The 138,341-nt window shown below is 39.8% G+C and overlaps 3 protein-coding genes and 1 long non-coding RNA gene across 9 annotated transcripts; 1 reads left to right on the top strand and 3 right to left on the bottom strand.

Moving 5' to 3' along the window:
* Window positions 1-2,081: 2,081 nt before the first annotated feature.
* LOC121865749 lies at window positions 2,082-15,018 on the bottom strand. Of its 3 annotated transcripts, none has more exons than XM_042365296.1 (5): window positions 13,986-15,018; window positions 6,751-6,930; window positions 6,358-6,515; window positions 5,149-5,304; window positions 2,082-4,854 (listed from the first exon to the last, which is right to left on the bottom strand). In XM_042365296.1, the coding sequence occupies exons 1-5, from the start codon at window positions 14,059-14,061 to the stop codon at window positions 4,693-4,695; spliced, it is 732 nt and encodes a 243-aa protein (XP_042221230.1). In that variant the 5' UTR covers window positions 14,062-15,018; the 3' UTR covers window positions 2,082-4,692. The 3 variants fall into 3 exon arrangements, with proteins under 3 accessions (XP_042221230.1, XP_042221232.1, XP_042221231.1); XM_042365298.1 differs by lacking the exon at window positions 13,986-15,018 and adding an exon at window positions 9,853-9,915; XM_042365297.1 differs by lacking the exon at window positions 13,986-15,018 and adding an exon at window positions 9,245-9,834.
* Window positions 15,019-18,174: 3,156 nt separating this feature from the next.
* Window positions 18,175-36,783, bottom strand: LOC121865748 (rab GDP dissociation inhibitor alpha-like). The gene is made up of 9 exons (XM_042365295.1): window positions 36,627-36,783; window positions 29,090-29,250; window positions 28,137-28,315; window positions 27,036-27,234; window positions 24,756-24,896; window positions 22,842-23,001; window positions 21,691-21,802; window positions 20,442-20,586; window positions 18,175-19,515 (listed from the first exon to the last, which is right to left on the bottom strand). Exons 1-9 carry the CDS (start codon window positions 36,669-36,671, stop codon window positions 19,320-19,322), a joined length of 1,338 nt encoding a protein of 445 aa, XP_042221229.1. The 5' UTR covers window positions 36,672-36,783; the 3' UTR covers window positions 18,175-19,319.
* Window positions 36,784-51,839: 15,056 nt separating this feature from the next.
* LOC121865746 (inactive ubiquitin carboxyl-terminal hydrolase MINDY-4B-like) lies at window positions 51,840-135,798 on the bottom strand. 4 transcript variants are annotated; one of them, XM_042365290.1, is made up of 12 exons: window positions 135,730-135,798; window positions 127,155-127,451; window positions 112,728-112,944; window positions 65,531-65,619; window positions 61,251-61,474; window positions 59,498-59,663; window positions 58,905-58,970; window positions 58,528-58,598; window positions 58,248-58,395; window positions 57,595-57,797; window positions 55,520-55,648; window positions 51,840-52,619 (listed from the first exon to the last, which is right to left on the bottom strand). In XM_042365290.1, the coding sequence occupies exons 3-12, from the start codon at window positions 112,816-112,818 to the stop codon at window positions 52,571-52,573; spliced, it is 1,236 nt and encodes a 411-aa protein (XP_042221224.1). In that variant the 5' UTR covers window positions 112,819-112,944; window positions 127,155-127,451; window positions 135,730-135,798; the 3' UTR covers window positions 51,840-52,570. The 4 variants fall into 4 exon arrangements, with proteins under 4 accessions (XP_042221224.1, XP_042221225.1, XP_042221227.1 ...); XM_042365291.1 differs by lacking the exons at window positions 112,728-112,944; window positions 127,155-127,451; window positions 135,730-135,798 and adding exons at window positions 82,755-82,874; window positions 90,363-90,559; XM_042365293.1 differs by lacking the exons at window positions 112,728-112,944; window positions 127,155-127,451; window positions 135,730-135,798 and adding an exon at window positions 107,485-107,722.
* LOC121865747 lies at window positions 54,022-55,037 on the top strand. Its single transcript, XR_006088809.1, has 2 exons — window positions 54,022-54,255; window positions 54,445-55,037. It is a non-coding gene; the product is annotated as an uncharacterized LOC121865747 (long non-coding RNA).
* Window positions 135,799-138,341: the final 2,543 nt, after the last annotated feature.

Raw genomic sequence — 138,341 nt, 5'->3', positions numbered from 1 at the left:
TTATTCTGGATGTATGTAAATAGTTAGGCACATTAAATTTTAGTTGAATGTGATGTATTTCCTTCTTTGTGTACGAACCTCTGTCCTGCGTGGCAGTGAACAGTGGCATTACCCACATGAATCTGACCTATATATAGTGTCAATGAATATGATGCATTCTTTGTGTACGAACCTCTGTCCTGTATGGCAGTGAAAAGTGACATTACCCACATGAATCTGACCGACGTATATGTATGTATGTGTGCGTGTGTGCATGTATATGTACGTGTACATGTATATGTGTGTGTATATACGTATATGTATGTATATGTGTGTGTGTGTGTGTGTTTACATATATGTATATGTACTGTCAATGAATATGATGCAACTCTTTGTGTACGAACCTCTGTCCTGCATGGCAGTGAACAGTGACATTATCCATATGAATCTGACCTCTATACATTTATAGTTGTTAATGAATATGATGTATTTCTTTGTGTGTGAACCTCTGTCCTGCGTGACAGTGAGAAGTGATACCACCCTCAGTGTCAAGACCTGACTGAATTACTCAGAATAGGCAAACTGTACTACAAGCTTTGCCAATAAATTTGTTAAACTAAAAAACACCACCAGGAGACACAGTTCCTCCCGAAATAAAAATAAACACCTGAGGCCAGCACCAGCGGGGATGCCAAGTGTCACCGGCCAGCGGGGTATGGGAGGGTCATAACGCCAGCTGGGGGTGGGAATAACCAGTTGCCAGACGCGGGAGGAAACATCTCTCTTCTCCCTCAGTGACGCAATCCTCACGTACATGAGAGCGGGGGAGGTCGTCGGCTGATGCGCGAGGGACGATGTGGCAACGTCTGGACTCCTGTTTACCTGTTGGATGGAAATACTTCAGGCGACCCTTGTACGGGAGGGATGGGGGGTGGTGGTGGTGGTGGTGGGAGGGGGGGGGTGGAGATCCGGGAGCCTTGAGATGCAGGTTCGAATCCCATCCCCAGATCAAACACTGCATCTTCAAACATCCTCCCAGGAAGTGCTCAGGACTCGTATTATAATTTAGTGGCGGGAGTGTCTGCTTGTGTCTCATAGTTCACTTCCTCACGTCTTACACACTTCCCGGTTGGGGTGACTAATGGGTTTCTAACCTTCCCTACCCATTACGGGTTGCGCTGTGTTTATGTTTGAGCGACAAAAAAAACATCCATGGTCGTAAACTTTAAAAAATTTCACACCAAAATACAAAAATCTATCAGTGTCATTCACTAACACGCCAAAAAAATAACAGCATTAATCAAATCGTGAACATCTACTCAGACATTTCTGCTCCACTAAAACCATGTGGCCAGTATTTACAGTAACTTCCTTAGCTCAAAAATAGCTTTTATATAACCGAGTCTGAATACAAAATGAAACCATAGACTAGACCAGCCATCTGTAACGCTTAATTACGCACTAAAACCTACAACTAACTATTTAGTAGCTATTTGCATATATTCATGATGAAACACGGCGTCAGTAGAGTACTCATGCGTATTATGCAGCTGAATAACAAACACCAATACATCAATAAATTTACATGAGCCGTTATAGTAATCAAATGTATGACGATCGTGTGTTGCAGACTGAAAATTAATTGATCATACCGATGACAAAGGCTACGCATTTCGATATTTAAAACAACATAATCATTACTAACATGAATCCCTGTACCGGTGCAATACGAGCTCTCATAAAGAAAATTTACTGGTCGCAACCTGATTTTACTGTGTGCATGTACCAGTGGATAGCCGTGTTCCAGTATTTAGGTGGGTGTTGGGGCCATGCTTTCTGAGTTCGGGTAAAAACTTGCTGGCGTCTGTATTTAATCATTTTCTTTATTTGCGTGAGTGAGCGGCCATGTGTGTGTGTGTGTACTGTATACATGTGAACAAGAGCATATGGTAAATTAAGCGACGTCACTGACCTGATTACAGTGCGCCTGGCAGCTTCATCCTCCTCACATCAATAACAAAGTGAACTTGTACTCCTCACGCCACACATTTTCACCTCCTTGCCTATTTTCCTGGATAGCTGTGACGAAATCAAATGTAAAATCATCTTACACTATATATTTTATTAATATAATCGAAATACACTTTGAATTAACATTAAACGTTCCTTGCAAATAACATGACAACTGTTTCATACACAAATGCAATTATGAAGACAATGTGTTACTTGGCACAAAACTATAAGCACAATAGTATATTCACTCTGAAACAACACTTACTACGTATGAATGGGGTGAATGACCTTTTCATTATATATTCCAATCATTACTTAGTCTGTTCTCTTTAAAACAACACAAGCGTTTCATTCAAAGCCACAGCTTAAGCTCAGCGTGTGATCTTACCTGTACCCTGAGTCAGCAACCTCTACCGCCTGGTACACAAAGACTATTAGTTACATTATTAACAACTATACTAACACAAATAGATCAGCAAATATTTATTATTGGAGGGGGCAAATTTATTATTCATTTCAATATTGTTTAGTAAGAATGAAGAACACTTTAGCGGCAAAATTTACGCATTTAACAATTATTTACTGCAAATGAGTTGCTGGTCACTTAATATACGGTGTTAATTATTACACGAACTAATCAAACCTATACTAATCTGTCTAGTTTATGTGAAATATAATATCGATAGGTGAGGTTAGATAGGGATTTGGATGGTTCGTTTTGCTTGTCGTCCGTCATTCATGGTTTAAACCTGAGGGAGTCTTGTTTACATACTGTAGATGTTCTTTCTCGTTTCATTTTTTTATAGTAAATTTATAATCGTCCTCTAATTTAAACACCGGGACTGAAATCGTCGCTTCCCACATTATATTCCTTGTATAAATTTGATTTCGTTTTATAGTAGGTACGTAGTGGAAATTTTCCGATTAGTAAGATATTTTGTTTTTCTTCAAGAGTTTCAGGCGCAAGAAGTCTTTTCTGCATCATAAAATAAGGCAAATATAAACCATAAAATGTGTTTGTATTAGCTGTCTCCATGAAGCTAACGACACTGAACTCACCAACAGTGTTCATCTAACCAACTCTAAGCTAACTTTTTGTAATTGAAACCTACCAAAATTCGGGGCTAAACGTTTAACTTCTACTTCACCAAGGGTTATAAACAAATACATCATGGCTTTGTTAAATACTTGGGTTTAATGACCAAGGCTGAGTAGCACCGCCAAATCGTAACTCAAACTTTTTAGATGCACTGTAAACAAACAAGAACCGAAGCCTCGTACATTTAGATTTGTTTCAGAGGTTTGCGCTTAATGGGGAAAACTCCATAAATATTATTCTTAAACCTACAACTGACGTAAAATTTGCAGGCTCTCAGTTAACATATAATAATAGAATAGTATATTACACTATTAGTAAATACAATGACATTTATATATTCTCAGAAGTATTGGAACGGCAAATTTGGAAATAAATCACAATTTCCATGCAACACACGTTAGGTACTATAATATACTAAATAAATCCACGTTTTAAACTGATTCATCTGCAATCTACATTATAATATTTAAGATAAGGGAATAGTAGTACAACCTTACCCGTTAATAACAGTACCTGAGTAAGTGTAGTGAGTGAGACAACGTAACGTAAACACCCTCACACGCTAAGTCCAAGTCTCATAGTAAATAAAACAATTTGTCCTGGATGTAGAAGACGTTCAGATAGTTTTGAGGTCTAGCGATCTAGTGTAGGTGTCTGAACTGTGTAGGTGAATTAACGCACGAACCTATAAATTACTACTAACAGATGATATTTATGAAAACTTTAACATCTTAGATTCAGTTGCTTAAATAACATTAAGGCAATATAGAGATATACATTATATTGGCGACAAGTTCCCATTAAAATACAACTTGTAGAAATAATTAAAAACAAATCTTAAGATATTTAAGATAACAGTGTTTTGTTACGATATAAGTTTCAAGAAAATATACTTGTGCATTTGGTAAATAGCTACGACTATTGTCACAGGAATGTCAGCACCAGACGCATCCATACAGCGTCGTGAAATATAATAGATTATATATAAGGAACACAGATAATGTACCCTGTATATATTATGCCATCGAAAAAAATAAATATTAATTCAACGATGAATCCATAGTAAATGGTACATATACAGTACACTAATACAACAAACACTTAGTACAGTCTTTAAAACGATTAAAAGAATTTAATCACATGACATGACTAGGCTTGATAAACAACAAAAACAATGTGGTTGAGACCTGAGCAACAATACACAAACCTGGGATACATAATATTACTGAAAATCACACATATACTGTAATATAATAATGGCGATAAAATAAGCGCTCGTGGGACTAATTAGTAGTTAGTTTTACAGTATCCACGAGGCTCTTTGACACTTGAAGTTAACGGCGCTTCTCTTGTGATATTTCCAATAAATCTAAGAGAAGCAGGGGTGGGAAAGGGGGGCGTTCACTTCCAATTCCCCTTTCTCCATCGCCTCCACCAATAACACCACGGGTAAGGCTTCAGTAGGGAAGAAAGGATTAGGCTTCAGCAGGAGTGACACGGTAACCAACAGCACTCAAGTGACCAAGTCGTCGCCAGGAACAAGTCGAGAGTGACAACAGAAGGTGATGGTAGGTCAGGATGGTCAGCTTGTCACTAGAACGTCAGCAGGGTCTCAACAGCAGCAACAAGAGTAACAGAAGAGCCAACAGGGGCAGGGAGGGGCGACCCACACCCCCGGCCCGGTTGAAACACTTGAGGTTATTGGGTCCGCAGTACACCTTGTACACGTTCATCGTCTGGCCGTCACATTTACTCTTCGCAACCTGCAGGTAGTGAAACGGGAAATGTGACGGTGAGGATGTTGATGATGGAGGTGAGGGTGAAGGAGAGGATGAAGAGAATGAGGAGGATGAAGGTGCCAGTAAGATTGAAAATTGGGATGATTGTGAAGATGAAAGTGACACGATGGTGATGAAAGTGACTCCTTTAGTGTGAACGCAAGTAAACAATGAATCAGGGTCCTATAGTTAAATCCCTTTATGGTACCCAGAAGACTAGACTAGCGTTATCGGGAACTTTTTACACTTCAGGAGGGGACGCTAGCGGGCCACACTCACCATGTCGTCTTGGTTGAGGTCGTGTTCGTAGAAGCAGCCGCATGAGTCGACGCTGCCTTGGAGGGGCGGCCCCAGGGTGATGTACACGGAGAAGGGCACTTTGTTGAGGCACAGGTCGTAGCAGGCCTCAGAGGCGCTCACACTTCCGTTGCTCGCCTTAATAATAATAAAAAAAAATAGTTAAACAATAAACACTAGTATTGTTTCCTCCTCTACATAAAACAGGAAGGGCAGATAGGTAAACAATTTCCCCCAACGGCTTTACCAACAACACCTTCACGTTATAAAACAACAAACATCAAAAGACTTCATCATTATACTACCAAGATTTCCAAAAGATTCGCGAGTTATCTTTTGTTTTAGCTGAGGGTAAGACAACGTATCTACTTAAGGCCGAGTCTCAGTTTAGCTTCGATAGCCATAACTTGAGTGAGCTTATTAATGTGTTTATGATGTCCCCAGTTTGGCTGAAATATTTTTTACTTAAGAAATCTGAGAATCCAAGAGATGATTCTCCCTCAATCAGTGATGGTCACGTGAGAGACTTTGGGGTGGGGGAGAGAACATCTTGCAACACGCGGCCCTCAGTACAGGATGTCTCTCCCTCCACCCGCGCACGACTGCCTCCTCCCACCATCCCGACACACCTCCTCCCCTCCCATCACCTCAGCCACTGCCTCCCCTTCCTTCTCTCGCCCCATCCCGCCGCTACACCTCCACCTCATCTGTGAACTGTATCCATTAGGCTCTCTTTTCAGTAATAAATCTGGAGGACCCTTGTATTCTTACTCTCCTTCCCTGACTGAGTTATCCACTACCCTGTTAATTCTGCTCATTTTTGTGTTTATATATTGCCTCACTTAACCTTCGTCAGGACAACTTACTGTTTGTCATTGTTTGTATACCTGTACTGTCTATATGCTGTGCCGAATATTTTTTTAGTGGGTGTACAAGACTTGGTTGAGTAATGGTAGGATGCTTCTGTAATCAAGTCTTAGTTGAGGCTTGACCTCCATGAGTGGGAAGATCACGGCGCAAATACCCAGAGGAACAATTAGTGATGAGTATAGTAGTAGTATCACCTGAGCTAGTTACCTCTCTCCCCCTCTCTCTGTCTTTCTCTCTATCTATCTATCTCAATCTATCACTCTGGTAACAAAAAGAGAAAGATCCATCAAGACTGCCCCCCAGAGCCACACCACCACCCACCTGCGTGAGGTTGACAAACACGAGGCTGCTGGTGAAGTTGTCGTTTTCTTGGATGCAGCCCAGGTAGGTCTCCTCTACAGGCTTCCATCTACGCGGCGTCCTCATTGTCACCACCACCGTCGCCTCCTCCAGCTCGTCTTCCACCTTTTCTTCCTTCTCTGTACGAAGAAAGTATTGCAAGCTCTCGTCTTTAGGTAATACAGGTATGAACATAAATAAGGTCAACTTACAGATGTGGTATAGTTAAAGAATTTACGCTTACGGTGATGTGACGCAAGAGAATCTCGAATCAATGTCTTCTCATTACCAAGATATAAAAAGAGCGTTCATTATGCTGTGTGTGTGTGTGTGTGTGCGTGTGTGTGTGTGTGTGTGTGAGGTGACAGGACCTACCGTGAGAGTCAGCCACCAGCTGGTTGTTCTCGGTGCTGGTCTCCTCCATGGCTCGAGTGTCACTCTGGTTGGCCTCCACGGTCTCCCCCAGCTGGGCGTGGGCGTGACCAGCCACACACAACACTGACATCAACACCCACACGCCCACCATCTCGAAAATGGGGCTACCTCTAGGATCACCTGTGGTATACAAAAACAGGGAATTTATGTAAGTTACAAAAAGTGACATACTGTAGGTATATATATGTATATGTATAATCTTTAGGGAGAGCCAGGTGGCACAGTACAGGAACATGAGCCACGAATATCGCGTTGTCTCGATAGAATTAAAGACTGGGAGCCGGGTACCAAGACTGAAATTCCTGAATGAGCTGGGTTCCAGGCTCCTCAGACCCACCAGAGAATTGAACTACTGTATGTGTTCCAGCATCTCAGCATAGCAATCCAGAGAGGGAATATCTGCTGCATACTGGCATCTCGTCCCTCACCTGTGGAACATGATCAAGCAACACCCAGGAAGCCTATCACTTATTTCCTGGGTTGAAGAATTGTTACCGATCTCAACTCGAGGTTTGACAAGAAGATCCATGCCCTGTACGGTCCCTAACTTATCCAGATTAATCTGAGACACTTGTTGTTCAGCTGGACGTACGCACTTTAAATCTATGAAGGGTAATTCTGACACCACATTGTTTAGTGTAACTCTTAAATTGGAAAATCAGTTGGCTAGCAAAGAAAAACACGTGTAAACATACTAAAATATGTAAATGTGCATACCTTCTTACTATGCGCCGGTCAGGTAAACAAAGCTAGTCACGGGATATGAGAGTAAATCGTTTACAGTAACCAAAGGTAAAACTTACCTTTAGGCTCGCGGCAAGTAAGCAATTGCCTTCACGGACTACGCTGAACTAAAAAAAAATAATCACTAAACAATGTCTGATTTTAGTATGAACGTACCAAAACTAAACTCACATTTCAGTTATATTTTGTTATAATTCAACCGCGCAGAGCTTATTTACCGCGAATCTCAATTACCCAGCCAACCAACCACGTCTGATTAACGTAACTCGATACATACACTCGTGTTCGCTAGTTCTTCGACTTTTAGTAAAATTCTCACTTTCTTTTCGTATATTCACTAATTTTGTTGGCTCTCCGTGTAATGTGAGATCGACCGATGAAGTAAAAGTTGGAAATGTGGAGTCCAGCGCTTATTGCCATGATCTGCCTCACCGTGGCTGTGCTTAATATATAGACAGGTGTTGTTTATCAGACGTGTTCAGTAGTGCTGGTGGTGGAGGTGCCCTGACGTCACTAACGTCTGCTGTATACCCAACATCCTCCCCTAGATTCTATTGTTACTTCCCACACACACAGACACTCACACTTACATATACACACGTGTATATATGTTACTTTGCACTAAATACGGACAATTGCCGAGTACCGATAACTTCTATGTATTTACCTTTTGAGTTGCCATAAACGATCACGTAGTTCATAAAAATACTTAACCTAACCTAACCTAACCTAACCTATCCTAACCTACCCGGGAAAGCAAGAGCTGGGACAACCTTTAAAACAATTCCCGGAAGAATCACCATCAATAATGGTACCTCCCTGAACACAACACAGGTTCCTTAAAGCCCAAACCAAATTAAATATAAACAGATTTGACCTCCACCAGTAATCCTCGAACCTGTAACCCCGGGCGTGAAAACCGGTAAGTGCTACCATGGGACCACCGATTATAAGCTCGTTGAATTCTAATTTATTTCACATAAACTCAGCCTGTATGTTGTTGTTGTTGCTGCTGCTATTGTTGTACTATTAGTGTGACCATAAGCTATCCAGTGATGTGGTGTTGCCTAGCCTGCCAGATCCCTCCCCCTGGCTAGTTTCTACTCGACCATTTAATACCCTCAGTGTAAATCAGATACTGTCCCGGGATTAAACTGGGACACCTGGTCTTCCGTAACTTTAACCTACCTTAACCTTACCTAACCTAACCCTACTCTAACTTCACATAGCCTAATCTTACTCTTAAATTTATCTAACCCTAGCCTTATCCCAACTTCACATAATCTAGCCCTACCCTAAAGTAACTAACTGAATCTAACCTAATTTAACCTAACTTTACAGTACCTAAGCTAATCCTAACCTAACCCAAATCCAATCTAACGTATCCTAACTTTAACTGTACAAATCGATACTAAAAGTTCATACGGTTTTCGAAACTGAAGTAATATAATAATAGTTAGCATGCAGATATTACCTCTTTGACTATAGTGGTGTTCACGCCATCACTACCGCACCACTAACAACCCAAGCATACATCACAGGCATTATTATAAAACACAGACCTATCACAGAATATCAGCTTTACCCTCTGTTCAACTGCCATCTTCAATCACGTCGCGGGTGGAAGAATGTTACGTTGCAGAATTCATGAGGGTAAGACTGGCTGGCAGGTTGTATATGACGTGCTCACCTTAGAGTTGGCGTTGGTGTGACGCGGATCTCAATGACGATCACGAAAGTATCCGCACAGGTAACATTAAGCCCACGGTGATGATGTTCTTATAAAAAATACGATAATCTTAGACACAACTCTCACAGCACTGTTTCTCGCTTGGGTACCACTGTAAACTGTGTACATCTTCTTATCTCGAGTCTTATCAGTCTTTATCAACCGCGACTTGTTGACACGAATTACACTGAATTATCTCCATGCATATCCACAGTTCATAAATTAGGACTATGGGGAATTTTACGTTTGAGAGGAGTGTGTGAGTGTACGGTGTGAGGTGTGAGTGAGTGTGGAGGGCGAGAGAGGCCACAACCACCTGAGCTGGCATGAGTCAGGGAGGGCGCGATGAGTCACACAGCCCCGCATGACGGCCAACCTACAGCTGAATGTAACTGTTGCTCAACCTTTCTTTGTTAGAAAAATGAAGACGTTGCAGGTACCGACTATATGACCTGTTCCTGGTTACTAACTACTTCACTCTAGCTAAAACGACTCCATATGGTAAGCTGTGATCACGCCAACACACACATGTTGTTGGTAACAGGTGAGGTAACGCGTTGTGTACGAACCCTCAGTGGAATATGGCTCCTGTCAGGCGTCAGCGCATATTGCTTCTGTCTCAGCCACCACAGCGTCAAAACGTTCATGGCATAATAATGTGTGGAGTCACAGCAGTTTCCTGAGCAGCAGGAGTTACTGTACTTTCACCAGGTATTTCCGCTCGTGGTGTATAAGGCGACACCTGCTGGCTAAATATATTATTTGTTTTTAATTTAATATGTTACCAGTGTGATATGCGTGTTGCCTCCGTGATAAATCATGCAGCAGCAACAAGCGTATCCGTGTGGTCAGACTCATTCAAGGGGAACGAGGGCGTGAGGGGTGGTGGGGGAGGAGGGTGAGCTCGGGCGGGGGAGACTCCGCCCACCTCCGTATTGATTGTCGGGAGCACGTGGCCCACCCCCGCCCCCCTCCCACTCCCCCACCCCCGCGCCGACACATGCACTCACAGTCCCCCATACAATGTACTTATTCTACACATACTTACTCCACTCCCACCGCCTTCATCCTCCCAGGCGATACTAACATGACTTCACTAACAGTTACACCACGAACCGGAAACGATCGGTAAGACTGTAACCACGCGATGAGGTGGCAACTCTTTGCTTATTGATAACCAATCAGGAAAGCATGCCGCTCTGACGTCATCATGGTTGCCTTATTCTCAGAAACTATACATTATTCCCGCCTTTTGACAGGAGCGTCAAGGTGTCTACTACGCTATACAGAAACAAGTTACAATGTCTCTCATATATCACATACATGTAATTCTAATGTGGATCATAATATAAACATACTAATTAACAATGCAGTATTAAAAAAACTTAACCTGCACATTCTTCACATATTAAATTACATTGTGGTGTTAAGAAGCACCATGTTTATCGGAAATTTAATCTACTATGAATTGTTTACTTTTTATTTATGATTGTTCCCATGCAGCTATAAAGACTAACAGGTAATTAAGAGGTCAGCATCAAACAAGAGCTGATAATGAGGTGCAGAGCCGCGTAGGGAGAGCCAGCAGTGTTCTCTCGAGGGACGCACCACCGCCACTTGTTATAAATGGCGTTTGTTTTACTCATGGAATTACACGCGATGATCTGTAGTCAATCATATTATACACGTCGACAGCAAGGGAGGAAATAAACCCATGATAGGGGGGTCACCACACTGTTGGGTTTATGTCCGTTGGTTTAAGAGATAGTGGGTTTAAATTGATTTGTATCTCATAAGAATGGAATGAAAAGAGGAAGCACAGGGGAAGGTTAGGCATCCCGAACTTATTTCACCTAACGCTACTTCATTAAGTTAGGTTAGCGTTAGGTTAGCGTTAGGTTCGGTTAGGTTAGGTTAGATTAGTTTAGTGTTAGGGTGGTTAATCTTAAGGTAACAAACTGAGGTGTCTAATATTCAGGTGCCGGTTTAAGAAATACTTTAGTTTAACCGAAGGAAAATTTTTGTCACTGCTACATTTCTAATACAACCGGGTGATAAATGATCTTTCTAATTTTAAAAGTTTCTGAAAAAAAAGGATAAACCAACAACGAAAAACAAGATAAATTAATAAAGAAAAAATATATTTCAGGCTATAGAAGTTTCTTTGGGATTCTGTTTCCCTTCAAACATATTGTAACATAATAAACTGAACTTTTCTAACAGCCTCGCGTATCCCATCCTTCAGAGAAAAAGTTGGGGTAGTGCATAGATCTGGTGAAGGGAGAGAACTGATTGAAGAATAACTCCCGCACTGGATCCAACGCAAGGCAAATATGCATTCAAGATCGTCACAATCTCAAGTGTGAATATTAAATATAAAAATTCCCTTAACATTACAAATTCTTTATTCATATATCTTGCTTGTCATTGTATTTTTGCTTATTTTTTCATACTAAATGTTTAAAATCGGTAAGAAATTTTGTGTAATTACCAGGGTATATTATTGTATTGGAACTAAATGAACTCAGAATATTCATCCAATGTTGTTACTCTTTAACACCTATAACCATTATCACAAGGCATCTACCACCACCACCAGACAACCACCAACATATCCACTACCACCACTATCCCCTAAGTAATTACCAACACACACAACCACCATCAGACAACTACCATTATCACCACTACCCCCAAATAACCACTACACCATCAGATAACCACTATCCCCAGAGGGTAGAAGAGGAGGAGGAGGATAGTTGACCCCTGCAGGTGAGTGATCGCGACCTTGCATGATCGCGGGCCTCCCTACCTACCTTGATCTAATTATAGCTCTCACCTGCTCACCAACGTTTAGCAATTATCTCCTGACGACGATAAACATTAACACGAGAGGGCTAACCTAAGCTACTTTAAAATAACCTAACCTTGCCTAATGCTAACCTAACATAACCTAACCTAACCCCAGGTAGTGTTTGGGTATCTAATCTTTAGGTGAAATAAATTAGGGTGTTTAATCTTCAGGTGGTTTGTTCTCTTGTGTTGCCAACCAGACATAATCCTGGCAGCTCTGTCCTCTTGTTCCACCTTAATACAACCCATGTTGTACTGTTTTCCTCCCATATTATATTTATGTATATCAACTCCACTGTAAAGTATGTATATTGTTACGAGTTGGGGATTTAGAATATAGTTAAAAGTCTACCCAGATCCCAACAGGCAACAACAACAACAAAAAAACAGACAATCGGACTATAAAAGGGTAGACAAAGGATGCGAGTTTTCGTTGTGTATAATATAGTACCATAAATTCCTTAACAAAATATTCAGCTTCCTATAAATTACCCTTAACCAAACTTAACCTAAACATTAACAGTATATACATATTAGTACAACATAAAACAATCGTGAAGCAAGGTGGAGGTGGGAGAGGCAATACAAGATTACAAATACTTAAGTGAGGAGCTGAGATGGCTGACGAGTAAGGCTGAGTATTGTAGAAAACGGTAGGTAGTCACTGTGCCGTAGGTTTCCAGGATAGGTGATCCTGTTGTCACTTCCCAGAGTGTAGTGCTCTCTCCTCGAATTGGAGCTGACGAAGAAGACTTTGAGGAGGTGACGCAACAACCAGGATATGGAGAAGGGAAACCCGGGAGTGGTAACTAAGACGAGTCATACTCGTGTTTCGTCCCTAGATGGCGTTGCTCGTGGTGCTGGGTAGGTAGATCATGACAATTGGTGGCGGGGTTCGTAACAATATACTTATAATATAAATGTAAAACAAAAATAAAATAAAATAAAATAAATAAATATCGAAATGATAACCGTGGTAACTTTCTGATATGTTCTTATTACCGCCATGCTTTGTGTACTATTTCAGATGATACTAATTGTTACTTAATAATTCCTTGTGATAAATGTACAGTATTTCTCAGGTGCCTTCAAGAGAGCTCAGGCTCTCAACTGGCTCAGCCATGTTAATATTATGATTTTTATCAACTCTGTATCAGTGTTCTTCTGGCTAAATAAACTGTTTCAATATAAAGATCAGCCATGTTGTGATTCCGAGTACTGGCGTAAGAATAAGACACAAAAATGAATAGATGGTAATGAATAATACTGGAAAAAGATATAAAAAAATGAAGAAAAGTAGAATAAAAAGATGAATAAGATGAGAGAAAGACGGTAACAAGGAAACGAAAACACAAAACGGAAGACGAAGAAGGAAAATGGGAAAAAAAGGCAGAAGTAAAGAAGTAGCAGCAGCAAGAAAACACAAGGTTAATCATAGATTATTCCCAGGCGAGTGCAGATATTACCTCAAGCCAGCGCCCTATTCCCCGTGGTGTGTGCCTATAACTCACACAGTGTGGCTCCCTTGGGAAATGTGAGCGGAAGAGTTTGAGGAGTGGAGAGTTGGGGTGGGTGCTGGCTATGACACCCCACACATCACTCAATTACGTTCGCGCTCTCCTCCAACTACTAAACAGCTGTCTATCAGTATTGATGAAAATGATAATAATAACAGGAATAACAATTATAATAGTTATGAAAATATGAGTACTGTATTGCTTTGAATAACAATGATAGCAATACTAATACTAATAATCATAATAATAATTGTGCCGGTAATGCTAAAAATAAATATTAATCATATTAAAAACAACAACGAAATTATAATATTAATAAAGCATCTCCTCACCCTCAAAATTGAAGAAATAAAGATGCCCGACTGTTTGGTCTCCCTGGCGCTGGGGCATTACAACCTTCCTCCACATCGCGGCCTTGCTATATTAGGTTAGTGAGAGCAAAGTTTGAACATCATGTCAGGGAATGTCCAAGTTGAAATAATCCCTTCTGAAACTTTCAAACCCAAACGTGCAGCCCGAAATGTTTAGGCTGAACGTCAAGATAGAGAAGTTCAGACTGAAACCTAATACACGTAGTAAACCTCATGTACTGTACACAACCTGCCTTATAAAACATTTGTGTATCCAATTCAGATGGAAGATATTGTCAGTAAGAAGTCACCATCACATTACACATTCACTACCTCCCAATCTTCCCTGTAAACTTAAACTCACCTCTAATCTTGCCAACAGTGTCCCGTGTGTGAAGTCATGACCTCAAGTGTGGGGCCATTCAGCTTGAATACAGGAAAAAAATCAAGAAAAATAGGCACGGAAAAACTTAACCTAACCTACGTGCAATGCCATCATATATATATTGTTGTCAATGTGTACAAGTCATGTGACTTTATTTCCGTTCACCTTCAGCTTGGTGTTTCTTTGCTGTGTTGACACTGACTGGCTGTGACTTCAGAGGCTGAACATGGTAACTGGGGTAGATTATCCGCACTTGACTGATACGTCACTAATCCTGGTACATGGATGAGTAGCAATCCATCGGCTATTATTATAGTAGTAGTCAAGAATGTGTAACATTTTCAGCTATAATAATAAAATGGATATGTCCGTCCGCGAGTGTCGGTTCCAGCTATACAGTAGCTCCAAAATGGAAGCAATTAGACTTGAAACAGTGCACACATACTTATTACATGGGTCCCAAGGTTGTGCACCTTGGTATTGCCCGGATGGTCCGGGCAACAACCATAAATTTTCCCCAACTGAGTTATTACCGCAGCAACTGCGGAGGTGGTTACCCATGTCAGGGAAGGCAAACTGTGACAGTCAAAGTGCTAAGCTGGTTAATTTTGCTAGTTTAAATATAATGGGAATGTATTCATGAAAGCAATAATGATTATGATTGCATTTTAAGTGTAATCGGTTATTACATAGCAAAATACAATAATATAATCTATTACAATTACCTGAATGTGTAATCGATTTTAATAGATTACGATTACCCCATGTCTGCCTACATGCACGAAACCTAAAACCCACTTTCTCTTGAAATTTGCACACGCAGACTGTCTGTATCGTCTCTTACAAGCACTAGACATCGGTTTGAGCCTCCTCAAATGTGCGTCCTTCAATAACAAAAGCACATATCTCATGCATTCACTTCCTGGTCGTGTAGCAACTTTTCCTGGATAATGAATCAACTTTATGATATTGTCATCATATGGGGCTGCTGTACGAGTACTATACTTTATATTGTACCTGTACCTTTTTTACCCCCCCAGTGCTTTTCCCACTATACAGTATGTACTCTCACTTTCATTCGCGTTCTTTAGTGCAGATACTCGATTCAGATACAATTTTCCTTTTCTGAAATCCCACTATTCTTCCCCTAATACAACTTATGTATTTTGCTAAAATACCTTCAACACTACTTACTGTACTCCATAATTTCCTTGGTATTCTCAACACACATTCCAATATACATTTTACATTCAGCTTTAAAACATTTCCCTGTACAGTATGTATTGGGAACTACTTGAGATTCCTTTTGTTCTTTTCCCTCTATCATATACAGTACTGTAGTTTGTACTCTTAAGTTACTTTGAATGGTAATTCCATTCACTTGGTACCTTACTTATCTTGAACTTACCATGTAGTTTCTCCCTCCGCCCTCAACACTTTTTCCTTTCAGTTTCAAGCTCAAATCACATTATCCTAAGCAACCTAATTCTGCATTTTTGCCATACATTACATTAACTGTTTCAGTACTCAAAATATTCCATCTTCCTTTTACTGCCTACTTTTTTCTTCAGAACAGCCCTTTTCATTTCCTACTGCTTTCCATAAAATTTTCTAAGCCTGTGGTCAATAGAAATACTGCTCCCGAGATTGCAGTCAAATTGCCAATGTTTACCTTTCGTATACCACCACCAGTAACCAAGGTACTGCAACACCTCATGGGATTCTCCACACTGGCCATTTGGGTACTATAACACAGTAAGGTCCTTGTCCACGTTTGCTATTTGACAACACAATGCACCTAGCTTACATGATCAATATGCACTGTACGTGTGGAATGGTGCACTACATCAGCAGTATAAATATAAATATAATACTGTACCTTATTTTTTTAATTTTCTGCAGGAATTAGTATCAATTTCAGTGCTCATTTGAAACTGCTCAAATTTATATGGAATGGTAGCCATATTAGCTTTTTCTGTAAATGATGTACAATATATTTTCCTGTAATTTGAATGTTAGAACAATCATTTAATATTTTACAAGACTTACATTTTGAAGACTGCTCCAACCTGAGCTGATCATCTGCCATTGCTGTTCAACTTCCCTGCCTCCTGTTCTCCCACATCATCACATATAATCCTCTGAGATAGTCTGTCAGCCATAACCAAATATAATCTCTTCATAGGAAGTTGGATGAAAAAGAAAAGAAAAAAAAAAGGAAAGACATTAAAGGCCATAACTAAAAAAAATTATCAGCACAAACCTATAGTGGAACACACACACACAACTGTACTGTACTGTACACCAATTGTACAAACTTTCAAAAAATATAATTGAAAATTGTTGGAAGAGCCAATTTTAAAGCCTTAAGATTACAGATACAGTACAGCAGTTAATTATATATGCACACACACTCATCCAACTAGGGCTACGAGGATTAAATTAGACATATTGCTCTAATAAGGAACTATCTGTTTTGTAAGGATATCCAGTTTTTAAACCCATAACTGTTTAGCCTTCTTGCATGTTATCCACTACGAGCATTCTCAAGATATGCACCCCATTCAAAAACCTTAGCAAATAAGACAAAGTACTCTACCATTTACATGAAGCTACAAAAAATTACTTTGCCAACACTGATGGGATCTTAACCCCTTTACTATGGGTACGCCACTAATATTTTATTGGCTAACACCAGGCGATTTAATTCAACTTGGAGGGGAGCCTGTACACAAGAGGTTAAACACAAAAATAATTTTTAATTAAGATATTTAAAACAGTCATCATTAAGTATGTAGAATGAACACCAAACAGTTGTCAAATTCTAATTCTAGCAATCTTGTTTACAGTGATAAAAGTGAACATGCTAGACTTTTTTTAATTTTCACCTTATTGGGTAAATCAAAATTTTTAGATTTTTCAGTACATTATCAATTAAATTTGGTTTGCAAATGATAATTCATTACCTCAGGTTAACCTTAATATTTTGTTCAGCATACAGTAAGTTTTAAGAACTAGTACTTTCACCAGATCTTTCCAGTACAGTACATACACAGTATTCTCACTTCCACTAGTGCCTATTCACACACAAATGATTATCATCTTCATCCAAATTTTCCCTCCCAATAGTGTAGCTTTACAGCATCTCATAACTACTTTCCTCATTCACTTTTTAAAAGCATAATCTCATAACTAGTACATTCAACTATCTCATACCATCTCTACAGCCATACAACAGTGCTGTATTGGTGCAATCTTACTTCTTGTTGCATCCTCAATAACCCAGTTTTTTCTTCACCTTCTACTTGTAAACCAACATCACCTTGTCAATAATATCAAAAAACTCGTAGTCTTAATGCTGGAATATACAAAGTGTACAGTGTTCATAGTGCCATAACATGGGGGTGGATTTTTGTTAATTTGTGGTATACTTTTCCTAAGCACATACAAATGCTGTGGTTTAGCAATACTGTTCAGTGTAAAGTACAAAGATTTAAATACAGGTACCATCATTCAATGTCAAGTGCTGGGTATTGTTGGTAGGCAGTATTCACTATGGTATGCGAAGAGCTGGTCACTCATTTTATGACTCCTAACAAAAGCAAACTTCTCTTGACCAACTGGATGCCATCCAACAATTGTGTATTGTAGAATCAGGCGCTTTTTTTTTTTATGCACTCGACTAACTAGCCAATCATTTTACCGGGATTTTAATATGATACCACCAATTATATAAAACCATAATGTAATTTTTATTACTAAATGAAAGGAAATTAAAAGAACATATTGTGTTATCCTTTAACCTGGAATGACTTACATATGAAAGCATACAGATGTCAAGATAGTTGGACAACTTGCATATCCCAATGATGGAAAGCAGTGCAAAAAGTGACCAGCAGTTTTAGCATAAACAGTACAGTACAAAAACAATATAACATGCTAGCCAGATTAAATACCAAATGATAGACCCACTGATCAAAGATACAGAAAATTCTCGAGCATGCTGACCCACGTGAAAATTGAGCGATGCAAGTAGTTGCAACAGTGTTCGTCAATATGCATTGTGTGACATACGAGCTGCAACTCAGTGCAAGTCATATACGATGGTTTTTCTTGAAGAATATTTACCACAAACAACATTTTTTTGTCTATTCCTTCCCGATTTTGTCCTATGATTATTATGTCACTTTTAAAATAATGTGATCTCTTAACCTCTGCCTTCATGCCCAAGAGGACTTGATATGCCTACATTAGATTATACATGCATACATAAGGTTTAGACTGAGGAATGTGATAACACAGGGTTCAAGGTCACATACATACTAAATTTGACTTTAAATATTTCATCATATAAATTCTTACAAAACAATGGCTTAATTTCTGTAGCTACTCTTCTTCACAATCCTGACTGCCAATATTTTCACTTTTCAACCGGCACAACAAATACAATCAATAAAAATGTTCAAATACCACTCACTGCCATCTACTGCACACAGATATGCCAACCAAGAAAGCAACTGTGGCAGCCATTCTCGAAACACTTCCAGGGGCAGGTAACAAGCAAGAGTGAGCTAACAATATCAAAGCAGCCTTAAATAATTAAAGAATCACTAATTAGCCATCTCTACACTGTATAGTGTATATTCACAACATTAATTACAAAGTCATCTCATTAGCAATAAAAAAGTAAACTATTCATCAAATAATTCATTACTTTGGTATAAACTCATGAAAAAAAAAAATCTGATGATGGTGTACCGACATGACTCCTTCATGAAGTATTTGAGGGCTAGCTCTAAGATCACAATCTGAAGGTCCCAATGCCAGCCAGTAATGTAAGGAAGGCAGCAGATATGAAGGTTATGGTGATGACTTGTCCAAGACCACAGCTGCACAACCGTTAAGCACCAGCCAGCTGCTGTGTGGGCCACTTACATATCTTCATCACCCAGATTGTGCTTCACCTTACTGAAGTCAAAGTCTTCCCCAGTGCCTCGGCGGTAGATAGAGAGTACATCCAAGCATGTGGTCTCAAAGTGGGATGTGGCATCATATGATTCAGAAATAAATATTTGGTTCTCTTGGCCATCATTAACTGGCTTGTAGATGGGAGAAACTGTCACAAATCTGAAGAGGAAAATTAAACAAAATAAAATAAAATGGAATAGCTGAAATCATGCAAAACCATAAAATATCTAAATGTTAATGTTAAAATACCTGTACATCGACTATATAAAAATTAACAAAGGAGCAAAACAAACTATTATCATATCTTACAGCCTCAAGTCGACCTTAACAGCAACAAAACAGAATTAAAAACAACCTTGATAAAAGCTACATGGAAATTATTGATATTACTAAACTAAACAGAACTAAACTCTCCACAAGTTCACAAAAATCCCCAATCCACTTGGGGTTTGGAAAAGTTATCCCCCTATTATTACATAGATCTGCCACGTACAAAATGTAATCTGAATGAGATGTAGATGACTGATGTTTTTCGAAGGGTTTGATTCTACTAAACACTTGATTTGTCTAGGTGATATAGGCATACAGGAACAACATGGTATCAGACATGCATTGTGACGACAAGTAAATGCATACATCTCCCAATACCCCTATAACTGCGCCTTGAAAGAATCATCATGGTGACCCTGAACTGACTGTCATAATTCATTAATTCGAAATCCCTAACCTAACCTATCCAGGATGTCTAAACTTATATGACCAATACCATTCAAAAGATAATGATTGAACAGAATGTCTAAAGGAGCAAAATACAATAAGGCTCCAGAGTGAAACCTCCAATGCATTTCAGAGTACAGCTGAAGGTATTGAGATGTTAAGTACTAAAACAAGAACAATGAAAGAGGCAAAATTAGTATGGGTATGGACAAATTTTCCTTATCTGATCAAAACACTGTAGATGGTAATGGGAGGTAAAGAAAAGGTAATAAATAAGTAACACATACCAAGTCATCATGTATTAAAAATGTGGCTAGTGTACAAATGAACCACCAGATTATCTTGACACTTTCTTACGAGTTACTCACTTTTGTTTAATAGGTCCCAAAAGGTTGAGGCCAGGCAAGATCTCTGCTTCAGGATTGTCAGTCTCAACAGTAGTGCTCACCAATGCAACAAACCATCCCTTGGCTGCAACCTGGTGTGTATATGACACCAGAGATACGTAGATATCTGATGGGAGAGAAAAAAAAAAATAAAAAATAAAAAAAAATACAAATTTTATATAATTTACGTACTGTAGTAAAAATAGATTCTGAAATGGGTCTGAAATTGTTTATGGTTTTAAAATAATTAAATACCAGTATAAAAATGGTCACAGAAACTGACCAAAGCCATTGTACCATTTACAATGCTGAGAACAGAACACAATGTATTAAGAATTTTTATAAACAAAAAATAACAGGGCCTTGCTCTTATTTATTATTAGATCAGTTGATTCTCGATTAAATTCACCGAACAACCTGTATCATAACAAACACATGGGATGATACATAAAAAGGATAGTTGGAGGCTGCCATTGACATAATCAAATCTGACAGCATGAATGGTGATCATATTACAGTACTTGTATTAGTTTCCGGACACTAAAGTTGAAAAGACAGTGAATATCTTCTTAAGTGTTTTCATTTCTTTCTTCCAGAGGCAAAACTATAATGGCTGGTACCATTACTGAAGGTGAAATTCAGCTGTATTTTTAAATAAGTTATCTTCACAGGTTGGTAGGGCAGTGTTAGTTAGCCCCTTCACCACAGGAAAGCCAACTTTAATATTTTACTTGGCTAATATACAATTTTATACAGCACAGGAGATCCCATAAACAAGTGGTTATGGAGAGCATATGTCAGCTGTACAAAAGGAGCAACAAAGAGAATAAAAATTAAAATAACGGTGAAAGAATATAAAAATGAGCAGATAGAGGAGGATAAAGGTAGCCACAAAATATTACAAACAAGAAACTGTTTTGGATGAACAAGACGCTTCCTTGAAGGAACTAGAATACTGTAGTGAATAATAAACCAAGAAGACACACGGAAAAGGTAATTACACAATGTATTTTGCAGAAATACAAAAGTAAAAGGAAGAAAAAGAGAACACTTTTGACAGCAGCTTTTCAGTCTTTTAAGCCTTTTCCCCACTTAGTGCTGTCAGTGCCTGACTCCAGCTAATATTCATAGATATTATTTTATATACTGTTTTCTGACTGCTGCTAAGAATATAATGTTTGATGTAACTTCTATACTGTGGATACGTTAAGTTACTTGTTGTGTCACTTACCGGAAGTCCTATTAACTTGTTTCTGTGGGATGATGATCTGTGTAGAGAGGGCATCCTTAGTGTTACTGATGGGGTGATCCATCAAACAGATCGCTCGTACCACCTGCCCAACCTACAAAAAAAATTTGGTTAAAAAGAAGTGAAATGAAGCACAGATGTGAGACTAGTTAAGGGATTGCTTATAACTTAACAGTCCATTAACCGATACTATGTTTTAGTGCTGTACAGTTCATTCCCTCTCAAAATGAAACAGCATCAACCCCAAGTGAGATAAAACAGCCACAACAGATGGTAGGCAGGGGTAAGTTAGTTCAGAGATCTCAAATCTGTGATTCAGTTTCACCACTGGGAGTGAACTTTTCTCCATGACTGTACAGTTTTTTAATAAATACATATAATTAATGTATCCTAAAATGTATTGTATTATTTTTAAATTTCATATGCAATTTTAATCATAACCTGGGGACATTTCTATATTTTCAGGGGGTAGGAAAGGGCATGCAAAGGACTGAACATATTTCGGACTCAGATTATATATTCCCGCTGAAATAAATAAAAAAATTCAAACATCGGTCTACAGTGTCGGATTGGGAAAACTTGCCATTCATTAATCTCAATCTTAGCTTCATGTAGTATTGCCAGACATCGTGCTATTTTAGGGGTTCCAAACGAGGATAATATTACATTTTTCGGAGATGAAAAAGTAATAGAAAACTTAAGTAATGAAAAGCAAAAATAATGCCGGTGTTTGAATGCATATAAGAGCTGGGACAGCAGTATTATAGCATCTGGGTTCCCAATTTATTTCAAGTAGTTCCAGAATAGCTACAGATATATTATGGTGATCAGCCAATTCAATCCTGTCAAGCCCTATCAACTCAACTCGCTTGTTTATTTGGATCCAGAAAGGAAATGAGGGTGGTGAAACTGTAACTTGGAAATGTGTGTTCTTGGACCCTTTGGGGGATCGGGGGGAGGCGCATGGATTGATCTGTGTGTGTGTGTGTGTGTGTGGAAGGAAGGGGAGAGCTCCAGAAAAGGTTAAGAACCACTGATCTAGACTACTCTATTGTATTTTCTTTGCATACACATAAATATATCTTAAGAGAGAGACACACACACCAGAGTAAATTTTCAGTTGAGTAACTTACTTTCTCCACTCTGTCAGGCACATAAGTTGGGTCACAGTACACTTGCTTGCATTTGGCAGTCTCATTTCCTGATCGCACACCAACTACCTTGCCACCTTCCATAACAATCTCGTCTATAGGCTTGTCCAGCATGTAGGTACCTCCGTAAATTGCAGACAACCTAAAATTATACAAATAAGATATTGCTGTGATGACAACACCCTAAACACAGACAAATGAGATCACAAATAACTTCCCAGAATTTAAGTAATAAACTAGAAAAGTAAAATTCCATTAAAACCTTTGTTCTTATCTAGTAAAAAAAGAAGAAAAAAAAAGGAAAAAAAAAAGAAAGTGGATAAACGTGTAAATTAGGTTTTCCTCCTCCCCCTATTTCATATGAGAATACGTACATGTAATTTACTCTGCATGAAATTAGCTTCATATAAAAAAGAGACAATCCTCATTCTGGAAATATTGAAACGTGACTTTTTTTTTTTAGGATAAAGCACCTACTTAAACATTAGGTTTCAAGATTAGAGGCAGTCCCTGATTTACAAAAGGGCTCCATTCCTGAAATACATTGCATAAATGAGACGACATATTTCCAGAATCCCATAATAAAAGCTGGTGTGTGTGTGAATATATTTTAAAATGCTACAAAAACTTAATGTTTTTTTTTTTTTGGTAAACACAATGACTAAGCCAATAATAAACAAATGAAATACATACAGCAGAGGACAGAGAATTTACTAAGCAACTACATTTTGTCACAAACCTAACGATACATGTGTTACTTATTAAATACCAACTGCAGATAAAAATTTACAAGTTGCGAGTTCCCTAAAAGAGGTTCAAATGGGGCTTGTTCATGTTCCAGAAGCTTCAAGTGAGTTGCAACATTTGCCAAAAGTACAAGGTTCTTAAATAATTATTGTCTGATTGAATACTGTACCCTGTAAATGGCCCATACCTGTATCTTGCTATCTTTACACTGATTTACTTGCATTACTAAAATATTATTATTATTCTCTTCACATAACTTTTCAAATTAAGCCAAAGATTCAAGGTAACAAGTAGCATCTGGTGTAACTTACCTCATCTTCGTAACTGGATCTTTATAAATTGGGGAGCTGCCTGTACACAACCTTTTCTAATTCCCTGAAATGGTTTTTGAGCCCATTTTTGTATCCCTGTCATCTTCACTAAGTTGAATCACAAAGAGAGAGTAGGCAGGGGTGTTTATATTCCCAACTTTTGCCAATGTATTTAACTGAATTTGGCACCAGAGTTATACTGTTGTCCCCCCATATAGGACACCTAGGCAGCATGCAGTAAGTTATCAGTTAAATCAAATCACTTTTAAAGGATCACACCACCCACTTCAGTCGTAAATTTAAACCCTAATGTAATATAGTAGTTTAAGAAATGTATACAGTATTTATCAAACAGACTGCAGTGACAAGGTATTTTGCCAGGATAATCATTAAACAATTAATAATAATAATAAAAAAAAGTACTGTACTGGTATTGATTTCAACAAATGCTCTAGCCTTAGCAATGCAGCTTGGATATCAATACTGTATTAGGGTATGTAGATTTGTTTAAGTACAGTATTTCAACTAAAGAGAGAAGACTGGCATCTAAATTTTTACACATTCTCGTGTAACTTTAAGAGGTATAGTACACAAAAATATAGTTAAAAAATTAAATAAATAAATCGCTGTTAGATAATGAGAAACAGTCTACAAGATGCACCGTCACTCAAAAAAATGTCTTTACTGTACAAGACTGTGTTGAGAAACTATGACAAAGGATGAAGGATTTTGACAACTCTACTGAGACAGCAGGAATCACAGCGTTCATTCTGAAATTCATCAATTGCCCCCCAAGTAGAGATAGTTTATTGAGATACTGTACATGGATAGAACTTACCTAGCAAAGCCCTGGGGAAGCTCGCCAAGACCATACAGAGGGTATAGGTAGGGTGATTTGCCATAGCGGGCAAGGGAGTCACTGTACAACTTGATTCTTTTCAGTGTTTCACCTGCTGGCTTATTTAAGTAGTCATCATCCCTGAAAAAAAAAAAAAAAAACATTTGAACAAAATGAGTTCATGGAATAGTTGGTCTTAAAATACATTTGAGGAGTTTGAAGACAATAACACATACTGTATTCCTGAACTCATCTATATAAAAAATGCATTGAATTACCCCAAGGGTCCAAATTATCCTCAGTATCTGAATTAGGGCAGTGAATTGACATTGTTGAGATATACAGTGTTTATTTATTCAGTACAATATATATATATATATATATATATATATATATATATATATATATATATATATATATATATATATATATATATATATATTGTTGAGATCTAGGGGCAGATGCCATTTCACCTTTTATCAATGATACTACAGAACCGTAATCCACGTTTTGGAGTAGCAGCAGTTTATTCAAATACAAATGTAAATAAAATAAATATACATTTAAGGACAAATATACATAAAGTGAATCAATTTCCTTTGGTAAGAATACAGCGACCATTACTGTATGCACCTTACATAAACCCGGTGAAGCTGTGTGCAACACGTGCAAAAAAAACGGAACACCCCAGTTACTAATATGTAAGTGTACAATATAAATTTATAATCAAATGTCTTAATATCTGTTAGGTCTATATTAACTATGTAAATTTTGCGAGACTAGTATTTGCAGACCTCCACCCCAAGGGGTTTAGGCTTGAAGTGAAAAGTTAACTTTTCATAGCAAGAAATTGCCTTATCTGCCAAAATCCACCACTGAGGCAATCATGCTCAGTATTTTTGCAGTAATGTAAACACTAACCAGATGAAGTCACCAAGGAATCAGTTTTGTACAAAAGTTAATTTACAGCACAGTTATAAAAGCTGTCTTGGCCCACGAAAAGCTTGGCGGAACGTCCATTGTTCAAGTTTCCATCATGGTTATTTGTATCATTTGTACAGAAGTGTACCTGAAATTCATCCCCCAATAGTTCACAACAGATATTAAAAATTCATGTTTAATGAGTAGATTTATATTTAATCATCTTAATATCTGGTGGGTTTGTACTGGAAAATAGTAATTTATGAAAAACAAGCCTATACCAGTAGTTTTTAATAAAATGTGTTTGGAGGCTATATTAGTGTATGCAACTTATGGGCTCTATGTGAGGCAGCATTTTGTCATGCAAGAACACTAGTCTCATCGTGTCAGACACTGGGGTAAATTTGACAACTGCACTGTAACTTGGACATTTGGGTAGCTGGGTAGTCTTTGATTAACTTGGGGGAGTTGCAACACTGCCTTGTCAGCTGTTCCCACCCTGTGGGTTGATATCAGGAATGGCATCCAGCCATAAAACTTAGCTTTAACATGCCCGATGGCAAACAGGCCACTGATCAGCAGTGATGAGCTGGGAGGAAGGGGGGGGGGGGCTCATGTTCTGGTTTTATTCAACAGCTGCCATCGGGTATTCACAGCTAACCCATGCAAGCAGGAAAATGGCTGTAAAACCTTGATGATGATGACAGGTCACATGTCAAAAAATTTCTAAATAATTCAACCCAAAAAATCCAAATTATTGAAGGGCGAATTAGAGGGGTTCGAGTATAAAGACAATTATAGATACAGACTGAGTGGCCAAAGATTCAATAGCCAGTACTTCATACAATTCCTTAAAACCAACAACTACAGCATGAACATGTATCCATACTCCACAATAGTAAACATAAATAATGCATAAAAAATATATACAGTATATACAAAATTCCTGTACTAAAGAGGTACTTTCATGGCAACTAATGCATAAGGTAATTTTCTTTTAGTTATGGTTAAATCATAAGGTATAAGGATCAAAATGAGCCATTCATAACAACAGCTCACCAGTATTTCAAATTCCCCAACTGAGCAGCTGACATCCTTTGCCTATAAATCCATGTTTTGTTCTCACAAACAAGCAAATTCTACCTCATACACTCCTAACACAAGCACTTAATGTCTAGATCAACAAAAAAAATCTCAACACAATATCAGTTTCATTTACATCTACACAAGTCCAAAATATAAATAACTAAAAGCTTCAACATACACCAATTAAAAATAAGTTGAAGTACAGTACCTCCAGCTACTGTACTGTATTGAGCAGAGGGTAACTTAACACCAAGCTTATAGAGGAGTCCTCACCTGTAGAGTGCCAGAGCATGTCCAGTGAAATCAATAGTGTTCTTGTCAAGGTTGAAGTGAACAAAAACTGCATTCATGGTGGTGTTAACGGGATCAAAAGCTGGCATAGCTTTCCAGGTTGTAGGATCATCATCACGATAATCCTGAGTAAATACTAGGAAGTTCTTGAACCTTCGCTTCTCAAACATACCCATCAGATCTGTGGAACACAATAAAAAAACTTACTGACTGAGCATTAGCTAACAACAATAAAAAAACTTACTGACTGAGCATTAGCTTACCCCTAAAAGCATATTTTACCAAGAATTTACCCGATGCTCAGAAGAAAGTACAGCACATAATCCTCAGTCGCAACTTTTGACATAAATGTGGCATGGAAATTATATCTCCAATGAGATGTTATTTTCAACCAATCTCCTAAGCTTATTAATGTTCGCCAATCTAGCTTCATGCATGGTTCTATACTTATCAATCCCCTTACTTGAATTCTCAGCATAAAACTAAGAGATTTCTAAGGTTGTACGTACGCAGATTCAACCTTATCCAATTTCTGTAAAACTTCACTCAGCACTATCACTTGAGTTGCTTTGTGGATGCCAATACAATGGCAGAAAAAATAAAGAAGCAACAAACGGGAAAAGTAGAGAACAGCATTGAATTCAAAACCATAAACACTGATGAAAAGGCGATGGCAGCACATAGCAAACAGAACGGCAATCGTTACTGTATAAACACGTGCAATATTGTTGAGACTTTTGTACAAGGAAACTTTTTGAAGTTTTCAGATTTTGGATTTTCAGATGAAATGTTTTCAGATTTGGAATTTACAGACAAGATTACGATATGTAATGTACAACAATTCTTAAAGTTTCAAGACAATTCAAAAAGAACTATATAGTAGGTGATTACTAGTCCATGAAAAAGTACAGTAAATAAAAGACTAATATTTGCTGTAGCTTTTGCCATTTTCAAAAGAGCATACAGAATTAAACATGAAATCTGAGAAATAAATAAAGGGTATTCTTTAGTTCTGAATACTGTAGTGAACAATTTAATATTGTACTTGGGAGTGGAAGGAAGTGACAAGTGGTTTGGCCTTACCTGACGTTAAGGCTTCCTTTTCATCAGCAGGAACTTTGGAAATTTTGTTGCCCTTGTACACATAACTACCCTCAATGGACTTGAACTCCAGGTAACGAGTAACACCAGTGTGGATGAGGAGTTTTACAAGCTGACCATTAGCCATCAGGAATTTGGGAATGAGGTCAACATTCCAGTCCCTGAAATAAAAGTAAAAACAAATTAAGCAATAATGATATCAAACCTATTGCAACGATGTGAAATAAAATACTGTACTGTGTTGTAAAGGATATACCGGTAATTGAATCTGCATTACTCACCTAACAACAAATACTTGAACTAAGGTCCTACACACAAGTACAGTACAGTTGCAACTCTTTTTTGTGAGGAACATATGTGAAGATTGATAGCTTTTGAGTTCTGCAGTGATAGATATAAAGGATACACATCAATATACATTACTGTAAGTGTATATATATTTGGCCAGTTCCTCGCATACACAAAATCAGAACTACAATATTGGCAACGAATGAAAAAATATGGCTCAGGATACAATGGGCGGCTAATAAAATGATACTGTACTACCTGAAGGTGTTATCAGACACGAACACAACCATTTTTATATGAATAATTAAGAGCCACATCCATTGAACAGCATACAGGAAGCAAATGTTCTTAGTACATTATACATGTTCAGCAGTCAAATTTGGACATGCTGTTTAGTAGTCTTGTAGTTTTAGCAAAAAAAAAAACAAAAAATAAATAAAAAAATAAAAAAAAGAACTGCCATGAATTTTAATACTGTAATGGATCATCAGGATTAATTACTACATGGTCACTTGAATCACAGTTCGTACAGTCACTGGATCAATAAAGGATCACTCGCCAAGTCACTGTATAGTCACTGCAACACTATTATATAATATGGATCATTTGGGTAAGTACTGATCACCCTAGGGCTACCCGAAACTCACCTAGTTCGGCCGTATGCCTCTTCTGGTGGTGGGAGGTTGAATTTGGTAAAGAGGTCCTCCAGGGGCGTAATAGAGGCACTCTCCCCGCCATAATATTTGTTGCGGTCCATGTGCAGCACCTTCTTCCCCGACACTGACAACATGCCTGATATGATACATTCCTGAAAAATATAAATAAATAAACCAAATAAATAATAATTCAGTACAAATAATATAAATATCTATGCATCTATCAGTTCACCTCCATTACATTCTTTCCTTTGAGGCATCTATACCCCCTGATTCAACCTACACAGATGAGAAGAGAACCGACGACAAACACAAGTGGTGGATGAAAGATATACAGTACAGTACATAAATAATACCTGATACAGAATATAAATTGTCATGGTTTAGAATTACTGTATAAAGGACATGACAGAACTGTGTATGGTGGAATGACTGTGCATTAAAAGAGTGGCAGAGCAGAAAAATCCCACTGAAAAATTAAGTTTAAATTTAAGAAGTATTAAAGCTACACATACCTGACCTCACTTTCACTGACCACAAGTTAAGGACGAATGAATTTTTTTTTATTAATTCTTGAAGTGTCTAAGGATTTAACTAGTGGCCGCCATAAAAGGAACAAGGCAACAAACAAACAAAGATCCTTGCAAGGCTCAGAGTGTGCAGTGACCTACTCCACCACTTAGTAAGGAGGATTAATTGATGGGTATATATCTCTTGATGGCAAAGTGCTCACAAGTAATTCATGGTGATGGATACCATATATCATCCAGGGCAAAAATCTCAAGTAATTCACAACTTGCCAATGTAATATAAACCAGTTATACATATTTTTCCCCAAATGACATCATACCATTTTACTTTACACACAAACAAATTAACAGTACAGTATTACACAATGTTCCAGACACACAGTACAATCTTCAGTACATCAAAACGGTTATAATAATTAGAATGGAAAGAAAACATTACACCAACTCGACTGCACCAAATTATAAGAAGGACATGAGTAAAAGGATTAATTCGAGTGGTGTTTGTTCCCGTACAGCTGCAGTACTTGGCAACTTGTACACAAATGTGGACTGCCAACATGGCTCACCACTACTAAAAAAAAATATGGAGAAGACTGTCAAGACCATTTAGCCATGAACACCAAAGTTGTAATTCTAATTATTATTTTTTTATAGTTTAACCCTAAAGTTACACAACCAATAAAAACCTATAATACACTTAAATATCTCCTAAAGGCAATATCAGTGCTAATGCCAAAGCTAAATCATCTGTTTCTTTAGTTTAGTTTCATTTCACATATCAAGTGATAAGAGCTCAACTAAAAAGTGAAAATTACTCAGATAACCTCAAACTGATGTTAAAACTTATCAAATGAAAAAACACCTTCATATAATACTAATTGTCATAAGAGGAACTTATCAATAATTTATATGTACTGTATTAACATGTCATGCAAGTGTGTGCAATGTGCAGTGGTGGATAGCAGACTGACAGGTACAGTGCAGGCTCATGCATGACTGACTCCACACCAGCCACTGTGACTCATCCCCTAGGTTGCCACATACTCACTTCTACCTCACCACTTCCTGATAACCCTACAATCTAAACACAAAAACATACATTATACCACCAACTGGATACGGTATTACAAGAGCTATAAGCAGCACTCCATAAGTTAGGTAATTAATAACATAAGAAAACTTTGCCATGACCAAGCATATCTGTCAATGCCAAGCAAAACCTAGATAGGAATTCCACTCCCACATGGTCTACCAAGTATAAAGCTTAAAAGTGAACAGTTTCAATGACTTCACCTGGGCTGAATAAACAACATTCCTTCCCTCACCATAAAAGGTGAAGATGGAAACATATAATGCACAAGAATAACTTTCGTGGAAGTCCTAAACTTAAATGGCAATGAAAACAACGGATGCTCATCTAACCGGGTTAACAAGTCCAACTTAACCACCGTAAACCATACTTGAAAAACTACCCAGCATGGAGTGATTCTTTCCAAGATCAAAGCATATACAAATTGAACAAACAAATAATTTACCCAACTTAAAATCATTCACATTAAAATTTCCAACAGAAATGGCTACTACTCCTAAGGTTAATGTTACGTCTTTTCTTTATACAAGACAAATACTGTACTGTACAAGAACCGATCAATAAACTGGATGTACTGTAGATCGTAATTCCATTCACAACAATATTTCAATTTTCTTGATTACAAAACTTATAGTAGTGCAGTAGTGTAACATAATAATACACACACATACATGTAACAGACTAAACAATGCTCTTATGCACTTCAAGACAATTTCCCAGACATGAAACCTTATAGTAAACAAATATGAAACACTGGCTAATGCAAAACACCCCACAACAGTGATGTAGCTTTATCTTGGGATTCAAATAAAACTGAAGAACTTATTTATGTTCCTGGGAAATGTAGGGGAGTAAAGTGCAATATCGAGCATCTCTCAAGATCTGTGTGTCCAGTCCTTGGGAATCTTTCATTCATGCATTAAAACTACTACAAGAAATAACTGCATTTGAAAGTTGTATTAAACATTAATACAACATATACAGTACACCATTAAAAGTGCATACAGACAACTGCTGCCAAGACTATCAAAGCAAAACTGCAAGTAGCAATGTCTACTTTGCAATGTATATGCTTTTTGACACATCCAAACACACAGCACCCACAGAACAGCAATGTCTGCCCGTTTGCCAGTGATCTAATAAAAGAGAATGAATTTCACGTCTACTGTTCGTAATAAATGCATCGTACATATAGAACAGTTTGGCAAATACACCACTAAGAATTATTCCAAAGGAATGAAAACAACACCATATCAAAACTGAACATGAGACGAGTCTTGTAAACTTTTATCACACAAAAATAATTTTACAGGTGGGATCCACATTAACAGACTAAATTATACAGGGTATACATGTACTGTATCGTACAACACAATATAACCTAGCCTTGTCTACTTCACAGTAGCTATGAATATAAATATTTTTTAATGAGGGACAAATCACTGGCCCACATTGGGGGGGAGGGGGGAGATAAAAATACAAATAATAATAAAAATACAAATATTTACATCGTAAATGACAAATGTTACCCAAAGCCCACAAAAGGTTGGGGACTGCTGCTCTAAACACCCTGGGATGTACAGTCATGGACAAAAGTTCGCTCCCAGTGGTGAAACCGAGTATCAAGAATGGGTCTCCGAACTGACTTTCCCTGTTTCATCTCATTTGAGGTCGATGCTGCTGCATTTTGGGCGGGAGTAAATTTTTGACCCCAACTGTACACTATCTGGACCAGTGCTCTCATGAACCTTGAGCTTTGACAATTTAGTTCTAATACTGTACACACCTTCTGATAACTTGGTGTGTGCCCGTGTTGCATCAAATGCCTTTCCTTAAAAACAAGTACCTGGTACATACTGTATATAGGTTGTTTGCATCCTCTCTTGTAAACATCAAAGAAAAGAATTTAATTCATGCCTCCACCCTGTCTTGATCCAAGACTGCATAACTAGCATCAAACCTCAGTTCTGATATGTCCCACACATCTTTAATTTTGAGTTTGCAAAAGATTGCCCTTAGAGTTTGACTGGGCCTCGACTGTGATCCACCCCTGAAATTCCTTTTCTGCCCTTCCCTTCTAAACTGAACTTGGCTTGGCTTCTTTCAGTCATGTTCATCATGTATACAGAAACATCCCTTGAAACTGAGATTTCTTCTTAAACTAGTCAACTGCTGCTTGATTTACATATACCGGTCTCTTAGTTGCCAGCAGGCTTGGTCTTGAGTACAGTATATATTTTTCTATCAATAATTTACTTTCCTCTAAAGATTTTCAAAGTACATGTACTGTAGTATCTGCTTTCCTATTTCTCAGCAAGTTAGATCAGTCCACACTCCGTGTTTCCTTCCTCACCCTGTTGTAATCACCATCACAATATTTGAACATTGGCTTGTTCTTGTTATTAAACAGACAAATCTCAGACACTGCAACATGACAGTTAGTGCCAAAGGGGGCTCAACACTCCAATTTAACAACAATACCTTCCTCATTAGTTTCGATGAGATCCAGATGTTTTGGTTCTTGTTCACCTTTATGAATTGAGCCTTTAAAATGTTAAAATTGAAAAATGACTCACGAGTTTCTACAAAAAGAGTTCCAGGATTATTAAAGTCATTCAGTGCACAGTACAGTGCTTTCGTTACTCCAGTCGATTTCACCACAATTGAAGCCCCCATGACAAGAACTTAAATCCGTTGCTACGAGTCCTATCCTGCTCAGATATTTTAAGAACTTTCTCTATATCTCCTGTATTGATTCCATTCACCCACTTAAATACTTCTATCATATCTCCCCACACTTTCCGTCTTTCTACGGAATGCAAGTTTGTTTCTTTAATCTATCTTGATGGGGAAGGTTTCTAAGTCCCAGAATCATTTTCGTCATTCTTCGCTGCACCGACTCCAGTGAATTGATATCCATTCTAAAATAAGGGCACCAGAACTGAACAGCATAAACGAGGTGCGGCCTGACTAGTGCAAGATATAATTGCAATATGACCTCTGCACTCTTATTACTCGTTTGCCTTATTTCGAACATTAACACACTGTTTTCTAGGCCGAAGGTCCGGGCTTACGAGTACCCCTTGGTCTCTTTCACAAGTAGACTTCTCCAGTTGAATGTTGCTGAGGCAGTATATGTTTATAGTATTTGTTCTTCCAATATTAAGTATGCTGCACTTGGTGTTGAATTTCATTTGCCATTTCTTTGACCACTCCTAAAGTTTATTTAAATCCTCCTGTAGTGCATTTGCATCCTGCCCTGAATTACTCTGCCACCCTATTTTGGTGTCATCTGCAAACTTGTTTATGTCACTGCTGATCCCAGTATCTAGATCATTTATGTAGATTATGAACAAAAGAGGGCCCAGTACTGATCCCTGGGGAACCCCACTGGTTACACGGCCCCACTCAGATTTAACACCATCTACGCTGACCCTCAGCGTTCTATCGGTGAGCCATGATTTTATCCAATTTAAAACTTTCCCCTCAATACCATGAGCCTTAATTTTTCTCAGAAGCCTCTGATGCGGTACTCTGTCAAATGCTTTGCTAAAGTCTAAGTAAATACTATCATAATTTTCATCATTATTTACTACCTCACAGACTTTCCTAAAAAACGTCAGCAGATTTGTTAGACAAGATTTCCCCTTTGTAAATCCATGTTGAGAGTCGTAGATTAATTTGTTTTTCTCTAAATGCGATCGGATGCTATTTGCTATAGTGTAATTGATTCAAGAAATTTCCCCACTACCGACATCAAACTAATCTGCCGGTAATTTGACGCTGATGCTCTGTCTCCCTTTTTTAATATGGGTACTACATTTGCCCGTCTCCACAAGTCTGGCACAACTCCAGAGTCTGATGATTTTGAAAATAAATTTACGAGGGATCCTATAATCTGTTCCTTACACACACTCAAAACTCGAGGGAAAATGTAATCCGGCCCTGGGATTTTGTCTTCTTTAATATATTTATCTAAGAACATCCTCTTTTCTAAGAGTGATATCCTTTAGTTTCTCATCTTCATTTACCCTAAATATCAGTTCCACCTCTGGTGTTTCCTCGTGAATTTCTTCTGTGAAAACTGATAAGTAGCTATTTAATGCTTTGCTCATTTCCTCACTATCATTGATCACTTCCACAAGACCTACTGTAGTACTATATCAGGTTAATGGTCTTTAAGTAGTGTTTTAAAATCTTGCTCTTTAGTCTGCATTTGAGTACATGACTTGTGGCTCTGAACTTGGTAACAGAACAGACCTCAATACATCCTCAGCAGCTGCCACATGTACTGTATTCATTGTACAGTATTGAGCGAGATGTGGTCAGACTTTGTTACATTTAATTAGTATGCATCTTCAAAACATCCACTTGTACAGTACTTCTCTTCCTTGCTTAATCTCCCATTCTGGGCCTTAATAAAGTTACAAACATCGAGATTAAACAAAAATATCAGAGGAAACAGATGAATGGGCGAGTTACAGGCCACAGCAGCTACTGTGGTGCCAACATACAAAAGTAACAATCATGTAATATGAAAATAATACCAAGAAAATACAATTAAGAGGGTGATGCTTGAAATGGATATACCTATTTATATAACAAATCTCTAAAGAAACATTAATTGGTGCCATGTGTGGAGTAAGCTGATGGCTGTGTGTACCTCATGGCACACTTCACTGAACTAAAAAATCAATAGATAAATGAACTCATATTTTAGGAGAAACAAACCACTGCCAAACTTTGTTCCCGCCGAAATAAGATATACTCCTGTAATGTGTGCCATGCAATTTGTGTAGCCAGGGGTTTACTCTCCAGTTTTAGCTAAAATATGTGGTCATAGCAGAAACACATATGTTGCCATGTACTGTACCAGATAACAATTCATCCCTGACTAGTCTTTACCCATTTCTAGTGACTACTGTACCAGGTCATTATAGTATGGTATGTGGTTATATTCTTTTAATTATTGCCTTAAAACTCTGGTAATCAAAATACCAGCTGTAGCCAATGTTAACTTTACCATGAACCTTATAGTTTTTGTCCTCCCAACTTTCTGGTTCTATTGCAGAAAAAAAATATTAACTTGGGTGAGATTCAGCATACAGGGGGGTTTGGATCGTTATAATTACCTATAGTATTTAATGCATTGTGAAGTCACCAAGTAGCTATAAAAATACTACCACTTCATTCAATAAATATATAATTACTACTATATCTTTCCACAAAGATAAATTGCATAATTCTAATAACATACTGTGTAGTCAAATATTATCTGAGCAAGTCCACACACGATTCTCAGGTCTGATAGCCATAGGCACTACAACTAGGTCAATGGCATGGCCAGATGCCAAAAAGTTGTGGTAGAGCTTTATCATTCTAAATTAAAATTTTCCGTTCATTTCTGCGTTATAAAAGTGTACAGTTTTGCTCTGATACTCTACACACACACTAACGACTGTACAGCCTAGTAAAGCGAGTAATAAGTTATACAATATATAAAATCTATTCACAGTTTGTAAATCTGAATAAATCTTTCAAAATGGTAACCTCCTCATACCCGCAGTGTAAAATACGACGCCTGACACCAGATACTTGGATAATGAGAGCAGGTGGAGGACATAATGGGCGTGCATGATGGGGCGGAGACCAACATCAGCTGATCACCTCTCTATCTATCATCTATATTTATTACAATTTACATACCAAGGTTGAATAGTATTACTGTTACATAATTAGGTGTTAATCATGGGGGTTTTAAGCTATGGGAAGAAGATGCAAAAGCCTGCCCAAGACATTGACGTTAATCCTCGGTGGTCCATACCAGGCTAGCCGCGCCGATCGAAGACAACTTGTTAAAATTAATGACCAAAATTCAAATATCAAACAAAAATATAATATCCCTTACCTTCAGGCCAGTACCAAGGACGATACAATCATATTCCTCATCCATGATGTTTAAGTTTTAGGTCGTAAACAGAGAAATATATATACAGGGTTTGTACACCGGTGACTCCCTACCACAAGAGGTTGTCACGTCCGCCGCACCGCTGCTCTTCTGGCCAACACGCCAACCAAACTAGTCCCTTGTAACACTCCACTATTTTTTTATTCTTGATTAATTAAGTATGAAATCTTACATAATAAAAGCCATAAATTTAATTGAATAAAAATATGGATTATAAGTTTAAATTAATTTATTTGTTATAAAGAGGCGGAGTAATACATGTTGGTGCGGACGTCAACAGATGGCAGTAGGGTGGTGGTAGCTGTCGTCTGCAGTTTGACAGAGCGTATCACAAACTGTCACTTTCTCTCTGATGTGGCAACCAAATATTGAAGTAGAATGCTTGGACAGTTATGAGAACTCCATTTTTTAATATGAATAATATAGCATCATGATATGTGTGAGAATTTTATTTTCTTGGGCGGTTCCCTCAGTGGAAAATATTGGTGGACATATTCTTGATCAAATTGTTTATTCCCACTTTTGATCGATTACCAGACACCACAAGTGCTTCACAATCACAATTCCATGGACAAATGTTAAATTATGAATGTATTTGGTGCCTGCATTCATAACTTCATCTAAAAATGTTAAATTAATATTTCTCACTGTACACTACACATACCTACCCGAAAATTATCACCCGCGTTTTCTCTTCGGATATTCTTTAACCGTATTTAAACTTATGATTTTTTCATTAAAATTAAAATTTTCTCCAAACTGAAGATGAGAGAATGCAATAAGCCTGAAAGTGAGAGCTGGTACAAATTTAACGCTGTTTTGGCCACAACCATTCTGTTGTTACCTGGCTTTTCCAATTACATGTATTCTTTACACATAATTACGGATAATTTAATTGTACGATTCACTTGAGTACTAAAACCATGTGCACTGTACAGCTTATTGTGGCCCCCTCTAGATGAATGTGTGACTAGTGTAGATAGATAAATGAGGAACTCTTGATGGGTCCCTTTCTTGTTAGCAGTTCACATTTAAATCAAGCTACCAATAAATTTCTTTTCGCTGTAATGTTTAAAATTTTCTTCTCCACCCCAACCTCAACCTACTCTACACTGGTTTCAATTTGTCTTATAGTCACTAGATATGAGTGTTAGTGTATTTTAAAAAAAATGCATTTTTTTTCTCGTGACTCGTTAATACCACGAGAGTAGGTGCTGTATAAATGATACGATTTTAACCATTTGATCTCAAGTATCCCGGAGGAAGCAAAGCATTACGTGAAATAATAAAATATACAGTCCACTTGCCGGAATTAAGCTATACACTCCTCTATACAAATGTTCGCGGACGATGCCAAATTATTCAGGGAAATTAAGAACCAAACGGACTGTGAAGAGCTACAGAAAGATCTCTGTCTGCTTCAGAAGTGGTCTTAGGAATGGCTGTTAAGAGGCAATGCAAGAGCATGTACCTAGGTCGTACCATAAGGAAGCTCATCAAAAGTCCCAACGGGACGAAGAAACAGCATTAACGGAGACCAATTGTGAGAAGGACCTGTGTGTAGTTGACAGCAAACTAAAGTTCTCGGACCATTATGAGAAGAAGGTGAATCAAGCAACTGAATTAGTGGTTCAGATACCTAAATGGCCCGTCCCTCTCTCATAACGGTCTTTAAAAGTGAGGTTCTTCCCAGTTTGGATTTTAGAATACTGTCGAGTGTTACTCCGTCTGGTCCCCGAGATATGCTAGATTGTCAGTTGTTTGGAAACGTCCAAAGGAGGGCCACCGGAATGGTGCCTGCCCTACGGCACCTCAAGTACCCAGAGAGATTAGAACGCCTGCAATTGCATAGCTTATACTAATAGAGGTCTGGCGGGCAGGGGGCACTTAATAAAGTCTATAATCACCTCAGAGGGCACTCTCAGCCCGCCCCATTAGAGGTCATAACTTACGGTTGAAGAAGCCACAAGTTTAGGAAAGTGTCAGGGCAAACTTTTTTGGAGTGAGACTTGTGAAAAGTTGTAACAATCTGCCAGAATGTTGTGACGGCACCGAGTGTGAGCTCATTCAATAGGCCGAACAGTGGCGAAGAGGATAAAGTAAACGTTCCTCTTTGAGCCGGATAAGGCTTCTTGATAATGATATCCGTTTTCTCAAAACTTGACTTCTTATCGATTTAAAATAGACGACATCATTAATGACACAACATGTCCTAGTAAATTTTTGCTTCCGAACGTCTTTCATTTTCTTTTTATTGTCACTTGTTATTTGTTCCAGTTTTCAAGTATATGTTTCAGTTATAAATGATTTAATTGTATTAATTTGAATAGGGATTTTAATTGTTGATGACTAACATTGGTGTACTTTCAAACTAGTATACGTGCTTAAAGAAATCACTGTTGAAACAATGATGCATTATAACATCTACAACTTGTGTCTGGCTCATCACCGGGTGTTGGTCAGGAGCATCACAGTAGTGTACTGGAGTGTGAGTGTGAGGTGAAGAAAACATACCTGTCAACATTGGGAGAGCCAAGATTTTATCGTGGAAGCTGCAGTGACAACTTACCGGAGGCACACTGGGCACTTGTCTCCAAACATGTTTGGCAAACAAGGTGCGGCCAGCAAAACAAGAGACGTTTTTCGTCACACGGGTGTTGGCGGGTCTGCCCAACGCAATGACAACACCAGCAAAGCGTCAAGACGAGGTTCACCATGGATCCCGTTACTACAGATGAGGCCTTGCAAAATTGTGCTGTAGTTCTTCAATTTCTGAAGCAAGTGAGGCGTCTGCAAAAGCTAAAGAAAAGACAAAGATGCGTCGTGAAGTTTGTTTAAAAGTGGTGGCAGTGTTGCCAAACAGTGTCGACCGAAATACCCCAAATCTCCAGGCAAAAATTCCCCATTTCACATATATATCCTTGCATTAAATGAAAAAGTGAATACAAATGTTCAAGTACAATAGATGAAGAGGATATAATAAAAATATAAAATACCAGAATGGGTTATTCACAATTTATTAAGCAAAAATAAAAATTATTTTCTATTGTATATATTTATAATCTGAGGAAAATAATGATTGATTCTTCTTGAAGATTTAAAATAATAGAAAATAATTAATATCGCCAGAAAAGTATCTTAAGTGTGCACCTTCACTGATGTTATACAGTGAAGGTGCACTATATAACACCAGTGTATATACAGTGCATCTTCATTGAAATGAAAAGCAATGTAAGTAATTCATATAATCACTTCCGTTGTTTTTCATTCAGTTGTTTTTCATCCATAGAAGTGTAAGTGCAAAAAAAAATGCAAGGTACACAATATAAAGTACAAAATAACAGCAGTAAAGTCACATTAATAACAGTTAAAACTAAATTACTTCATGTTTCTTTATCTGTACAGATACCATATAAAATAAAAAATGGTTGATTTTCAAGGAAAGCATAAATACATAAATTATGATTATTTCAAGCTTATCAATACCTCTCTTATTGGGCTCCTTCATGACAAAACTTTCTGAAGTGTTTATACCTTCCCTGCATTATTCAGAATCATTGTATTTATACATATCTAAATTCACCTTCACTAGCTTATCATTGACAAATATTGAAGCAAGGTTCATATCTCTTAGAATAGAGCAGCCCAACTAGTGTTTTTGTTGACAGTCTGTCTCTGTTTTGTTTTGAGACTTTACAGCTGAGAAAACCCTTTCCTGCTATTGCAGTAGAATTCAAATTTTATGGGTAACTGCATCAAATATTCTGCCTCTACCAAAATTTCTCAAGTAGTTTTAAAGTGAGGAATAAATAAAATATGTCACCATTTATGTGTTAAATTTTAAATTATTATTGCTTCATGATTTATTCCAATTTTAGCCAGCAAAAAATCCCGCCAAACCGTAAACCGTTGTCCATTTCTCGCAATAGCAGAAATCCTGCTGCTTGCTGGGCCATCAGGCCTACGGCCAGCAAAACGGGCAACATGTTAGGAGGAAAGTGTCCTGTGTACCGCCGCGGAAGTCTAGGACATTGTAAAGTTGCAGGAACAATGCATGTATCATGTTTTCTGTAACAAGGATGGGAGAAACAGGGCGAGGGTGTGCTTGCCAGGAGATGGTGGGAGACTTGGTAGATAGAATAGACAGTATCATGTCTGGCAATGGGAACAAGCCCAACATGTGCCTAAGCTAACCTAACCCAACCTAAACTAAAAAAGAATCCTAGTGATAATGATAAAAAATCCGAGATACCTATTGGAATAAAGAGGAATATTAACCCTTCATTCTTATGTTCTTATACGTTGTAGTCATAAGCTCCGAGTAACGTGAAAGAAGCAAAGGAAGAGAGCTGGATGTATACAGGCGAAGAGACTTCATCCAGAATACAAGTACAACTAAATCGATTTTCCACAAGTTATTTTCCTGTATGTTGAATCCGAGAAATGGGAGAGCAAATTACTTACATAAATTATGCTTGACAAAGATGTAATCATTTGTGTATGTATACTAACGCACATGTATACTGGTGTACTTCGAAGCTCTGATATATAACTTGTCACGTATAGATATAATGATAAAGAAGCATGAGGGCGCCACCATGACTGCACACAGATAGACAAAGAGCGCCCTATGACCAACAACACAACGACGTTCCTAGCGCGTGTTCTGACTCATATTGTCAGCTAAGAACACGACTCCAAAGAGAAAGTTAATGCAAGTTATTTGTATTTTTCTGATAGTAATCTATTGACCTGGAAAGCGTCGGTAATTAGAATAAGTTTCTATTTGTCCGTGGAGATGAGAGTCTGATGAGGCTGATGGCTGGCCAACCGACGAGATAAGTATTCTCACGAGTTGTGTTAAATAAACCGTATTTACATTCAGCTCTCGTTGTTATCTTCATGAAATAACTAGCGCTGTAAAGGTCTTCACTTTATATACTATGAATAGAAAGTAATTCAGAAATAGAAATGGCATATTACATACAGTAACAAACGCTTTCATTACATAAAAGAAAGGGAACATAAAATGAAACTACAAATTATTGTTTACAGTGGATGGCAGGGACTGGTCTCATGTCTTTCTGTGAGGTCTCGTAGGTCACGTGAGTTGAGGTATTGAACAGCAAACGCGTGATGCAGTAGCTCGTTCACTGGTGTTGTCATGGAGTACCTCACGTGGTACCCCAGTAACGCGTTAGTAAACAAGTGCCCAATACAGACAGGACTTAACACTGGCAAGGAACAGGTGCAGGTGGGTACAGAGGCAGCAGTGAGCGGCCCCTGTTACCATGTGCTATCACCCGAGTTCATTATAGTGATTGTGGTTTACTGTTGATCCTTTCGTCAACCTCCCACTCTTCATTATCTCTATCTTTTGTGTATTCATTCTCATGTCTTTTAGGTGTACTTTATTGAGTTCCCAAACATAGAAACACGAATAAGACTATTTTCACACACACACACACACACACACACACACACACACACACACACACACACACACACACACACACCTCCCTATATCACCACTGATTAGATGATAATTTTAATGATACGCGTATACCACCACATGTTCCCCTGTAAACAGATGAATTTACAATCATGAATAAGAATATTTTTTCAACCATTGATGCAGGACCTCATACATTACACATACAAACACGCATGGTCGCTCAAATATACACTGACTGATAAGTAAAGATACATATACATACATACACAGTCCTTCCTCTGGAGTCTAGACGACATTCTTCTGCGCGCACACACACACACACACACACACACACACACACACACACACACACACACACACACACACACACACACACACACACACACACACACACACACACACACACACACACACACACACACACACACACACACACACACACACACACACACACACACACACACACACACACACACACACACACACACACACACACACACACACACACACACACACACACACACACACACACACACACACACACACACACACACACACACACACACACACACACACACACACACACACACACACACACACACACACACACACACACACACACACACACACACACACACACACACACACACACACACACACACACACACACACACACACACACACACACACACACACACACACACACACACAACACACACACACACACACACACTCACACACACTACAATGAACTCGTACTTAAAAAAAATAAACGCAAAAAACACACACAATAAAATACTTAGATTAAGTATAGCAACACTGATAAGAACGCTCGCCACAACATACAGTAACCCTCACTACAACACTCGCTACAACACAGAAACACTCGCCACAACACAGAAACACTCACTACAACACAGAAACACTCACTACAACACAGAAACACTCACTACAACACAGAAACACTCGCCACACACAAACAGAAACACTCGCCAACACAGAAACACTCGCCACAACACAGACACTGAAACACTACAACACTGTTACAACACAGAAACACCTGCACAACACAGAAACACTCGCCACAACACAAACACTCTACAACACAGAAACACTCACTACAACACTCACAACACAGAAACACTGCCACAACACAGAAACACTCTGCCACAACACAAACACTCGCCACAACACAGAAACAATCACTACAACACGCTACAACACAGAAACACTCGCCACAACACAAACACTCGCCACAACACAGAAACACTCGCTACAACACAGAAACACTCTGCTACAACACAGAAACACTCACTACAACACAAACACTTGCTACAACACAAACACTCGCCACAACACAAACACTCGCCACAACACAGAAACACTCACTACAACACAAACACTCGCTACAACAAAACACTCGCCACAACACAAACACTCGCCACAACACAGAAACACTCACTACAACACAAACACTCGCTACAACACACATACACTCGCCACAACACAAACACTGCCACAACACAGAAACACTCACTACAACACAAACACTCGCTACAACACAAACACTCGCCACACAAACACTTGCTACAACACACATACACTCGCTACAACACAGAAACACTCTGCCACAACACAGAAACACTCACACAACACAAACACTCGCTACAACACAGAAACACTCGCTACAACACAGAAACACTCAACAACACAGAAACACTGCCACAACACAGAAACACTCTGCCACAACACAGAAACACTCGCCACAACACAGAAACACTCACTTCAACACAAACACTCGCTACAACACAAACACTCACTACAACACAAACACTTGCTACAACACACATACACTTGCTACAACACATATACACTCGCTACAACACAGAAACACTCTGCTACAACACAGAAACACTCGCCACAACACAGAAACACTCACAACACAGAAACACTCACTACACACACAAACACTCTGCTACAACACAGAAACACTCGCTACAGCACAGAAACACTCACAACACACAGAAACACTCTGCCACAACACAGACACTCGCCACAACACAGAAACACTCACTTCAACACAAACACTCGCTACAACACAAACACTCACTACAACACAAACACTTGCTACAACACACATACACTTGCTACAACACACATACACTTGCTACAACACACATACACTTGCTACAACACACAAACACTTGCTACAACACACATACACTTGCTACAACACACAAACACTCACTACAACACACATACACTTGCTACAACACACGTACACTTGCTACAACACACATACACTTGCTACAACACACATACACTTGCTACAACACACAAACACTTGCTACAACACACATACACTCGCTAACTCCACTGTTTCTGTGACTCCAAATCACGAGTGAGAAACCCCTCAAGTGTGAACCTTGAATCCGTCACCACCATCACCACCACCACCACCAATGTCACTGATTTCACCATCACCACCATCACTGACTTCACCACCACCACTACCACCATCATTGCCTTCACTAACACCATACCACCGCCACGTTCACCACCACCACCTTCACCATCACCACCATCATCACCATCACCACCACAACCACCTCCACGTTCACCACCACAACCACCACCGCCACTTTCATCACCATCACCACCATATCACCACAACATTCATCCCCACCACCGTCACCATCATCTGTCCACGTCACCGTTACAGCACCAAGACAATCCCTCAACAAACACTGGATTGCATCATGTTAGTGGTGCTCAGAGCTCTAACTTCTTGCTTAATCACCACTCATTTAACTCCTTTAAAAAAACAATCAATATGACGCATTGGAACCTCAGGTAAATTTCCGTTAGTGGTATTTTAACGTTATCACTGTTATTAACTGGCAGATAGCATTCATATAATAACTGTGAACCATTTCGTATGACGGAGAGTAACAATACGATAACGAAAATATTAAATAAGTTGCGAATTCCTATCGTATCGTTGTCAGAAATTATCCATTTTGATCTAAAAGCCTCATGCTAACTCAATAACAAATATATACAGTATATCTATATAGTTTCGAACGAAGTCATAATACTGTATCCTATTAAACAGAATCTGCATATTGTGAATCATTTAAATATACAGCATTTCCTAAAATAAGAAAAATATCCCCACGAAAGCTCTACAATCTTGGAAAAAAAATGGATATTGGAACCGAAACGCGTCACATGTAGCCGAGTTGTTTGCTATGAACTGTTAATGCTATCTTTTCCTGTTAGGGCGAGACACTTCGGTTGATAGCAGTGCGGTTATGTACAATGTAGTGTGTGTGTGCGTGTTAATGTATGTATGTATGTATGTATGTATGTCAATGTACTGTATACGTTGTTACAGGTGTATATTGAAGAAGAGAGTTACTCACTGTCAGGGTTCTCAACTTATCGAACATACTGTACTGTATATAAGCTGTATGGAATATATATATATATATATATATATATATATATATATATATATATATATATATATATATATATATAAACAATAAAAAACTTACTGATAAACTCCTCTATCAAACTAATCTTTATATTACCACAGTATCATGACAAAACCGCAGTTAAGACCGATAGTCTACTGCAGCCAATAGTGAGAATAAATGGATCAACAAACTCTTAAACAAGGAGAAAAACTAGGGTATATTCTCTTAAGTTTCATCTTCCGCTCCAGTTGGTCAATAGGACTGGAGCCTGATGGAGGGAAACGCCTGTCGTTATGGTAGCGTCTAGGTTTAATTTTGACGCCCTATTTTGGTGTATTTATGTCGTAGCTATAAGTGAGAGAGACATTGAGACACATTGTAGTTACTAGGACATTTTAAATTAAGAAACTTCGAGAATCTGTGTCCATGTTCAATGAGGTAAAACTTTCGCGCGTGAATGTAGTGGGTAAGTACAGTGTGTTGTCACCCCGGGAGGTGCTGGTGACGAGGGCTGTCGTCACTTGTAACACAGGTGTTACGACAACAACCATAGTGTGTGTGTGTGGTGGGGGAAGGGTTGACTCACCTACCTCCAGTTTATCACACACACACACTCGCGCACTCACACACCATTATACATCCACACACACACACACACACACGCGCACGCACACACCATTATACATCCACACACACTCACCACAGGCCTTGCCCTCAATATTTCCTCTCGATCACTCCCTCTACCTTAATGTTTACATGCTGACGTCATCGTTGTTGCCTGATTACCACGTTTCACAGCAACTTTTATAAACAACGGTAAAGTTCTCTTAAACATAATCTAAGTTTGAATTTCCATCAATTTTAACTGAGTGGATGTGTACAGCAACAGAGGCAAGATAATGTAATTACACATCACATTTAGTCTATTACATGATTTCAGATAATATTAATGAAGACTACGGAAAAGAGAAGAATTACAAAATTTACAGTAATGAAGATTTTTGTCTAACTTTAAGCAACAACTTTAGTGAGCCAATGAGACGCATTCGTATTCTTCGGGGAAAATTAAAGTAGGAACTTTTCATAATCCGAATCCAGGTAACTAGACCACAGAAACGGGTCCATAACCTGGGATACTGGCGGATCTTATCATGATGGTGCATCAACAAACAGGTCACCTGACTGATAAATGCAAGTTCTTCATTCTTGTCTCTTGGGAACTGACTACTTCATCATATTTCGAGTCAGCATTGTTCCTACAGTTTCTCCCCAGCTGTATAATACCAGTAGTTTAGGGAGCATGGGTGGAGGACGTGTAGGAATGACTCAGATTGCGGTCACCTCCCCATCCCTTTTTTATTGGAGAGAGTAATACACTTTTCTTCATATACCGCTTTATCTATTTGCATTATAATAATTACACTCCATTGCCTTGTTTCTGAGGTGGTCGTCTTGATATTTGGTGTGTTTGTATCTTGGCTCAGTAAGGCCGGATAGCTTTATCTTCTTATATCCTGCGGGAAGTTATATGTCGGCCGAGTTTGTCTGTTTTTCTGTTACATTGACTTTGTGAAAGTTATCCAGCAACAACAAAATCAAACATAAAGTGGACAGGGTGGGTACTGTAGATGTGCAAGATGTATTTTGCTTGACTTTGACCTCTGCGAGCCATCTCACCAAAGTCACGAATGTCTGCTCACTCCATCAACTAGGAGGTGGACGGCAGGGTGTGAGTGTGGGGCATACAACCTCAGACTTTGTTCAGATTGGTTATGCTTTTCTTTGTACCGTGAGGTGTGCTGTATGGTATTCTATTTAGGTTTACCTTGGTTGTTGCAGGACTCAGGTGATTCCTTCATGTTCAGATCTACACCCTCGGTTAATCCTCATTTGTAATCCTTGGTCGAAGAGGTACTTGCTTTCTTGTTTTCTCTTTGTAAGCTGTTCTATTTATCATCAGTCCTCTGGGTGAATTGATGTTGTCGCATTAGATCTGACGATAAATTTTATAATCATGACCTCTCGGGAAAGCTTTTAGTTAGCCTAATTTTCTGCTGGCAATGGAGATGAGCTGTCGGGCAGATACCACTGTTGTGTTCTTCCGTGAATCATCGTAAAGTGAATTTTCCTGAGGTAATGAAGCTGGACTTTCTATGTTGTGAAATGTGGTTACGAATAATGGAGGAGGCAGCTATTGTATACACTCGTGGGTTTTAACGTCTCTTAATATTCTTCCCTCAGTCAATAATTCTATCATGTTCATATCACAAATTGTGCGTTGTATTGCGATGAACTACGATATTAAAAGAATAGATGGTATGAAATCACCCTATGGTCCACTGGGAAGAATTATATACTTGATCACAGACACAGCCTAACTTCCAGCGTATACCATACTCTGTTAGCTGACTTGCTGAAAATACGAGTTCTTCCTCTCCACTACCTCCCGGAGATTGATGTATTTTAGGATCTAGATTAAGATTTTTATGTAGCAGTTAGGCAGACTCCACCGTGGGGCTTGTGAAACCTGCACACAATTCACCGCAAGTTTTCCAGACCCCTCGACACACCTCCCATCACACAGACACAAACACCTCACTCTCTCCCAGGCCTTTTAATTTTTCACGGAGTTTAGTTGTTGGATAAAATCTCACGTAATCTCACCCAACCTAACCTAACCGAACCAAATCTAACCCACCCAAATCTAATCTAACCTACTGAACCTAATCTAACCGAGCCAATCTTTTTAACCCAAGCATAATCCTAACTAGCCGAACGACCCAAATACCCTCACCTCCTGGATCTGTTCAATTGTTGGCTAATATCCCACCTAATACAACTTAAACAAGATCAAGAGACCACAGGAAATTTAAAGCGGCCTGTTTTTTCCCCCTGTATATTTGTCTGGTACAACTTACATGTGTTCCGTGAGTTCATCCTCTGTTTTTATTACTGTTTTGTTCTTCGAATTTTTTTATAAACGCCTTCATGTTTATTCGTTGCCCACATGTATTAAATAGTTCGGTGGTATATTCTACTTTCTCGCGACTCTTTGTAAAATCAAATACTGTATCCTGTGGTAGCGGACCAGAAGTAGCCGAAACGGTAACTGAGCATGCGCGGTTGATGAACTAACATTCACACACAGTGACGTGACCCAGCCTTACCCTGCGTCGGACCAGAAGTGGCCAGTTGTGCTGTGGCGATAGATAAGTGGGTATGTCGACTCTAACAGGGCAGGAAAAGCAGAGTGAGAAATTTATAAAGTTTTCCGAGTACATGGAGTATGTTAAGTACTACCTAAAATATATCAACCATCGGCCAGGCAGCGGACTATCGTGTAAAGGCAGTGGTGAAGGGTACAAGCAGTAATCAGCAGCTAGTTTGTCCATTTCTCGTTGGAATGCAGCAACATCGTTTGTTACTCCAAATGGGAACCGACAAAACTAATAAGTCATCCATTTGTCTCAAACGCAGTATGCATCCTGTCAGATTCCTTCAGTGGCACTTGATGAACGTCACTTTTCAGGTTAAAGATGTTAAACACCTTGTAATTAGCAAGATCATTAACAAATAACATCGATGCGAGGTAATGGATAAGCATCGAGCTCCGTGTACTTTGGGTTAGGTACATTAAGGAAAGTCTTCCATGTTACTTTTATTTTCATTATTCCAGTATTTTTATTATGTTATTGTACATTATTATATACGCGTACAGTCAACAACAAAACTCTCTGCACTGACTGACGCTATGGGTAAGGTTGGTACAATTGAGTTATGCATTGTGTAACCAAGCGATGTAGCCTGTATTATCATGTATACTTAATACAGAGATAACAGGAATACATAGAGAACCGGCACATGTATCAGAATTCTTGCTCCGGTGTGTCATATTATATAACATCTTAAAATTGCAGAAAATGTTGTTGTTGACTGTACACTTGCGATGCAGGAAGAAATATCTTGATCCATACATGATGATGAAAAATAATATTTATCAGCTATGTATATAATTTGCATAGTAAAGAGGATGGCTTGGGTCAGGAGCAAGATGGCTACCGTGGTATATTATGGACGGAAATCCTGAGATTGTATAACGAATAGCTCTTCTGATCACCTAGATATCTAATTTCTATTTCCCCACACCAACAAAACCTCACACAAATGAAACCCTGTTCTCAGTAGGTAACTCTCAGTCCATCACCATGAATCAGTTGTGACTCTACAGTACAGACCATCATTACCAGATGTCAAGCGATCGCCTCTAGTTTTAAATGAGAAAACCAGCGAATATTTCTTATAGTCTTTAAGAATGTCTGTAAATTGTCCTTGTATTTTTGGCAACTAATATTAAATACGAGAAAATGTCTCTTTTTTTTTCTGCTACATCCAATAACAAATCTCAATTTAAATACACTTCTTATATTAACTCACACAAGGAGTTAAGCACATGATCTAGTTTTTCTCCACACACAAGTCACTCACTATCTTCCTGACAGACTCACCAGAACCAACACGTTAATATTCTATATTCTCTTTCCTTCTATGACAATTATCAGATTCTTAACTTTGACCAAACTTCTGTCAAGGAATTCTTATATATAGGCTGTGGATGACAAATTCCCCAAGACGTAGAAAAAAAGTTTCCCCAAAACTCAAGGAGAACATCACGTCTTTAGGGTTGTCCACAATACACAAATTACTTAATAAGTTTACTCCTCCTATGCTTATTAAACTATGTGACTGAGTAACTTACAAGCCTTACCAACTAATCCCATTATAAATTGTCTAACCAGTTGAAACACAAGCCTATGGCCCCACCACTTAGTCTATAGTACTATGTGGATTACTGCACTACCATTCACTTTACCCAGTTAGTCCACCTAAACACTCAGTGATTACAATCTCAAGTCCACAACAGTCACTGCCACCTACTGACTATCTAACAGCATAGTCTTTTAACTGAAAAGATTATCAACTTATTCTCTTGATAGTCTATACAAGGAAAACTAGTGTGTACAGCAAACCAGTTTCATTTTACAGGACCTGTGTCGATTACTGGCAGGGAATGAAGAGGACAACTTGACACACTCCTTCATCTACTACGTCTATAACACCAACTTAAATGGAATAATTGAGATGGAGAGAACTTCATAACAACAATCTATTGCTGCTATTATTATATAAAGAGATGGAGTAGGAGTCTAAACTGTTAGGTCTGTATCACTGACTTTAACACTGTCAACATCATCTTTAAATAAACAGAAAGTGGTACAGGTATACGTGTCTTGAGTTACATTGGTTGAGATAAAGGTGGGGCCGGACAGTGAAACAAACTGAAAGAGAATGAGAAAAGGAGAGAGAGAGAGAGAGAGAGGAATATAATGATGATGACAGATACCAACAGACGAAAACACACTCGCCCGTGGCTGCATTGTTCTACATAAATTAGGAAGTGTAGGTCATTTTAACAAAGAAATAATAGGATGAATGCCTGGTGTACTGAAACTTAAGCTCGAGTCTTTTGTGTCAGTACCAGGATGAAGGGAGACTGATGTGTCATATAGTTTAAGATTCGTCACTTCATTTTAAGTCTGTCTAGAAGCATGACAAAGTCCTTCTGCATCCTAAGTTCATGAGAAAAATCCTTCATTTGTGACATGAACAAACTTCAGTTTCAGGATACCTTCAGTTCAGGGCACATTTGTCCTCTACGGATGGACGGTTGTGGCAATAATTCCTGTATACACTCTTAAAGCAATGCAAGGCTAGGCGAGTCTTAACTCCTTTAACACTTATTACAACTTCTTTATCCAATACAATCTATTTACTCGATTCTTAATCTAACCAAAATAAACTTGCCCTACTATGTATATATTCGTATACTAACTTTCAGCCTACGTATCTGCACGTCGTAACTACATTACACACTGTTACAAGTTTGGTTACACAGTTTCTACGAAAGTGACATTCGCCCGTATTATTAAACAACATCTTCCCTTGAAGAAGGTCGTTGTGTTTCAACCCGAGTTTTAAACTAAACGAGTCCTGAGGGACACCACAGTACAGTACTTAACGGGGTGGTGGCGGTAAGATTAACTAATTCCAACATTTAAATAAATTTTATTGGAATTAGTTAATCTTACCGCCACACCACCCCGTTAAGTACTGTACTGTGGTGTCCCTCAGGACTCATTTACTTTAAAACTCGGGTTGAAACACGACGGCCTTCTTCAAGGGAAGATGTTGTTTAATAATACGGGCGATTGCCACACCAAATGAAGGAGTGCAGATGTTGAGACGTACACAAGTGATCACTAGAAGGTCGACAGCTGAGGTTAGCGCGCGGAAGTAGCTACAGGAGACGTGTAGTAAGAACAAAGAACCAGCAAGTGAAAGGTGTTGACAGGACCACAGGACAAGTTATCTAATAAAAAGGTCTACAGAAGGAGTCAGGAAAGAAGAAGAAAAACGGAGGAAGAGACAGTAGATGTCATGAGAGGTGTTAGGAGCGAGAGACAATTGCAACATTGCTTATCCTTTGAAAGAAACTACATACAAGGGAAGACCTCAGAGACCAAAGATGAAATACAAGAACGAATTACTGTATATATATATAATTTTTTTTTAATCATAAGGTTCAGGATAACATGAACATATTTCACTAGATGATATAACACAACTCATTGCTAATAAAGTGACCAGGTTCCTCAAAAAATACTGTATAGTCAGACATTTTATGATATGAATGTCCCTTATCAGCGAGAAACACTTAACAGAGCGAGTGAGTAAAAGCAACAGCGTACACCGGGGAGGCGAGAGGTTAAGATGCAGCAGGAGACGCTGATGATGAAACGGCAACAGATATGCCAGAGGAGGCACGAGCAGAAGGAGTACTTGGAAGCCAGGAGGAGTGAAATCATAATGTTCTTGTAGATGATGCGAGTTTACACAAAGGGCGCCGTCCCGTTCCAGTTAACATCCGCTCCCTGCCATCTGGAACACAAGGAGAGTAAATGTCTTGTCATTTGTCCATATATATATATATATATATATATATATATATATATATATATATATATATATATATATATATATATATATATATATATATCATGGAATGAATTCACAGAAATAAACATTACAATAAAACTGGAAACTTTTATCGAAATGAATAGGCAGGAGCACCGAACAGCAGGAAGCGGCTCTCTTTGATGTACTGTAAGTGGTAGAAGGATCACGAACTTGGTTAAGTGGCACTGATTTGGTGATTTTTTTTACAGGTACAGTATATAAAGTTCTTCATTGTAGAGACGTGGAAAGCTGATCAAGAAGCGCAAAACAGCACACGAGACACTACTCTATTATGTCAGCATTGGGGATATTTACGACGTCATCAGTGCCGGATTTAGACCTGTGGAGGCCCATGGGCAGCCTCTTTGTGGAGGCCCCCAGATTGTGGAGGCCCCTGGGCAGCTACCCACTTCTGAATCCGGCCCTGGACGTCATCAAGATGGCACATATTGCAACAGGCTATCGTGGCTATGACAGAATGAAAGCTCACCTTGCTCTGAATTATGCAAACATCACTAAAGAAGCTTTGGAGATGTTCAAGTCTTACTGCTTCGCCTACCAAGGAAAATAAAACGCCCAAAGACCACTGGAGTTGTTGTCAGACCTATTTTGAGTAGAGATCTCAACTCTCATGGCCAGGTTGTATGCAATCACCTCCCCAAAGCTCAGTTGAAGTGGATTATGGTATATCAGTGCCACTTAATCAAGTTCGTGATCCTTCCGCCACTTAAAGTGCCGTGGTCACGTTTGTGTAGTTAGTCCGTTCAACACTTAATTATATTATTCATATTATGCTACAGAGCCCACAAAACATATGAACGTTTGAGTCCCCCAGTAGAAACGTTCGTTCTCTAATCACTTCAGTATTTCTTAGTCCTCCGTTTTCCTTTTGTGTATTCTATCAGGGACTCCGTTATTTCTGTATATCCTAGGGTGTTCCCGAATTTGAAATTGTGAGTGAATGAATTTATTGTACGGTCAATCAGGTACACCCACCGAGAGAGAAAATAGTCTAGATGTGTTTAGTATATGTTGAAGGCATCTTGTATCTGTAGATGTAGAGTATTTCGTGTGAAGAGATTATGTGTTGAGTACTCTGTTTGCCAGCTGTAAATCATATGTTTCGTGTGTTCTTACGAGGCGGCCGTTCGAAACATCAGAGAATCCGAAGGAAACATAGAAAGTGTTGTCAGTCTTGTATTATGGAAGTTAGATAATTGTCTGAAATGTAAACACAAAACATACTTATCGATCGAGTTTAACGAAAAAGCTCAGCTATCTGCTTCGCTCCCCTCCCTGAATACTGCCATTCTAAGAATTTGTCTTCAGTTTTATTCTTGTCTTTGAGAGCTCAATCACTACTTAGTTTGAAAAGACAAACTTAGCAGATTAAAATGAGTTCGAAGCCTCATTTTCAAATGCCACTGTGTAGAGTAACTTAGTCTGTCGATTTCTCTGTAAGTGACAACTTGGTAACTCACGGTTAGGAGACGCTGGGTGGAAGAGAGTCAGCGGGCCCATGATCTCACTTCACCCAAGATTTCCATCCTGTACACAGGTAAAGTCTAGTAGTCCATGTCCCACCTCATCCCTTAGTGTTGTAACTTAGTATTTTGTCTGAATATGCAGTAATCAATTAACCTAGCTGTGTTGTATTTTAAATAGTGTTCAGGCAGCTTCAGTCTAGCTAAAATGTTATGACATCCGTGTCAACTCGCTCTAAGCCATGACCCCACTCCGTACACAGGTCCCTGTAGGCCATGGGGTGTGCCCAGACGATGTCCATGTCGTCCAGCATCATTGTTAGAGAAGGATGGAGGAGGCCTTAAGAGCAGATAACATCACGTTACGCAGGCCCGCAGCCAAGCTCAGCCAGCAGCCGAGAGACTGTTGGCCTGGGCACGTTCACCATCCACTTGTTGCTCACCCGCGACGTAAACATGACCCGCTATGTACAGATTACTTCGGGTGTGTTATTCGTTCGAGATTTCATGTGTATAATCTCCTCTGTGCTATGTAGTGTGTGTGTACCTGTGGTGCTAAGAATGAGCGGCAGTACCTGTATGTATTGTGGATATTAATGAAGGTTCCTTAATCGGATGCTGTTGAGTATGTTGGTGCTATTGAGTATTTCTGGGTGATATTGGGGAAGGAATGTCCTAGGTAAAGAGGTCAATGATTTGGTATGGGGAGAGAAGACCTTAATTAACTGTTTGGAGAAGGTCAGGTATTTTTGTGTGGTGCAGTGACCTTAATTGTTTGGGGAAGGTCAACTATTTTTGTATTGTGATTGAATGCAATATATTTTTTCATATTAAGAAATAAAGTAGTTAGACTCTTTCTTGGTGTTTCGCCCTCCCTTCCACTCTTAACTTGTTTGGAAAATACAAACTCAGAGTGCCTGGATTACTCTGCCAGCTTCCTAAAGAGCACTACACATACTGTCCTGTGGTCTGGTGGCAGCGACCTCAAGTTAAGACATAAGTTGAGTACCCCTAGAATTAAGTGATCACATTAAAGGACAGTATACTACATCACACCAAAGTCATTTTAGCCATTTCATGAAATGACAAGGCAGAAGTTCAGCCATTTCATGCAATGGCTGAAAATTGTAGGCGCTTCAAGAACTGAGCAAGTGAAACAGCCATTTCGCGAAATTACTAAATATTCCAGTTACAGGTATTATGCAAAATTTTACCTGCAATACGCAATGCAAACTCTAAAACAGGATAGGAAATATGCCCCAACAATACACTCAACTGTCAAGGAATGGTTGAATGAGGCCGAGTGAGTGAAGGTGAGGCCATGAGTGGTGGACCTACTTGGTGTGGATGAGGTTCTCCAGGTAGGGGGAGTTGTACTCTTCCTTGACCGTCTGGTTACGAGTGTCGATAGTGATGATGGTAGCTGACTTCTGGTTGGTGCTGGCAGAGTAGTAATATAGATCGAACCTGGTGAAGAAATAGCCAGTTAAAGCTTGAGGCAGACTTTTTGTTGACACATACAGCCATTTTTTTAAACACTCGGGTTACTTATTAGTACAGTACCCCGAAAGCACTCTCTGGGCCATAATTCAATGTTTTAAACCAAATTTTCCATAAATAGGTTCGGGTTACTATTTAGTAATCTGACAATATTATTGGAAAGTTCGGGATAAATCATCAGGTGTGGGTAGGCACCCGAAAGACTTATTCTGAATGTTCAAACTAGTTATAAATGAATAGAAAAAGTCTCTGAAATACAATATATGTAAATTAAGATGAGATAATAAAGAAAACAAATATTTAAATGTCCTAATAACCGGTTCCGACGGAAATGTATATATTTTTAAGAGACCGCCGTGTACCCCCGTGATGGTTTACCTTCAACTCCGCTGAACCTCTCTGTTCCATCATCAATGCTTCCCTCAGCCAAGCAAGATGCCCAGCTGACTAGAAGACCTCATATGTGTCACCAGTGACCAAGTCAACCAGCCCACAATTCTTAAATGAACTACGACCCATTGCCATCACACCAAAACCCAGCTTAATCTGCCATAGATCCTCAGCAATTTGGCAATATGAAAGCTAGCTCCACCACTCACTTCACCAAAGAATTTGACCTACTTGACCACAATTTAATCAACAAATATATCAACCTCAGGTTTTGGAGAAGTCTTATACCATGGCTTAGACTTTCTTAGTGACCGACGCCAAGCTGTACGCTTCCGAGGGGCTGTCTCCACTTTTCAGTCACTCACCTGTGGTGTCCCTCAAGGCACCAAGACGGGAACCGCTCTGCTTTCTTATGCTTATCAATGATGCTCTAAGAGAAACCCCTGCTCGCTGGAAATATGTCGACGACTCCACCATTGGGATCAGCGTCAACAATTCGGCTCCCGACGACACCACCTTCCAGGATTTATTGAAGAGTCTCCAAATTTGGGCCACCAACAACCACATTACCATCAACCATACCAAGACCATGGTTACGCATATCAACCTCTCCTCCGACGTTGTCTCACCTCCCTCCATTACTTTGGGCCCCAACACACTCCAGGTTGTGGACTCCACTAAGCTCCTCGGCGTCACTACAGATAATCTAAATTGGAAAACACACGTCAGTAAAGTTGTCAAATCCTCCAGTTTTTGTCCCCACCTCATCCGCCAACTCAAGTCCCTCGGAGTTCCTCCGCCCGAGCTCCTCAGTGTTTACTCAACATTCATTCTTCCCAAGCTCACCCATGCCTTCCCTGCCTGGTCTTACTCCCTAAATGCTACACAACGTAAACACATAGAAAAAAGTGCAAAATAGGGCATGCAAAATTATTGTCTCCCCTTCCTAATCCACATATCAAGAAGCGCTCAACACACTGACCCTTTCGGCTCTCACTGACCATCACCACGACCTCATCTGCAAATTTGATGAGAAGTTTCTGCACCATTCTCGACACCGAATCCTACTTCCACCCGAGATCCCTCGTCCCCGAATTGCTGTTCGACACCACAACCGCATCCAGCCCATACAAGCATGTATTGATCGCTATAAGAACAGCCCAGTCCCAACCATTGTAAATATATCAATAACTGGTAATCAACGAGTGTATTAACTCCCAGTCAATCTTACCTTTTTGCACTGTCACTATGTTGAAATGCCCTATAGTATAACCTTCTCCCCTCTTAGTTATTGTATATCATATTTGTATCACTTATGTTACTTGTATATTATTTGTCAATCAAGTAACCCATTCCCCAATTATGTAACAGTATATTTTCAGCCTTCAGGCTGCCATGCTCTTTCAATAAACCGTTAATTATTATTATTATTAATACAGGGGGTATTATTATTATTATTATTATCATCATCATCATCATCATCATCATCATCATCACACACACACACACACACACACACACACCTGTTTTCAGCGTGGTAGTCCCTAGTGAGTTCCTTATTAGGGTTGAAAAGGATCCCGTAGGAGTCATTACACCTCGTGACCCAGACAGGGAAAGAAGGTGTTTTGAGTCGTGACCCCACGTTGACCTGACCTCCTTCCTCCGGTCTCCTCCACACTAACAGCCCCACCTCCGCCCGGGTTATGATACCTGTTTTGGGCTTGGCCTAGAACATAGTTACCAGAATTATCAAACTAATATAAGGTTCAGTAATATGTAATGTACAGTATATTGTTTCATTCTTTAATTATTATGTCAAGATTAACATAGACATTAAAGGCTTTTCTTCATAACTTTCATCTTATCACGCTGTATTGTCAAACGAATCAGAGGAAAAGGATTAAAAATTAACACTTTATATTCAAAACATTTGGAATTAAAACCAGCTAATTCACCAACCCTGAAAATCCCTAAGTCCTAAAATTAATTTCAATTAAGCACCAGGAAAGCACAGGGAATTTAGGGGAGAGATCAGGATGTGGAGCTTATTTCTGAATCTGTCTTATGTCTTATACTTCTCCACACACTAAATGTTTACATACATAAGAAGCAATTAATAACAGTGCAAGTACAGGCGCCACCAGACACCTGACTATATAAACACGTGCTTACTGACCATGGTATCCTCGCTGCCCTCGTAGATGATGCCGTTGTGGAGGAAGAGTGTGGCGCGGCCCGTCAGCATCAGAGTGGCCAAACACGGGTGGATTATCGCGTTAGTACACAGCAGACTCACCTCCTCACCGCCCATGTCCTCGTTCAACCTGCCGGGGCAAGAGCAGATAAATGATTAGTTTATATGGTCAGGGAGGACAAGCATCAGGGGGTGAGAGGACAAATATCAGGGGGGGTTAGGGACAACAAACATCAGGGGGATAGGGAGGACAAGAACTTACTTGTTGAAGCCGCGGGAGAGGACGAGGCTATAAAGGAAGAGCAGTAACCCGTTACCTTCGTCAGCCAAGAACTGTAAACAACAATGATGGGATCAGCCCTCACTGTGACAACTATCTACTCCATCCTTTAATATTTTCAATGCATATATGTTAGAAATAATCGATAAATACCACATAAAAGATAAATTTAATAATGGTTCAGCAAAATAACTGCATACATTTAAAGCTTGCAACAAACACAATTCTTCATGATATATCAAACCCAACAGGATATACAGGATAGAGATATTTTGTTTATTTTACATACTATTGATTCTGTATCTGTAAATTTAACACAGGCTTCAATACTGCCACTAGATCCCTGTAAAGATGCTCACCTCAAAGAGATATTTTTTAAGGTTGAAGGTCAGCTCATCTTGCTTCTTGAACTCAAAGGTGTGGATCTGAAAAGGACATTAATTCTTATTTATTTGGTGATTGAATAAGAAGTAATAATAATAATAATAATAATGGAATGTTCTTGTATATTATAATACATTAACTTTGTTGTCTTTTAACCTTGATATAATTTAAAAGGTAATTTATACTGATATAGAAAAGCTAATGAAGATATGCTAGAAAAAGTAAAAAAAAAAATGTTACTCAAGTCATATAATCAGGGATATTAAGGGATGAACTATTGGCTATGAGGGCCAGGGGAAGAGATAGACCTGGATGAATGGACTAATGAAGTTAAAAGGTGGATTCTGTGTTCAAGGATCCTCATTATGTTTTCCTGTGTATTTCCTTGTCTGACTGTAAGAGTTTGTTTATTACTGTACTGTATTCCTGAATGTCTAGGTTAGAGTATATTGAACTCATCATTCCCTACCTGAATGATTCTATAGGCACTTATATCTCCAGTGTGTGATTGGAAACTCTCGCATATTCCTCCCTGTACTTTGGTCAGTGTGTCTGTGTGATGACCTACCCGCTCGGTGCATCCATCGGACTGGTAAGAGGGCGTGTCGTTGACGTAAATGTTCTCCTGGGCGAGGCACAGCACGGCGTGTTGTCGCTCCCCGGCCCTCCAAAGTATGTCACTGAGGGCCCCCACCAGTGCCTCCTCCTGTGCCTTTGTCGTCGCCCGTAGAAGCCTGGGGAGGAGGAGAAAAAATTGAGTTCGCTGTTCTCTTCGTCCCTTACCCGATTCGATGATCAAGGTGACTGGCCATTGCATGAAACTGGTCATGTGTATTACTATTGTTGGGAATATTACGTGTTTAATACTAGTTTTTCTCTCAATACTACTAGGGAGGCTGATATTGGGATTAATTTCCCTGTGATAACTATTAATAGTAATGATACAGTTAAGGACAATACCATAGCCGGTCTAGGTAGTTTCAAGTGCTAAAGGATACGACAAAGGTTCCCGAGTAAGTATATAATATCAACCAGGTTCAGTCGCCACATCAAAGGACCGTATAAGTAAAACAATGCCAGCCAGAACATTCAAAACCCTTCCACCCCATAAGGAGAGATATTTGCAAGCCGTGACTAAGACATTCGAGCGTAACCTTGTGGCTTCTACCTGTGGTCTATTTTATGTCATGAACCTCAGACTCACATCATAACACAAATATGAAACACGTAGTAGTACACGTTTGTTGAAGGTACTGAACTATTGTCACAGCCACTACTGAATAACCTTCCTCTTTCAGCAGTGCTTCAACTCCTTGGCCCATTAATCACTCACACATTCTGAAATAACGGTTGTGGTGAACAGACCAGGATGTGTACACCCTCCTTGCTACCTCTGGCTGATAGTTAAAGTGATATTTAATACAAACACTGAGAAAACATCCAAGGAAAACTATTCTTTATACTGTACAAATTGAGTCAAGAAAGAGAAATACTAATTTATAACAATTAACAACTATTATATTCACAATAAAACAAAGAGTACAGACATTGACACTGCATGGACTTGTGGCCCAACTGATTTAGTAAATAATCTGACAATCTCACAACATATCTTTCCCTCCATTTACAGGAGTATCACTTAGTATTCACCCTAAATGCTGGTGAATAAATTAATAACAAAATGCAGGATATACAATGGATGAAGCAAGATTACAATCACTCTCCGATCTCACATCTACACCCTGTATTCACCTGTGGAAGACAGAGCATCTCCCACATAAACAAACAATACAGCTTCTCCAATTAATAACTCTAAACTTCTTTGTGTAAGTATTGTATAAATACAGTAGATAAAATAACTATCTGTGCAGGTGGGGGTCGATATGCTCTAAAATTTTACATGTGACTAGTGACAGCCCTCATATACCAATATTTATCGTCCATGGTCTCATATTGTTTCCCACAAAGTATGCACAGATAGTTGTTTTAGCTACTATACATAATATTATATGATTATAAAATATTAAAAATTACATTGAACCAGTATATTTCACATTAAATACACAAAATAAACTAATTTCAAAAGACGTACATCATCTTACATCTTTCATAGAAAACCAAACCGCTCTTGCAACAGCGACTGATCTAAAAGAACATACGGCACACATCTTAGTATTTCAACGGTGTGTAAATACATAGCCCTATATAACATTGTACATACATCAGGTGAACGCTCGTCTGTGTTCTTGTCTCAGCCCAGCGGGAGTTATAACCATCAGTCTAAGAACAAAATTACTAAAGACAAAATGAAAAAGACTCACACTGTGGGGTCGGCAACCACCCTGGCTCCCCGGCGGTTGAAGAGCAGGTGTTTGAGGATGAATCCCTGGACACACATGGCCAGGCCCTTGGTGCTAGTCTTGTGCATCTTGAGGCTGTACGCTTCGACAGTCTCGCCATCATGAAAGACGAAAGACTGACCCAGCCACTCGTTCTCCGTTGATCCCAGTAAGTCCGCTGAACCAAACACTTGTCGTCGCAGCGCCTGAAGAAGAGGTTAACATGAACGTGTGGGAGACCGAGAGATAAGAGACACACTGAAACAGACAGAACAGTGGCAGACAGAGATGGAATGAGTGAAAGATAAAACAAGAAAAAAAAACAGTGAATGGAAGAGAATATACGGGTGATAAAGTAAAAATATGAGACGTAGGGAGGTGATGGTCAACTAACATTTAATGTATAAGGTTTCTATATATCTCATCAACATCCAACACAGTTTCATTACGTTAATTAAACACACAAGTGGTCTACGAGTACATCTTAATGAATACTAAATCTCACAATAAGAAAGCTAACTACAACAGCTAATTCAGATCATCCTTCCTCACCACAGACCATAAACAATAGGATGTAATTATCAAGGATTCCTAAAATATTTCTTTTTATATCATAACTAAAAACAAACAACCATAAAGTAGAGCTGAAGAAGACGATCTTTTTTCTCCTTCTCAACTTTATTTCAAGTTTTCGGAAGAGGTGGAGATAAATACTTGATGAAAGAAAGTTTTATTACCAAACTTTCAAGAACACACAGCATCTTAAGTCTTACGGTACGACTCACCCTAAGATATGAGTCACCTTAGGAGTCACCCTATGAGTCACCGTTACAATGTGTCGATAAAGGCATCAAGAGACTATTGATCCTAGTCACGCGTTCATCGCCGGCGTGTTTACATTACCTCCTTGTATCGTAACCAGTGTTGGTGTGGTGGTGCCTGTCATGTCATGGTGGTGCCTGTCATGTCGTGGTGGTGGTGCCTTGTCATGTCATGGTGGTGGTGCCTTGTCATGTCATGGTGGTGCCTGTCATGTCATGGTGGTGCCTGTCATGTCATGGTGGTGGTGGTGGTGCCTAAAGAAAAAGATAAAAAGCTGGATGATAATGATGATGATGACAAAGAAAACCACAGTATAAAAATAATATAAAAAGGAAGGGGTCAAGTACCTCGGGGAAGACGCCATATTGTGGACGGAAGATATCGACAAACTAGCGAACATTGTACTAGGCCAGGGAGTGACCATTGTGTATCACCGAGGAGGAGGAGGAAGAGGGGAGGAGGAGGAGGAGGAGGAGGAGGAGGAGGAGGGGGGGGACACTGTTGTTGATGTTAGTGGGTCCCTCCCTATTGTAACTGGCTGGGTGACGTAGGTGGAGGTCCTTCCACATTGGGTTAGAGAGGGGCGCTAGTGTCAGGTGAAGGGAGGTGAGGGGCTCCGCTAGTGTCAGGTGAAGGGATGTAGAGAGGGGCGCCGCTAGTGTCAGGTGAAGGGAGGTAGAGAGGGCTCCGCTAGTGTCAGGTGGTGTCAGGTGAAGGGAGGTAGAGAGGGGCGCTAGTGTCAGGTGAAGGGATGTAGAGAGGGGCTCCGCTAGTGTCAGGTGAAGGGATGTAGAGAGGGGCGCCGCTAGTGTCAGGTGAAGGGAGGTAGAGAGGGGCTCCGCTAGTGTCAGATTATCGATATCGACGCCGATTACCGAGAGGAAAGAGAAACACCTCCTGAAGGGGGTGGGAGCTGCGTAAGTGGGGGGCAGAAGTGTGATGTAAAGTCCAAAAAGGCAAGAACTCAGGGTTGGTTCTGTAAGCTGGAGGTTGGCTGCTTCCCCCTTCCTACCTTCGCGTGTCTTCATTGTCTACGTATGTCTTTGTTGTCGTTATTCTCATCCATCGGTTTTATTGTTATTTTGTTGTTGTTTTTATTCATTATTGTCATTCTATTTATCATTTTCTATAGTTCTTGTCTTTCATTAATTAATCTAAAATAACTTAACCCAACCCAACCTAAAATAACCTAACCCAACCCAACCTAAAATAACCTAACCCAACCCAACCTAAAATAACCTAACCCAACCCAACCTAAAATAACCTAACCCAACCCAACCTAAAATAACCTAACCTTACCTAATCTAACCTAACCTAACCAAAATGACCAGCAGTTCTAATGGAGCCAGTCTAATGGGCCCCAATCCTAATGGACCTTAGTCTTAATGGACCCCAGACACAACAGTTAGGTTAGAGTACAGATGAGGCTGGCTCAGGAGTCCTGGAACACTTAAGGGGGTCTAAGTGGTATGAAGAATTCTAAGTAGCAATTAAGAACATACACGATGATAAGGTATTTAAGTGGTGATGTAGGTTCTAAGTGGTGATGTGTGTCCTGAATAGTAAAACAGGTGAGTGGAGAAATTAATTAATCACAGGTGTTTGAGAAGAAGCGAACAAGACTGACTGATAGAGAAAAACAGATAAATTGATAGATAGACAGACACAGACAGACAGACAGACAAAGACAGACAGACAAAGAAAGACACAGACAGACAGACACACAGATAAATAAACACTGCATACAAACAAAATTGAATCCAAACCTTTAAAAAAATAATTTCAATAAATTTTTTTTTTGAGGATAGTTACAAGAAAAAAAGTTAACCTCATTTTTATCACAATATCAAAGGGATTAATTTACTCTCTATTTTAGACACGAGAGAATAATGTAATCCCGGTCGTCTGGAGATTACGGGATTACGAGACGGCTGGAATTGAACAGACGAACGAGAGAAGAAAATGAACACAATAAAGAATTTCCTTCCTGTTTTCTTATGAACATTTCCTTCGTTTTTTTTTCTTCAAATTTCTTTATGTTGTTTGGTTGTCTAAAAATAATAAATCGTGTGGTTTCTTGTTTTATTTGTATATTTTTGATTGGTTGGTTGGTTTAAGATTAGTTGAGAATTGTTATTGGTTTTCTATGTTTTATCTCCCAGGTAAAGGCTATTTGTGGCTTATGTCTGCACGAGATGTCTATTTCTGGCCGTGAAGAAGATGTCTTTATCCCCAATTTCGTAATAATCTGTGACAGATATTGATCTTCGTGTCTCTCTCTCGTGTCCAAGCACCAATCAGACGCCGTCTTCCATTTAAATATTTTTTATAAGGGCATAACAAAGGTTTACAACCCAAAGGAAGAGTTAACGAGTATAATACCACACACACACACACACACACACACACACACCATGTGACTTGCATCTCAAAGGAAGCTCCTCACTTAACCTGTGTTTCCTGGTAAGGTTAAGCGAGTGTGTGAGTGTGAGGGTCTTGGGGTTAAGTGAGTGTGAGGGTCTTGGGGTTAAGTGAGTGTGAGGGTCTTGGGGTTAAGTGAGTGTATGAGTGTGAGGGTCTTGGGGTTAAGTGAGTGTGAGGGTCTTGGGGTTAAGTGAGTGTGAGGGTCTTGGGGTTAAGTGAGTGTGAGGGTCTTGGGGTTAAGTGAGTGTGAGGGTCTTGGGGTTAAGTGAGTGTGAGGGTCTTGGGGTTAAGTGAGTGTGAGGTCTTGGGGTTAAGTGGTCTTAAGGGTCTGAGTGTGGGTTAGAAGTGAGTGTGAGGTCTTGGGGTTACAGAGTGCGTGATAATTGGTCGATAAGTGTGTCAGTGTGGTATAAATCCACTGAGAGTTAGAGGGTGGGGAGTGCAAGGTGGTGGGAGAGAGAACAAGGGGGGTGAGGGAGAAGGGGTGAGGGAAAGGGGGCAAGGGAGAGAGGGAAGGTAGAGAGGGAGATGAAAGGGAGGAAGAAAGGTGAGGGAGAGAAGGGAGGGTGAGAAGGGAGGGAAAAAGGGGAGGGAGAGAAGGGAGGAAGAAAGGGAAGGGAGGGGGGAGATGGAAAGGGGGTGAATAAGAGGCGAAGGTGTGTATTGTACTTAATTTCTAACCTAACCTAAGATTAAGAAAATAAATAAGAAGATTAACTTAATAATACCGTATGTTTAATCCCACTTTAGATTTATCATTGTGGTAAAGTATTTTTGTGTTTTACTCATTAGAATAATTATATAAAACTCTATAATTATATCGGTATAAAGAGCTTTTGATAATTTGGTCATAAACTGTTTAGGATTAAATGTAATTATTATTTATTACTAGGTGTGATCGTTGGGGTCACACACACACACACACCTACCTATAACAAAATTCATTATGGTATATGTGGACAGTACCAGTGGACAGTATCATCATAGACAGTAGTGGAGAAAACGAAGGTACTTACCAGGGCAGTGTCAGCCGTGATGGGAGTGCCACCAAGGACAGGAACTTTCTGCACCGAGCTCTTAGGTTTAGTCGGGTACAACACACGTTCTGTAAGAGAGGTCAAATTAGGTCATGTATACTGGAGGTCCTATTAGGTCATGTATACTGGAGGTCAAATTAGGTCATGTATACTGGAGGTCAAATTAGGTCATGTATACTGGAGGTCAAATTAGGTCATGTATACTGTAGATCAAATTAGGTCATGTTAGGTCATACTGTATATGCAGGAAGTCACGCCAGGTCAAATGAACTGTAGGTTAAGCTAGGTCAAGTGTAGTAAAGACCATCCTACTTATCAATGAATATAAATAACAATAATATCAATAATAATAATACGAGTAACAATAACAATAAAAAAATAATAATAACAATATTAAAAACAATAATAATAATGATAAAGCAATAATAATAACAACAATAATAATAATAATAATAATAATAACAATAACAATAATAATAATAATAACAATAATAACAATAATAATAATAACAATAATAATAATATAATAATAATAAGAAAACTGTTCGTGGTAATACAATAAACATGACAGATCAGCCACTAATCCCCCGACATATCTGGAAATCATCACAGATCATGACCTACAGCCTACAGGATGTGGTCATACGATGGAGAGATGAGGTCAAGGTCACTGTAGGTCCGTGAGGTCGTATTACTGTCACTGTAGGTCCGTGGGGTCGTATTACTGTCACTGTAGGTCCGTGAGGTCGTATTACTGTCACTGTAGGTCCGTGGGGTCGTATTACTGTCACTGTAGGTCCGTGAGGTCGTATTACTGTCACTGTAGGTCCGTGAGGTCGTATTACTGTCACTGTAGGTCCGTGAGGTCGTATTACTGTCACTGTAGGTCCATGGGGTCGTATTTATGTCACTGTAGATTGGGGATATTGTGTCACCCTCACTATAGATCCTCAACATCAGATCACTGTAGAATTGTATTGGCGTAGCACCGTCACTGTAGAACCAGATTATTGTAGTAATGTCACTGTATAATCGTAACTACTTATCACTGTCACTGTAGAAATGTAGTGTCATAAGGTCGGGATATTATTTTTTGTCACTGTATCACTGTAAGTCTGTATGAATGATAAGGTGTTTTTACGACACAACGTCATTGTAATTAAATACCTCAAGATAACAGCTGGGTTAGGTTATGTAAGGTTAGGTTAGGTTATGTAAGGTTAGGTTAGGTTAGGTTATGTAAGGTTAGGTTAAGTTAGGTTATGTAAGGTTAGGTTAGGTTATGTAAGGTTAGGTTAGGTTATGTAAGGTTAGGTTAAGTTAAGGTGGTTTGTGTAGGTTAGCCAAAAACAGCATCGTGAATACACCTCTCAACACCTATATGTAAAATCATAAGTTAACATTAAAAGTTAAGAAAATAATTAATCATACAACCTAAATCACCAGATAATCATACACAATAAATAATACATCTCTAAATTAAATAAATACTTATCCTCAACACAAACCACTTAACATCAATACAAATTACAATTAACCTGCAAATAAAAAATCTAATTAATAATCATCTACATAATTAATCGGAGTATAATAATAATAAAAAAACTACTCATGCTCAATTAAATGCCTAAGAGATATAGAAAGCAATGTCCACACCAGCAGTACTACTACGGTAAGCTGGAGTTAACACGTTTAGCGGCAGCAGTGAAGGAGTAATGGATCTTACCTTATTAACCAAAGCCATTTATATTCTTTGTTTATTTATCTAAGCCAGTGGGGATAGGAGTGGGAAGAAGGGGAAGAGGGAAGGGGGGGAAGGGGAGTGTTTAGAGAGAGGGATAGGAGGTACCTTTTCTCCTCTTCCCTTTCTCTTCCTCCCTCTGTCCCTGTGAGAGGTTAAGTGTATAGGGAGTCATTAAGACAGACAGACGGACAAACCGATAAACAACAGAAAAGACAGATTGATGTGGAAACAGACAGAGGTTTCGATTCACTTGGACAGAAGTGAAAACCAATCAGACGGATAGGTAAACACAGAAACAGACAGGAGAAAGAATAGACAGGTACAGAAAATAAGCTAATATATATAACAGACAGGTGAACACAGACAGTAATAACGTCAACAGAGACATTAAATGAGACAGGTAGACAGGTACAGACACAAGAACAGCACCCAAGATTGAAAGACATCAGACAGGCAAATAGTTAAAAACACCTAAACAGACAGACAGACGAATAAAAAACACTGACAGACAAGATGGTAAGCAGACAGACAGGTAGACAATAAAGAACTCACCTGAGCCTCTCTTCTCGGTGCCTAAGAGGAGAAGCTTCTGATACAAACTCTGTCTCTCTGGCTTAATTTTACTCATGGTTAGGTCAGGTTAGGTCAGGTTAGGTCAGGTCAGGTCAGGTCAGAACTAAGAGCTTTTCTTTCTTTGTCTGCCGGCTGGTGACCAAGGTAAGTTGTTTGTTTATTTATGTGATAATTAGGGTTTAATATTTCCTTCACACGTTAATTTTTGCTGTAGTCTATACCTGTTGTAGTGATGATCTGTACAGGTGTTTTATTGATTAATTTTCCTTTTTTTTTATTACAGGTTATTTATACAGTTGTGTTACATGATTTATTATTGTGGTTTTAAATATTTTTGTTTTGTTTTAAATTTGCATAAGAGTCACTAAACTGTGGTGGTGGGATGGAGTAAAAACAGTCACTGGGATGTCAGGTAACAATATTAGTCAGGTGATTGGCTAATAACATATTTTTTTTAGTGATAATCTTGGTTAATCTTCTGGATAATTTTATAATCCTTCGTCTTAGTTCCACGCAGCAGCTGATGATCTGTCCTCATGAGAAAAACTGCTGCTGGTCTGACACAACATATATATATATATTAAAAGGTATATATATATATATTTTTTTACCGGTTTCAGCTACTTGGACGTTCATATACTAAACGAGGTAGTGTGACTCATGAGTGGAACCAATAACACACACACACACACACACGACCAGAAGATTGATGTGATTGATAGTCCATTTTTTACAGATATTTTAACATGACGTAAAATTAAAATTGAAAATGGAACAGAAATTCTCTTTAGAGTGTAATATCTTCCCCTACAGGAGAGACCAGCCCTTCAACCCTTCACAACTACGACCAGGTGTTCGAGTAGTGTTAGTGATAAACAGCTACCAGACCAGTCATCCGGAAACAACGACAAAACAAACCAGAAACATGAATCATACTAGAATATAACTAAATTAATCAACAACTGTATGAATAAATCGTTTTAAATACATTAATCCTTAATAAATTTCCATGTAGCATAACCTTAAATAAATTCCTTATACAACAATGATATATAATGACATGGTAACAACTATTAAAACCTATATCACCAATATTTTCATTATACACCTATCAGTCATTGAATATCATACCACAAATAAATATAAATCTGTCACGATTAATACGACCAACACGTATCACTCCCTATTGTTAATTCTGGTTATTTTAACAGACTAAAAAACGTTCCCTTACTTCACACAGCATTAAAATTAACTTCATAACCACTCGGGGTGATTAAAATGATGTCCAAATAATGTCTAAGTTAACAAGAAACATAAAACACTTAAATAATTAAGCTCCAATGTGGTGGTCCCAGATTTGAGCCAAAGATTTCGATTTGACTCACAAAAACAAAATCAGATTTGGACCGAAGATGAGTCATGAATCCATTTACGCGAATCAGATTTTATCCCAGATTTCATTCCTAGAGAACAAAGATTTTATATCGGAAAATCCTCTCAGGTCAAATCTCAGGAAAAAAGATAATACCTTTCCCAATTCACTTGTATAATTAATAGAATGATATATAGATAATTATAGGCGTCTTTTAATATATAGATTAATAGTTATATACAGTGAAACCTCTATATACCGCACTATATGAAGATGAAAGTCCGTTATATACTGTAGAAACTGCGCACTAGGTTACCAAGAAATGAGGGGAAATGGGCTATGAGTTACCAAGGAATGAGGGGAAATGGGCCCTGGGTTACCAAGGAATGAGGGGAAATGGGCCCTGAGTTACCAAGGAATGAGGGGAAATAGGCGCAAGTTACCAAGGAATGAGGGGAAATAGGCGCAAGTTACCAAGGAATGAGGGGAAATGGGCCCTGAGTTACCAAGGAATGAGGGGAAATGGGCCCTGAGTTACCAAGGAATGAGGGGAAATGGGCCCTGAGTTACCAAGGAATGAGGGGAAAGGTGGTGTATTATTAAAGGTATGAGGGGAAACATTTTTCAAGTTATCAGGGGGATGAGGGGAAATTAGTTATAAGTTACTAAGGAATGAGGGCAGGGCTATACAGTTAAGTACATTAGTAACTTAACTTTTGTATCTTGTCACTGGGGAAACTTTCACTCGCAAACAGTTCCGTATTTTTTTTTTCCATTTTGGTGCTTAAAAGTCACCATTATCAACTAGTATCATATATACTCAGGCAGAAGATGCACCATTCCGTCCATCCACTTACGAACTATCACCACCACCATCATCACTATCACTATCAGCAGCATCACCATCACCACCAATATCACTATCCCCACCATGTCACCACCACCACCACCACGACTTAGCACTATTTTCAACGCACGACGAAGACAAGGGATCCGCAGCTTCTCTGACCCGCTCGACGTGAAAGCCCGTGTTTGTTTGGCTGGAGCTGATAGGACGGCAGCCTTTATATACCCTCGTGGCCGACAAGGGATGCCAAATATAATTGATGGTTTGTTGACGGTAAACCCAACGTGTTTATACTAGCAACACCATTTTTTTTATACAGGGTAACACGAAGGCACCTTGTCATTAATCCTAAGTTAAAGTTTTCCCAAGTTCATCGATTTATTAACATCCAAAAAATAGTCAAACACACTTGTAATAATTTTGTGTAAATATTATCAATCTGATGTCTTTAACATTATTGAGTTGCAGTATAAACATTCACTTAATTCAGATGTTTATATATATCTCAAAGTCTCTTCACCATCGTCCACAATCACTCTGACTGCCAAGATCTCATGATGTCTTTAGGCAAATGTGTAGTCAACGAGGCAGCCGACATTTGTTAAGAAAAAACGAGAATGTCTAGAGGCGAAGAATACAATGAGTGAGGGGTGGGGGGTGGGGGCGGGAGTGAGGTGAGGTGAGGAGGCAGAGACGAGGGGAGGAGTGTCTGGACGAGGGGAGGGGAAGGGAGGAGGGGGTGGCAGATATCGGGCAGGTAAGTCAACAGGCTAAAATCTGGTAAACACATCTTACGACCATCAACCACACACACACACACACACACACACACACACACACACACACACACACACACACCACGGCGAGGAAAGATATCGAGTCATCAGGTGCTGTGTGTGTGTTTGCGTGTGTGTGTTTGCATGTGTGTGTGTTTGCGTGTGTGCGTGTGTGTGTGTGTGTGTGTGTGTGTTTGCGTGTGAGTGTGTGTGTGTGTGTATAGGGTAAAACAATAGACAACTTTCTTTACGCCATTTGTTTCTGTCTACCCAGCAGTAATTGGAAACCTGTATGTTAAATCGATTTGCGGATCGTGTTCTGGGGTAATGGTTAGCCAGTGCAGTTGGCGTGTTATCCGATCATCTTGGATTATTCCTTGATATTGGGTCATACAGCTCATTAACTCCTTGTGTGGTTGTTGGTGACAGCTTGTATATTTTAAATAAATTCACGCCTGGGACAATCATTATTTTATGTGTGTGTGTGTGTGTGTGTGTGTGTGTGTGTGTGTGTGTGAGCTATTTTATGCGTGTACATCCAATATTTGTTTCTGAATGACCAAAATCACGGAAATATTAAGACTGATGACGTCATAATTAGCTCATAGATCCCCCCCCACACACGCCAACCAATCACCATCCACCGTAAGTGTCTCAAGTTATGATCACAACGTACGTCCACAACCCCTGTTATATTATATTAGGCAGTTGTTAATAGTTAGTGAGTTGTTGATATCTGAACCCTGAACGATTTGAAACCTAACCTAACCTAATCAATTATACGGGGTGTTCATAAATGATTGCATTACCAAACTTAAACATATTCATGATTTTGATAACTTAAGTCCGGTCGAAGTTGTGGTTGTGATAATAATTTAGTCATCCCTCTTCAATTAATAGAAAACGGAATTTCTTTGTATAAATTTTAAGGTAAACTATACTAAATTTACTTATTTATTGTTATCTGTTCTTATACCCCGAAAAAGATGATGTATTGCATTCCACAATATTATTTTATGACATTTACAATTAAAACTCATAGAATTACCTCACGTAAAAGTATACAATACAAATTTATTTGTATTTTTTTAAAGAAAGTTCATATTATATTTTGCTATATTTATTCCATCAATTTGAAAATCTTTAAACCTACAATTACTTTCTTAAATAAATTCTTTTTAATACTTACAAGCAAAGCCTCTGATCATGTTCCTCCAGTTCATAATTAAACTGCTTCACCACACGCTAGTCTGATGGTGTGTGTGTGTGTGTGTGTGTGTGTGTGTGTGTGTGTGTGTGTCAATCCTACCCCTCAATTATATTATTACAAAGCATATTATAATCCTAAGTCCTGTGCTATACCCCTCATTATTATATTACCCGAATAATTAAATATCAACTCAAATTATATAACCGTAATATCGTTCACAGGTTATGAGTAAAATTGCCAGGGGTGATTATAAAGTGGGTCTATAGTACACGTTATGATCTGAAACACAACGATGTAATGTGGGAAATCAGTTTTAGAGGAAGTGTTAAATAATAGCAGGTAAATTTTTGAGAGAAACATTTTTTATACTTCACCCATCCCCTCCTCAGCTGACCATTCCCTACCGTCACCCACCCCCCCCTTCTACTTCCGAACACACACACACACCATCTTGATAATAATAATAATAATAATAATAATAACAACCTAACCTAACCCTACCACCATCTCTATTCATCCATCTATCTTACATTCTGTTTACTCATCCAACCATTACACCTGCGTCACTCATCCATCTATCATCTTACCTTCTGTTTACTCATCCAACCATTACACCTGCGTCACTCATCCATCTATCATCTTACCTTCTGTTTATTCATCCAACCATTACACCTGCGTCATTCATCCACCTCTCACATCCACTCTTAAATTTTAACACCTGAAAGCCTTGAGTATCAGCCACAGGTGTTCAAAGCCTTAATGAACCACCTGGTGAGGCCATTGTTTTGGTTAGGTTGAAGGTGATCGAAAGTTATTGTGTATAAATTATAAACCCACAATTTTTTTTCTCCAAACTTCCAGCCCCAAAAAAGACTTAAAAAACCACTAAATACCCAAAAATATCATAAGGTACCTGATTATATAATGTACATTTTTCTTTGTGTCATAATTTTTCAACATAATTTTATATAGATTTACTTTGTTTTTGCGTTGACACAGGGTTAAGTTATCTGGTCACAAGGAAGACTCAGACCTCATGGTATCTTCAATGATCTTAAAATTCCATTTGACCCAAGAATCCATTAACGATGATGACCTCTGGAAGTGTTTACCAAGTAGAAGGTATTAAAGCATACAACACCCTGATTAATGGGTAAATTATATCATGAGGTAAGTAAGTCATGCATGGAGGAAACATCAGGTACCATGCTAGACTAAACAGTAAAATGCTCACTAAATTATGATAGATTATAGCAAGTGTCACGCGATGGTTTTGGGGTGTGTGTTCAAGGCGATTCTGGTGCTAGGGTATAAAGTGTGTTTGGGTGGACAAGTCGTTTCTATCTCTCCTAGGCACTACGATCTCCTTTCTTTTGCCTGGATGTTCTTTCCTCGACTGATATTTCCCCATTCCACCTTAACCTCCCTTCCATTTCCATCTATCCTCTACCATAACGAGTGAACAAATAGAACAATATATCTAAAATAAACAGCTAGAAATAAATTCCATCCATAGCAATACCTTTTTAAAACTCATTCAAGACAACAGAAATGGTGAGTCTTAGTTAAAGCTTCACACGAGGCTCATACTAAGACTCATGACTGGAAGGAATGACATAGGCAAGACACAGATCAGAGGAAGTGATCGGACAAATGACTGTTCGACACGTCATTGTTGTGATCGGATAAATCACTGTTCGACACGTCATTTAAAGAACTGTCAACAAATGGTGTACAGAGATCCTGAGATTGGCCTCGGGTTTCTCTCCTCCACAGGGTAGTGGCTTAGGGTGCTCTGGGGTAGTGGCTTAGGGTGCTCTGGGGTAGTGGTTTAGGGTGCTCTGGGGCAGTGGTTTAGGGTGCTCTGGGGTAGTTTTTTAGGGTGCTCTGGGGTAGTGGTTTAGGGTGCTCTGGGGCAGTGGCTTAGGGCACACTGGGGTAAATGGCTCAGGGTGTGGTGGGGTAGTGGCTTAGGGTTTGTGGGTTAGTGGCCTCAGGTAGTGTTTGGGAGGAGACAGGTGACAGAGGGAGAGTGAGGGCCGAGATGGCAGGTGTGATGGCGGCATCAGTCACGTCTGCGGCCCCCTCCTGACCCCTGACACTTCCTCATACTTAACCAGTCACGCTCTCGTCCCCCCTGACACCAGACCCCTGACACTTCCTCATACTTAACCCATCACGCTCTCGTCCCCCGACACCAGAGACCCTGACACTTCCCTCATATTTTAACCAGTCACGCTCTCGTCCCCCCTGACACCAGACCCCTGACACTTCCTCATACTTAACCAGTCACGCTCTCGTCCCCCCTGACACCAGACCCCTGACACTTCCTCATACTTAACCAGTCACGCTCTCGTCCCTCCTGACCCCTGATACTTACCCAACCACGGCCTCGTACCCTCACTCTTCCTGACCCCATAATGCCCACCAATGGCTATTTTACCTGATGGCTTTACTTCATCACTGAGCCTCACCTGTTCTAGCGAGGCCAAGTGTTTACCTTCACCCAGTGGCTGTACATCAGTTCCCTTCACCGTGTATAGTCCTGCCAGAACCCACACCAACGAGAGGACTTTGTAAATCAATCTTAATGTTTCTTTTTTATTCATGAGGGTTTTATTTAATATATGCCATACATACCTCTCTCTCTCTCTCTCATCCCGTCAATCTCTGATGTTTTCCCAGGAGTTTTTTGTGATAGTTTGAAGGGAATTTTGTGTACATTTATAATATTCATCTGTGTCTAAAATGCTTCCAATAACCTAACCATAACCTTGAACTTTCATCACGAACCATTATATTCAAATTATTTCTGCCTCAATGGTACCGTCAGCCACTGTAACGCCTTTGAATATATAAAATCCTTCCAACTACCCGTCACATATATTCCCCCCCAAAATACCAACACTAAACCCAGACACCGCTATGTTATTACACGTCTGACGATCACAAATAAATTTAACCTTTAAGTCTTTGCCTGTGCAGTGAACAGTAATGATCTGAGGCATAGTCACGCTGGCCCCTTTGTCCATTCATTAAATTAATTAACTCTGAGCATTTATAAAACGTAATTATTGATGTTATAATTATCTAATAAACCTTTGTTAACTGAGTGGGTGTAATAATGATCCTAAGATAACTAATATTACTTATGTTTTAGAAATCATGTTTTTATGCCATGGAAGTGATGATGTTTTACGGTATGTCTGAGTTGATGATAGCGTGTTAAGACGAAGCTCGACTCATCATCCTTAAATAGGCATGCAAAAGTCAGGGAAAACACCACCCGACTGTGTCAAGCAGAGGCCACTAATAAATCGGTCTTCTGATCGTCTCCTTGACCATCAGAACACAAAATAACTTCAGGACCGTTACCGCTTCTCACTACCAAACTTTAAGGATGGAAATGTATGGCAGGAAGACTCCACGCTCTATGCTTTCACGCTCCACGCACTCACGCTCCACGCACGCACTCACGCTCCACGCACGCACGCACTCACGCTCCACGCACGCACCCACCCACACCCCACGCACCCACCCTCGTTCTTACACTTTTATCGTTTATTCTCTCACGTCTTAGCCTCTCCATCAGTCAGTTAGGTCCTACAGATCACAAAATTCTAAACACGATTTTCCTCTTCGTAGAACACTTTCGATCCTACCGCCTTCCCCTTTTCTAAGACTCCAAGGATTACGGTTTATAGGATCCCATAGTTGTAGCTTCCATATCCTAGACCTCATAATATCCTATACGTTCAATGCCTTCGCCAGGGGCTTTATATCCAAGCCACAGGATATCCCGCTAGTCGTAGAGTTCGTCAAGATATCGGGAAAAGTTTGATATCTGGTAAAATCTTCAAGCAATTATCTCTTTTCTCTCTCTCTCTCTCGCATCCTCTGGCAGTCTGGTGTGAGGGAAGAGTCTCGCTAGCCCTCCCCCGCACAACATATCCTGCCAGTCAGACTGTAAATACAAAATTATAGCCTAGCAGACCAGACACACGACGCCCGTCCTTCCTTCTATTGCCCGGGGCACGCGAGGGTCAACAGTGTGTGTGTCATGATGTGGCAGCGGGTGTGGGTGTCATGCGAGTCTGGTAGGAGTGAGTGTGTAATGTGACACTGCTTGACGTGAGAGTATCGTGTGACACTAGTGGTGGTTTAAGGTGTCAGGATAGTGTATTTATACCGATAGGGATTTCCTATATGAGAGAGAGAGAGAGAGAGAGAGAGAGAGAGAGTGTGTGTGTGTGTGTTATGGTAGGCTTCACTGCTACCTTCAGCTGGACAAACTGGAGTGTCAACAACTGATCAATGACCCTAGCATTAAAGATTGTGTTCGTACTGGCTGTTAATAATAATAACAATAATAATAATAATAAAAGTGTTTCTAAAAATATTTGGTTGAAATTCATGTTATCTGAGTTTATTACCACATCTACACACTTACACTCCCACACACTTTATAACACGCGATATCCTACACTTGTAATCAAAGAGAAATTCTCAGATAATAAGTTGATAAAGGAAGTTCCATAATGATAATATTAACATAGTGTATCCTTGAAATTTTAGTTTCTCTTCCCGGTTATTACGTTCTCTCTCATTAACAGCTTCAATCCCCTCTACTTAGTTTCTACAGTTGGGTCAGCTGTTTTTGTGACACGGAAAAAGTTTAATCCAACGAGATATTTGATAATGTTATGTAATAAATATATACCCGAGTCATAGTTACATGTAAACTAGAAGAAATAAAGCCTTCAAAGAAAACTGTATTTTACAGAGAGGGATGACTTGGTTATTTTGGCTCCTCGACCACAAAATTATAATGTCGAGCTTTTGTGTATTCTCGTTTATATATATCCAGCACCAAACTGCACCATTGGTAATTATAAAACGTTGTGTAAAGATTATCACATCGTCATTAATCTTCTTTTTAGCCTAAATTCGTGGTAGATAAATTGTTCAGTTGGTGACATTTCCGACTAGTACACCCAGCGTTCACTCTTTAGTTGGCGTGGTGTGTTATGTTGGTGTTCCTGGTAAGCAAGGACTGGTGACATCCACGTACACCACTCTCCCTCACCACCTCTCATCGCCCCTCCTTCATCCATCATCCCTAACCCATCATCAACCTCTCCCTCACCCTCTCAACCCTCCCTCACACATCACCCTCACCCGAGAATGCTTCGAATTCATCAGTCGATACTCCTGGGGTCAACACCTTAGCTGACTGACCTAACCTTCAACACAAAGACGAAACAATTATGATGGTTAGGTTATGAAATTGAGTTGACTCGGGGCCGTAAAGTTATCCCGTGTTCATGATCGCCCACTGGCATTAACCAAGTGTCCTTAACCAAGTACAACTAATTATAACCTTCGGTGCAAATGGAGGGTAAATACTAATTGGAAAATGGCTAATGTTTACAATTCAATTATTTTTTTTAGACATTAACCCTGTATGTTGTTAATGTATCGTAGCATATATATGTTTCGGTCTTACAATACATAACTTATTAAACTATATATCTTAGTCTTGTCAGCTTCTATACACGTCATCTAAAACTATATTCATGAAACGTACTGAACACACCACAACCCCATGCTTAGTGAACACACCCACACTGTGTTCAACATTATCACTCGCCCTAGAATCAATAGTTTTTGCAAGGGGGCGCCAAGAAGCCTGACCTGCAAACGCCAAACTGCAGGGAATAAATTAATCCGACCCCAACTCACATAAAAAAAAGTCTTCCCTTGCATGATTTACATTTTGTCAGGGAGGAAGGGAAATTTATCTACGCTTTAAAATATTCCAAATTTCAGATACTGTACTCGTATCAGAATGCTCAAAGCGACTGATTTTCTCTTCTACCAGTTTGTTTTTCTGAGGTGGATTTGTTCCCAGAAATAATCGGGATTTGGAGGACATTGGTGATCACACGCACACTAACTCATTATATTACTGTTACTGCCGCCCCCGCCCCAGCGCCCTACCCTGCCCCGCACCACCCCACCCCACCCCGCCCAGCCCCGCAGACACTTCCCACACGTGTTATTGTTATTATTATTAAAAGCATTATTTTTTACCGTGACTTATTTATTTTTTATTGGAAGATCATTTATCACCACGAGCTGAAGACACAAAATTAAATGGAGGAAAGGGATAGCGTATTGGTAACTGGCCTGATAAGTTCCCCATAGCAATTTGCCGTTTTCTGTAATACAAAATACACAGAAAAAAATTACGTCAGTTTCCCTTCATCGTCACTTACGTTTTCTACACATAGACTGGAATGAAAAAAAAAAGATGATCTATTTCGAATTTTTTCATTAGAGGATATAGAGATGGTCGACTCAATAGTAAACCAATAGAAAATCAGAATAGTCACTAGTTAACTATTTTCCCGTGCGGTGTTGCATCCTGTTGTTACGGATAAAGAAAATAAAGCAATAAAACAGTAATAAATCACATAAATAACATCAATATAACTGAATATAGAACACAGTAACGGAGACAAAAATATTCTAGTGTATGGAGACATCTAGAAAATTCCCATCTGTTTACAACGGAGGGAGTTTACACATATCTCCCTATACCATAATTTTCTGACGCACGGTACCAGCTTGGTCGACTGTACAACTTCAAACATGAGCAACATAGCCGTTTAAAACAACACTCAGCTGCCTACTATCTTATCTCGGCAACATAAAACAACCACTAATTAGGAAAATGTTGTAAATTCATGCAGGAGAATACATCACCATACGATACATCACCATACGATACATCACCATACGATACATCAACATACGATACATCAACATACGATACATCAACATACGATACATCAACATACGATACATCAACATACGATACATCAAATTTCAATAGCAACGTATAAATATTTCTACTAGTACTACCATTAAATAATACACTCGTCCTCGTAGAAGTTACTAAACAACACTATTACACTCTACCTAACTGTATGGTGACTAATGGTAAACAGTGAGTCGAATATCACCACCACTTACCATAACACTACACATAATTATATTCAACCACGATAAAAAAAAATACTAAATTATCATACCGTTTAATTATATCGACTTGCTACATTATATAACTACAGATATATACAAAATAAAATAAAAATATTAATCTTATAAGCGGCCTATATGTCATTCATAGACCAAAAGAAAAAAAACCAGCTTGGTGAGTTGGAATCTAGTGGCCAGTGCTGCCTCCAGTAATGTAAGGAGACGCGGTGGTCGTTCCTATGTTAAGCTTTGTCAACAGGCAGTAAGAAGCAAAACTACACTGTCGACTGTCTTGCTCGTTACCTATGCTGTATTACACCCCACTACGATCCATCACTACCATACTACACCATCTACTACACCTCCTCATGCTAAACATGTGTGTAGTGTCAACCAATATCACACTTTTAACCTGCCTTCACCACCACTACCCAAGGATTTAGTAACACAGTCCACCACTATCGGCCACATCCACACTCAAGTCTACCACACCTATACAGCCTACTAACATCATAACTTACTAATACAGGCTACTCATAAGACTACCTATCACTAACAACCTTACATAATTATGCTTTTGCCTATTTCTACCACAAACTAACTAATGTATACGTCAACCATCCCCTCCCCCACCACAGCAACTAACAGCAACTACTTGGCGTTCTAAACTATAACTACATCAAAATACTTACTCTTGGTTCCCATGAAATCAACACTTGCCACTGTGTTCTGAGAATTCACCACCTTTTTCACCATCTTTTGGAAACCGAGGCTCTTGAAGGGGCGAGTTGTAGACATAAGAGAGCTTTGGTTTTCATGCCTTGGTTCACTGGGGCCATTATCCTGACCGTCTGGTAGCGAATCACAAGAGACACGGGAAAAAAAAGTAAACACACACACACACACACACACCCACACACACAAAAAAGACACGGACAGACATGCAAAGTATTGGAAGTGATTTAATATTGTAGGTTAACAAAAAAAACCCCAAAGGTTATTGGTTTTAACATGCAAAGTTGTGGTTTGAGATTCCTATATGTGCCGTTCTTCAAGCCAGGTTGTAGAAGGAGGTTAGTGACAAATGGACCCACCATTCTTAATAGGCACTAATCTAACCTAAGCTTACTATTATGATTGGAATCCATTATAGGCTTTAACCTCATTAGGATTATAGGATTAAGCCCCATTAGGAATAGGTCCACTCGTAATGTCTAGGAGCAAGGCTAGGGTAGGGCCTAATTATAACCGAGGCTTATCACGAATGGGGTCAATTTGAGTCTATTACTTAACAAGGACACAAAGTTAACAGCTAGTTAGTCAGTCGTTAAGAGAATCACTACTACACTCACCCATAAGTCTATCTCGTAGCTAAACGAGTCTTCTGAGTGACTTAAGGTAAAACACTAAATTAACCAGACACGTTCGTTCAGTACCAGATAGGTCAAACAATTAAGACACAGGTACATTTGGTAATGAAGCACTACCTTAATTATACCTGACGCCGAATGGTGTTTAATTAACGTAAGCAATTAAGATACAATTTTAGTGGATTTTTTTTTACTTTTTATTTGTATTTTATATAAAGTTCACCAAGTGGGTAGATTTTTCACCTTTAAGCTAACGAGGATTGTTCATTAGGGGAATATTAAGGAATTATAGCTTGTTTGGCGTATAGAAAACCTCACACCACGTACAGAAGAGAGAGAGAGAGAGAGAGAGAGAGAGAGAGAGAGAGAGAGAGAAAACATATCTCACCTCTTTCAAAAATAAAAGACTCAAATAGTTTATGAATTGAAAAAAAAAGAACTCTTGAGTTTTTAATAAGAGAAGCAAAGTAGAACATCAGCAGCATTAACAATTAACAAGAGCATCGTAGCTAAGAACCTTGAAAGAAAACCATTTAATCTATTGTTTGGATCACCTGAAGAATATGGTTAGGTTAAGTTAATCTTCAGGTGAACTAAGCTAAATTGCAGATTCTTCAGGTGATCCATTTCTTATATAATTCCCCTTTAAACAATAACACGTCACGATAGATTGTAAGTTCCACCTTGTCATAACCATTGCATGTTACCTGTGATCTATACCTGAGTTTAACGAGTGCAGACAGGTGCACAGGTACGAGTTTCTTAATTTTAAACTTTGTGCCTTTGTTAATAATGATAATCCAGGGCTTTACGACATTATCTCTCTTCATTTATGGTCTTTCATCACGAGAAGCAAATGGGGTTTCTTTTTCTTCTTTTTTTTGCCTTGGGGGGAGAGTAATTGTCCAGAATTAATTATGGAAGATAAGAACACGCCAGACCTAACCTAACCTGACCACATATGACCTGGCCAGACCGAACCAAATCTATCTAAAGCTAACCTAACCTAACCTAACGTTACCACACATGACCAGACCAATCCTGATCATATTATGACCTGACTAATACACACAGACCACTTTACATTCACAATACCCCAGTCGGTAGTGACTGTGGAGCAACACGAGACTGGTGACCCATGCCTCAGACTGTATTGATCCGAGCCTTTGTCGTATACTGTATATTGTATACCTCTCTCTCTCTCTCTCTCTCTCTCTCTCTCTCTCTCTCTCTTTTTCTTTCTTTCTTTCTTTCTTTCTCTCTCTCTCTCTCTCCTACGTCAAAGGTTTACTCTGGATTATTTATGAGTAACAGTCAGTATTTCTTTATCTTCCCTCCCCTCCTTTTCTTCCCTCTACCTCTCTCATTTTTTATTCTTCCCTTCACATTTCTCTTTTTCATAATCCCTTACACTTGTCTTTCATATTTTGTATTATCTTTCCCCCTCTTCCTTAATTGTTTTTATGTTCCATTCACGTCTCTCCACATTTTTATCCCCTCTCTCTCTCTCTCTCTCTCTCTCTCTCTCTCTCTCTCTCAAAGGATTAGCGGAGATTCAAACCATTATATCAACTTTACTCCCAATATTAAGCCAACGCCCCCGCAGCAGGAACCAGACACGGCCGCCGCCTAATTCTGTGTAATTACTATCAACACAGGTGGCGTGATATGCAAAGTAGACCCACAGGTAATTAAAATCCAGTCGTGACGTGTTTTATGCAAATATTTACCTACGGGGATTTTTTTTTTAATCTTTTATGACAGTACACGAATGATAGATTAATTCTCAAGTACTATGGTAGATTAATTAGTTATGTTTCCGTCAAGGGTAATTATATATAGTAATTAGGAGACTTAATTATAAACCTATCTTACTTTGTTCATTGGATTAACTTAAATATTTATTATCCTCTTAAGTTGGTCGTGTTTTCCTGAATATCGTCCAGTAGGATATTTCGTTACTAATCTTACAAAAAAAAATATATATTATCCCCATTAACGTCATAGTTAACGCCATTAACAAATAACATTAATAATAATAAAAAAAAATGACGCATGCAACTTTTTTCATAAGTAATAATTACCGTAAAAACTGGTGCAAGAGGACAAAAAAAAAGTGTTGCATTACAAATAAAACTGATATTCATTCACGAAAGACACGAGAAAGGCTAACATACTGTAACCCATAACACCAGGAACATCAGCATAAAGATCCATAATAAAGATTCACCTAGAGAGTTTAAAGGCGCAACTACCACACCACTTACTGCTCTTCTGGTTGAAAGCTGTGAAGGAGCTCTGTGTGTGTATTACTCGTTTCACAGCGTCCTGGAACCCACCAAACGCGGCCATTCTCGTGTTGGTCCTGTCGATGTCGGCCAGTTTACCTGAAGCAGTAGCGAAGTTCACGGTGGTAGGTTTTTGCTGGCCTGTTGTAGCTGCTGGGTTAGGCCACCATGACTCATACGACGTGCAGGAGAAGGGGTTAGGAAGGAGGAAGGAGGGAAGAAGAAGAGGAGAAAGAAAAGCAGGGGGGGGGGGAGTAGAAGGAGAGGAGGATTAGAAAGAGAGGGCGTAGAAGAGAGGGAGAAAAGGAGGGGTGGGAGAATTAGAAGACGACAGAAAAGGATGGACAAAAGGAAAGGAAAGAAAGATAGAAGGGAGGAAGAGAAGAATAGAAGAAAGCAGGCACAGAAAGGGGGAGGAAGAATTAAAGGAACACTGAGGGCTAGAAGAAAGAGAAGGGGAGATAGGAAAGTAGGATGATTCACAGTACAAACAAACAAACACCTAAAACAACACAAGGTACCCTGACACCTACACTATACAGACCACGTTATTATTGCGATATACGGAGGATAACATCTAACCCAAAACACAGACATAACAGAGGATTAACACAACTCAAACCAGGTAATACAAGTCAGTGTTATGTTCCTTGATAAGTACGGGACTAAAATCGATCGGTGACTTACGAATACTTGAATCAATAATAACCACCAGGACACTAATATTTACAACTGTTTTGACAATTGTTTATGTTAAATTACCTAATGATGGTTTAAGTTTACAAAATAAGCTAAACGATAACTCTTTCCTGAATGTATAAATAGGTTTTGTAAATAAATATTATCTTTATGTAAAGTGACAAATTTCTCACTGCCAAGCTCCTCGGGTCTGCCTGTTCATCGATCTCACAGACTGCACCATCGACCATCTGAAATTGTCAACAGAACGACCTCCCGTTGCGCTATAGGAGGCCCTCATGATCTTCACGCCATAGGAGACCCTCACGACCATTAAAAACATACATACAGTGTCAAGCGAGTGTGTGTCTGTGTGTGTGTGTGTGTGTGTGTGTGTGTGTGTGTGTGTGTGTTGTACGTGCTGGACACATCACTGTAAACAATAATTCACAGTTGTCAGAAATAACACCTTTGTCAACTCTTCCAAAACAGTGAAAAATAAAAGTCTTTATTTCCCGTTTATGTTTACGTCTTCTGATTTTTTTTATGGTTAATCGTTCTCTCTCTCTCTCTCTCTCTCTCTCTCTCTCTCTCTCTCTCTCTCTCAAGAAGCCCCAACCAACCCAATAGGACAAGAGAAACACAATTATAATTCTTAAAATATTTGTGACATTTGAAATTTAATGCAACTGGAAAAAGCAAATCAATACTAAGGAGCTACCAGGAAGAGGTACTAGGAGGAGGTATTAAGAGAAGCGAACAGGAAGGAGTACCACAACCAGCTATCAAGTGAAGCTGTCGAGAGCCTTCAACTACCCTCACTATCTACTTGAAATGACAAACACACACACACACACACACACACACAAACTAAATAATCCCTAATACAACTAATCGCTCGACTCGGTGTGAAGACGACACATAGCTAAATTTATGACAGTAAAATATAACATGTGTACAAAATACATTAGGTAAAAATTATAAAAATAACCCACAATCAACTGTGCTAAGTATTTTTGTAAGGTCGGGTGCAGTTAGGTGAGGGACTCTTCTATATCAAGAGTAATTTGGAGTAATTTGAGTAACTTAGGTGACAGGAATGGTACAGTTCACTACCAAGAGGACTGAAGGTTTGTTAGGATATGTTGATGGTCTTGGCTTGACACGAGCCCAGATACCGTGTCTAAGATAATTGGCAAAATTGGGTAACTTAGCCTTTGTGTCTGAGCAGATTACAAGGTTAAGACTATGCTAAGGAACAGGAACAGCTATATAATGCAGTTAGATTTTGTAACCATTTTTGTTATATATAAATTACAAACTTTTTTTAAATGGAAATAATATAAGTGAAGACAGACACTGATGAACTGTGGGTATCAGTGTTATTTTGTCTCCCTTATACTGTACATTATATAATCTTGTCACTTTTATACGTCCACCCTTACCTGTGTTAACCTACCTGTCAACCTGTTTCACCTTTTTTCTCCCTTATGTAAAACTGATATTTAGAGGAAAAGTCTCTATAAACAATATATCATTATCAACTTCAACTGATATTCAACACAGGTCAGTTTGGTAACCTTTTTCGCGTGATATATTGCAATTCATGGGTCAAACTTCAGAGCAGGTCACTTTTGGAACAATGAACAGTAACTATTTTCAGGACTGTGCTATCATCTTTGTCAGACGTCAGCAATCAAGGAATTAAGCTATCATAAAGGAATTTTACTCACACTATGACGACTTGGTAATTTCAGTGACATTCTTAGCCTGGTTACTCGAGTCTTCATTCATTAACCCATATTTAGCCGGTGTTTGTTGTATTAATTATATGTCTATAATCTCATCACACACCTGGGGGAACTTAATCCACGAAAACACCAAAACACTTCGGTCAGGTAAAGAGATAACGACCCAAATCATAGTTTTGTTAAGTCATTATGTAATGACCCTAACCATACCACCAGCTGAGGTCAACACGCTGCCAACTCAGATCAATATTCGGTGACCTTCAACAGGTAAACCGTAGGCACGATGTACCCAAATACAAGCTTTTGAGTACGTACAGTTCATGCTGACCCAAAAACTAAGTTTGGGTCAAGTTGTAGTGACCTTGATTAAAGGTGAGAGAGAATGTGAGCAACCCACGCAACGACTCCACCACCACACACACACACACACCACCTGCGGCTATTACAGCGTCGGGTCGGGTAATGTGGGGCACCTCGCTATGCTTTGTCACAGGGACCTTGTGGTCGAGTTCTTACCATGTAGACAAAACCCTGGACGTGTTTTTGTGGTGTTCTCGTTTGGCTGTTTTGTTTCTGTTTGCACTTTATAACAATTTTGTGTGTGTGTGTGTGTGTGTGTGTGTGTGTGTGTGTGTGTGTGTGTGTTGTACTAAACGAAATAAAATGGCCAATTACAACTGAACATAAGGAACACACGTGAACGTAAGGAACACACGTGAACGTAAGGAACACGTGAACATAAGGAACACACGTGAACATAAGGAACAGTGAACTACCTAACGACTCAACGTGTTATACATACATACCTGTACATACACACATACATACACACACACACACACACAAACATGCATAAATACATAGTTATTAATCGTAATATTAGATTTAGCTTTGTCAAGAACATTAGTTTTAGGCATAATGTTGTATTAACATTTTATTTAACAAAGCTACACACACACACACACACACAGAGGTTTTACCAGTAAGCGGGTAATCAAACCACTAATTAGTCAGTCACACCTTAATAAGCTATCATTAACATAGTTGTAATTAACACGAGGTAGTATCCCTCCAGCGTGTTTACGAGGAGCTGTTGTCATGCTATTGGTTAGGTTAGGTTAGGTTAGGTGACTTTTTATAGCTCAGAGAATTTGTATATGGTCAGGGGACTCGCGCCATACAATGAACTTATCACTGTGAAGGAGTTATCTCAATTTCCCTTTCCACTTCTTTATTCTTTCCTCTCCTACCTCTATTGTCCCCCCCCCCTTTCCATTGCCTTCTCTCCTTCCCTCCCTCCCTCCCCTTGAACCCCGATCGGTGAGAAAGTCATTAGTAAACAGGTACAAAGAACAACAGGTAGGAAGGCAGTGGTGAGGTGAGGGTAGAGTATGCCATGATACCATCCACCTGCTACCACACCCACCTCTGTGGTGTGGTGTGGTGGTGTGACTGTGTGGTGTAATGGTGTGATTGTAATTGTGATAATGTGGTGATAGTGGAATGACGGCATGATATGATCTGACCGTAGAATGGATGATGGAATAGTATTATGGTATGCCAGTGTGGTAGTGTGGTGATATGGTAGGCTAATGTGGTAATACTATGAACATAAGAATGGAGGAAACTGCAGCGGGCCTATTGACCCATACTGGGCAGTCCCGTTTATACCCAACCCCTATTGCTCATATAAGCATCCGACCTATGTTTGAAGCTATCCAGCGTATTTGAGTTAATGATGATATCTGGTAACTTGTTCTATTCATCCACTACTCTGTTTCCAAACCAGTGTTTACCTATTTCACGCCTAAATCTAAATTTTTCTAATTTAAAACCAATGTTACGAGTTCGCTCCTGGTTGGATAGTTTGAGTACCTTTGTAATGTCCCCTTTGCTTAACCCTGACTTCCATTTATACACCTCTATCATGTGGCCCCTCACTCTACGTCTCTCGAGGGAGTGCAAATTACGATGCTTTAACCTGTCTCTGTACTCAAGGTTCCTGATGCCCAGGATTAGTCTTGTCATTCTCCTCTGGATTCTTTCCAAGGATTCTATATCCATTCTGTAATACGGTGACTAAAACTGAACTGCGTAATCCAGGCGAGGTCTCACAAGAGCTAGATATAATTTTAAGATGACCTCGCTAGTCTTGTAAATAACACTCCTTTGTATGAACCCAAGTACTTTATTAGCCTTGATACGAGCAAAAACACATTGTTTACTTGGCGATATCCGTAGCGATATCAAGGAACCTTAGAACTAAAACGGTATACTAAATTAAATGATGGATTATCGTGTCACTAGTACCCACCCCACACCCCCCCCAAAAAAAGTAAAATTCCACCACTAACTTACGCTGTGCTACCGTGAGACTGAACCATTTCGTCTAAGCTCTGTGATTTTCCGACTCTTTCTTCCTGAAGGTTCGCTGGATGGAGTGTAAGCTGTGAGAGGGTTGTGGACGCTGGACTATATCACGTGGCTTTGTTTATAGGTGAAAATACCTCCTCATCTTCCTTACTGACTACAGGATCTCACCGAGTCTTAACTACCTGCATTTTAATCACCTACCTGTAAGGTTTAGTTTACCTCAGTTATAAAGCTTATAAAATACATACCTACATACATACATACATACATACATATATACATATATACATACATACATATTTTACATACAAAGGCGTATATGTACAGGTTTTACTTTGTATGTGGTCACCTTATATACGTGTGTGTGTGTGTGTGTGTGTGTGTGTGTGTGTGTGTGTGTGTGTGTGTGAAAGGCGTTGCTTAGGCCAAAATAATCAACCTTTTTATATATATACCCTGAACCGTGAGACTCCTCTGTAACCTAACCTAACCTAACCTTATTATAACTTTAAATCTAATCCTTACTTCTTTAGAGTGACAAAAGATAAGAGAGAGAGAGAGAGAGAGAGAGAGAGAGAGAATCCTTAAAAAAAAATCCTAAAAAAAAATAATTACTCCAACACACAATAAGACCTCAATTAACTGCCATCTCCTTAATGATCTTAACACCGACTCCTTAACCTCATCCACCTTAATTAAACCTCAAACATCATTCAAAATTAACATCTAACTAATACGGCAAAATGAGAGGAAAGAATTCAACATAATCAATTTAACATCAGCGATAAAATAGGGTTAAATCGTAAGACCAGAATGGGTTTTCGCCTCAGGTGTGATGGACTGGGAATAGCCTAGGATACCCTTTTTTTTTACCGACTACAGACACACAGACAGACATAAAATAGGCAGACATACAGATAGATAGATAGATAAATATGCAGACAGACAGATAGACAGAAACAGACAGACAGATAGGCAGACATACAGATAGATAGATAGATAAATATGCAGACAGACAGATAGACAGAAACAGACAGACAGATAGGCAGACATACAGATAGATAGATAGATAAATATGCAGACAGACAGATAGACAGAAACAGACAGACATATAGACAGACAGACATACAGATAGGCAGACAGACAGACAAAGACAGATAGATAGAAACAGACAGACAAGAGATACCAATTCTTCAAGAGCTTTTATCATTGGTGTAGTTTTTGTAATGGATGATATAGGAGGACGTCTCTCTCTCTCTCTCTCTCTCTCTCTCTCTCTCTCTCTCTCTCTCTCTCTCCTTCCTGTGTGTTATTTTCGTCTCATAGGAGAGTTAAAAAATCAACCCATCACGAGGAAGATTTGGAAGCATGCAACCCAACCAACCTAGCCTTGTGTCTCGCCTAACCTAACCTAACCTAGCCTTGTGTCTCACCTAAACTAACCCAGTCTTATGCCTCACTTAACCTAACCTAACCCAGCCTTGTGTCTTACTTAACCTAACCCAACCAACCTAGCCTTGTGTCTCACCTAACCCAACCAACCTAGCCTTGTGTCTCACCTAACCCAGCCAACCTAGCCTTGTGTCTCACCTAACCCAGTCTTATGCCTCACTTAACCTAGCCTAACCCAGTCTTATGACTCCCTCACCTCAAGCCACAGGTATATGGTTAACAGCCAAACCATAATTTAACTCCAATTTAATCCACCTTCACCACTTAAGCAACACTGAAACTAACCTAACCCAACCTTCACCACTTAACACTGAAACTTTAATCACAACATTACCATATCATAATTTTTTCCCTCTGACTCACGTTATTACAAGCAATTTAATTTGTCTTTTTAACTCGTAAACAAAGACAATATTTTGACTCACTAAATGTTTTACAATATCGTTAAACTCTTGTGTAATATATATATGAAGCATAGAATAACTTATTTAATGACAGGGACATAGTAGTTAATATCGTTGTAATAATTATTCAGTAACAAGTAAATTAATGACTATAATAACATAAGTCATTATAACGCTCTAATTACCCTAACTACTTAATGACAACGTGGTAATTATAACAAGTATAACTACTACTTGTAAATAACCTAATAACCCAATTAATTACATGAGGTAATTACAGATCCATCATGATCCTTAACTACCAATTAAGTCTAAACCATTTGTTTATCACTAAATAAATCGTTCTAATAACCTGTATAATCAATATATGTTATTAATGAGAGGAATTGCTTGTTAATTGCCATTATGAAACTTTTAACAACAAGTAACTACTTAATTACTTGTATAACTGTCAATGTAACTTGTTTATAATATCATAACTGGTAACTGTTTTAATAGCAAGATAAATTGTTAACTTATTTCGTTTAATAACAACAGAATTAATAACACATTGCTATCATGATAACTCGGTACATATTTACATAACTCAACTGCCAGTAATTATATGGTAAACTATCATATCGCAATAATAACGTGGAAACTGTCCAAGAAATTACAATAATAACCAAACTAAAAATAACATATAACACTGTGTTTGTATATTCCTATAAAATATGACTAAAGCCAAAGATTATATCATTCGTCAATCATCACAGCAAGTCAGGCAAGCGTAATGTCCCAACGAGTAAATACTGTATACACATTCGCTTACGCAGGCAGCCGTCAATTTGTACATCAAGCGCTGGTCACCCTATATCAACTGGACTCATTATAGGTGTTAGTAAGTACTAGTAATATAAAAACTAATTAGAATGTAAGAATGTTTTTACCGTGAGAGATGTAGCAGTTGTAGCGGAATGAGGGAAGTTAGTCAGCGGTTCGGCGTGAGACAGTTCATGGCGACTAAGACTCTCCAGCTAAACGTAAACTCTTGTACAGCCACTGTCACGGGTATTATGGTGTGTGTAAGAGTTGCTCCGGCGCTCCTATCCCAACACCGACTGACCACCACTTGCCACTGTCTGTCTGTCCTCAGTCCTCCTCCTCCTCAACCCTCCGCCGCCCAACACAACTCGCCACCGTTTTCTCTAATGCGTCACGTTTTCTATGATCATTCGTGTTTGACAGGTGATCAGAAAACCATCTAAGACTATAGTGTTGTTTAATTCTCGAGACACACACACGGACTTTGTATAAACGCCATTGCACCATTTCTACCTGCAGAGAAAACTTGAAACCTATCCTGGTGTGACTTCCAACTAAAAAATTTATAGGCACACACACACACACACGTCAATCAGTCGAACAACGCTTGGATTATTCTTACGATCATTACAAAAAGATAAACACGAAGTTCAAGTAATCTGGTAAATATCCCGGTGCGTGTTGCCTCGATAATACGTGAGCTAGCCGCCGCCGCATCCACACGTTTGTACATTATCTGAACGTCTCAGATAATGTACTGAAAACTGCGGTAGGAAACATAGCGATAAATGCCACGATAAATGGCGCCTACCTTTTTGCGTTTCAACTTGAGAATTACCGCCACAGATATTTTCCCCCAGTAATTATATTTTGTTTATTTCATTTCCCTACCAGAATAACAAAACTATAAACCTTTCGTAATTATAAATAGCCACTAATTTAACCACCCACCCCCCCACAAAAAAACTGTACAAATTACATTACTAAAATCTTCCCTTAACTTTTATATAATTTTCAATACGTCAAGTTTTAATTTACAAATAATATGTAATATAGGAACACTCAACCAGGTGGGGGAGGGATGTATAGTAAATAACTGATAAAAATAACTAACTTAAAATGTTTGTCTTGTTACATCATATTACCTCAGGCACTTAGGTTATAATATACTCAGTTTAACACCTGGAGCAGTGCCTGGCTATATCACCTCCTCCCACTTCCATCATTTATCACTCTCTCCCACTTCCATCATTTATCACCTTCCTCCACTTCCATCATTTATCACTCTCTCCCACTTCCATCATTTATCACCTTCCTCCACTTCCATCATTTATCACCTTCCTCCACTTCCTTCACTTATTTCTCTCAGCTTAACCCCCTCTCCTCTAATGACTTACTTGGCTAATTACTTCACCCACCTTCAGCACATGTTAACCATTGTTTGCTGTGGATTTTTTTTGCTAATTTTCTTTACTTCTCTTTCTTGGTGAATTTGACTTAATTATACGATTTTTGTCACAAGATTATCCCTGAGTGTTGGGGTGGCCTCTGTCTCCCTTATTGTGTTCCTCCCTGTATCACTCCCTCACTACCTCCCTTACTCCCTCACTCCCTCACCACCTCCTACACACCCCACTTGGTCATGCCACAGTTGACAGCCCTGGCAGTTCCTCGGGTAATAATGGCTGTCCCAAAAGTTACCCTCAGCGGCTTCTCTGAAAATATTCCCACGATTTACACGGAATTTGGTCCAAGGGCAGAAATTTAGGTGACTTAAGTTAGCGACGTTTCTAGATAATTTGGCGATGTTATAAATAAGTTGGTGATGTTATAAATAAGTTGGTGATGTTATAAATAAGTTGGTGATGTTATAAATAAGTTGGCGATGTTATGAATATGTTGGAGATGTTATGAGTAAATTAGCGATATTATCAACAAGTTGGCGATATATATATAAAACGTCAGGTATAAATATTATTATCTTAAAGGTAAATACAACTGTTCATATCCCAAATTCACACTAACTAATAAAACACCAACAACAATAACAAAAATAATAACAACAATAACAAAAATAACAATAACAACAACACCAACAACAATAGCAACAATAATAACAACAATAAAAAAAATAACAATAACAACAACAATAAAAAAATTACAACAACAATAATAACAACAACAATAACAACAATAATAACAACAACAATAACAACAATAATAACAACAACAACAATAACAACAATAATAAGCCCATTACACACACACTAAATAAAAACATAAACATCTTGCATAACATAACATAACATAACATAACATACACCATTACAGTAATTATATGACTTGAGAATTTATAATGAGATGTTTCTGATTATAGAGTAAGACTTTTACACGTAACCTAACCTAACATAACCTAACCTAACCTAAGGAAAGTTTATTGAATACAGTACTAATCTTATAATCCAGGTAACACGTCTATCCTCTCCCCACTCCCCCTCTCCCCCTCCCCCCCCTCTCCCCCTCCCCCCCCTCTCCCCCTCCCCCCTCTCCCCCTCTCCCCTCTCCCCCTCCTCCCACTCCCCCTCCCCTCTCCTCCCCCTCTCCCCCTCTCCCCTCTCTCCTCTCCCACTCTCCCTCTCCCTCCCCTCTCCCCTCCCCTCTCCCCCTCTCTCCCCTCCCCCTCCCCTCCCACTCTCCCTCTCCCCACTCCCCCTCTCCCCACTCCCCCTCTCCCCCCACTCCCCTTTCCCACACCCCCTCTCCCCTCTCCCTCCTCTCTCCTCTCCCCACTCCCTCTCTCCCCACTCTCCCTCTCCCCACTCCCCATTATCTCTTAGAAGTCTTGTGATGAGATATAATTATAAAGAACATGAACGTGTATATAGAAGCGTCATATAGTGGTATAAATATATAGTGTGTGTTCCCCTTCAGAAGTTATCATGACTGGTGAACTAATTCTTGTCGGGGTGTGTTGTGTTGTGGTGCGTGGTTAGGGTTAGTCACTTACTCCATGACCCTGCTATACCTTCCATTCCTTCCGTCCTTCTCCCATCCTTCCTTCCCTCTTCCCCTCCTTCAGTCTATCCTTCTTTCCCCCCCTTCTTCCTTTCCTCCCTCTTCTCTTTCTTTCTTCCTTCGTTTTTTCCCCTCCTTCCTTCTCTCCTTTCCTCCCTTTCTCCTTCCCTTTCTTCACTCTCCCCCTTTCACCTCCCTCTACCCTTTCCTTCATATTCCTACCCTTCCTTCTCTCCATTTCTTCTCTCCCTTGACCTTCACCCTTCACCTCCCACCTGCCTTTCCCATTTCCTCACTCTACCCACCCTTACTCCCTCTCCCTTACCCTCTCCCCAATTACTGTTCTCTCACACCCACTCTTCGTTATGTTATCTCAAGACAGGTCATGTGCCACTTCCCCCCTTCAGTTACTGGCCTCTAACCTCACCTCAACTACACCCTGAACTAGACATCATTAACTCCTCACTACTCACACAACCCCTTACTAATTAAATTAACTCACAATCCTCACTCATTCCTCACCCTCACTCATTCCTCATCCCTCTTCTTTCTCTCATTCCCTCACTCACCTCAGACAAGTAAGTACTCACAAAAGCGACAGTAATGGTGTGGGAAGGAAGATACTCACAGATACTTACAGTGGCACTTTCCTTCTCTTCTTATATCACGCTGGCCTCTCTGTGGTCTCGTTAACAACAGTGTGGGAGACGAGGAAGGACTGACCGACTCGGATGTTTGTGGTCGTAAATTCCGGCCCACGCAAACTGAGGGACGAATACCACGCACGCCAACAGGAGGAGGAACTAACGCTACACACGCCAGAAGGAGGAGGAACTAATGCTACACACGCTAGCAGCAGGAGGAGGAACTAACGCTACACACACGTCATCTTCCTTCCACGTGTGAGGAGAGAAACGAACGCTACGCACGCGAGATTCATCACACGCACGAGAAGAGGAACGAAGAAGGTTAACCGTGCCAGTGAAAGACGAATTCTACGTTGGTGTTGTTTTATCTGCTCGAGTGTTGGCCTGAGCGGTGTAAACACGGGCAGATACACCAGACAAATGGAACTATACGGTGTTGAAGTGAGTCTAATGTACACTATAGTCCAGATATCGACACTTACTGTACACTATAGTCAAGATATCGACACTTACTCTACACTATAGTCAAGATATCGACACTTACTCTACACTATGGTCCAGATATCGACATTTACTCTACACTATAGTCAAGATATCGACACTTACTGTTCACTATAGTCCAGATATCGACACTTACTCTACACTATAGTCAAGATATCGACACTTACTCTACACTATAGTCAAGATATCGACACTTACTGTACACTATAGTCCAGATATCGACACTTACTCTACACTATAATCAAGATATCGACACTTACTCTACACTATAGTCAAGATATCGACACTTACTGTACACTATAGTCCAGATATCGACACTTACTCTACACTATAGTCCAGATATCGACACTTACTCTACACTATAGTCCAGATATCGACACTTACTCTACACTATAGTCAAGATATCGACACTTACTCTACACTATAGTCAAGATATCGACACTTACTCTACACTATAGTCAAGATATCGACACTTACTCTACACTATACAGGAAGTAACAAATAAAACATAACTTTCTCTTCTTGGTAATTTTGTTTTTTCAATTTATCTAAAGAAATAAAAACATTCATTATTTTTTTAAAGACCAATTCGCCCCAAAAAAAAATATATAAAATAATAATTGCATATGTAAAGTTTATTTAATATTAATATGATTTATCTCTTAGTGTCTGTATATAATATGCATCAGTTATTTATACTGTACATGCGTGTGTGTATTTGATATGTATCTCTGTGCGTGTGAGTGTATATTTGATAGCGTGTGTGTTAATCAAATGCTACATATCAGCATACGACTATTTTATTTTTTCCTTTGAGACTTACAACATATAAATAAACTTAAGGGCGAAAACTATGAAAAACTACAGTCAGTCATAAAGGGAGCAGTGCTAGTTAGTGAGGGAGCTAGTTAGTGAGGGAGCTAGTTAGTGAGGGAGCTAGTTAGTGAGGGAGCTAGTTAGTGAGGGAGCTAGTTAGTGAGGGAGCTAGTTAGTGAGGGAGCTAGTTAGTTAGTCAGGGGAGCTAGTTGAGTGAGGAGCTAGTTGGTGGGGGCTAATGATTGGTGAGGAGCTAGTTGGTGGGGAGTTAGTTAGTGAGGGAGCTAGTTAGTGAGGGAGCTAGTTAGTGAGGAAGCTAGTCAGTGAGGGAGCTAGTTAGTGAGGGAGCTAGTTAGTGAGGGAGCTAGTCAGTGAGGGAGCTAGTTAGTGAGGGAGCTAGTCAGTGAGGGAGCTAGTTAGTGAGGGAGCTAGTTAGTGAGGAAGCTAGTCAGTGAGGGAGCTAGTTAGTGAGGGAGCTAGTTAGTGAGGGAGCTAGTTAGTGAGGGATATTGATATTGAAAAATCATATCATTGGTTTAAAGGCGACACGATACTCATGTTGTGTGTGTGTGTATGTGTGTGTGTGTGTGTGTGTGTGTGTGGATAAAAAGCTAAGAATATTTTGTTTATTGTCTTCATTTTTTTTGTACGCAGTGTCGTGGGAGTTGATTGAAGGGTAGGTGAGTGCGTGTTGGGTCGAGTGCGTGTTGGGTCGAGTGCGTGTTGGGTTGTAGGGGCTGTGAGGGCCTTCACTGTATGGGAACGGGTATACCCTATACATTACTCACTTTTGAATATCTCTTAATTTAATATATAATGACACCAGTTCCATCATACACCACAAATTACATTCCATTCTCGAAAAAAAAAATAAAAGTGATTTTTTTTATTCCCCCAGGAAGAAATAATGTTTTAATTTTAATGTTTGATCCCTTGAGAACAATGATTTAACCCCACGGAGAGTTTAATGTCATTGTAATTAAGGAAATTTAGTCCCAGAATTTAAATTAGAATGGGGGTTAAATTATTGTACTCACGCGGTTAGGTTAGGCTAGGCAGGCGTATCACTCGACCGAAAATCAAGGTTCAGAATTAGCCAGAAATCACCTACTAACTTTAGTGTGTGTGTGTGTGTGTGTGTGTGTGTGTGTGTGTGTGTGTGTCCTGCACGCCAAGACGCACCTCCCGCCCGTAAATTACAGGTGTCACGAGCGGCCGTGTGTCTGATTCTTCTTGATAGTATCTAAAGCTTCACACACACACACACACACACACACACACACACACACACACACACACACACACACACACACACACACACACACACACACACACACACACACACACACACACACACACACACACACACACACACACACACACACACGGGGTTACAGGTCACAGAGGCAGAAACTAAGTCGAATATAAAAGGCCAATAGTTTAGGTTAGGTGATGTTAGCTTAGGTTAAGTTCTGGAGAATACATTGTCGACTGAGTGATATGGTGGGCTATTAAACCAGACCAAATTATCGCTTGGTTCCAGGACTGACAAAGACTCAATGATCATAATTTTATCTCATTTTATCTCCTGCGTTTAAGACTATTTTTTAATTTGTCTTAATTTCATAGATTAACTGTGTAAGTATGTGGGTTTCTAACAACACAAATGATGGTAAAAAAAAAAAATCTGTGTGAAATCTGGAGAGTATCCCCTAAAAATTAAAAAAATGGGATATCATAGAAAATGAGAAATAATTATAGTTAGGGGAGGTTGTGTTGGAGTGTTAAATACAGCTTGTGGTGTTATGGTGTTGTTTGTGGTGTTAGTGTGTGCGTGTGTGTGTGTGTATGTGTGTGTGTGTGTGTGTGTGTGTGTGTGTGTGTGTGTGTGTGTTTATTCTCTGGATGTATCTATGACCTCAAGCCAACCATCGGACTGGTGAAGGAGACGCGATAGAAGTGGTGGGGTGTGTTAGTTTTCCCTCACTGCCACGCCCCCTCGCCTCACAGCCTCCACTTACTCCACCTCACCTCCTGCCTCCTCCTCCTTCAGCGACAACACGCACCAAAAAATATAAGTCGTAAACAAACTATAATTTAACGATGCATTAAAAAGATAATTAAATTGTATACAAGCATAATATAAGCAGTAATTACACACACACACACACACACACACGCACATACCTTGATCGTATAAAAAAATTGTCGTACATAACATTAATTCTTGATGAACACAAAAGAACAATTAAAGTTCTTTTTTTCTGTAGCCAACACCCACACGATAACCGAATGGGTGTGCACGACGAACGAGGAGGCTTCACAGGTAACATAGTAACTATTTTTTTTACCTATTTTATCTGAGTAGTGAAGGTAAGTCAGGTAGATGGCACAGGTACTCGTGTTTATTTACCCCTTTTGTTAAGTTTACCTTCGTTACCATGGTGATTAATGATGGTTATTCATGGTGCCAATGTGGTGGTTGATGATGATAATTATGATGATGGAATTGCAGACGAAGGGACGAAACGAGGGAAGGAACTACAGGCAGAGATAAGGAAGGAGGGAAGGGAAGGGAGGGAAAGGAAGGAGGGAGGCAGGCGAGCACCACACATGTCGATGTTTCCCTCACGCACGACCATCACACCACCACGAACCTCCCTCCATCCCTCCTTCCCTCCTTCCCTCACCACCTTCCTCCTTCACCACCTCCCTCCCTCACCATCACCTCACCTGTAGGCTGTTAGTAAAGGCTGTGTCATGATAGTTAACCCCACCTTAGTTGTTAACCTTCAACAACCCATCACGGCAGATGCTTGGATTGGTTGATTAGCATTTGAGCCTTACTGACGATGATGAGCTGACAGTCTACCTGGTGAAGATGAGCTGACAGTTTACGTGGAGAAGATGAGCTGACAGTCTACCTGGTGAAGATGAGCTGACAGTCTACCTGGTGAAGATGAGCTGACAGTCTGCCTGGTGAAGATGAGCTGACAGTCTACCTGGTGAAGATGAGCTGACAGTCTACCTGGTGAAGATGAGTTGACACTCTACCTGGTGAGATGGGCTGACAGTCTACCTGAGTGAGAGACAGGCTGACAGTCTACCTGGTGAGATGGGCTGACAGTCTGCCTGGTGAAGATGGGCTGATGATCCTGCCTGGTGAGATGGAGCTGACAGTCTGCCTGGTGAAGATGAGCTGACAGTCTACCTGGTGAAGATGGGCTGACAGTCTACTGGTGAAGATGGCTGACGATCTCTACCTGGTGAAGATGAGCCCCGACAGTTTACGTGGAGAAGATGAACTGACAATGATCTACCTGGTGAAGAGATGAGCTGACGGTTTACGTGGAGAAGATGGCTGACAGCAGTCTACCTGGTGAAGATGGCTGACAGTCTACCTGAGTGAAGATGAGCTGACAGTCTACCTGGTGAAGATGGGCTGACAGTCTACCTGGTGAAGATGAGCTGACAGTCTGCCTGGTGAAGATGAGCTAGCAGTCTACCTGGGTGAAGACAAGGCTGACAGTCTACTACCTGGTGAAGATGGCTGACCGTCTACCTGGTGAGATGGTAACTAGTCTACCTGGTGAAGATGAGCTGACAGTTTACGTGGAGAAGATGAGCTGACAGTCTACCTGGTGAAGATGAGCTGACAGTCTACCTGGTGAAGATGAGCTGACAGTCTACCTGGTGAAGATGAGCTGACAGTTTACGTGGAGAAGATGAGCTGACAGTCTACCTGGTGAAGATGAGCTGACAGTCTACCTGGTGAAGATGAGCTGACAGTCTACCTGGTGAAGATGAGCTGACAGTCTACCTGGTGATGATGAGCTGACAGTCTACCTGGTGAAGATGAGTTGACACTCTACCTTACGATGGTGATCTCAATGTAACCTGAATCCTTCTGTACCTAACCTAACCTAACCTAACCTAATCTTACCTAACCTAACCTAACCTCATTATATAATATAGGACATAATAAACGAACTATAATATATGGATCTATACACCAGTAAAATCTATAAAATATAAATTTATAGCATAAGTTATTCCTTTATACGTGTTGTTATCATTGTTGTTTTACTCTTTAGTTCTATTTCGTTGTTAATTTTTTTACTGTAGTGCCTGCAGGGAGCAAGCAGGGAGGCAGGGAGCAAGCAGGGAGCAGGGAACAGGGAGGGACATGTTTCTGGGACACCCTATATATACCCACTGTTAAAGGGGGAAAATATGTCTCTATGAATATCCCCGAGCAAAGACAACACCGAACAAGGTAAATCTTAAGACGCCTTAAATTTCAATAGTTGGATCAAGAATATTTATTACCGATAACTATGATGTAAAGAGACAGTAAGGAAAAAATTGCCATCAAGAAAGATTACATAATAATAATAATAATAATAATAATAATAATAATAATAATAATAATAATAAAACATCAATTCACATTATAACACAAGTAAGATTATTTCCCCATCACTAAAAAACTATTGTCCAGAGTCAGAGAAACATCGAGTCGGTCAAGGCTAATACAACCTGTTTTTACTCAGAACACATTCTTGGGATTGTGTTCGAGGGGTCGTCACGATAGATGGCGTGGGTGATGGCATGAATTTCGCCCGCTGCTGTTCTTTAACCTGTAGTCAAATTTCGATTCTTGGTGCTTCCTATGCTAAAATATTCCCATAATTGCATTCCTACGAGATATTGTGAGATCCTGTGTCTGTGAGTTAAATTTGTGTGAACTCTAATCAAGTCTAGCAAACCTTATCAAAATTAGTTAACTGCGCCTGATGTGGTGTCGTTCGTACCTTCGTCAGCGACTGTGATAAAGTAAACTAAACGGCGTAAGGATGTTTATGTCTAAGCTAACTTGGTGTCTGGGTGTTGATATGATGTCTGAATGATTAATCTAAGTTAAGACATAAAGTTGATAATAAAAAAAAATGACGATAAAACTGTAATTGAAAATGTTGGAAAGAAATTTTGGGATTTTTTGAAAACTTTAAGGGACAAATTCTCAAAAGTTCGTGTTTGGAATTTACCCTCTAGTAAATACATGAGAATTATAATCTTGCTGCCTTTAACTACGGCACAAAAATAACGACCAAAATGGCATTAAAGTTACACAGAGACTCTATCGTAACTACAGTATGAGCAATTACGATTTTATAAATTTTTTTGATAATTTCGACTGTGACCCAAATCCTGCCTTCACTTCTCATAAAAATTCTTGTTGTTTTATTATTGTTTTTGTTTTTGCAATATTTCGCATGATGCACAAAATCCGAAAGCCAGAAATGACAGACAAGGCGACTGATTCACCGGCCAGAAAGAGAGAGCAGGAAGGGGAGAAAAGGAAAGAGAGAGAGAGAGAGAGGCCTAAAAAAAATCAATTAAACTATCAATATCATTATCATCATCATTACCATTACTAATCACCCACACGTCTACGATACTACACGTTGAGGATAAAAAAATAAGTCAACACGACCATAATTATGTCTCTGTTCTTACGATTCTTTAATGTTTTCAGAATATCTAGGAAACATTATATTTTTATTTTTTTACAATGTTATCATAATAATAATGATCTTTATAAAAATGTTTACAGGTGAATTATTTTTTATTGTCAATTATTTCCACCTCCGTGTTGTCATCGCCCCGTAAGTCACTGGTAAGTTAAGACAGTGATACACTCGTCTATACACTGCTTCCAAATATATAGTTGTATTTTCTGTGTATTTTCCGATGTATTTTTCCTGTCTTTAAATTCGTCTTTAGCTTCGTATTTCTTCGTCATTTTCTTTTATTTTATTTTTCTTATTTTTTGTTTTTCTTCAATTTTCTTGACTTTTATCTTTATTTCGCCTTCGTCTTATTCCTCTTCTTTAATCTTCTTTCTTCTTCTTCGCCTTTATATTTTTTCTTCTTCATCTTCTTCTTCCCTCCTAAGTTTTCCTCCCATTTCCTTCTTTATTTCTCTCGGTCTTCTTCTCTTTCTTCTCAATTCTGTCCTTCGTAAATTCTTATATTCCGACAAAAAATAAATCCAAGTCGAAAAAGCGAAAAATTTCTTCTTATGATTCAATCGACATTTCACCCTTCAACACGCAAGCACACACAGTTACCTCGAGTTCTAAAATGTAAAATCCACGCCTTTGAGGGTACGTCGTGTGCTGATTGGTGCTTATAAATGATGATGTATGTTATTGATCCTCGAGGTAATAGGTTATATTAGGATTAGGTTAGGTTAAGGATGGGTTTAGGGTAGATTAATGTTAGGTTAGTTTTAAGTTGGTTTAGGTTAGGATAGACTATAAAATATACCCAGGTGATAGCTTACGTTAATTAAGACTCAGGTAATGGACACAATAGCTCATCCTAAATGCAGTTTCACCTTAGACCAGTTTATGGCAGGATTCATTGATACGTAAACTAACCTAACACTAACCTAACCTAACCTAACCTAACCTAACCTAACCTAACCAAACCAAACCAAACCAAACCTAACCTAACCTAACCTAACCTCATGTCTACTACTTCTTGTTCAACTCACGCTTCTCTCTCCCTGTCAAAGAAACTATAAAAAAACCCATACTAATTCAAGGTCAAAGGTCAGTAATTAAGATATTAGGGTAGTGGTCGTGTCACATGAGAACTATACCAGAGAGGGCAGTCAGTGTGTCATTTTCCAAGGTCATGAGGAAGTGTTAACCTAGGCTGCTAGACGAGTGGGGAAAAGAGTAAGAATTGGTATCTTGTATTGTTACCTTGGTACCTCTCTTATGAGTTCTTTAGTTTACACCTTTATGGAGAGTATAGTGTTACCTTGTGTTACCTACATTTACAACCAACATTCACAATCAACAACTACAACCAACATTTACACCAACATTCACAACCAAAATCTACACCAACCTTTACACCAACATTCACAACCAACATTTACAACGAACATTTTCACCAACATTGACAACCAACATTGACAACCAACATTTACAACCAACATTCACACCAACATTCACACCTGTCGTAAAACACACTTAAACGCCATCTGTAGTAATAAACCAAACCTAACCTAACCAAACCTAACCTAACCAAAGAATACAATATTTGTTTCTCTGCTATATTTTTCTTTCTGTCGTGGGTGTTAAAACTATATAACACACACACACACACACACACACACACACACACACACACACACACACACACACACACACACACACACACACACACACACACACACACACACACACCTTTAAACTTGTATATAGTATTTCACCTTCCTTACATTACCTGACAAACACGGGGGTAATTAGTGGTCATAATATTCGTTTAATCCCTAAAAGTTATCATAATAGGATAATTTGGTCTTAATGTGTTTTTAATGAGTTAATGAGTAGTAGTTTCCAGTCTTAGAACATGAGTTAGATTATGCAGGAGGGGGGGGGGGTGTTTTTTATCTATCTGCTAGGAGGTGAGATTTAGAACCGCGTTACTATATCGAACTGTGACAATAACAAGGAGATTACGTGTGGCAGAATAGGTAATAAACTCACTCATGATCACAGGTGTAACTCCTTCATGACCACAGGTGTTTAATTGGTCCATGCATGACCCCTAACCTTAATCAAGAATGACCTTGTTACCCATACACCTGTAGTGAAGATCAGGATATTTACCGCGAAATAAACCCGTGGTATTTTGTTTTTTTTTTGTTTTTGTTTTTTAAGATTAATTTATTTTGGATCGTAGCTTCTGAAGAATTAAAGATACAATGTTAATAATCATAAAAAAGTGAGTTAGTGGTTAATTGAGGAGGAAGTACATGGATTTTATTTATTTCTTTTGTTTACATTATTATTGTGGAGTGTGGATGACCTCCCTCCTTCACTCCATCCCTCCCTCCTCCCCTCCCTACCATACCTGGGCTGTTCAAATAATCGAACCTCATACTTGAAGATATTTTACGTTGTGGGGTGTAGTTATTAGAGCCTTATTGTAGAGATGGACAGCTGGAGGAGGAGGAGGATGAGGACAAACACTGGTGAAATGATCTCAATTTGTCCTCGTGTACTGTCTGTCGTTATTTTAGACAGATCAAACGAACAGTATAAACGCCCTTGTCAGTAGAGTGTGTGTGGTGACTGGGTGTGTGACTGGATGTGGTGACTGGGTGTGTGACTGACTGGGTGGTAACTGGGTATGTGTGGACGCTCAGCCATTTTTGGTTTGCGTTCCTCAAGGCTCCACCAAGCGGGCTGTGTTTACAAATAATCCATCCCCTCGTGTGTTGTAAATACAAGGTTGAAATAATCGAGTATTAATGTTTATAGTTGTTTCTACACCTGAACTTTCTGTACACCTCAGTATACTTACACACCCACAGCTACACCTTCACTGTACACTTACCAATTATGTAATACCAACTGTGAGCTAACAAAGTCTTGCTCGCAGTCATAACAAGTCATCAAATATACAAATCAAGGAAGCCGCTCAGGTTAGTTCAGTCTCCCGTGTGCAATTTCGACTAACCCACATTGTTACCTGTATGTCGTGGCATGTGGTGCTCTGAATGCAAAGCAGTAATTTTCCTTGTGCCGTGTCGTTAGTAGGGAGGGATTCCACGCTCAGGGTCTCTTGTTGACTCAGGGAGCATTTTTACATTGCATGATTTGAGGAATATTGTGTGTGTGTGTGTGTGTGTGTGTGTGTGTGTGTGTTGTCCGTCACGATGTCTAAGGTGAAGTTCAGAGGTCAAGTCGTATTTTTAGTCATTCCTTACTTACTTTGTGACTACACTCCTTTGTCCAGGTATCGATCCATCCTCACTACTAGTACACCATAATTATACGTTTTAAAACTCTCAATCACTCATTAATTAACCTCTAATTAATGTTACTAGACTTATAGAACCAATACTGCCCTCTACTGTATTATACCAAGATCTTATTGTATTGTAAATGAATATAATTATGCTTCTCAGATCTAGTTTCTTATCAATCTATGACTCAGAATACCACGATACGAGATACCAAGACACATTTCTCATCTTCACTATGTAATAACTCATTATATTGAGAATGATTGCTACGGGATACTTGTAGGAGGTGTGTGTGTGTGTGTGTGTGTGTGTGTGTGTGTGTGTGTGTGTCAGGGTTCAATGAGGTATGCATGAAGTGTCGTAATACTGAAGAAAATTATAAAGCAATGAAATGAATATTATAGTGACATGTTCTTGGTTGGTTATGAAGAGGTAATGTTAAGTGGACAGTTGTAATTATGGACTAAAAATAGTTCCAGTTTTAATATAGCTACGACTATATTACCACTATGTGTGTGTGTGTGTGTGTTACCATATAATCTTGAGAATGATAAGAGCGATAGAGCCTTAGGTATTGCGGTTCCTTTTCCAATCCATCAATAACAATAGCATCCTCTCTCAACCTTCTAGTCACAGGAGGAAGATAAGACCACACGACACAGAAGCCATGACATCACAAGTAGTCATCGTCAACATAACAAAGACAAAGGGAATGAAAAGCTGGAGTGTCAGCGTATAGAAGAAAACGGGAATCTATAGTGATAAAAGAAAATGTAGATAGCTATTAGGGGCAACTTCAGTAATTATATGTAAATGCTTTATTCATATATGTTCTCTTCATTTTCTGAACACACATACATACACACACGAGGGCGTTTTCCTTTAAATATTTCAGTTTTATGATGATGAATAGAGTTAAAGCTGTAATGAACTCATACAATTTTCTCTTCAAAAGTCTCGACAAATACAATGTCCACTGCTGATAACTACGGGGCCAATTGGTCGTTATGGGGACACTGAATTAAGTACGGTGTTGTAGAGTGAGTTTCATTCTCGCAATCAGTAGTGTTTCAGAGACGAGAATGTTGTCTCTGGTGATGACTGATTGGTCTAGAGGAAAAAAAAATGATATCCATGCGATTTGCAGCGTGTGTGGGGGCGACAGAATCATATCATCGACTGTTATTATTGCCAGACAAATGTCAATTGGTTCACTACGGAGGGTAACCACTAGATAAAATACTGTAATATGAAGCCAGCAGTAAGACCAAACTCACAGTCGGGTGAGTCTCCTGTACTAACACCGCCTGCATTCAACACGTTCACACCAAGTAGATGGTGATGATGATGATGGAGATGGTGATGGTGATGATGATGCTGGTGATGATGATGGTGATGATGATGATGATGAACAATACTTTCCTGAATTGAATGAGCCACATCTCATACGTCAAAATGAGTTGAATGACTTTACTAAAGGATCTTGAACTCTGGGCAAACGTTCAAGCTTACAACAGTGGAATCTTCTGCACAAGGATGATAATGCAACATTCTTCATAAGCCGCAAAGGCATTTTTGTAGAGGCATCCAAGTTACTGGCATACTAATGGGCCTACAATGTGTTTTTATTTTATTTTCTGGGAGAGACAGCAGAGCCAAATGAAGGACTTTAGACATAACGTAAGAATTAAATTCCTAGTGAAAATAAAAAAAGCCAAATGAACCACTTAGAGACACTGTACACTCGGGGTCAACAGTTCGTTCCCTCCCAACCTGAAGCAGTACAGTATCGACCCCAAATGAGGAAAAACAACACACTCGCAGCAGATGAGGCAGTCAGGGTGAGTTAGTTCGGGTGTCTCATTCACGTGACCAGTAACATAGATGCCGCAGGTAATAGTATATAATGAAGAGATTATTGCTTAGGAAATTATGAGTTTAATAATGATCAAGTGATAATAATCCTCCTCCACACACACAGAGCAACATGAGACCTGTGTCAGTGTTGTCTTATCTTTATTGTCATTCTCCAGGTATTGTCTCTCTCACACCTAAGTTGTTATTCTTTAATAGTCTTTTGTCAGTCTTCTCTTCTAGTGAAGGGGACTGTACTATGGTGGTCAAAAGTCCCTTCCCTCAGACCTCCTCCTCTTTCCTCTCTGGTTCCCCATCCTCCGTCATACGCACTACACAAAGCGCCATCTGTTGGACGATTACAGCACTTCCCTCAGTTGATTCGTTATTCGAACCTCAGGTGATTCAGTCACATTGTGGCTGGTTGAGGGTAGGAACTTTTGTCTACCATAGTACAGTCCCCTTCACTAGTGTGTTTACAGGGGCTCGTCATATAAACATTCCACAAATCATTATCTTTGAGATATTTGTTTTAATATTGTTTTATTTTGATTCCATAGTATGTTTACAACTGCGAGTTTCCTTCTGTCGAATGTAAACAAACACAACGATGCCACACTGCACAAAACCTAACGAGCCCCTGTAAACGCACTAGTGAAGGGGACTGTACTTAACCGCTTAACTTGATAATACAACAAAAAAATCAGCCAAACATATCAAAGTTAAACTGATTCTCTACCTTCAGTTGACACCAGAGAAAAAATGAATACAGAGTCTTTGAAATGATTCTTTACCTTAATATTCTCTTAAATTGAACCTATCCAGTATAGCCTCTCGATGTCATTTCAGGGACAATATTTGGGACATAATTTTTTGGATGTTTTATCATAATTTATGTATTCAGTGCTACATCTTGGGCTGTGGGTAATAATTTTTTAACTTAATTTTTATAATCTGGATTCTAGGCGATACTTCCGTGTTACTAAGATGTTAATACGTTAATATTTACAGTTTGTAGTGTTGTTAAGACGTCTGGGAGTTATCTGTTTTTATGTCTGTCAGTCTGTCAGCTTCGGGAATCACAATAGTAACGAATAGGTGATGCTTGAGTCCTATTTTCTTCTAGTGCAACAAACCAAAAACCTTAGTTAATTTTCTTTATTACGTCTAATTCCACATTCCTAGCGAGAACTATTAACCCCGAAAGAGCATAAAAATAATCCACTGGCCAGACGTAAGGATTATTAAACATTCTTTACGTAAAACTCATCAGCAGTAAAACTTCCAGTGACTAGTAATGTTAATCTTGTCACTTATGGCGATAATTAACCCACCTCAAGACGGCTCCTAGACCTTCTCACCTGATGATTGAGGTAGACACACTGCTTCACTAGACAAGGTAAATAATGTATGCTGAAGCGAGAGAGAGAGAGAGAGAGAGAGAGAGAGAGAGAGAGAGAGAGAGAGAGAGAGAGAGAGAGAGAGAAAATAAAAGAGAATGAGAAATGAAGAGAGAGAAAGAGAAGCCAGACAGGCACCATGCATAGTCACCAAGCAGGCTGAAGTGTTGATAGTACTCACGAGTCTTGTTGATGGCCATACAGTGCTTAGTGACCGCTGCCTTCAACTTGGTGATCTGGAGACTGCTAGCCATGGTCGCTTCCTAGCAAGACACCAACTCGCTATTGGTGTACACAGGTGAGGTATTGGTGTACACGGTGAGATGTTTCAGTGCACACAGACAGACACGGGTACACACGGTAAGTACTGATTGTTGGTCTACACACATCCGGGTATAAATGGACACAGTCACGTATTAGTGCACATAACTAACCCGAGACGTACACAACCCACTCTCCGCACACACCTAGATGTACACACACACACTTCTTAAATTATGTATGTGTACACAGTTGGTATATATGTATAAACACACATAACACACACACACATACACACACACACACACACACAACAGCAAATGTAAATATATGTGTGTGTGTGTGTGTGTGTGTGTGTGTGTGTGTGTGTGTGTGAGTGTGTGTAAATGACTGTTGTGGTGGCGTAACTTACATTGCTCAGGTTGCGTCGCGGGTCATGACTGGTCGGCCAAGCAGAGCCCTCGTTACCTGTCGACTCAGTAGCACGACAGACGGGTACATCAGTGTCAGGTGAACTCAAGAAATGGCTCCTGCTTGATTACGGTATAATTAGTAATGATTCTAGGCACCTGTCCAGACGAATTATTAAACCCCATCGTTGATTATCCAGATTAGAATGATAATTTATGTTATAATTCTTAATGAAATAGAAAGATACACCATTTTGTTGTGTTTGGTGGGGAATTAATCATCATATAGACGAATGATCAATTGTAAGCCTAATTTCACGTATCAAATTAACCGAATTTTACTGTATTGGAAAATAAGTAATGTGTAATCCGCTTAAATGGTATTATATCCGCGCGTTACTCAGGTAGGCTACTCATCCCCCCACCCTCCCCATCTGAACCTTATTCTCTCTCTCTTTCTCCTTCCATTTCACTCTTAATCCCTTCATCTCCCTTTATTCTCTCTCCCACTTACTCACTTTCTCATCTCATACTCACCCACGTCATATTCATCCTCTCGACACGTTGTTTATGTTACTCATTTTTCTTCATGTTAGTCACTCATCCAGATCACTCATCACGTCAGAGCCCCTAATCTCAACACCTGGCTCCACATACACTCTCTACACTAAATAATATCACGTGTATAACATTCATCGCACACCAGATAGACAAGTAATGCTATGTATAACAATGGTAGCCGTCATACATCATACACCACGTAGGTTTGTGTCAATGCACGACACTCAACCACGTCATACATTATTCAGTGGGCAAACAAACATAACAGTCGGTACATATAAGACATCAAGCTCTGCCATACGCCATATCCTGTGTAATCAGAGTGTTCGAGGCGCTATACCTGGAACACGAGGTGATGCTGATCTAGACGGCCTCACGGGTCCCTGCAGACGTGTGTGGGAGAGTGGGTGTGAGGAGAACCCAGCTGAGGCCTCACAAGTCGGTGGGTAAGAGTAAAAGGTTTGGTTAACACGGCAGTCAGTAAAGCCTCACGGGTCGGTGGGTGGGGACGAGTGACTCACGTGGCTGCAGAATGCCAACTATTACCCCGCTGTTCACGCGTCCCGTCACGCCTCACTGTCTTCCTGTTTTCTTTCTTCATGGATTTTTTCTCTTTTTGTGTTGTTTAAGCTGTGGTGTGTCGACGAGGAGGTCGCCGTCCCGATGGCTTCTCATCACACAGGTATAAGAAGGCTTAGTATAATTATTAGTCTGAAATATGAGTTGTGATAAGTCACAATTTGCTAAACAAAAAACAAAAATGATCAGCTTTATTCATCTTCTTTAACAAGACAGATGTAAATAATTGACTGCCTCCCACTGGGTCATATTTAATCACTGAAGTTTCCACTTGTTAAAGTTTCTTCGTGTGATCTCCATCCTGGCGAGCACTAAGGGAAACACCGCCATCTGCTTCTCGACACAGCCGCCTGGGTTCATCCTCCAATGAACTGTCGAGTGTGGACACTTTTTTTATATATTTTGGTGATGGTGACGACATTGGTCCACCTCCTGCTGCGTGCTGAATGGAAAACTGAATTACGATCACAGTCCAGAGCAGAGGTAAGGCATTACTGTCGTTGATGGCACACACACAATACGTCGATACTAACGCCGTGTTCGACTTAACACCACCAGAGGAAATCATTTATCTGTTATCGTTATGATCAACATGACAAACATTCCTCCTGACCAATATCGCTCGTGTGGGTGTTGATCTACGGAGGTCGGTCAGCGCTGCATATAACACACCAGGAAAACAGAAATAACTCGCTGATCACAACACATTACACCCAGCACACCAGATCAACAACAACAAAGTCTAACACGCTGCCAGTCTCTCTCATTCACATCCACTGAAGATTCTTTTGTGTTTATGAAAGAGACACAGATCACCTGAGGTTGTTGTGAACACCTGTACATGAAACTAGTGAGCCAATGTGTACTCGGATCTTCATATTCAGAAAAATTCAATTAGACTGAAGTAAAAAATGAATACAGAGACAAATAATGAAACTGACAATAAAATAGTGTATAGTATTGATGGTGAATGATAGTGAGTGACCTAACGACCCTCAACTGCCCCAGGAGACCTTGTTCGACTCATCACCATCATTCTCCTCACCTACACCTCCACATGACCAGAACGAAAATATTCCCTCCCAACATATTTTATATATATTTTCATTTACTTAATAACTAAAACCTTAATCACAATAAATAAAACACAATCATCAATAATCATCAAAACGAGAATTATCGTATATTTACAACCATGACAGTTCCACCTTAGATCCTTGTTATAAACCGGTGATATTTTACATTGGTATTAAGGAAGGAAGGAAAGAATATATATAACCCCATAATACGAACTAGGTTACAGACAATTTGAATAGATAATAATGACTCAATTACCCCCCAGACGTTTTAAACTAATATCAGGTGACCTTTCTCTTCATCACCGTCCCAACACTAATTGGTCAAGAAAAATTAGACAAATTAAACATATCTTAATAATGTTAATCTTGTGTTTATCTGAGAAAATTCCTCCATGAGTGGCGTGAGAGTCAGATAAACAGCCACCTCATACTGAATTAAGGATAAACTTTAAGTAATGTTTGTTTGGTTAATCTGCTGACGAAGAGGTGGGGCTGGTGACATGATTGACTGTTTGTTGTCACGAGTACTGATGAACGGGGGAAGTTCTGTGATTAGAGGAATTCGTAGGAAAAAAAAATCGTCCTTATGTGTTTCTCTGTTTGGTATCTGTGTTTTTTTTTCTGTTTTATTGTTGTGTGGAGTGAATCAAGGGAAATAGGAATGTTTAAAAGCGTATATGAAGTGATAGGGATGTGTGATGTAAGTGTAGAAAGTGATAGGAATGAGAACACACACACACACACACACACACACACACACACACACACACACACACACACACACACCTCATTCCATTTAAATATATCCACGAATTTTTTCTTTCTTACCAAAAACACAAAAATTTAATTCAGGAACGTAACTAAAATAACAAGATAAAAAAAAAAATAATAATAATTAGTAGAGAAGGTTAGGTTGGGTTTAGGTTAGGTTAGGTTGGGTTTAGGTTAGGTTAGGTTAGGTTAGGTTCTTGTCCCGTCGGTAATGTTAAGTTTTTGAAATCCACATCGCTCAGGTGAATGTCCCTACTGCCTGCCTGTCCTTGGTAACTGTCTATTACACCACGAAAGAAAAGACGAACATGAAAAAACAACAACAAAACACAGAGAAACAAGACATATGTGAGCCAAACACACCAACATAATTCTGGTGTGTGAGGGAGAGGGGTGGTGGGTGAGGGAGAGGGTGGTGGTGGGGAGAGGGGTGGGGTGAGGAGAGGGGTGGGTGGGGTGAGGGAGGGGTGTGGGTGAGGAGAGAGGGGTGGTGGGTGAGGGAGAGGGGTGGTGGGTGAGGGAGAGGAGTGGTGGGTGAGGGAGAGGAGTGGTGGCTGAGGTGAGAGGGGCGGCAGGTGAAGACAAAAGGCAGGAGGTGCATGACGAAGGCCCAGGTCATGCAGACGACTCCAGGGGGGGGGACTACCATAATCCTCCCCAGAGATGATCATGTCCCCTTACTCTCGGGATGACCCAAGGAAAAGAAAATACCGAGGATAAATGACCCTTTGACCTCATTCTTTACGAAACTTGGGATTGTCTTGGTATTTGTCGATGCTGGGAACCTTGAGGCGACACAGAGAGTAAGACTTGTGTTTGAAGGTTTCCTAAAATCCACAACGTTATCAGAGAAAGAGTCGGTAAAAGTTATTCGAGTACTAGTTGATAAGGTGACTTGGCATGTGTTGTATGTAAATGCTATCATAATGTAGGTTATTGAACACTAGGGCAGATACTCACGAGCGTTGGTCACCGAGACGCCATCTTCTATCACTTACCTTCACGTTATATTTTTTGTGTTGTCTTTATCTTACATTACCAGCAGCACATGAAGCCATAGTCATCAGCATACAGACAGTTTGTTCTATGGCTAATAAACCATTATACAAAACATACACAAACGACGAGAGAAAAAGAATCAGAAAGGAAAAAGTGTAGTGTAGTGTTGTTGTTGGGATTAGTAACCAGGGCACAGATCAATGACCCACATCAGGGACTGGAGGCGAAAATATAATAATAATAATAATAATAATAATAATAATAATAATAATAATAATGATAATAATAATAATAATAATAATAATAATAATAATAATAAGATCAATAATGAGAAACAATATATGTATGTTGTGTTGTCAAAGTAAGAGAAACAATTGAGACCCTGCAATTGTGTGTAAATGAGGCAGAAAGTCAGATCAGCAACCTGGTCATATATGGCAGGGGCTACCATTGGACAACACAATATGCTTCCAATATCTTCCCAGGCGGTAGTACCTCCCTGTTTGATAGCTGGCCACTGCCTACTACGTCATATTAAAATCATGCAGAAGGTTCTGTTGACATCGTGAAACAGGTGCAGAGATCTCAATAAAGATGATTAACAGAGAACAGCAACTAGTGAAGAACTTAACACAGCAACTAATGAAGAACTTAACACAGCAACTAATGAAGAACTTAACACAGCAACTAATGAAGAACTTAACACAGCAACTAATGAAGAACTTAACACAGCAATTTGGAAAAACACCAGAATGAGTACTCACCGCCAATGAATTTCGGTGGTTTAACATAGAAGGGCGCCACCCCAAGGAAACAGACCGGGCGTTTCCAACACCTAGGAGCCGCCTCCTTCATTCCCCGTCAGGAACCACAGAACCGACGCAGCCAACACCCACTGTTCGACTCCTTCATGTCCTATTAGGAACCTTCAAGAGAGGCCGGACTTGAGGTGTGATGCTTCGGCCGTCATCAGGACCTGTGCTGCCAACAACAACGAGTGAGGTTAGGTTAGGTTAGGTTAGGTTAGGTTAGGTTATGGTGTACATCTATTTATTATCAAAAGACGAGAGATAAAATGGCGAAAAAACACTAAAAGAGAAAATAAATAGAAGATAGAGAAATGAAAAAGATAAATAAAAAAACCCAGACAAATAAGTAATAAATAAAACAAATTATTATTATTCTACATTACTATTTAACTGCTATTATTATTATCATCATCATCATCATCATCATCATTATTATTATTATTATTATTATTATTATTATTATTATTATTATTATTATTATTATTATTATTATTATTATTATCATTATCATTATCATTATTATTATTATTATTACTCTTGTTAAACAGATAAATGGAAAAAAAACCAATGCCATGTGCGACTCGAATTTGTGTGACGATTCTAAACTCTTAAACCAATACTGTTATAATAGGCTACAGGTGTCCAGAGTTTCTAATATTTTGCCCTTTAAAAGTCAATAAGATTTAATTGGATCTAAGAATAAATTGTCCCTTGCTGACGGTATTAGGACCTGTCAATTTGCATGACCTGTCAATTTGTAGGACCTGTCAAGTTGCAAGGCCTGTCAATTTGTAGGACCAGTCAATTTGTAGGACCTGTCAATTTGTAGAACGTGTCTTTTTTTTAATCTTCAGAGTTTCATGAGTACAAAAGACACCGACAAATCGACTAACGTTAATAATCTTTTGCCCCAAAGAGGAACGAACTCCAGGTGCGTGACAGCAATTGTGGGTTAGCTAAGGGTGTGCCATGCAGGTGAGGGGCATAGCAGGAGTTAATTAGTACAGGTGTGAGTGAGGGATTCTTTTCTCTGATACAGTCACAGGTGTTTGTGATCTACTAAAACGAATATTACTAAACTGGATTTTCTCTGTCTAAAGATTAACTAAGACATTAATCATCTGTCTAAAATTAATATAGACAGTAGTTTAGACAGCAGTTTTGTACGTCAACCTAATGATGTTATGTTTACGTTTTTGAGATAGGAATTTATGCCAATGAATATTATAAAGAAATTAATACAGCGTTTTAACTACAAATGACTTTAAAGCCTTTGTATGCAATGATGACTTTTGGCGTTAATATTATCAGATAAAGGTTGTAATGTTTGAGATATTTATTAACGGTGGCTCATAATACCACCCTCTGTACGGTGTTGTTTCAAGGGCGCGTGTCATGCTACCGTGTGGCTTCAAGAATGTGCCGTTTATTGAGCGAGAAGGTCCCCCCCCCCCCAACCATTTGTTGTGTGTAAGGGGGGGGGGTGTTTTGTTTGGGGGCGGAGTGCTTTGTTTGTGTGTGGGGAAGGGGTGTTTTTTTGTGTGTGTGTGTGTGTGTGATACTTAATTATCTCAGGTAACTTACGTATTAGTTGTTTCTCAGTGTGTCTCATTGTATGTAAGAAAGTTACCGTAACATTCTCACTCCTTAACATGTGTCCAATTTTTTTTCTCATCGAGCAAAACACAGTTGATAAGATATTAATAGAAAATCAATTGTTTTCTTCATATTCATTTAATTTTTATTTTTAAAATTTCCATTTCATCTCATCTAATTTAAGTGTTATGGAATACTTATCACACAGTTATTATATTTATCATCCAGGACCCCTAACATTAAGAATCTTTATGGGAGTAAACCTGCAGCGTGTTTCTTGAGTCATCCCTAGTCGTCATTGATGGTATATAAATCCGTTTTCTTTGGTTGTGTATCAGAGAAAACGAAAAACATCTAGGGGAATGGATTGGTAACTTATAAATTCTCTGTAAACACTGGTGAACAGGGCCGCATAATACGGTCGAAATATACAATGCTCTGGTGTTTCTGTGCTTTATTTCCTCCTACTGTGGGATTCCAGTGTTTTGTTTATATGTCATTTCATATTTATTCAGTTCTTTATATATCATTACCACTGTGAATGTATGTATTTGTGTGTAACCGCCCGGGTCATTATGATTTACTCTTGTGATATCCTTGACCTGGTGGCTTCTGTGTTTACATACCAAAGCCGTTATAGCTCGTATTTATAAATTCCATTGGCCGAGTTGCTGGACCGGCCATCAGTTTAGCTATGTTAGCTAGGATGTCTAACGGTATTGCTCTTCCTTCATTACAATTTCTAACGTTTAATAATTCAAATACCTACCAAACAATACGAAAACTGTTAGTAATAAAAAAAATCGATTTATTTAAACACCTTGGAGTCTACGGTGGTCTACTAACCTTCAATATATACCGTACAATTTTATCACTCAATACAGCCACTCACAAACATATCTGAAGAGTCGACCATCTTGTGACTCTGTACTGTGTAAGCTATGGGGGTTGTCAGTGAGATAGAGAATATAAATCAACTCGTAGCTCTCTAGTCAGGCGTACCAGCCGACCAGATATAACCAGGGTTACACCTCCATTATAATCCACAAGGTCTCAATATTACTCTACTAAACCTGTAAAAAATACTTATTTCTTAGATTACCTGTACTCATTAACTACCTGATTAAGGATAGGGGGGTCATTAAGTTGTAATTTTGGTACTTATGTCTGTTAATGACCTTAGAGTAACTTTAATCACTTTCCTAACATTAGTTATTCGCTACCTATAAGTTTTGGATACATTTTGTGTGTAATTCTAGAGTGTGACGTAAAGCCAAAACATCAAACTGAACATTGACAAAGAAGTTCAATGTTTATATAGTTTTAGTGACGCTGCGTTCGCTCTCTCTCACCACTATGGAGGAGCGTCTCGTTCCCTTGTTCCTTGACGTCAGGAAGACACTAACACACATAGCTAGACAGACGCACAGAGAGAAAGAGAAACTGAGAGAAAGAGAGTATTAGAAACAGAATAAAGAGAAACAGATTTACTAAGTATGGGAGGAAGTGAGAAAGAAAGATAATGAAAGAATAGAGGAAGAATCAAAAAAGACAGACGAAACAGAACAAGAATGACATCAAAAGAAATCCTAATTTTTGCCTCAGTTGTAAACATTTGGTAATCCAGGGCGCGGGTTCATGCAACAACCGTGAACAATAATGTTTGTGGGCTCTAATGTTTAGCATTTTTCCTACCAGTTCGAATCATGCAGGTTGCAGACGTATTATTGCAAACGTGTTGCTGTAATCCTTCACGTTCAGGCCGTGGTTGAGATACTGAACTAGATTATAAAACAGACTATTTTGGGGTCGTAAAAAATGAGAGCTATATTGATCTGGTGTTTGGATATTTTGTGTTTGTTGTCTGTTTATCGATGCGGTAAATTACCAAACACGAACACACTCATTGCTCTGAATCTCACAATCTAGTCACGTAAAAATTCAAACGAAAACAACCTATTGTGGTTGGCCAAGACTGATCAGCGGTTCAGAAGTAAAAGGTTTCGTTTTTAGTATCATCACGAGAACTGAGAACTGACTTACTAATTCTACCGCAGAGTTTCCTAGACACTTCCTCATCAGAAATCAAAAAGGTTATCGTCATTTTTTGTTACCTACTCTAGACAGCTCCCTAAATGCCTCTCCAGAGTGATTGATTGACTGACCCTCTGGAGAGATTTCTTCCCTGACGTCCCGGATCCGTTCACTCGCCTGAGCTACACCGAGTACCCCAAGCAGGCACACGTCAACAACCACTCTCTTCCTCAGCTTATCATAATCTTACTTTTCCTTTCATAATATCGAGGTTAAGATATTTATGAGTAGAATAATTTCTCTGACTTTAAGCTTACAGGTTAGGTTAGGTTATCTCTTAGTGATTGTATACAAACACTGAGATGAGGTCAAATTCTACACGTAAAATTTCTGGAAAACTTGGGGTGATTTTCAACTTAGTATTCCTGTAAACATGTCATTTATTATTATTATTATTATTATTATTATTATACATAACCTTAAAAATCCTACCTTTATCCCTTGTTCTCCCATAACCCTTCATCACCCCACCCATTACACCCTTCACTCCCCCTCCCACCCAACACACACCGTATCATGGCATCTAAAGAAAATTGAAAAAAAAAAAATAATAACAACCATAATGATTTTGACCCTAAGACGGAGTAGGACACACACACACACACACACACACACACACACACAGAAACCAGTTAGGGAGTAGCGTTTTGACTCGCCTCAGAGCTACATGGTTCTATGTGTATATTTAGGTCGACCATCTGACACGAATATCCAGAATTCTCGTCGTTAATGTAAGGTTACGAATAGATTTACGCTGTAGGGGGGCTGCGGGAAATAAACATATATTCTTTATATAGTCGAAAATAATCAACATACAATCAAAATAACATTATTATCAGGATGAATTTTAAAGCCAATAAAATCGTCATGATGGTGGCAACGTGTTGTTTCATTGTTGTGTAAACTGGAAATAAAACCTCGCTTGTATTCGGGTTGTGTTTACATTATGTCAGGAGTTAAATCAGGGTTTCATTTCTGTTCTTTTTTTATCCATATGGAGAAAAAATATATATTAGAAGATTATTATATTTATTGTTTATTTTTAGATAATGATATAGTAGAAGCTAGGTTAGGTTAGGTTAACATCCACGAGCCATAAAACGTAAATCATTGATCTTACATACAAAGGGATTTACTTCTACAATAGGGAAAAAAGATGACGAATTCTAGGTAACAGTGAACAACTCAATATAAATCTTGAAAATCTTTAAAATAGTTTACGGATTTTTTTTAACCTTATAAGATTTTCTCATTTAATTTCCTTGTTGTCATTGGAACGAATATTCTTCAACTCTTATCTCAAGCGTCATTATAATCATCACCAACTCATTCTTGACTCATAATTAACGTCACATAATTCATGAATAAGAAGTATCCTTACCTCTTATGGGCATCATTGTATGAGACTGTAAACCTAACATCCACTGAAGATCAAATACCATAAAAAAAAAATACGACTCACAAACTCACAAGAAAACTGTGTTGTATCACGAATGGAAAATCTGCCACGCAACTCTTAACAAACTTCAATATCATATTTACAGAGACCCATAACAAATTTTTTATATTCTTACACACGCGTTGTCTCGTGACTTCCTCTAATACTTGATCTTTTCCTGATATTCCAGAGTTTCTAGATTACTTAACGTCGATTTCATATTTTGGTGTTATGAAGGGATGGGGAGGGGGGGAGGGCAATAGGAGAGCTATTGCTGGCTTAGCTGTGTAAATAGGTCGTTAGTTGTTAATTGGACAAACAATGTCCTCGAGGATAATGACCACGAGAGGGGGGTAATTACTCATACATACTGTTGATAATAGAAGTCAGAGTTAAACCAAGAACATCGGAGTTGTTTTAGTTCTCTAATTATCTCTCTTATGTAGGATAGAAACCGGATAACAGAGACACCGGACAACAGAGAAACCGGACAACAGAGCAGGACAGAAACCGGACAACAGAGCTAGTCAGAAACCGGACAACAGAGCTAGACAGAAACCGGACAACAGAGCTATACAGAAACCGGACAACAGAGCAGGACAGAAACCGGACAACAGAGCTAGTCAGAAACCGGACAACAGAGCTAGACAGAAACCGGACAACAGAGCAGGACAGAAACCGGACAACAGAGCAATAGAGCGAGAACTTCCTAAGTCCAAAATTACTGTTCAAAACTATGCACTTCACCTTGAGCAATATACCTACCCTCATTCAGCTCACAACACGAAGTCATTCTGTAAAGTTTGGGTTTGGAAGACAATCAGATTTTAGTGCCTGGTAAGTCCTCTTTGTCCCCAATGATAGAGGAACACATTGGTGGATAGTGATTCCAGTTTGACAATGTGTCGACCTAAATTGGTTCAAGCAAAGAGAGAGATTTGCAGGTATTTTTAGGTGGAAGTAAATTTGTTGTTTTTGTTCGATTAGTCTGATGTTTTGAGACAAATAGCCTGAAATTACTTGAGTCGTCTTATCCTCGTGGATATAACAATAACAAAAACGATAATAATAATAATAATAATAATAATAATAATAATAATAATAATAATAATAATAATAATAATAATAATAGTAATAATAATAATAATAATGATAATAATAGCAACATATTAAAGATGATGATGACAAAAATAATGCATGGACTTGAAATAGCCGTTATCTAACCTTAAACAAAATTAAAATATACAGCAAACATCAATATCAACATGAAACAACAATATACCTAATAAACATACTGTCAACACTTACTTCACTCAATATAAGTACTAACCCTTAGCTACCAACCTTACCCTGACCCCCTCATATTATCTTCACGTAACTAACATATATTATAAAACTATGTTGAAAATAATTGGTGTTCACTCATACTTGTACTGACGATATTTAAACCCAGTTTATGTTTTTGACTACTAAGTAAATTTCTCATATGGTGAAGTACACAGTATGTTATTTTGATTTAGAATTATCCAAACATATATTTATAACTAGTATATAATGTAACTTCATTCTTATTTAAACTGTGAGTAGCAAATAACATGCTTAGTATAAAGCCCGCCCCCGTACTTCACTCAACCGCGCACGGGCAATATTTTCATGCTTAGTTCCTTCATGACAGAGCTTAAAGTAATAATCCTCCTCCGTGATATTACCGACGTTTATGTAGTTTAACTCAAGGAATATAATTATACAAATTAGGTCTACAAATTTCTGGGAACATATTTTTTTTTTTACTTAATTAAAATTTTATATTTTTTTATGAATGGTTGTTGTAAGTGGCGGTCACAGCTTACGTGTTGATGAATATTATGTCTAGTCCGCTAAACGAGACAGACATAAGACAATAAAGGTGAAAAGGCTCTTGACCGAGTTAGTGAGGTCAAGAAGAATTACTCACTTTTGAAAGGGTTGCGTGACTAAGACGGTGAGAGCTGCTTATGTGTATATCTAAAGTATTCATGTAGCATAATTAAAAATGGAGCCATGGTCGATATAACAGCCGTCGCCTCTCGTTTAGGGGCAGAATAGGGAAGTGAGAGTAATCAGTGAATGGGAACAAGGCATAAATTCTGTCTGAAAAGGCTTGTTTATACACGAAATTTTACTTTTTTCTTTAATATTAATACACTAAATGGACTTACAGTACATCGATAAAGACTAAATCAGTAGTCCCTAACTCCATCGATATCTCCAGCCGGCGTTCATAACTGACGGATATTTTCCAGACTCCATGACAATCTCGGTGTTATAGCTGCGTGTAAAGTAATATAGGCAGGAAATAGAACCATATCTAACAGAGAAGAAGAAGGACGGTTTGTGTTGGTTACTGTCTCCACGACCTGACGATTCACAACTTGGTAAGAGTCTTTGAAGAAAAACGGCTATATTTTGTCCTGCTGCTTACACATTACAATCGTCTTTACTGTAATCCAGACTAAAAAAAATTTAAGTTTCTTTAGGGTTAACAAATGCGTAGAGTGTGAGTGTGTGTCGACGTGGTGAGGTACTGCTGTTGTGTCTCGTCGGAGCCCCAGGGTGTAACACGACCCCCGCGTAAGACACTCACTGTTTGCTAAAGCTACCCCTCTCTTAATTACTAGTTTGGAAACGTAAGACTACGCTCGTTCGTCCCCATAACAGTCTCTGGTATTTGCAAAAAATCCATTCAGTAATTTATCGTCTTCCTGCCTTGTGGTGAGTGCCTGGAGGTGTGGGAGGAGGAAGAACGCACCGAAGTGGATGAAGGAAGGAGAAGGTCTTGTTGCAGCACTCACAGCTATATGAGTTACGAGCACCTGAGTACGACGAGTGACGGGATGGTTCCTTGTGAGTTGGAGGGATACAAGGAGCATGCAGGAAGGGAGGCAGGGAGCAGGCAGGGAGGAGAGAGAGAGGCAGGGACATTTTTCCGAGACACTATATACTAATGATCCCTTGAATAACACAGAACCGGATGCTATAAAACCCTCCAGACGAATACAAGAGAGAGAAACGTCTTTACAAACACAAACCATGAATGAATGTTGGGAATTTTGGATGTGAGTATAAGAGAAGGATGGAACCTGAGCCCTGAGCATAGCCACCCAAACCTGATGCCCTAACCTCTTGCTGATTCATCGAAATCATCTTTAAAAGTACTGTACTGGGGCTTTTAATTTCCTCATACTTTATAACAGTTACATTTAGGTCAGGTTAGGTTAGGTTTCTCTGAATGATGAACCTCGGGAACACCAACAGCGATATAACCCCACAAGCTACACATTATAACCACAATTTGTCCTCCATAACTCAAGTAGTTAGGGAGGGGAGACTACGAAAAAACAAGAAATTAAAAGACTTTTATAAAAAAAAAAAACTATTATCCCTATTTTCTTTCATACATTTATTCCCCTCGGACCTACAGTACAAGTTTAGTGATACGTTATAAAGAAAGGTTCACTAGGTAGAATATTAACTCTGGTGGTGGTAGGTGTACTGAAGGGGGTCTGTATCTGGTGTGAAGGGAGACGGGAAACACGAATTCTTGCCTCGACCTACCATCCTACACCTACACCCACCAGCCTACACATACACCCCCCAGCAGTCTACACATACACACACCAGCCTACACCTACACCCACCAGCCTACACCTACACCCACCAGCCCACACACACCCACCAGCCACACTACACCCACCAGCCTACACCTACACCCACCAGCCTACACCTACACCCACCAGCCTACACCTACACCCACCAGCCTACACACCCCCAGCAGCCTACACCTACACCCACCAGCCTACACATACACCCCCCAGCCTCAGTAAATATGAGAGAAATACAGGTAAACTGATCACTTCACCTGATGGTCAATTTAGTGTGGATAGAATAATATGATTCCATTGTAACTCGTCTCAGGGGAAGTGAACAACACACACGTCATTGAAAATTGTGATCTTGACCCTAAACCTAACCTAACCTAACCTAACTTAACCTAACCTAACCTAATCTAACCAAACCTAACCTAACCTAACCTAACTTAACCTAATCTAACCAAACCTTATCATCCACGTCTTGATATATGTGACTTTTTTCCTCATTGCGGGGGAGGGGAGGGGGTGGGAGGGAGGGGGGGGGGGGGCTCTTCTTTGTTGTTGTTATTATGGAGAAGACCTTGCCACACCCTACACCACACCCTACGTCACACCCCACGCCACACCCCACGCCACATGACACTGTAATGTTGCCATATCCGCCAGCTGCTCAAGATTCACTGTTCAGGAGGTGTATATCTGAGTCAGTCTTTCTTTGTAACTAAACACTGCCTCACTACCTCACCGACTCACTGCGTCACTGACTCACTACCTCACTGACTCACTACTTCACTGACTCACTGACTCACTGACTCACTACTTCACTGACTCACTGCCTCAATACCTCCCTACCTCACTACCTCACTGACTCACTGCCTCAATACCTCCCTACCTCACTACCTCACTGACTCACTACTTCACTGACTCACCGACTTTTATTGACAATTAAGCTTCTCAGGTAACTACTACGTGTTTCTCAAATCACTATCTGTAATGTTAAGAGACAAAACCATGTCTCACCTGACCTTTTCAACCTCCCCTCCTCAATTCCCCTTCTCTACCCCATCTATCTCACTCCCCCTCTACTTCCTACCCCTCTCCATCACCCCCCCTCCTCCCTACCCCTCCCCACTCCTCCCTACCCCCTCCACCCCCCCCACCCCTGGTCTTGTCAGGTCAAAGACACGTCCACTATACAGTAGACCTTTGGCAACCTCGTTAACTCTAATCACTTCTCTTGAATTATGTAGATGATGTTGTTAGTGAGTCGTTAGGTCTGGTCTGGTCTGGTCAGGTTAGGTTAGATTTAGGTTAGGTTAGATTTAGGTTAGGTTAGGTTAGGTTAGGCTAGGTTTAGACCTTGGTTAGGTTAGGCTAGGTTTAGACTAGGTTAGGTTAGGTTTAGACTAGGTTAGGTTAGGCTAGGTTTAGACTAGGTTAGGTTAGGCTAGGCCAGGCTTCAGACCAGGCCAGGCTAGGCCAGGCTTTAGACCAGGCTAGGCCAGGCCAGGCTTGACCTTCAGGCTAGGCTAGGCCAGGCTTCAGACCTCAGATTAGGCCAGGTTAGGCCAGGCCTAGACCAGGTTAGCAGGGTTAGCCAGGCTTAGACCAGGCCAGTTAGGTTAGGCCATGCTTAGACTATGTTAGGTTAGGTTAGGCCATGCTGACCACAGGGTTAGGTTAGGCCAGGCCAGGTTAGACCTTGCCAGGTTAGGCCAGGCTTTAGACCAGGTTAGGTTAGGTTAGGCTTCAGACCAGGTTGTGCTAGGTTAGGCCATGGCTTAGTGCTCCTGGGACCATCGAGGGACCGTCCACTTCTTACCTAAATCTTACACTGAAGGAGTATCTTATTATAATCAAAGGGGAACAGGTATAGGGCACACGCTACTATAAATTATGGAGGTGATACTCTCTCTCTCTCTCTCTCTCTCTCTCTCTCTCTCTCTCTCTCTCTCTCGGTAATGTTACACGAATGAGTCATGCCAGTTGTCACTCAGAGTATCAACAAAACATTAGTAAACATTAGTTATTTTTACGAGTGTTTTTTTTTCTCCTTCATAAAATTATTCTGTGGTGTTGTGGCACATAACACAAAAAAACTCTAATTGTTTTTCTGCTCTTACCTACTCACCTACCTACCTTCCTACCTACCTACCTACCTACCTACCTACCTTCCTACCTTCCTACCTACCTACCTACCTACCTACCTACCTACCTACCTACCTACCGTCCCTCCCTTTACCAACCCTCTTTCTACCCCCACTTACCCTCGTCCTCACCTCACCAACTCTTCACCTCCCGTCACCAACCCCTCCCCTCCCGTCATCAACCCCTCCCCTTCCCGTCACCAACCCTCCCCCTCCCGTCATATTTAACCTCCTCCCATCATCAACCCTCTCCCTCCTGTCACTGACTCCCTTCTCTCCCAGTCACCAACCTCCTTGCTTTCCTCTAATACACAAATAAAAATTTATCCATAATTAAATAATAATACATAAAAAGTATAAAAATGTAATTAACAAGCGAGAGACCAGAGTTCTCCTCTCTCTCTGTTTTACCTCCCGATGATGGGGCGGGCGGGCGAGCGGGCGGGCGGGGTAAGGGGGTGGAGCGGGGGGAAAAGACAAGGGGGGGTTCGATCTGAAGCCTCATGTGCCTGAAATCTAATTGAACCAGTGCCAAGGTGGCTATCAGGAGCAAGTAGCGCCGAATACTGCCTGAATAATGATGGAAGTCTGGCCCGCTGGGAACTGGGAATTAGTTTAGGGGGAGGTGAGGAGGGGGGTGGAGAGAAAACAACATTGTGTGAGTTACTTTGTCACTCACCTACATAAGATGCTATACAAAGGTTGATGTTTGTAAATAGACACGGACACACACACATACATATAGGAGGAAGGAGTGTTAAAGGTGACCCATAGTGCTGAAAATTCTCTCTCTCTCTCTCTCTCTCTCTCTCCTGACCTGTGTTTACGTGACCACTTATCTTACCTTGACCACTTATCTTACCTTGACCACTTACACCTTGCTACTTTAATACGTCTGTTTCTGTATGGGTGTGTATGTCTACTGTCTGTCTGTATCTATTTGTCTGTCTACCTGCTTGTGTGTGTGTGTGTGTGTGTGTGTGTGTGTGTGTGTGTGTAAGCGAGGATCCACTATACGGTCACTGTCAATGTTTGGTCAAATGTCTTTTTCAAGTTAGGTTAGGGTCTATTTATCCCTTGAGTACATATGTCTTAACCCCTTGAGTACGGTATGTCTTAATCCCTTGAGTACGTATGTCCTAGCTACGTGTCCCCTGTCGCTGCAACCTCGACCAAGCTCACAGGTTATATAATGCAGCAATAGAATCAATATTATGCTACTTAACGTGTCCAAGTTTTAATACTATACCATCTAAATCAATGTACAATCCCCTTCACTTGTGCATTTACAGGGGCTCGTCATATAAACATTCCACAAATCATTATCATTGACATATATTTACTACTGTGAGTTTCCTTCTGACGATTGCAAACAAACACCGAGGTACCACACTGCATCACACCTGACGACCCCCTGTAAACGCACAAGTGAAGGGGACTGTACATAATAAGTTGTTCCAGATAACATAGTTCATAATTAGTTATCTGGGATTCTTATTACCATAGAATGTACTAAACCTGAACACAAAAAAATATACTTACAAATTTGAAATACACAATGAAATAAAACCAAGATTATATTATGTTTCCTCGAGTTGAATTCTGTGACTAAAAAAAAAAATCGAAATTACAACCCAGGTGGACAAGATGTGATCCACGAGACACTGGATGACTTTAGGGGTTTATAAACAGTGATCTAGGTAATGGGGGGGTGGGGTAGGGGTGACGTCATTCAGTTGCAATTAAGTGGGTCACTGGGTTAATGTCCCGCAGGTATTAATTAAGGTAATTCCGATTGGGGGTAAAAGTAACTCTGTGTGTGTGTGTGTGTGTGTTGGCATCACACACACACACACACACACACACAACGCTGAAGTACCCCTGACGATCGATCATGTTCTTGACATAACTTAATCCATCATCACATGTCCCTCCACTACCCTCTCTCCCTCCCTACTTCCACTCCACTGACCTCCCTACTTCCACTCCACTACCCTCCCTTCCTCCCCTCCCTACTTCCCTCTTTAGCCTCCCTACTTCCTCCCACCCTCCCTTCCTCCCCTCCCACCCCCCTCTTCCTCCCACTCCACTACCCTCCTTCCTCCTCCACCTACCCTCCCCTACTTCCTCCCTACCACCTCCCCTTGCTCCCCTCCACTGACCTCCCTAACTTCACTCACACTGACCTCCCTACTTCCCTCCACTACCCTCCCTTCCTCCCCTCCCTACCCCCTTCTTCCTCCCTACCCTCCCCTACTTCCCTCCACCCCCTCCTTCCCTCCCACTGACCTCCCCTCGCCTTCCCTCCACCCCAACCTCCCCTACTTCCACTCACTGACCTCCCCTCTTCCTCCCTACCCTCCCCTTCCTCCATCACTACCCCCCCCTTCCTCCCTCCACTACCTTTCTTTCCTCCACAACCTCCCTTCCACTCCCTACCCCTCCCTTCCTCCCCTCCACTACCCCCCTTCCTCCTCCACTACCTCCTTCCTCCCTCCCTCTACCCTCCCTACTTCCTCCACTACCTCCTTCACCCTCCCTACTTCCACTCCACTGACCTCCCTACTTCCACTCCACTACCCTCCCTTCCTCCCCTCCCTACTTCCAATCCACTGACCTCCATACCTCCACTGACCTCCACTACCCTCCCTACCTCCCCCCCATAGAGATGAGGTCTACACTGTGCAACACATACAAGCTAATAAAAAAAGAGGTATTTTCAGACATTATAAGACAGTGTTACCATACTGATGCAGATAAAATACACTACAGTGCATTATGAAACAGTCAGACAATTACTACTGCTCATAACATTAAAGCTTTATAGCAGTAATTAAAAAATATGAATAACGTTCCCCTATTTTCCTCAAGATGGTAAAATTGGGTAGTTTATGTTTTACCGTGGTAGTAACGGGCTGGGTCACACGAGGGAGAAAACTTAGTGTTTACAGGAGTGAGAACCCGTCAACCACATGTTACTGTCACCGTCTGCTGACCTGCCTGTCATCTCTGTCTCACGCTACCACCTGTTTATGTAAACTCTCTCTCTCTCTCTCTCTCTCTCTCTCTCTCTCTCTCTCTCTCTCAACATTAAGGTGCACCCTAACATTATGCTGTCAAACTTTATCCATAAAAAATAAACTCTTCTAAAATTTATTCCTTTGGCATAATAAAAGTTGATAGTTTCATTAATTCTTCAGTTAATATGTTGACCCACACACACACACACACGCTGCATGGCTCGATTAATTAAAATACGAAAAAAAACTAATCCTGACTCAGGTTTCTCAACAATCCGTAAGCAAATTTTTCCCTCATTACTGATGTATAAAGGAGCCCATGTAGTCTTAGTGTAATGTAGACGCCATTTTGGACGCCATCTTCGGTGCCTTACATAAACATACTTCCCATTTGGACGATATATTCACTTAAGAATCATTGAGAAACCTAATCTAACCAAACCTTAACATGTACTCACCTGTGGGTCTTGTCACAGTGTCTTAGCGGAGGTTTGCATCATGGCAGAGTTCCGAGACAGTCTTGCTTCACTGTTTCACTGATTCACATAATGTCTAGTTTGCAAGATTAATTAAGATTTTGTTTTACTTATTTTTTGTAGGATTACTTTCTCACCGATGGGTTCATTTTAGTATCATATGATCCATCTTTCCGCACACACACACACTCATTTGGTTCAAAGGTTCATTTTGGCTTGGCAGTAAAGCAGGTCGATGCTTCACTGATTCATAAGTACGACCCAAGAATTATTCAACTCCTAGAACAGAATCATTGGTTAAAAAAATCATTGGAGTTATATTACTGGTTCAAGTAGTTCATTGTTTAAGGGTTTAATCGTTCATTCAATGTGTCACTGGTTCAAAGGTTCACTGGTTCACTGGTTCAATGGTTTATTAACTTGAGAGTAGCGTTATTATTTCAAAGGTCAATTCTTCAGTGTGTTTTTGGGATTGAAAAACGAGTAACCATGACCTAATTCGACTGGCCCATCGATCCACAAGATTCGTGGTTCACATTCACCCCTTGATACGTTTGGTGGAGCAATTAAGTTTTTTTTTTCAACAATTTACGAAAACCTCTACTCCACCTCCCTCCCCCACCAAACAATTCATACCATAGTTAGCTGAAAAGTTCATAATTTCGTTGGTAAAATAATTGCCTAGTTCCCCGACTCACGGAAACAAGGGAAGTTGGTTCACAGGTTCGGTATGTCGAGAAAATGACGTTGGCGGCTTTCCTGATTCACGGAAACTCAGTATGAATTACACAACCGGGTGGATGGGGGGTTGGGGGGATAGGGAAGGGACTCAGGACCATAAAGAAGCGCGTCATAGCCAGAATTTATGGGTGAGTGTAATTATCATTCACGGCGATCGATTGATGACCGTAGTGGGAGCGACGCACTGCACCCCCTCCCTCCCTCCCTCCCTCCCCCCTCGTTTCTCCCTGCATATGGCAACTATGTACTGCCGACGCTGCTGTCTTGTCTTCTCTATCCTCTCAGTTTTTTTTTTCCCTTCACGTGAAAATAAAATGAGAAGTTGATTTATTTTTTCAGGTAAAAGTGACTATAAGATTGACGCACTTAACATTTTTTTTTTTATCATTTTGGGATTTTTAATGAAATTTTTTTTAGTGCTTAATGTAAATCTAATGAATTTACTTCAGTGACGAGTATTTTGATGTTCCTGTAATATTCTTGGGACCAAAACACATAGTAATTTATTTTCTATCACACTATATCTGATTCTTGCTCATACTAGACATAATTTCACTCATGTGTCTTAACAATTCGCCAAAAACAATGATGACACAGCCTTGATCCCTACATAACCAAGCCTTAAGTGCGTTCAAACAAGTTGTCTCGAAAATCCCCAAGAAAGATAAATTGACTTTTTTTTTATTATTCACTTTGTCGTGCACAGATGAACCTGATTTTTTTGGGGGGTTGGGGGTGGGGGGGTGGGGATTGGGGGGGGTATCAGTTTGGCACAGATTTAATCAATTTCCAAATAATTGTTATTTATTTTTTGTTTTCTTTACTGTTATTATTTTCTGATTGTTCGTCATTATCTTTCTTATTCGCATCATCATTATCAACATGATATTTTCCCTATTATTATAGCAGTTAATACTATCTCGTAAAAACAACAATAATAGTAGCAATAGTAGTTATATTATCATCATTATCATTACTATTATCAATGATTACAATTACCATAGCCACTACAGCAAGACAAACTTACACCCATCTTCAGACAGTTGAACATACCGGTAGGTCGACGAGCCTGCCTGATGTACCCAAGAGCTTGAATTCCTGGCAGTCAGGAAGTGTCACGCTATGAGGGGAGGGGCGAGGAGGGGAAGAAGAGGGGAGGGAGAGGAAGGGAAGGGGAAGGAAGGGGAGGGGAGACAATATACAGTCCCCAGGGTTATGTACACACACCATATAATAGGTTAGTACTGAAGGGTGATATATAAAGGGGGAGAAAATGAGGGAGGGTACTGGGATGGATGTAGGCTGAGGGAGGGAGAGAAAATGAGGGAGGGTACTGGGATGGATGAAGGCTGAGGAAGGGGGAGAAAATGAGGGAGGGAACTGGGATGGGATGATGAGGGAGGCTGAGGGAGGGAGAGAAAATGAGGGAGGGTACTGGGATGGATGTAGGCCGAGGGAGGGAGAGAAAATGAGGGAGGGTACTGGGATGGATGAAGGCCGAGGGAGGGAGAGAGGTACTCAGAGATTGTAGGGAGTTGAGTACCTCGAGGTTTAGGTACTTTTGAGAGTTCGGATACCAAGACAGGTGGTATCATGGAGCGGAGACGAAAGAACCGGATACCTGAAAGTTCGGATAACAGGGGGACATGAGTAAAAGGGGAGCCGGATACCAAAGAAGCCGGATATCAAAGAAGCCGGATACCAAGGAAGCCGGATACCGAGGAAGCCGAATACCGAGGAAGCCAGATACCAAAGAGGCCGGATACCAAGGAAGCCGGATACGGAGCAAGCCGGATACCGAAGAAACCGGATACCAAGGAAGCCGGATACGGAGCAAACCAGATACCAACGAAGTCGGATACGTAGCAAGCCGGATACCAAAGAAGCCGGATACCGAGGAAGCCTAATACCATTGTATAACCAAATACAAGAATAAATCAGGTCAGACACTAACAACCGGGTGTGGTGGTGGTGGTGAGGGGGTGAAGGACCTTTTCTTTGCAACAGACAAACAAACAAACAAACACAAAACAAGTAAACAAACAAACAAACAAAAAACAAACAAGTAAAGAAACAAACAAACGTCTTACCAGTTATCAATGAAAGTAATTTTGATGATTGTCTGGTTTGCAAACTTCGTATACTTCACCTCTCCCCTTCCCCCTCACCTCTCCCCTTCCTCCCCTCCCCTTCCCCCCTCACCTCCCCTTCCCCCCCTCCCCCTTCCCCCTCACCTCCTCCCCCCCTCCCTCAGCTTCTACTCCTGAAAAAAACCCATGATGGATCCTTCCCCCCTCTCCCTCACTTCACCTTCCCCCTCCCCCCTCCCCCTCCCCCTCACCTACCTGCTACACCATGACTCACCCAGGCTATTTTTACACGTCATTCATCCCCTCTTAGGTAATGAATAAACCTTACAACATAAACTGACCTAGTAAAAAGAAGAAAGTAATTCCTCTCATTCGGATTCAAAATAGCCGCTGGTTATACAACATCACGTATATACATCGAACATTGATGTATATTTTCATCTATATAAAAAAGAACTAATATTTTTTTTTAATTAACTGTAAATTCTCGATATTTAGACTTAATATTACGTGCATGTTTACTTCTCTTCCGTGTTCTTGTTTTTACGGCGTGTGAAAATCGTGTTGGGTTAATATTGCGTAATAATTCATCTTGCCAGAATCTAAACTACTTTGTCTGGGGTCTTGTGAGTAGCGTAGCAGCCTGCGTGTTGCCTGATGATAACGTTCTATACTTGGAAATCATTACGGGTAGTTGTGAATGAAGGTAGTGGAGAGGCTACACACACATACTTACATATCGTACTTACACATATATACACATACATGGCAGACAGCTAGTGACGTCATTCGCTAGGTTCGTTCGGTTCTTTACGACACAAAAGCCGAAAATCACTTGAGTCATTTTTCATCTCATGAGTTAAATACTATTGGTTTATATGACGTACTGCACTGAGTCAATGTTGAGTCACTTCACAGAACGTGTTTTGGAAGTATGCCTAGCTCTCGAGTCAGTTCTAGGTACCAGAGTCACTCACGGCTGCTTTGTAAGATACCTTTTGGAGTTATGAGTCACCCCAGGGAAGTGTTTGAGTCAACGGGTTTGGTCAGTGAAAGGCCTTGTGCTTTTCCGGGTAAAGGTTCACACACACACACACACACACACACACACACACACACACGAAACACCCCCCTACACACACACTCACTCCCCCCACAACACACTCACCACCCACACTCCTTTGTAAGTTTTGATCAAGTGAAATATACAGAGAAAGACACACACACAGACACACACATACACACACTACATCAAGAATATATTTCACATATGTTAACGAAAAAGACATCAGAAAAATACACACACCCCAGAGGCTTTACAGGAGAAGTAGGATTAGCTTGAGAGAATCTGGTCTCCCTCTCCCCCACAACATATAAACTGACTCTGTAAACACGACATGAAGATCCCCCCCTCCCCTCTCTCTCTCTCTCCTCTCACGATCGCCTCTTGTTTCTCTCAAACTGGATCTGTGTTGGCTCCAGCAGTTTCATACTGACTCAAATGGATTTCATACTGACTCAACTGGATTTCATACTGACTCAAATGGATTTCATACTGACTCAACTGGATTTCATACTGACTCAATTGGATCCCATACTGACTCAAATGGATCTCATACAGACTCAAATGGATCTCATATTGACTCACTACTTACCTAATCCACACAATGACTCAGGTTAGGATAGGTTAGGTTAGGTTCGTGCCTATTAGAAGTCTCCATTTCAACAATCGCCCTTCTCACTTAACTCTCTCTGAATGTGACACTAAGACCTGTACTGTATATATACATAAGAACATAAGAATGGAGGAAACTGCAGCGGGCCTATTAACCCATACTGGGCAGTCCCGTTTACACCCAACCCCTATTGCTCATATAAGCATCCAACCTATGTTTGAAGCTATTCAGCGTATTCGAGTTAATGATGATATTTGGTAACTTGTTCCATTCTATTACTTCACTCATTTCGAGCAAGTGTTTACTATTTCCGCCTAAATCTAAATTTGTCTAATTTAAAACCATTGTTACGAGTTCGCTCCTGGTTGGATAGTTTGAGTACCTTTGTAATGGATAGTTTGAGTACCTTTGTAATGTCCCCTTTGTTTAGCCCTGACTTCCATTTATACACCTCTATCATGTCGCCCCTCGCTCTACGTCTCTCGAGGGAGTGCAAATTAAGATGCTTTAACCTGTCTCTGTGCTCAGGGTTCCTAATGCCCAGGGATTAGTCTTGTCATTCTCCTCTGAATTCTTTCCAGGATTCTTTTATCCATTCTGTAGCCACCAGTGACCAGAACTGAACTCATCCAATCCAGGTGTGGTCTCTAGCCTGAATACAGTTTTAGGACCTCATGGTCTTGTAACTAACACTCCCTTTGTATGAACCCAAGTACTTTATTAGCCTTGTTACGAGCAAAAACACATTGTTTACTTGGCTTCAGGTTCCTACTTATCATTACTCTAAGTCTCTCTATGATCGGATTTCTCTATGGCATCGTTGTTCATCTGGTATCTGGTTTCCCTGTTTACATCTCCTATACTGAGTACTTTACATTTGTCCACGTTGAATTTCATCTGCCATTTTTCAGACCATTCGAAAATTTTTTTTAGATCTTCCTGTAGTTTTGCGGAGTCCTCGTCAGATTTAATAACACGTCCTATTTTAGTGTCATCAACAAATTTACTTATGTTGCTGTCTATGCCGATATCTATGTCGTTTATGTATATAATAAATAATAATGGTCAAGTGCTGAGCCTTGGGAACTCCATGACGTTGCTCCAATGGGACTTAGTGCCGTTAATGCTCACTACATGTTTCCTGTCACAAACACGCCCTAATCCATTTAAGGATGTTACCTTTGATGCCATGTGCTTCTACCTTTCTAATTAGTCTTTCGTGGGGGACTCTGTCGAAGGCTTTGCTAAAGTCGAGATATACCACATCATAATTGTGCCCCTCGTCCACTGATTCGAAAACTGATGAAAAGAATGTTAATAGATTAGTTAGACAAGAACGTCCACTTGTGAAGCCATGCTGGGAATCATTGATCAATCGGTCAAGGTCATACGATCAGCTGATTACCTCACTTTGTATCGACAGGTGACCTCCCCTCATCCCCATATATATCACGTTAGGTCAATCACGAAAAAGACTGGAATTGTGTATTGAACGTCAGTCACTCACACACATACACCCTGTCATGATACTCCTACACCCTGACATGACACTCCCCTACACCCTGACATGACACTTCCTTACACCCTGTCATGACACTCCCCTACACCCTGTCATGACACTCCCCTACACCCTGACATGACACTCCCACACCCTGTCATGACACTCCCTACACCCGACACACATGACACTTCCCACACCCCTGGCATGACACTCCTCACACTCTGCTGTCATGACACTCCCCTTACACCTCCTGACATGACACTCCACTACACCCAGCATGACACTCAACTACACACTGACCTGACACTCCCCTTACACCCCTGTCAAGACACTCCACACCCTGGCTTCTGACACTCCTACACCCTGGCATGACACTCCCTTACAAACTGTCATGACACTCTTTCACACCCTGACATGACACTCTCACACCCCTGGACATGGACACTCTACAACCTCAGGCACTTCTTACACCCTGACATGACTCTACACCCCTGACTGACACTCTTACACCTCCTGTCATGACACTCCCCTACACCCTGGCATGACACACTCACATACACCCTGACATGACACTCCCTACACTGACATGACACTTTCTACACCCTGGCATGACACTCCTACACCGTGACATGACACTACCTTATACCTCCTGTCATGACATTCCCCTACACCCTGGCATGACACTCTCACACCCTGACATGACACTTCCCTACACCCTGACATGACACTCTCTACAACCTGCCATGACACTTTACACCCTGACATGACACTCCCCTATACTCTGTCATGACACTCCCCACACCCCCTGACATGACACTCTCTCCTACACCCTGACATGACACTCCCCACACCTGGACATTCCCCACACCCTGGACACCTCACACCCTGGCACATGACACTCTCCTACACCCTGGCATGACACTCCTACACCCTGGCATGACACTCCCTTACACCCTGTCATGACACTCCCCTACACCCTGACACTTCCCTACACCCTGTCATGACACTCCCCTACACCCTGACACTCTCCTACACCCTGGCATGACACTCCTACACCCTGGCATGACACTCCCTTACACCCTGTCATGACACTCCTCCACCCTGACATGACAACTTAACCAATGGGAGGAGTGTGTGTCAGGTATCGTGGACAGGAGCTGACATGACACTGACAAGCTTAAAACTTTTTTATGCAACATCGTAAGACGTAGAAACAATCTCAACTTAATATTGTTAGTTTGGTTAGATTAGGTTGGGTTGGGTTAGGTTAGGTTAGGTTAGGTGGGGGGAGTTAATCATTCTTTTAATCTTTTCTAGTACTGTACTTTTTTCGTTATTATTATTATTATTATTATTATTACTCCCTGGTCGATTACAATTAGTCTTGATTGATGGTATAATTAAGTCCTGGTTAACGGAAAAAAAATCATAGGGCACTTACACACACACACACCTGGACGTGGTGACCTCAAGGTATAATGGTAACACCTGTGAATCACCCCCACCACCTCCCATCAACCAGGGAAACGGACAAAGCACCAATTATCAGATCGCGACAAGAAAACAACATGGCTTAAATTTCACCTTTTTCCTTTCTCTCTCTCCTACAAAAAGTAAAGTATATATATATCTCATGATCAAGTTACTGAGGAATTCCAGCATCTTGTTTCTTCACCTGTAGTAAGTGATCTTGATAGTGACATTACCATAGAATTCGATATTGAAGTTGACTTAAGTATGAATTTTTTTGGTGGACTTGGCTAAAAATTCTTATATTCATGGTTTTATGATGAGTCTCTCAGGGTGAATGATAACCAGAAACATCTCTTAAACAGGTGCAGAGAGACAGAGAGAGAGACAGTAGTGGAAGAGAGACACACCCTTCTCTTTAACAACCATAAATTAATGAAGGAAAAGATTAAGGAATAAAAAAATATATATTAATTTTAGTCTGACAAAAAATCCCAAATAATATCAAAAAAATTCTTACCCAAATTTCATCTGAATGGGACTAATGCAGGGGTCAACTAGTAGGGGGCGCTGTATAGGTCACGAGGGGTCAACTACCCAAGTGACATTATATCAGAAAATTTTTATAGACCACAATTACTATTCGTATGTAAAGGGTCATAATTATATACAAAAGTACAAGATCTATGTACTTATCCGCCCCACTAATCGCTGAATAAGTATTTAATATTATTATTTTCTTTAAGATTCCAGAAATTAGTTAAAAAAACCATGGTACAACACACGTTACAAAACACCCAACAAACACTCACAAAATACATTTTATATAACAAATCTCACTTTCCTTAAAAATAAGAGAATATTGAAATCTAACTTATATGAGAATAATTAATGTTTACGAATTAAACCGTTAAGTGCTATTCGATAATTCACGCATCGGCAAACTGTCATAACCATTTAAGTAAATATTCCAATAACTATCACCAAAAAGTCCTTTCTTCACTGTACAAGTTGATGTACTGATAGATTTTAAAGATACACTATAACACTCTTATCACATGACGTTTGTCCACAAGTACCGTATGTGTCTGGGTCCAGTGTATGGGTGGGAGCGAGAGCCAGTAGCGTAGTGCACGGAACGACGGTCAGCTAAAGACTACGGAACACCTCGAGTCTCTTCACAATACAACACGTGTTTCAGTTGCCACGCGCCACATTTTGTGTTTCCTTGACCACAGTTCCTCTGATAATGAGCAGGAGGGTACGTTGCTGGTGCTTATTACGGTGTATGGTTCTTTATAAGCATTTGTCATTTTTTTTCATGTGTTGACGTTTGCTTTTAAGCTCTGGGATCATTGGATTTTTTTATACCCTTGTCATGAAGTAAGGGATGGATAGGAGGGGATAATGCATTTCCGTTCATTAACTTGAGAATGAAGTAATTGTATTCCCTAGCCACCGGAGTTGTGGCCAATAATCGACTTGGAAATTTTTATGATGTCAAAACTTCAGCTTCAGTGATGGTTATTTTTTTAACAGTGGACTACGGAAGTTCTACTGTTATGCGAACGTGACAAGTTTACATTTGATCACCAGAAGGCAATACTATATACAGTAGTTTACTAACTGCTTCACTGCATCTATAGGAAGTTAGACCTTTATATCATACTTAACCTAAATACTGTCTAGCAGAGTAATAAAACATTGAGCTTAAATTTAACTTCGTATATTGAATCTGGTAAACAGTGCATGCATCCTCCAGGTAACTAACACAAGCAATATATCGTGCACTTTATGTTATAACTTGCACCTGAGCAAGGTAATGTTTACGACACAAATTAGATATTTAACCTTTTGATTACAGTCTCCTAAAGATCAGGTGGTGCGTCATCCGTCTTCATTACCGAGCGCCTGCGAGCTGCACGCTGATCGAAGTATATTGTTGAGAAGGAAATTCACTCGTGTTGAACTCACTGACTAACATGACTCCTGTACCTAAGTAAAGCTCTTATCGTTCATAATTAACGCGACTACTTAATCAAAGAATTATGTAAGGTGTGAAGTTTAGCATTAGTATGTACTGTACATGTCAACATGATGATGTATAGCTATACTGTTCATGGTTCCCAGAACTAATTGGCAGAATGTCTCAGCTATTGTATGTTTAAGGTTTCAGTAAGATATGATCGAGTTTCTGTTCCTAGACGACGGGCAACTGGGGCAAGATGAGTCCGTTCAGAAACTCATTCCTGCGTTTGCCACTGATCGGCCTGTAAACCGCTTAGACGGCCGGTTACGTCACTGTTACGCACTATCGATGGCTATTACTTCTTTACGGACTCCTTTGGTATAAAATTAAACTGAAGGGACGAGGCACTCATTCTTGGATGCATTTATAGATCCCCAAATAGTAGTTAATTGAATCAGAGCAGGGGCGGATCCAGGAATATCAAAATGGAGGGGGTCCAAGAAATTGTGGGTGACTGACCTAGGTGAGCACGTGAGCCCACCCAGCTGAGGTCTATTGGGAGGGGGCGCTGCAATCCCTCCTCCTCCCGGAAATTTTTTGAAATCTGACCAATGTAATAGGCATTTTGAGGCCACGTGCACTTGATATTTGGATACATTCTGGGGTCAATAGGAATTATTTTTTACGATACAAAAACGCCTGAGTACAATACTGCTGTAAAGTACAGTATTGGAATTTTCTGTTGAAAATGGGGGTCAGGGCCCTCCCTGGAACCGCCCCGCAAAGAAAATTTATTATCCTGAATAGACAACACGACTTCAATTATGGTGACCTCGACTGAAGCAATGAAAGTACACCGAACCTTGCCACTCGTTTTGTAGAATCTCTGACATTTTCCTATTCCCACATATTAATGATCCGACTCGCTATAGAGGTGAAAAAAAACACACCACTGGATCTCATCATAACTAACGAGGTTCACGGTGGCCAAGTTGCTACATCTAGTTCCCATTGGCACTAGTAATCACGTAACATTTGTCCCATAGATTTAACTGTTATTTAGTATATGACGAGAGCAGACCAAGATTCAGATACTACAATGGTGATTACAACAGGATGAAGGAAGGAGCAATGAGCATGGACTGGTCTGACAAGTTGAGAAATAAGATTGGGGAAGTCAGAGGTGTTCAATGAAGTATTTTCCTAGGTGTTTACAAGAGGACAAAAAGAATAAACTAGTGGCTCTTATCGTACACATACCTAGATGGTCCGTTCCTGGCAAGCCTTCAAAAGTGTGGTCCTCCTTCCTTTGGGGTACCGTAGTACTGCCATTCTGTCTGATCCCTGAAATGTGCTCATGACTGCTAGTTATTGTGAACGTCCAAAAGATGGCCACCAAACTTGTGCCTGCACTTGAGCACCTCACGTACCTAGAGAGATTAGAGCGCCTTCAATTGCCTAGTTTATACACTATTCGAGCACAAAGGGTGATTTAACTGAAATTTTTAGGCACTTCAAAAGACACACTCAGTCAAGTCTTTATATCTGAAGCTACTGTACATGCCACACCTTCAAGTTAAAAAAAACCACGCGAAAAAAATGTTTAAGAGCTAGCTTCTTTGGGATAAGCATTGTGAACTCTTGGAATAACCCACCACAGGTGCAGTATACTTGATGCGGAACACTAGAGGAATAACTCAGAGGCTAGGGTTGAGGACCGCA

This window comes from Homarus americanus, unplaced genomic scaffold (assembly GCF_018991925.1).
Source record: "Homarus americanus isolate GMGI-L3 unplaced genomic scaffold, GMGI_Hamer_2.0 scaffold45333, whole genome shotgun sequence".
NCBI classification, from domain to species: Eukaryota; Metazoa; Arthropoda; class Malacostraca; order Decapoda; family Nephropidae; genus Homarus; species Homarus americanus.
This window is presented reverse-complemented; position numbering and strand designations above follow the sequence as displayed.

Excerpts from the sequence above, each read along its gene's own strand:
- LOC121865746 (XM_042365290.1), bottom strand. The coding sequence starts at position 112,818 with ATGAAGGAGGCGGCTCCTAGGTGTTGGAAACGCCCGGTCTGTTTCCTT. Across the intron at positions 61,475-65,530 it reads TCACGGCTGACACTGCCCTG|GCGCTGCGACGACAAGTGTT; the intron begins GTAAGTACCTTC and ends CCTCTTCTTCAG. Across the intron at positions 58,971-59,497 it reads CCGATGGATGCACCGAGCGG|ATCCACACCTTTGAGTTCAA; the intron begins GTAGGTCATCAC and ends TGTCCTTTTCAG.
- LOC121865748 (XM_042365295.1), bottom strand. The coding sequence starts at position 36,671 with ATGGATGAGGAATATGATTGTATCGTCCTTGGTACTGGCCTGAAG. Across the intron at positions 21,803-22,841 it reads TGCCTGACAGAGTGGAGAAA|GTTGGGCAGGTGGTACGAGC; the intron begins GTAAGTTACTCA and ends TTTTTTTTGTAG. Across the intron at positions 20,587-21,690 it reads ACAAGTTAATAGGACTTCCG|ATATCTACGTATCTCTGGTG; the intron begins GTAAGTGACACA and ends CTCTCCCATCAG.
- LOC121865749 (XM_042365296.1), bottom strand. The coding sequence starts at position 14,061 with ATGTGGAGGAAGGTTGTAATGCCCCAGCGCCAGGGAGACCAAACAGTC. Across the intron at positions 5,305-6,357 it reads TGTTTGTCAACCTCACGCAG|GCGAGCAACGGAAGTGTGAG; the intron begins GTGGGTGGTGGT and ends ATTATTATTAAG. Across the intron at positions 4,855-5,148 it reads ACCTCAACCAAGACGACATG|GTTGCGAAGAGTAAATGTGA; the intron begins GTGAGTGTGGCC and ends CACTACCTGCAG.